General features: G+C 57.4%; 13 protein-coding genes across 27 annotated transcripts in view; 8 read left to right on the forward strand and 5 right to left on the reverse strand.

Annotated features, from left to right (window-relative positions):
- Nucleotides 1-4,790, reverse strand: part of RAD21L1 (RAD21 cohesin complex component like 1) — a 17,148-nt gene extending 12,358 nt beyond the window's left edge. Inside the window, exon 1 of the mRNA XM_041458333.1 lies at nt 4,690-4,790. The gene's annotated coding sequence lies outside the window, so the exon portion shown is untranslated. The remainder of the gene's footprint in view (nt 1-4,689) is intronic.
- A 4,413-nt stretch (nt 4,791-9,203) lies between these two features.
- On the reverse strand, nt 9,204-16,321 carry PSMF1 (proteasome inhibitor subunit 1). Of its 2 annotated transcripts, none has more exons than XM_041458382.1 (7): nt 16,150-16,321; nt 14,979-15,161; nt 14,361-14,443; nt 13,605-13,781; nt 12,366-12,419; nt 10,388-10,546; nt 9,204-10,276 (listed from the first exon to the last, which is right to left on the reverse strand). In XM_041458382.1, exons 1-7 carry the CDS (start codon nt 16,276-16,278, stop codon nt 10,225-10,227), a joined length of 837 nt encoding a protein of 278 aa, XP_041314316.1. In that variant the 5' UTR covers nt 16,279-16,321; the 3' UTR covers nt 9,204-10,224. The 2 variants fall into 2 exon arrangements, with proteins under 2 accessions (XP_041314316.1, XP_041314317.1); XM_041458383.1 differs by having other exon boundaries at nt 14,979-15,131; nt 16,150-16,320.
- Nucleotides 16,322-32,501: 16,180 nt separating this feature from the next.
- RSPO4 (R-spondin 4) lies at nt 32,502-40,408 on the forward strand. Of its 3 annotated transcripts, none has more exons than XM_041458343.1 (6): nt 32,502-32,690; nt 33,156-33,548; nt 36,426-36,614; nt 36,872-37,015; nt 37,100-37,285; nt 40,254-40,408. In XM_041458343.1, the coding sequence occupies exons 2-6, from the start codon at nt 33,470-33,472 to the stop codon at nt 40,325-40,327; spliced, it is 672 nt and encodes a 223-aa protein (XP_041314277.1). In that variant the 5' UTR covers nt 32,502-32,690; nt 33,156-33,469; the 3' UTR covers nt 40,328-40,408. The 3 variants fall into 3 exon arrangements, with proteins under 3 accessions (XP_041314277.1, XP_041314278.1, XP_041314276.1); XM_041458344.1 differs by having other exon boundaries at nt 33,508-33,548; XM_041458342.1 differs by lacking the exon at nt 32,502-32,690 and having other exon boundaries at nt 33,012-33,548.
- Nucleotides 40,409-42,372: 1,964 nt separating this feature from the next.
- ANGPT4 (angiopoietin 4) lies at nt 42,373-51,842 on the forward strand. Of its 3 annotated transcripts, none has more exons than XM_041458265.1 (10): nt 42,373-43,154; nt 47,309-47,464; nt 47,659-47,780; nt 48,077-48,309; nt 48,769-48,884; nt 49,307-49,408; nt 49,485-49,651; nt 50,407-50,537; nt 50,624-50,829; nt 50,921-51,842. In XM_041458265.1, the coding sequence occupies exons 1-9, from the start codon at nt 42,849-42,851 to the stop codon at nt 50,782-50,784; spliced, it is 1,494 nt and encodes a 497-aa protein (XP_041314199.1). In that variant the 5' UTR covers nt 42,373-42,848; the 3' UTR covers nt 50,785-50,829; nt 50,921-51,842. The 3 variants fall into 3 exon arrangements, with proteins under 3 accessions (XP_041314199.1, XP_041314201.1, XP_041314198.1); XM_041458267.1 differs by having other exon boundaries at nt 50,624-50,817; XM_041458264.1 differs by having other exon boundaries at nt 42,374-43,154; nt 50,624-51,842.
- A 1,736-nt stretch (nt 51,843-53,578) lies between these two features.
- Nucleotides 53,579-61,492, reverse strand: FAM110A (family with sequence similarity 110 member A). 4 transcript variants are annotated; one of them, XM_041458261.1, is made up of 4 exons: nt 61,292-61,492; nt 57,667-58,072; nt 56,507-56,602; nt 53,579-55,405 (listed from the first exon to the last, which is right to left on the reverse strand). In XM_041458261.1, exons 2-4 carry the CDS (start codon nt 57,938-57,940, stop codon nt 54,336-54,338), a joined length of 1,440 nt encoding a protein of 479 aa, XP_041314195.1. In that variant the 5' UTR covers nt 57,941-58,072; nt 61,292-61,492; the 3' UTR covers nt 53,579-54,335. The 4 variants fall into 4 exon arrangements, with proteins under 4 accessions (XP_041314195.1, XP_041314196.1, XP_041314197.1 ...); XM_041458262.1 differs by having other exon boundaries at nt 57,667-58,004; nt 61,292-61,389; XM_041458263.1 differs by lacking the exons at nt 56,507-56,602; nt 61,292-61,492 and having other exon boundaries at nt 57,667-57,968.
- Nucleotides 61,493-61,584: 92 nt separating this feature from the next.
- Nucleotides 61,585-64,603, forward strand: SLC52A3 (solute carrier family 52 member 3). Of its 5 annotated transcripts, none has more exons than XM_041458272.1 (4): nt 61,585-61,716; nt 62,602-63,672; nt 63,927-64,050; nt 64,174-64,603. In XM_041458272.1, the coding sequence occupies exons 2-4, from the start codon at nt 62,645-62,647 to the stop codon at nt 64,384-64,386; spliced, it is 1,365 nt and encodes a 454-aa protein (XP_041314206.1). In that variant the 5' UTR covers nt 61,585-61,716; nt 62,602-62,644; the 3' UTR covers nt 64,387-64,603. The 5 variants fall into 5 exon arrangements, with proteins under 5 accessions (XP_041314206.1, XP_041314204.1, XP_041314205.1 ...); XM_041458270.1 differs by lacking the exon at nt 61,585-61,716 and adding an exon at nt 61,734-61,860; XM_041458271.1 differs by lacking the exon at nt 61,585-61,716 and adding an exon at nt 61,882-61,985.
- Nucleotides 64,604-68,054: 3,451 nt separating this feature from the next.
- On the forward strand, nt 68,055-73,118 carry SCRT2 (scratch family transcriptional repressor 2). Its single transcript, XM_041458274.1, has 2 exons — nt 68,055-68,263; nt 70,394-73,118. The coding sequence occupies exons 1-2, from the start codon at nt 68,140-68,142 to the stop codon at nt 71,098-71,100; spliced, it is 831 nt and encodes a 276-aa protein (XP_041314208.1). The 5' UTR covers nt 68,055-68,139; the 3' UTR covers nt 71,101-73,118.
- Nucleotides 72,751-74,147, reverse strand: LOC121348575. The gene is made up of 3 exons (XM_041458273.1): nt 73,581-74,147; nt 73,120-73,445; nt 72,751-72,954 (listed from the first exon to the last, which is right to left on the reverse strand). The coding sequence occupies exons 1-3, from the start codon at nt 74,029-74,031 to the stop codon at nt 72,751-72,753; spliced, it is 981 nt and encodes a 326-aa protein (XP_041314207.1). The 5' UTR covers nt 74,032-74,147.
- SRXN1 (sulfiredoxin 1) lies at nt 74,043-76,117 on the forward strand (the record flags this gene model as incomplete). Its single annotated transcript, XM_041458293.1, has 2 exons — nt 74,043-74,756; nt 74,922-76,117. Coding segments are annotated over 2 exons (918 nt in total), but the record flags the coding sequence as incomplete, so codon positions are not given.
- A 5,629-nt stretch (nt 76,118-81,746) lies between these two features.
- Nucleotides 81,747-84,606, forward strand: TCF15 (transcription factor 15). The gene is made up of 2 exons (XM_041458275.1): nt 81,747-82,359; nt 84,170-84,606. The coding sequence occupies exons 1-2, from the start codon at nt 81,883-81,885 to the stop codon at nt 84,242-84,244; spliced, it is 552 nt and encodes a 183-aa protein (XP_041314209.1). The 5' UTR covers nt 81,747-81,882; the 3' UTR covers nt 84,245-84,606.
- Nucleotides 84,607-89,368: 4,762 nt separating this feature from the next.
- Nucleotides 89,369-113,642, forward strand: CSNK2A1 (casein kinase 2 alpha 1). Of its 2 annotated transcripts, XM_041458252.1 has the most exons (14): nt 90,529-90,647; nt 102,367-102,560; nt 103,582-103,693; nt 104,565-104,666; nt 105,087-105,137; nt 105,830-105,889; nt 106,517-106,600; nt 107,001-107,111; nt 107,927-108,028; nt 108,923-109,023; nt 109,733-109,881; nt 111,156-111,242; nt 112,293-112,445; nt 113,307-113,642. In XM_041458252.1, the coding sequence occupies exons 2-13, from the start codon at nt 102,460-102,462 to the stop codon at nt 112,406-112,408; spliced, it is 1,176 nt and encodes a 391-aa protein (XP_041314186.1). In that variant the 5' UTR covers nt 90,529-90,647; nt 102,367-102,459; the 3' UTR covers nt 112,409-112,445; nt 113,307-113,642. The 2 variants fall into 2 exon arrangements, with proteins under 2 accessions (XP_041314188.1, XP_041314186.1); XM_041458254.1 differs by lacking the exon at nt 90,529-90,647 and adding an exon at nt 89,369-89,425 and having other exon boundaries at nt 112,293-113,642.
- A 1,246-nt stretch (nt 113,643-114,888) lies between these two features.
- On the forward strand, nt 114,889-125,407 carry TBC1D20 (TBC1 domain family member 20). Its single transcript, XM_041458294.1, has 10 exons — nt 114,889-115,217; nt 115,317-115,329; nt 115,536-115,563; nt 117,138-117,323; nt 118,447-118,530; nt 119,987-120,173; nt 120,961-121,062; nt 121,963-122,104; nt 122,767-122,954; nt 123,088-125,407. The coding sequence occupies exons 1-10, from the start codon at nt 114,889-114,891 to the stop codon at nt 123,359-123,361; spliced, it is 1,533 nt and encodes a 510-aa protein (XP_041314228.1). The 3' UTR covers nt 123,362-125,407.
- A 1,509-nt stretch (nt 125,408-126,916) lies between these two features.
- SOX12 (SRY-box transcription factor 12) lies at nt 126,917-131,105 on the reverse strand. Of its 2 annotated transcripts, XM_041458259.1 has the most exons (3): nt 130,143-131,105; nt 130,038-130,044; nt 126,917-129,929 (listed from the first exon to the last, which is right to left on the reverse strand). In XM_041458259.1, exon 1 carries the CDS (start codon nt 131,056-131,058, stop codon nt 130,159-130,161), a length of 900 nt encoding a protein of 299 aa, XP_041314193.1. In that variant the 5' UTR covers nt 131,059-131,105; the 3' UTR covers nt 126,917-129,929; nt 130,038-130,044; nt 130,143-130,158. The 2 variants fall into 2 exon arrangements, with proteins under 2 accessions (XP_041314193.1, XP_041314192.1); XM_041458258.1 differs by having other exon boundaries at nt 126,917-130,044.
- Nucleotides 131,106-131,147: the final 42 nt, after the last annotated feature.

Raw genomic sequence — 131,147 nt, forward strand, 5'->3', positions numbered from 1 at the left:
GGGGGGGGGAGTCCCACACCGGGCCCGCCTGAGAGCCCCGCCGGGCCCGTGTCCACTCGCCACGGCCCCGCACAGCCACGGAGCCCCCGGCAGGGACCTGCCGCGGTAAATGGCCCCCTCCTTCCTGGGGCTCACCAGCAGGACCCACACATGCCCGGGAACACATGGCCGCACCCCTCATTTTGGGTTCATGACAGTGGAGAGCAGTCTCACTACCCCCATGCATCTGTCCTTCTTTGCATCACACCGCAACACTTCTTCCTCTTCTCCCTTCCTCTCCTCTCCTTGTCTTCCCCTCCCCTTCTCCCAGTCCCTTTCACCCTTGACGTTCTAAGAGCCCGTCTGCAGACACCGCCCCATCTCCTTCTCTGCAGGTGAGCAGCTCCTGCATGGCTCCAGACACGTCTGATAGAACTCCCCTGGTGAAGGAAATTTGCAGAAGAAAACAAAAAAGCCAAACAAAAACACAGAGCCTCAGATCAGACCTCTGTGCAGGGAGGGTAAAGGCAAAAGCTGCACAGCCATTCATCTGTGTCAGCTCCAGCCACCCCTGAGACAAGACAGTATGTTTGCACACTTAGGTGTCACCAGCCAGGAAAAAAATAGTTTTTTCACCCTCTGCTTCGTGCTTTCTGTGCTTTATATTCAGGCAGAACAAGCGAGGCTCCCGTTGCTCCCAGGCACAGCCTGGAGCATCAGCTGTTGCCATATCACAAGGCACCTGAGGTTTTCCCTGTCTCCCTGGTGTTAGCTGAAGATAATGAGATCTTAATTATCACCAGGAAAGCGCTGAGCCTCATCCCAGTGCGGCTCTGCATCTGGTCATAGTGGCAAGCAGGGCTCCATCCCTCCAGCCGCCTTTGGGCTGGGGCTCAGATGTGTGGGGAAGGAGAGGGATTTTTGCTATAAACCATCCTTGGTCTGGTGTATCCCCAATGGGGACTTGGAGGAACCTCCCCATGAGCCCCAGAGCAGGTATCCGCTGCTCTTCCAGGGCACCAAACCTGTCTGGGAACTCCATGCCCTGCAAGAGGGGAGCCACCCTCACTGATGCCCACTGTGTAGCTCCAGCCCTCCCCAGCACCAAAGCTCATGTCCAGCCCTGCCTTGCTGGTGGCAGCAGCTCCCAGGAGCAGATTGCTGGATCAGAAACCACCCCCCCCAATCCATGGGGAGCACTGGGATGTTGTGTCTGGGGTACACAGGGACTGGCAGTGACAGGCAGGGAGGCTGTGATGTGCTGGACATCTCTGGTCCTCCCAAACTGATGGATCTTTCAGTGATGGAGAGCCAGCTCCTGAATTGCCCGTCTGCTTTTTCCTGACCTCTGAGTCACCTTGAGCCGTGCTGGCTGCGGAAACTCGCTTTGCCATGGGATGCTGTGAATGCTAAGGAGGCAGGAATGAAACCACTTGCGTAGTGAGACTGGATAGGGGTCAGACCTGCCAGTGGGCACCAGACAGCTGTGCACTCCCCAAAATTGGGCTGTGCTGCACAGGGCTGTATTAGGGAACAAAGCCAGGTCCTGTCTAGCTCCATCACATTGCTGCTCCTGCTGTCCTCTTCTGCCTGTCTGAGGCTCCCATTTGCTGTCCCTCTCATCCATGATCAATCATTTCATCTGAGGAGTGACATGTTCCCATCCCTGGTTCCCTGTCTGGCTCCTTTACCCTGTTCTGTCTCCCAGACTCCTTCCCTCCCTCCTCTTTCCTTTTCTTTCCAAGTCGTCTGTCTCTCCCCTCCAGCACTCCTGCAGTTTCATTGTGAATTTTGGCAGTGCTCCCTCTGACCTTGGCTGTCTCCCTCCTCTCTTTGCTCCTGCACTGGCAGCATAGATCTTGCCTGTCTCAGTCTCTCCTCCCCTTCTCTTAGTGCCAGCACCTTGGGGATGGAGTGGCCTTTGCCAGTCCCCGTCCTCATGCTCAGCCACTCAGGATCGGGCTGGGGAAGGTTTTTGGGCTATCCTGAGGCCCCTTCAAAGGCCTGGGGTCCCCTCCAGCTCCCATCCAGCAATGGCAGTGGGATCCTGGGGCACCTCAGTGCAAGCAGGACACATCCCTCCACCTCACAGGTGGCCTCCCGAGCATTGCTGTGGGATTGGGGTGCAGGAGCAGCCCCCCTGGGCAGCATGGAGCCCTGACCCCATGGCAGGCTCAGCCCTGTCCCTGTATGAAGGCAGGTGGGAGCCACAGAAGGAGTGCTTCTGCTTCTGCCCCACAAATCCCCATCCTGGCCGGGCTCCTGGCCTTGGCATCCCTGGGTGCATGGGCAGCCTCAGGGCTTGGGTGCTCCAGAACAGAGACTTGACCACAGCTCTGCTCAGGAGCAAACTGGTGGCAGTTCTGTCTTCCCAGGGAATTTGGCGATGGTAAGGCAGCAGATCTGCTCCTGCCCATCTGTTCACAGAGATATGCCTGCCTGCTCCAAATCCATCTTTTCCTGCTGATTTGGGACAATCTGTGTCCCATGACCTACTTGTCTCCAAGCATCTCCTGCCTTCCTGTGGAGTGGGTTGGTACTAAAGACTCTCTAAATGTAGTTAATGTGTCAGGATGCACTTACATTTATTTTTAATTCTTACTCGGCCCACTTCTGGCTACATCTCTGGGGACACTGTGCTGGGAAGCCTCTGTGTTTCACAGAGTCACAAAGTCATGGAATGGTTTGGGTTGGAAGACACCTTAAGAGATCATCTCATTCCAAGCCCCCTGCCATGGCAGCTCCGTGCCCCTGCTGCAGCTCAGAGACTGAGAGGTGCCATGTGTTGGTCTAGAGTGTTCCAGTCAGCATCATGCATAGACACTGTGCCTGGGTAGGTGCTGAGCCTGGATCGTGTTGCACCTATCCAGCCCTCAGAAAATGCACCTCTTTATTTGTGTGGCATGCTCTAAAACTCTCTGACCCTTTTTTATCCATTTTAGCTGTATCTGACAGAGACTTCAGAGAAAATCCCTGCCCTGTCATGACACAGGTGACAGGAGACTCCCATTTGACATCTCCACACAGAGCAGTGCCCAGACACTACGGATAACACAGAGCCCAGTGTAGCTGCAGAGGAACGCACTGTGTGTGGAAACAGGGTTCAGGACACAATGGGGACAGGGTGCAGAGCACACGCAGCATCCCTGCAGCCCCAGCACTGAGCTCACCCAGTGCCCGCAGCACTGGGTGTGTTTGTGGAGATGCTGGAAGCATGTGAAGGTGTTGAAGGGAATGGTAAAGCAATGGACAAACCTTCCCGGCAGCTGTCAGCAGCCCACCCGCTATTGCTGGGGATTTATATCCACATCTCCAGGCACTGCTCCAAATGTGGAAATAGACCACGTTGTATTAACAAACGAGGGAAAGCGTGTGGCTGCCAGCAGGTCGCTGCTGGGGCACGTGCCTGGGTCTGGTGCCAGGTCAGGGAGAAGAAGAGTGCAGGCACTGACATGAATGCTCTGGGGGAAATGGAATAAATAACGTGAGAGTGTGTGTTTGAAGTGGGGCATTATGCCATGGGACTGCAGTGGGAACCTCAGGGGACAGGTGCTCCTCTGTCCCAGGCTGGGGCATATCATACCTGGCCCAAACCCAGATCAACCCCCACTTTCTCCGGGAATTTGGGGACAGGCTGGGCAACATCCATATGGGACCTCTCCCTGCTGTCTTTGGGGCTGGGGATGCTCATGCTGCAGCCCCAGTGTTCCCAGCCCAGCTCCACCTCATGTCCCACAGGGCACTGCTGGCTGTGGAGGACACGTCCTCCAGGCAGACCCCACACAAAACCCACCGTGCTGCTCTGTCCTCTCCAAAGCCCCTCCCCACGCAGCCCCCCGGGGTGCCCACGGAGGGTCCCGGCGATGCCGAGGGGGGGCACAGAGGGGTCCCTATTGTTGCACAGGGTACGTGCACAGCAGATGCCGGTGTGCACCCGGGCGTGTGCATGTGAGTGCATGTGTGTGCCCCCCGTACGTGTGTGTGTGTGTGTGTGCGTGTGCGTGCGGCGGCCGTGCGCGACCGCAGCTCGGGGCACCCACCGCCCGCCCCGCGGCGGCACCGGCACCTGCCCGGGGAGCCGGGGAGGCGGCGGGGGTAGGCAGCCCGACGCGGGGGACCGGGAGGGGAAGCGGGGCAGCTCGGTGCGGGCATCGGCGGGGAGGGCAGACCGAGCGGAGAAGCGGGAGCGGAGCACGGTGCACGGAGCGGGGCCACAGCCCGGTGCGGGAGCGGGGAACGGGAGGGCAGAGCCCGGCGGGAGAAGAGGGTCCGGTGAGGGGCAATTTAGTGGAGTCACAGGGACACAGGTGCCCACAGGGGGTTTCAGACGGATTCGGGAAGGTGGGTCACGCGGCGGGAGCTTGGTTTGGAAAGGGGGAGAGCCAGGTGGGACGAGCCGGTTCGGAGAGGCAGGTGAGGGTTCAGGGAAGGGGAGCAGCCCGGTCTGGGGGTCGGTTCCGGGGAAGTGGGACAGTCCGGGAGGAAATCTCAGCTCCCAAGGTTGCCCCGTTCGGCCAAGCGGGACCCCAGGAGGAGGAGCAGCCCGGTTCGGAGACCTGCGGGGTGGGGCTGGTAGCCCGGTCAGGGGAAGCGACTCCGGAGAGGGGAAGCATCCCGGCCGCGGGGTTCGCCTCTGATTTGGGGTAGCATCCCGGTTCGGGGACCCGTCTCCGACCCAGAGGAGCATCCCGTCCCGCTTCGACCGCTCACCTTCGGCCGCGCAGGCCGGCGGCGGTTCCATGGCGTCCCCGCGGGCGGCGGAGCTGCGGAGCCCGGACGAGGCGGCGGCCGCGGGTGCGGGGGCTGGTGCGGGCGCGGGGGGGCCGGTGCCGGCGGGGCCGGGCTGGCGCTGCTGGCCCTGGGCGGGCTCCTGCTCGCCGCCCTGCTGCTGGCCGCCGCCGCCGCCCGCCGCCGCGCCCGCGCCGCCCGCCGCACCGGTGGCACCTATGGCTCGGTACGGCTGCGGCTGCGGAGGGTATCGGGTGAAGGGACGCGGGCGCTGCTCGAGAGCCAGCTGAGCCCCCCACCCCAGCTCCCCGAGGGGCCCGGCTCCTAGCTGTGCGCACCCCAGGGACCCCCCGCCGCTGGCAGAAACGGGATCCCCTTGCTGCACTCCAACACCGATACCATTGGGTGAAACTTTGCCTACACCAGCCTTCAGCCACCATTCTCACCTCCTTGAACCCTTCTTGAATGGTGCTCCGGCCCAGCAGCACCGGACTGATGAGGCTTTGGGGTATTCCACCGGACTGATGAGGCTTTGGGGTGTTCCACCAGACTGCATGGCCCTGGCCTGGGTTGTTCCCTGCCACCAGCACTGGGACAGCATGGCCTTCGGACCTCCTGCTGCCTCCCCAGCATCTTCCTGGATGGGATCCTGCCACCAGCATCATGGCAGTGGCACAACCAAGGCAGCCGAGGGATTTCTGTGCCATGGTCAGTTGCAGCCTGGGCTGGATGTGAGGCTGAGCTCCTTCCCACAGCCAGGACCTGACTGCTCTTCCCTACAGATCTGTTTCTGCCGTCAGTGACCATTTTTAGCAATAGTTTCCTGTAAAACTCTGGCACAGAGCTGGTGCTTGCACTGCTTCGGGCAGAAGAGGAGGCAGCAAGCATGCCCACTATCTATGGGGTGGGGGTCCAGCCCCCTGCCACCCCCCAGCCCTCACACCCCACCAGCTTCATCCGCACAGCAGGATGAAGGCCAGGACACATGCCTGCACCGTGCCAAGCATCCCTCTACCACCAGCAGCCCTGGAATGGCCTCTTCAAAATCCATGGTGCTCCGTACAGAAGAGAGCGGATGATTCTCAGTGCCTCGAGGTGATGTGGTGGCTGTGACCCACACTGGCCTGGCAGTGCTGCTGCTGGGGTGTCCCCACGCCAGCCCTTCCGCTGATTCAAGGGCCATTGTCTGTGGTGTGAAGGCAAAATTGCATCTCGTCATTAAAGCACAATGTTCTGTGGAAAGAGAAATGGGTACGAGCAGTGTGCTGGGAAAGGGACATAATTATCCCACTGGAAAATGCAGAGCCACAAAAGGTGCTGTTTATCATAAACTGCCACCAGTTTTCAATCCATCCCATAAGCTACCCACTTCAGACATTCTCAGGCAGGGACAAGTCCCTCCAGACAGCCTGACACAAAGAAAAGTGATTTTCTACATCTGGTTGCCTGGGTTGGGTTTTATTCCAGGGCTTCCAGTGTCTCCTTGTATGCTGGGAATGGTGTCCTCTGCCCTGTGTTTCCATATAATGCTTCACAGATGATTCTTCCTGCTGCTGTGAAGTGCCACATGCCTCTCTTCCTGTCACCACATCACCAGCCATGCTCTGTATTTATTGCAGGATCCCAGGAAACAACTTTGAATCACCTCACACCTGCAATCCTGGCACCCAGGCACCTTTCTCTGGGATGAAACCACACTTGGAGTGAAGTGGGTGGCTGTGCCCCACGGTCCCCAAACAAGCATTGTCTGTCCCCAACAGCCCTGGGACAAATGGCTTCAGTCAGAGCCTAAGGGGCCAAATGAAGGGTCCAGGAGAGCAGGGGGGCAAATGTCATTGTGGCTGTCACTGAGGGGCTCTAGGGTGGAGGAGGGGGTGATGCTCTGGGAGGGAGGGAAGAGAGGGAAGGAAAGGGAAGAAGAGAAAAAGGGGAGAAAGGGGGAGCTCTGAGTCTTCCTAAGCAAGGCTCTGCCCTGAGAAGGCAGATGTCCCTCCTGCAATTCAACGTTGGCCCTGCATTTCTGGATTAGTAAAATAAACGTGTTAGATGGAGAAATCATCCTCATCCCTTTTTTGTTGCTTTAAATAAGATGGAAGGAGTGTTTTGAGGATGAAAAGCTGGCCTGGTGAAGGTTGCAGCTGTTAAGCACCTGCTGTACGTGAGCACAAGAAATAACTCCCATGGATTAGGCCTTGAGGCTGCTCAAGAAACTGCGGGAAGGGGCTGTTATTGCTTTGTCAGCACGTTGCTGGGCTGTGCCTTGACTCCCTGCAGGACTGGGGGGAAGCCTCTACATATATAGAGATATATTTACAATGAGCAAACTGAAGGAACAATGCCATTAAAGAAGATTCCCCACTGAGAATCCCCACTCCAGGGCTGGGATGTGATCTTGTACACAACCTCCCTCAGCCTTGGCTGAGGTGTAGAGTGGCTGTACAGGGCAGAGAGACATGGAGCAGTCTGACCTGGCTGTCCCTTCATCACTCTGGCAGACACTGGGAAAGAGGCACTAGCATGTGGTGCTTAATGTGCAGGGGAATAGTAGGAAGCAATCCAGAATATTTCAGAGTGCTGAGAAAAATCTGTCTGGGAAAGGCTGATGCTATGCTGCTGAGTAGGAGGGTCAATGGCTTTCCAGTCCCCCAGTGCTGGTGTTTTGGGGGTGTCTTTCTTTGTGCCAGGGGTGAGCAAAGCAAGCAGTTCCATATAACGCGGGCTGCTTTGTTTTCCTGCTGGGCCACACACACGGCTTCCCTGTACCCAGGATCCAAGGGATGTAGCACCGGCTGCAGGGTAATTAGCAACGCTGGGGTTCTGCCATCCCATCGGGAGCATGCAGGCAGGTGCTGTGGGCTGGGCGGGCTGGCAGATGGCCTGAAGGACTCTCTGGGGATCCTGAGCCATTACCAATAATCCAGTGCCTCTCTTCAAACGTGTAGTGGAAGTGCTGCTGCTGGAGGAGGGAGGCTGAGCCTGTGCCAAGACCGCACACCCAGCCCCAGCCACTCCTCACAGCCTCCCCATAAAAATTAACAAGGGGTGTGTTACTGTGCTCCTGTGCATGTTAATGTTTCCTGTCGCTTAGGGCAGAAACAGCAGGGATGGGGACACATGACTGAGGGCCTGAACTGTCCCTCCCGTTGAAGGGAGACCTGCAGACCCTTGCAGCCACTGTGGAACAAACCCGCAATGGGGGCGGCTGCCCCCCAGCCGTACTCAGGGAATGGGGCTTGTGCTGGCCACAAGCCCTACAGATGGCATAAGAAATGTACTTGGGATCACTGGTCCTCAGGAGCTACCTCTGCCACGCTCCAGCTCCTTTGGTGGCACCCAAGCCAACTGTGGGGATGGTCTCCTGTTCCCACTGTCCTGTGACATGGAGAGGAGGATCCTTGCCTCGTTTTACCCATCCTTTCTGGAGAGTGGATGGCTCAGTCCTGGGAGTCCAGAGGCTCAGGCAAAGGCCCGCAGCAGACACTTGTCCCCTTTGGAACCCACTCCCCTCCTCTGCCACCTGTTTCCCAGCTGCACAACACCACGGACCCGCCGGGGCCGGGCGCTGCAGACAAAAGCCGGTTCCTCACCCTGCCGCAGCCTCTCCCCGCACTGCCTCGCTTTAATTAGCCCCATCAAAGCCGGCTGTGTCTCTCCCTCCTGGTAGGTCGCAGAACATGATTAATTCAGGCACAGAAAACAGCCGCCCCCCGCAGAGAGGGCCTCTCGATGAGCCTAACCTGTTTCCTCTCCCCCATCCAGTCTTTCAACCCCAGCAGCAAGGTTGGGAGCTTCTTTCTTCTGGAAGGAAGCTGGGGATAGGCACAGGCTGTCCCAGGAGCCGGAGGGGACACGCAAGAGCAATGGCCTCACCGAGCCTGGGTCTCTCTCCATCCCTCCTATGCTGCTCTGATCATGGGCATTGCCTACAGCCCACCCGTGGGTCTGCAGTTGGGACTTTCCCCAAAAAAACCTCTGGGTAGTACAGTGGGTCTGGGCTCAGAACCAGCCCCTCCACGAATGGGAGCCCATGCATGAGCCCTCAGGAGATGCAGGGGTTGCTGCAACTCCTCTCAGCACCAGATTTCTCCAGCTGGTCTTCCCTGCTTCCACATGTGCAGGGCCCAGGGTGGCACACACCATAACACAGCTTTATTAACCGCATTTGTAGGCAAAGAGGTTTTAAAAGGAAAAAGCCTTTTGGGAAAAGAGATAGATGGGGGGATCCCTTCCCCCTTTATATTTCTGCCAACGCAGCTGTGTGCAGTGTTCTAACAGCACTCAATGCCCCGGAGAGGCAATTACTGCAGGAGCAGGGCTGGGCTGCTCTCCACTTCATTTTCCTAATACAGTTACATCCTCTTGGAAAAGTGCTGCTGCTCAGGGGAAGGTACAAAGCGAGTTCCCAACATGAATCCTCTGCCTCGGGAAGGGTTCTGGGGCTTCCCTTTGCACAGGAGGGAAGAGAGGGGCCACCCCAGTATGCACCAGCACAACACTGTTGTCAGGTTTTTATTTCAGTCTTACGAACATTCTTCCAAGAGATCAAACACGAGAAGAAAAACAGTTTGAGCCCCTAACAGGAGAGATGAGCTGCAGGCCCAAATCAACTGAGCTGGGGAATCTATAAGGAAAGGAGGCTTCTAGAGAGCTCAGAAGTCTGAGCCAAGCAGATCTCACCCATTCTCCCCAAGCCAGCCAGGCAGAGCCACACACAACAAGACTGGCAGTAGGAAAACATGTTTGAGAAACCTCTTTTGCACAGCTCCCTCCCTCTTACTCCAGACCCATGCAATGCCCAATGGGCACCCCTCCCCACACTGCCTGCAGGGCTTCACAGGCACCCCAGGAATGAAAAACACCATGGCTTCAGGGAAGAGAGGGGGCAAGGTGAGCCAGGAATTTAATCTGTGTCTCTTCTCATGCACATCAAAGGCTTTTTTGGTGCTGCTCTTCAAAGCCAGTAGGCACAGCTGTAATCCCAGCTGCTGCTGGGGGTCTGCCCATGGAGACCCTGTGGGTTGGGCTTTCCAGCCCTTCAATCAGCACCCTGCTCAGATACAAAGCAAGAGAGAACCCCACTCTGTGGGGAGCCCGCTCCAGCTGTCCCCTTCAGGAGGTTGCTGTGGTTTCCTGCAGAGCAGCAGCAAGGAGCCAACTCCTTTCTCACACCCACCACTTGTGGGACCCCAGCAGCAAGCTCTGCCATGCCAGAGAAGCAGAGAAATCCCACAGCACCTAGGCTGTTCCCACAGAGCCACACCCCATGCTCCCACCTTGCTGGGTGCAAACAGCTGGGCACCCTCAGAGGAGCAGAGAAAGAAATTACCTACTACTGCCTCCTCTTCCATTCTGCAAACAGGGAAGCCTTTATAGCTGATGGGACACAAGGGAATGTGGCCCAAATCGGAGAGAAGGAAAACGCTACTGGAAAGATCACGTCCATCAGCCGAGGAGTGAAGAGGCAAAGTACCCCTGCTTCCCAGAAAACTTGTTCAAGAGCAGCCACGTGGTGACTCCTCACATGAACATGTCATCGTAGCCTGGAGGAGGAAGGTGGTCAGGATCCGGCCTGGAAAGAAATTCAGAGCAGTCAAACAGAAGTGAGAGCTCAGGCCTGCAGCAACAGGGATGAGCTGGGATCCAGTGGCAGGCTGGAATACCAACATGGCCAAGGACCTACCCAGATCGCCCAATTCCTATGGGGCCAAAGGGGTCAAATCTGGCGCCTGGTGGAACAGCTCCTGGGGGAAGCCGGCCTGGGATGCCTGAGGATGGGTCAATGCTAGGATGAGGGATGCCAGAGCGGAGAGGATCCACAATCATTCCCCCACTCCGACCTCTGGAGAGAGAAAAGGCAGAGAAGGAGATGAGATTCGCACTGGAGAGAACTGAAGAAATGCAGAGCATGGGAGCATGAGGTTAACCTGACACATGGCATGCGGAAAGGAAAGCTCCCAGGACCAGCCAGTGAGGCAGCCCATGAAGACAGAGAGCCCTGCAGAGAATCCCAGAATTGTTTGAGTAGGAGGTGACCTCAAACCTCATTTCATTCCAACCCCCAGCCACAGGCAGGGATATCTTCCACTAGACCAAGTTGTCCCAGGCCCCATCCAATCTTGAACACTTTCAGTGATGGGGCAGCCACAGCTTCTCTGGACAACCAGAGGTCTGGGATCTCATCATCCTTACAGGAAAGAATTTCTTGCCAAAATCCAATCTAACTTGGCCTGCTCTCAGTGGGAACCATTCCCCTTTCTTCTGTCACTTCAGGCCCTTGTCTAAAGTCCCTCTCCAGCTCTTCTTGGAGGCCCTCTTGGCACTGTAAGGGGCTCCAAGGTGTCCCTGAAGCCTTCTCTTCTCCGGGCTGAACAGCCTCAGCTCTCTCAGCTATCTCCACAGCAGAGGTGCTGGCTGTTCCCTCAAGAAGCACCAGACCTGCAGACCCACGTTCCATCCCTGCTTCCCATCCTGCCCTGCACAGTGTTGCAAGAGCCGGCTGGGTTCCCACAAGCCTTTCCAAAGAACTGCCTGGAAGTCATTTGCTGACCACGGCGGCTCCTCGGAGCTGCCCCACGCTGTGAGTGCCATTCCTCATGCTCGGCTTTGTGCAAATGTGGCTGGAGCCTCCGGACACCGCAGCCATCATACAAGTCATTAACAACCGTGCTAATGAGTTCCATTAGGCTAGAACAGCTGCCCGAAGTGCCCCGGGACAGCCAGGTCCCATGAGCATATTCCTAGGAGTCTGGGTCTCCAGTCCCAGCACTGGCAGGTGTCAGCACACAAATCTGCTTCCATTTACCATCTTTTTTGTCATTTACAAAGAAATCTCTGACGAAGCGCTGGAGGCAGCAAGAGAAACAGGGACACCCTTCCCCCAAAATGAATCCCCTCTCCTGGTGCAATCAGGTTTCCTTCCAGTCACCCCAGCTCCAGGCCTCTCTTTCCAGCTGAGCAGGGACATTTTTAGCTGTCCCTTTTCTAGCCAAACCCACGGAGAAACAAGTCGTGCAAGAGGGGAAAAAATGCCATCCCCACAGGAGAGTGGTTCCAAAGAGGAGTCTCCTCTGGGCTGCAGGACACTCCACAACGACACCACAAGCTGGTTATTGTCTGACTATGTGCTTTTAACTGGAGTGGAAGATGACAGGCTCTCCTTGCCTGACCAAACCAAATATCAAGGATATATCTGTGAAGCTCAGTCTCCCAGACAGCCCAGCCTCTGCCCAGGCTTTCACCAAGTGCTTCAGACAGCCGGGAGGCTTGAAACAGGACTTGAGAATCTGTGAACTCAGCTTTCAGCCTCCCCTTCTGCAGACTGCTGGGCTGGAGACACAGCAGCTGGTAACGGTTTAAATTAGAGGCTTACATTCACTTAACGACGTATTCAGCTTTGATTTACTGCAGGAATTACTGTGTGTTAAATGAATACAAGCTGATTATTAAACAGACACAGATTGCAACCTATCATCTATGCAAGAGACGGGATCTTATTATGATATTAGAACCATATTGAGCTTTAGCAACTGTCAATTGGTCCCTCACAATGTGCACTGAGCTCCCACTCAGAGAGACTTGGCTGGATACTGTTTTGGTGGTCTCCAACCACGCCACATCCCCCAAAGCAGAGCAGGGTGTGCTTCAAGAGCCATACTCACCCAAAAGGGTCCAGGTCTTCTCCACCAACAGCAAAGGGACTCAAGGGGGAAGGCCTGAAACATAGGACACAGAAAAATGTTCAGGAAGAGCAGAGAAGCTGCATGCAGCTGTGCCCATGGATGCTCTCCCATGGCAAACAGTGCAGCACCTGGAGGGCCCTAGGATCTGTGGGACCCTGCATGAGGGGGCTGCCATTGGGAGCATTCCCTGCTCCGGGGTGTTGCTGGATGAGGACACTGACATGTGTGGCAGCAGCTTGCTGAGATAAAGGGAGCCCTGTTTCCCCTGTTGTTCCCACTGCTTGGAGCAGGAGCTGTCCATGTATGTCAGGAGTTTCCATGTCAGGGGATTCCTAAGCAGTGCTGGGCTAGGCCAGGCTCTCCAGCATGTCCCAGCCAGAGACACAATCCCATTTCTAGGAGCGTGGGGACAGTGGGGTGGTGGGCCTGCAGCCAGCTGGCACATCTCCCTGTCAATAACCCATGCCAGTAAGATGGTTCCAGAGCAGCTCCCAGCTCCAGCCTGTCTCCCCAAGTCTCTCCACGGAGCCTCTTGCACTCTGAGTGGCAGTAGACATCAGTGGGGTGACACACAAGCCAGAAGTCACAGCTGGTCCCCAAGAGATGGCAGAGCCACTGCAATGTCTCTTGACTTCCAGCCAAAGGTGATCAGTGTGTGTGCAAGAGGAGGGAACCCGCCTGCCACATACAAGGGACGACTGGAAGGGGCCAGGAAGGGATGGCAAAGCAAGTGCCATGTGTCCCCTCTATCCAGCATTTCCAGCAATGGTTCCAAGGGCAAAGTGGGGTCAGGAGAACAGGAAGAGCAAGTCTTGCACTCCACCCTGGCTGAGTGCACCTTTGGTGTCCCTCCCAAAAGCTGCTCAGCCACACAACGGCACTGTCCTTCCCACTGATGTCCTTGCTCTGCCAGCCTCGATGGTTCCTCTGCCAGCAGGAGCAAGGCCACTGTCCTTCACCCACACCTCACCTCCCAGCCCCAGCCTGTTCCCTCCTGGGTCTGTCAGTCCAACACACAGCTCCAGAACAGCCCATCGCTCTCCAACAACCAAATCAAACCCAGGTGTCCAGGCCGATCCAGCTGGGGAAGATCTGGATCTTTTCCACTCCCCATCCCACATGTGCAAGATGGGGACCTGACATGGAGTTTGGGGAGCTGTGCCAGGACCTCATCCCCTCTAACAGGGGGCTCTCAGCAGCCACACACTCTTTCCTCACCTGGATGGGGCCCTTGTGCCCATCGGCTGCCGGGGAGGGAGCCGGGCCGGGTTCTCATCCCAGGGCACATCCTCTTTGGACTCGGGCTCCTTTCTGGCCTTTCCTGCAGGGGGCCCAAGAGGAGCAATGATGCCTGAAGTGATTCTTGTCCTCAGCTCCTCGGTGTTCTTGTACACCCTGCAGCAAGGAGAGGGGCAGTGGGGTGGGGTGGCCATGGCACCAGGACATGGGATGCTGGACATGCTGCAACAGGCACGGGGAGGGGGCAGACAAGCCCAAAGTGTCCCTGGCACAAAACATGTCCCCCACTGGCAGCACAGAGGGGACAGGAAGGGGTAACAGCACACAAGGGCACCAAAGCCTTTATCCCATTTCAGTGCCACCCAGCCACTCCCTTCTGCTCCAACCCAAGCAGTCTGCACTGGAGGAAAGCACATGACACTGTGGATGTGGCTGAAGCTGTCACATTCCTAGGCAGTGTCCACCCAGCACAATGCTCTGGAAATAATTGTGCTGGCCTGGCCTGTTCCCAGGTGGGGTGGCCTTCCCCTGGGCTCCAACCCATGATCCCACTGTCCTTTATATCTCTCGTGCCAGTGCACAGGAAGGCAGGGAACAGTTCTGGCTGCATTTCAGGGCTGGCCTGGTTTTGAACTGGGAGTTAGTCCTCCAGCTCCTCCCAACCTGATTTCTGCCCCCCTCTCCATGCCAGCAGGAAATTTGCTCCTGCAGAAAATACCAGGAAACTGAAATTACTTGTGGAAATCGTCCAGGTGCTCTGGGTTGATGTAGTCAGCCACTGCCAAGGTCACATCTGCGACCTTCTGAGATCTGCAATCCTGGAAAAGCACAGGTAAAGCAGAGTGAGCAGCCTGGCAGAGCTGGGAATGAGGGGCAGAGAAGCTACAGAAACAGCCCCAGGCTTGGGATACAAGAAATGGGGGTCCACCTGCCTCCCACCATATCCCTGTGCTGTGCCTGAATGCCTAGGAGCAAGCCCCAGCGTACAGCAAGATTTTCCCTGCTCACTCTCCCCAGTTCAGGCTGCAAAGGGTGGAACACTGAGCAAAGACACCTGGAGCAGCTTCTTGTTGGGGGCTGCAGAGAAGTCCTGAGCTGGAAAAGGGACAGAAGCAGGGCAGCTCCTGTGCTGGACTGTTAAAGGCCAACTGTCCCACTGCCCTGACACAGCCAGGGTTTGACAAGCTTCATGCTGGGCCACATCTGACACAAACCACCCCCTGGGTCTGCCCCATCCTGAGGGGCAAACACCACTTCCAGGCAAAACAATTAAAAGCCAACATTTAAGAAATTGCCCTGGTGTTCTTTCCAGCCAAAGGACCCCAAACCCACAGGAGACACATGGGTGCTCACCATGACATTGAGGATCATACTGTCCTCCACCATGATGGCCTTCAGCAGCAGCTCATGGGCATCATCTGTGGACTTGTAGCGCAGTGTATACACCTCCTTGTTGGCTTCCCAGCCAGCAGGCAACAGCTCTGACTTCCTTTCATCAGGACCTGGCTGCAATGGAACAGATGGGCTGCTGAGACCCTGCCCAGGAGCCCAGCATGACCTCCTAAGGGGTTTTGTCTTGGCTGCACAGGGAGATCCAGGAAGGAACTGAGGTCTCTGGGAGAGGATCCCTCAATGCCTTCCAGATTTTGACAAGACAAGCAGGTATTTCCTAGAGGCTGGCCCTGCCTGCTTGCCAGCCTCCCACAGCATCCCTGTACTGGAAGAGAAGGACACAACCAGCAGGAGGAGGTCACAAATACCCACACAGGAGACAATGCTCTTCCCTGTCAGACACCTTTCACCTCCCCAGCATGATACAGAGCTGTCTGGGACATGGGAGAAGGCTGTCATCATGTCTGTCCCAGCCCCACATCAGTGTTTCTGGGGGCCCTGCCCTACAGTGTCCCCTCCTACGGTACTGAGGAGTCCTCTGCTGTGACAGTGCCCTACACCCCTATTACCCCCCAACACCCATCAGATCCCAATTCACTAGACCCTCATCTTAGCACTGAGTCCAGAACTAGACTGTCCCTCTCTGATATTGCCCCAGTACATTTCCTCCTCTGCACTGGACTGGACACCTCCCTTTTCTTACAGACTTCTGCCTCACCACCAAGCACTATACTAACTCGCTTCCTGGAGTTATACTGATCGCACCAGCATCAGGATCTCCTGTCCTGTGACATCCCACAGCCCACCCCCAGCATCAGGACCCTCGGCGCCCCCAGCACCGGGATCCTCTCAGCATTGCCATTATCCCAAGAGCGGGGCCCCCCTACAGCACTGGGACCCTCCAACACCGGGACACCCCCAGCCCCGCAGCCCCCCACAGCAGTACTGAGGCCCCTCAGCCCCCGCACCGGCCCAGGTGCCCCCAACACCGCCGGCGCCGCCCAGTTCCCCTGGCCCAGGCAGCGGTCGCCCGGCTCGACCGCACGGCGCCGGCGAGCGGCGCTAGGAAAGGCCGAGGCTTCACCGCGGCCTAGCAGGCCTCTGCGGCGGCGCAGCGCGGCTCGGCCCGTACCTGGTCGCCGGTACCCAGGCAGCGGTAGCCGTGCTGAATCAGCTCCCAGTGGATGCCGCAGACCAGAGCGTCCTGCGGACGGGAGATGGCGGGCCTTGCCCAGGCGTACAGCGGCTCCAAGCCGGCCATGGCTGCTGCGGGCCGGGGCGGAGCCGGCGCCGCACCGCCCCTCGCTAGAGGGCCCCCGTCCGCTGCGCGGGGCCCGAGCCGCCTCCTGAGGCCGCCGGGCTACTGCGTGTTTTGTTGTGCCCGGCCATGCTGAGGCTTTTCGAGTTCTGGGGTCGGTTTCGGGCCCCCATAACAAGAAGGACATTGAGGGGCTGAAGCAGAGAAAGGAATGGAGCTGGGGAAGGGGCTGGAGCATCAGGAGCAGATGGGGAGCTGGGGGAACTTAACCTGGAGAAGGGGAGGCTCAGGGGGCGACCTTCTCTCTACAGATCCCTGACAGGAGGGTGCCGCCAGGTGGGGGTCAGGCTCTGCTCCCAGGGAACAGGGCCACTACAAGAGGAAACGGGCTCACGTTGTACCAGCGGGGGTTTACTTTGGATATTAAGGAAAATTTCTTTGCCAGAAAGGTTAGTGGTGGGTTTGGTTGTGCTGGGGCAATAGTTGGACTCAGTGATCTACGTGGGCTTTTCTAACCTAAGGGATTCCATGATCCTGTAAAGGGTGTCTGCCCAGCACCATCCAGCAACCTCCAGGTTAGTCACTCTGAGCCTCCTTCCCTGCGCCTGGCTCTTTCTTGTCATCAGAAAAGCATTTTGAGTCCATGCAGGGTCTGCTTGTGCTGCCATAGCAAGCCTTCGTGCTGACACCAAAGGGATCAAAGCACCAAACAGCCATCGATCGGTTTATTTCATCCCTTCCATGACTCCTTGTCTGGGTTGTGTGCTTATAACACCTAAATTCTATTGAAGTTGCCAATGAAAGGCATTCAGGGGCCTTTTTTCCTTGCCTCTGGGCCAGAGCCAGTGTCCTCAGTGTGGCTGGCAGAAGGCTGGGGCTCGGGACAAAGCCAGGGAGCACCATCATCTGCTGCTTTCCTAATCTGAGCTTCAGGTCCTTGGGGGATGCTCATCTTGACTTCATTATGCGTCAATTAATTAACTCGCGCTGCTCCCTCTTTCCATTTCCCTCTCAAGAAGTCACTGAGGCTGAACAACCGACCACAACCCGGCAGGTCCCATGGGAATCACTACCAGGAGACAGCACACCTCCTGCCGTACTTTGCCACTCCTTTTTTCAGGGAAGACAGCTGGACTCATCAGGAAAGCTGCTGTGGATTTTCCACAGGGCCGGGATTTCAGCACAGGAGCTCAATGAGAGAGGCATCGAATAGAGATGAGTTGGGAACAGCAGGAAATGCCTCAGCCGGGGCTTCTCCATCACTCAGATGTGATTCAGAGCAGCAGCAGCATTTCCACCCCGTGGCTCGGCTCACTCCTGGGCAGCAGCCGCGGTTTCAGGCTTTGATGACATCCACATTTCACTTTCCCAGCACAGCCCGGCCCTGGGTGGGCCAGGAGCTACCAGTGACTCCATTTAAATGCCCAGTTCTGTGACAGAGTTTGAAGTCTTCCTGCAGAAACCTGATCTGGAATGCTGTATGTCACTGCTGGTATTGGACTCCCCCTGGGTTCCTGCAGAGCACAGGTTCCTACAGGTGCAGGTGCACAGCATATTTAGGATTGGTGGCCTCAGGAGCTGTCGGTGTCTCAGCAGGATCACACCAAAGCTCTGCTGAGTGCTTGCCGAGTTTTCCATTTCCCATCCAAATTTCTGCCATCCCTCTTCACCACCATCCGCTCCCCACCCTCTCACCCCTCACTACCTGCTCCTATCCAGTCCTCAGCTTGTCCTCCTGTGGCCTCACCTCCATGTTCATCCTTGATTTATTTTCCTAGACTGTGATATGTCAGCTGCCCTGGACACTTTTGGAAAGTGACTTTTGGTGCCAAGTCTCCCTTGGCCTGATCAGCCTCTCCATGGGCACAGCAGTGAGGAAAGCAGGATGCCTCCATGCATTCCCTCACCACAGGACCCTCCTGGGATCCAGGGCCCTGCCATACCTGAGCCCATGGCCCTGGGGCTGACTGCCACTACATCAAAGCCATTATTCCAGCACCCATGGTGCCATGCTGGCCCACATTGCCAACTCCCCGTTGTCTCCTTCCTCTGCTCCTGTGCTTCACTCACTCCGTGGCTGACTGATGATGAAAACCACTGGCCACATGAAAGCAGCCCCCTGAATGAGTTAGGGGTCTGCAAACTGCGTGGGAGGTACAGAGAGCCTGGCCCCAGCTGGAATCAACAGCCAAGTCACTAAGGAGGTGATGAGGATTGCAGAGCTGGCAGAGTTGTGCTGCAAGGCCAGTGTGTCAGGGTGGCTGGTGCCATTTTCAGAGCAGCCGTGTCCTTTTTGTGACTGCTGGAGCCCAGCTGGGAGCAGGAGCGATGCTGTGAGAGCTGAGTGAAGCCCTCAGAGCAGCCAGTGCCCCGATGCCTCGCACGTGTTCATGACGATTCACGCCCAGCTCTTGCACCAAGGAAACTGCCCTTGGCCATTTTCCTCCCTCTTGCACCCAGAAACATGATGTGTGGAGATCTGCTCCCTGACAGATCATGGGTAGGGGTGATGTCCCAGGGGAGGCAGTGGCTGGAGCTATCCCAGCCGGATGGCGGTGCTTGGAGCAGGTAAAAGGCTACATCAGCCGGGGTCACCCTGATGATGTGCGCAAACCGCAGTCTCCCCTGACCTTCATACTTTCCCACTGCCTCACTGCTCCCATTGCATGCGCCCACTGTGGTGTCGTAACGAGCAGAAGAGGAAACAGATTTCCCAACCACCCGCCCCGCTGGCAGCCCATGAGCCCTCTGTGCTGGGAATGGCAGCCAGCACGGCCAGGGCAGCTGGCTCACCCCTGTGCTGTGCTGTGCACGCTGGGTATGACCCAGAGTCTCACAGGAGAAGGCAGAGAGGGGCTGTGGATAATCCCTGGCTGATGTTCAGGTGTTGCAGGCTGCTGATTCCCTCGGGGTCAGCTTGCTGCTGCTCCTCTCCCATGGATGGGAAAGCCCCCCATGCATCACCCAGGGTGAGCAGGGCCTGGTGATGGATGGCACTGCCATGTTTTCTACCAGAATCCATCGTGCTCCATGCAGGCAGCAGTTTCCTAGCACACAGTGAGAGAGAAAGATGGGATCCCCTGCTGCATAGCAGGGAGAAGTCAGCAGCACTGGAGTAGCTCCTCCACAATCTGCTCAGTGCCTCAGGGCTTACTGGCTCAGAAGGAGCCACCTGACTTTGACTGAAATCACCAGTGCCGAGGGATGTGGACCGGGGCAGGGGTTCCTGGAATGGGCTTTTCCCCTCACTGCCATCATTGCCTTCAGAGGGGAGGTAGTCACTCCATGAAAATTTGGCCTCCCCTTCATTTCCCCTAAATTCAATTCCAGGGAAAGATGACACTGAGGCAGGAGAAAGGGATTTTTTCTCCGGGGAAGAAATGCAAACCACATGCAGGCAGGCTCGGGCAGGAGGAGGGACTGGGGCTGCGAGAGCCGGCGCTCAGCAGCGAGGCCGAGCTAAAGTCAGTTAGTGCTTCAGGACTCTAAACACGCCTGAGTGCTGCGCTTTGAGCAGGCGTGATCCCTGTCAGAGAGAGGCTGCCAGTAGGGTTTGAAAATAATTAGGAAACCCAGAACCCCTGTGCTTCCCAGAAAAGCCTGTTAGTTCTGCGGTAGAAACCTTGCTTGCAGGGAGTGCATCGCACAAACAGAGTCATGACTCATCAACTGGATGGAGCTAAACTCCATTTTTCGGAGGTCAACATGCTCAAATCCTAATGAGCTTTACCCTTGGTAGGGCTCCTGTGCTCCCTTTGTTGACCTGAATTTCTGGGATGCCCAGCGCACCTGAGAGTAATGGAGGATGGTTTCAGGAGATGTATTTCATCCAGAGACACTAAGAGCTTCCAAGGGGGCAGTGATGATGGGGAAACTGAGGCACAGAGGGTTCAGACCACCAGACCACCAGAGCCTGAACTCCATCAGCCCCATCCCTGCAGCCTGGGTGGACACTGCCAGCCCCTGCTCTTGGGGGATCTCAGCTGTGAATCCGAGCGGTCCGGGACAGCCTTGGAGGAACAAAACAAGACAATCAATCACCCTTGCTTCATCCCGCCCCAGTCTGCATTGTGCGGAGCCTGAGGGACTCCACATCAAAGCAGGAGCAGCTGGCTGCCGGGGTGTCCCAAGCTGGCTGCCGGGGTGTCCCAGCCCCAGACGGGCAGCGCCCTGCCCACGGGCTGCCTGTCTGCACTGCCCACACGGGCTTGGCCTCTGCTCACTGCCTGAGCCCCAGCAGCAAAGCCGGGATGCAGCGCTGCTCCCTGCCCCGAGTATGGAGGGAGATGTCCGAGGTCACGGCGGCTGCAGAGAGCACCAGAGGTTGGGGGTGCATGGATGCGGGGACAGCACTGTGGCATTCCAGGGCTGGCAGCACCTTCCCTCTGCAGGGGCGAGCAGGAGGTGGCATTGCGTATGGGGGAAGAGCCAGTCCCATCCCAAGCTTATCCTGGAGCTGTGGGAAGGCTGCAGAGCAAAGCCCGCTCCTGCCGCGCAGCTCCCGCTATCCTCACAAGACCCTTTCCTTTGCAGTTCCTTCCATGCCACACTGCGGGCGCTTCCCCCGGGCTGCAGCCCCAGCGCTGCTGCAGACAGTACATTAATTTTTGGATGTCTTTTGCAGCTCCCCAGCGTTTCTCCCCATCCCAGGCACGCACGGCTGGGATGAGGCAATGTTCTCGGGGAATATTGGCTTCCCGGCTGGTGGGGAATATTCCTTGATGAAACTGGTCCAAAATGCTGCCCAGTGGGGCTGGGGATGGTGAGGGGGTGCAAGGGGTCCAGTCATGGTGGGCTGGGCTGCACTATGGCAAACCAGCAGCGTTGACCATCTGGGATGGGGCATGTGGGCAAAGGAGAGCACCTGGATCCCCCTGGAGCAGTGCCGTGTGTGGGTGCAGCAGTGGAACAGCAATTTGGGTACAACCCTCCAGATATCCCCTATTTTTCCTCTGGTAAAGGGCAGAGTGGCTCTGCCCTGTGACCACAGCATGGGACAGGGCAGGGAGGACATATCTCTGGCAGCCTGCAGGATACACGTGCCCGTGGTGGGTAACAATTGACATTTTTTCCAGTTCGTTAATTAAAACACAGAACAAAAGTCACTAAAGTGTGAGGCTGGGTGTTTACAGGGAAAATTCCTCTTCAGGTGCCAGGTTTATTAATAGAAGAGGAAAAAAACAAGGGGGAGAAGCAGGGCCACAGCTGGACAAGGAACATCTGGGAAGGATATGTTTTTTGGGAGTGGATGGTGTTGGGCATGTGTGTGGGATGGGGTGTGAGGATGGGGGTGCAGTAACCCCCCTGTCCCCCCACCACCAAGACCCCAGGATGCTGAGTGGCCGTGGAGAAGCCATGCTGTGGGCATTGCTGTGAGGCAGGAGGTTCCCAGCTCACCCTGTGGGACCCTGGCAGAGCTGATTCAGATCCTCAGATCCTTTGAAGCTTTCCCCATTAACTGCCACAAACTGGTCAGGATCCAGGCTGATGAAGCAGGACATGCTGTCAACATTGCCACCAGAGCTGGAGCTGCTGGGATGCAAGAAAGACACGCTCAGTCAGGGTTCATAATGTGAAGTCTGGGGCAGCAAAACCCGCCTGGCTCCTTCAAGCTGCCCGCAGGAGTGCAGGGACTCCCAGCAGTGTTGGGGGGTGGCAGAGCTGTGCCCCCCAGACTCACATGCCACCCACCTCCGCCAAGTGCCTGCACACAGGCTGGCATTTGCACTTCCATATGTGACACATTAGGATTTGTTTAGAAGCCCTTTATTGTCATATTTTGTTCTTTATTTCTACAAATTCAATTTGCTGAGGGATGTGTGCAGATTGTGAAATTATATTGAGAATAGTTCCTCTGGGTTTTTTAATTTCCTTTGTATTAAATTTACAGTGTTTAAAAGGCTATGAAAAATTTTATGTTACCAAGAAAAAAAAAGAAAAAAAGAAAAAAAAAGAAAAAAAGTAAAAAAAAACACCAAAAAATCAGGAGGGCAAAATTCCAGGGAGGAAAGGAGAAGAGCCCAAGAAGGGGATGATCTGTGGGCTAGTGCTGGGAGCAGCTGCTGCCACTTCTGTCATGGCAGGCACCGGGAATGGTCTGGCTCTGATGCTCCCTCCTGCTCCCACTTCATCCTGGATGGAAAACCAGACTGGGAGAGATGTGGCCACTGCCTCAAAACGGGTGCCAGAGTGGGACCTGCCATTTGCTGAGGCCCGGATGATTGTGGTTTTTGCCACCACTCAGCCTTTCCCTTTCCTTTGCTCTCCATATGGGATCAGGGCACGGATGCTTTGCACAAGGCCATGGGGCTCCACTGAGCCCCTGCCTGCCTTTCCAACCCCTTGCAGTCATTCGGTGCAGACATAAAAGCCCACAGCCACTCCCAGCAAGAAATTCCCGACAAGAAAATCTTTGAATTATTCCCAGGCTGTGACTGTGGAAAGCCAGGCTGTTCCCCATGAAGGAACATGAAGGGCTGCACAGCTTGGAGGCATTAGGGACCCCTTTCGCTGCCGGGGCAATGGCCAGTCGGGAGCCACCCTCCCGCCCTCTGTCCCCTATGCTGGATGTTTCCAGTTTCTTCAAATCACAGACACATTTTTCATCTCTTTATTTCTACCATTGTCATTGTCATTGTTCTAGGCTGCTGCAAATTGGGAACTGGCCGTGCACTGACACTGCTGCTCCCTTTGCCCGCAGCCGCTCTTGTCCCCAGAACCAGCAGGAGGGCCCATTCCAGGGATGGAGATGGTACTGCATCCTGCTGCCAGTCCCCCAGGGGATTTTGCACCTTGGTCCATGTCCCTGCCTGGCACAGGACCCCTGACATGCTGCATCCTGCCTCTCTCCAACATCATTTCCCCTTTGCAGCCTGCCCAAGGGGTGCTTGGTGGAGGGTACAGGGGCTGTGCTGGTGTCTGGTGAAGGTCTGGCTGAAACCCCCCCAGTGTTTTGAGGGCTCCTGGGGCTTCAGCGGCCCTGAGGAGGGGGCTGGAGGCTTTGGGAATGGTAGAATCATCCAGTTCCAACTCTGTTGTCATGGGCAGGAACACCTCCCACCAGACCATTCTGCCTGGCCTCAAACACATCCAGGGACTGGGAAACTCAAAGCCAGCAGCATCTCCAGCCTCAAGGGACCAGGAACAAGGACTGCCCTTTGCAGCCAGGGTGCCCAACCCTTACCACAGCTATGCAGGGATCTGTAGGGTGGTTGATGCCTCTCAGCACCAGGAAAGAGAGATGATGTGGAAAACAATTATGCAACAGGATTTATCCATTATTAATATGGAAACGGAAGAATTCAGTGAATGCGTAACTTCGATCGAGAGCAAGATGCCAGGGCTGCAGAGTTGTCCAGTGCAGTAGGATGTGCCAGACAACCAGCAGCACCGACTGTCTGGGAAGAGTGACAGGATGTCTGAATGAGCTGGGAACAGAACAGCCTTCCAGGGCTGTGGGGAGGCAGGGATGCAGGGATATGGGAATAGAGGGATGTGTGGATGCAGGAGTGTGGGGATTTGGGGGAAGCAGACTTGCAGGGACCCAGAGGTGAAGGGATGCAGAGATTCAGGGTTGTGGGGATGCAGGGATGCAAGTCCCAACCTGATGGTCCCTCTGCCCATGCAGATCCTCTCCCTAACCCCAGGGTGCCAAGGCCTTCTCAGATCAGCCTCACTCTGCTCCTCTGACCCCTCCAGGCAACTTGGCAAAATGATGGAGGAGGATTGCTGAGCAGATCCCAGTTTTTCATCTGGGAAAAGAGAGGCCACACCAAGCACTTTCTGAAATTCCTTCCTGAAGCCTTGGCTGGGCGCCGCTGTTGCTTTGCTGAGACATTCAGACCCTGGTAGCACTGGGGCTTGAGCCTGGCCTGGCCATGCCACCCTGCCTCTTCCCAGCACCCAGGTTTAGGGAGCTGCAGCCTTGGCAAGAGCTCCCTGCTCCGGCCTTTGCCCCTGTGCAGGTGTCTGGGTGTGGAGCCTCCATGCCAGCCACCTCCTGGCTCGTCTTTGCTCCTAGAGTCACGAGGTGGTGACTTCTCCAGGCCACCAGCATTGGTTTCCCTGCCACATGCTGGCAAATTCCTTTCACATGAACAGGAAATATGAATTCTCCTCTTCTCTTTGTTTTTTCAGGAGAAAAAAAAAAAAAGTACAAAAAAAGAGTAATTTAATCAAATGCTGTTTGCTTGTGGTCTCAGTGATCTCCAGTTGTTTGGCTGAGGCTCAGTGAGATGCCATTGGGATGGCCAAGGACAGGGACAATCCAAACCTGCTGCAAACACAGGTGCTCCCAGCCCTGCCATTGTCAGCAGAGCTGGGTCTCATCCCCATGTGGGGATAGACAGACATCCCCATCCCAGTGGCTCCACTGGAACTGGGAGCACTGGAGCCAGAACTGGTTTGGCTGATGGAACCATTGCTGGCCCTGCTTCTGTCAGGCTGGCTGGGAGAGTGTGGGAGCACAGGGATTGTTGTGCGGTCTTCCAGGAGGGCCTGAATTAACAAACTGGCATTGTTAAACAGCTCAAAACATCAGTAGCCTTTAATTATCCCCTTTTCCTAAGGGAGGAGGCATTTTCCACCTGGGGAGGCCATGCCACACATCACAGTGTGATGGGATTTCTCCTCAGTGCTGATGCCTGGAAGCAGCCCTGCTCCAGGCTCACAGTGGGAAGCACTGCTATGCCAGGACCCTGGAAATCCCCATCCATGGGAAGCACCACTGTGATCCTCGCAGGACTCCTGTTCCTGCACAGAGATATCTCCCCTCCAGCAAAGAACTGATGCAGGTTTATTCCCTGTCTCTGGGGAACTCTGAGAAGCACCAGTTCCCTTGGGACTGGAATCACCCTTTGCACCCCAGAGCACCCCTAGGCCAGGGCTGGGACCTCAGCAGGAGGGACTCTGTGCCTGCAGGAAGGTGCTGGAACCTCCCTACTGCAATCACTGCAATGATGGCAATGTTGGGAGCCTCCCAGACAGCCAGGGGAGAGTGGGAATGGATGGAAAGAGATGAGGGCACCAGGTCATGATGTCTCTCCATGTTGTGGTTGCCTCAGAGCCGAGACATAGCTCTCCCCTGTGGTGGGGAGCCATGAACCCACAAAATGCCGTGGGAAGGAGAGGTGGCAGCTGAGAGCGCCTGGAGTGCGTGCGGGTGCAGAGGAGGCTGGGGATATTTGGAAATGTTTTTTTCTTCTTTCATAGTGTGACATGCATTTTTTAACTTCATTTAATCTTTTTTGCTCAAATTCCCAAGTGAAGAATTCTTTCCATGAGCCAGATCCTGCTGCCACGGCTTTGTGCCCGGCCATGGCACTGGGGACCAGTTGGAGACCATGCCCCTGTATCCCTCCTCCAACTGCAGCAGCACGGATGCTCAAAGTGGGCATGAGGCTCAGGGCACCTAACTGGCACCCTCTCCATCACTGCTTCATCTCTGCTGTCCCACTGTAATCCCCTTTTCTCCCCACTCCTGCAGTTTGGTACTTTTTGGGGTGATGAACCTTCTCTGTTTGCTTTGAGCGGGAGCTGCCCACAACCCATTTTAAACAGCTCAGGCTTTGTCTTTATTCCAGCTCCTGAAAATTTAATTTGTTAGTGGCATAAACAGGATACAAAAGACTGAAAAAAATACAAAGAAGAGGGGAACATTTTTCTCCTTGCCTTTTCCTTCAACCTCTGAGGACCATATCTGCTGACACTCCTGAGTGTTAGTCAAACTCCTGATGACAAACAGGCCCTGGGGACCTGCTCTGTCCAGCATCCCAGGATACTCCTGATCCTGGATTTTTTAATACAAAGGTCATCATTTATGCTTTTTTCCTTTTTTTTTTTCCCTGGTGTTCTCCAAACTAACGGTGGTTTATGGTGCTCTTTGACGTCAGCCACAAATGGGGTTGCCAGGTGGTAATAATTTTCCTGAATGTCGGCTAAATACAATTATCACTCCATTTTCACTTCAGAAATATTAAAGTTTGTGTTCCTCCTGTTATTAATTTTGAAAAAAAGCCTTTATAAGTCACCGTGGCACACGGCCGCCGGCCCTGGGGTGCTGGCAGGCACAGCAGGGCTGGTGACCAAAGTCCAGGCTGGGCCTGCTGTGCCACGTTCCTGGATTGTTCTGGAGGGGAGGGATAGGAGGGAGTGCCCTAGAGACCCAGAGAGAGCCAGGAGTTGGGATGTCAGCAGGACTGAGGATGGATCCTGAGGCTGGGAGGGTGAGGAGGGACCCATGTCCCTGTGGGAGACCCAAATTCCAGTTCCTGTGGACCATGAACTTAAATTGGGTGTTTCCCAACCCCGTGCCAGCACAGCAGGGTCCATCAAAGTACAAAGCTCCTAGACACTCTGTTTCCTCCTGGCTTGGTGTCCAAAGCATGAGCACATCTCTGCAGCTTTGGCCAGGGCAGGCGGGAGCTGAGGAGCCGCTGGCTTTTGTCACGGAATGATCGCATCCTGCTGCCAAGAAGGGTCCATGAGGGTTGGGATGCTGCAAAAGTCCACGTTCAGCTGCAACCAGAGGACCCAGGGCAGTTCCCAGAGCTGAGACACTGGGGTTGGATTATCAGCAAAATAACTTAAAAGTAAACTTTGAGACAGAGGCACCATCACAACCTTTGGTGGCCAAGTCCCAGCTGAGTGATGCCAGCACCAACGTCAGGTTCTCAGCCCTGGCACAAACTGAGGTGCAGGTGCAGCCACATATCCCAAGTTTTGCTTCCCTCAGGGCACACAGGTGGGCACCTTGCTTGCCTTCCACTGCCCAGGGTCACCTCAGCCTCTCACCATGTCCCCTGACTGGGAGCACATGCTCTGTGAGCTGCAGCTGTGGCAGGGAATGGGCAGGGCTGGTCATGGGCAGGGCTGGCCTTGGGCACCAGAGCCACGACTGCAGTGGCTGCTTCCACAGCCCTCCCTGGGCTCTGTGGCTGCAGGGGGGAATTTCCCCATCCCCAACCAGCAGCCTGCTCAAAGCTTTTGTCTTCTGCTGAATTCCAGCTGGTGAGAGTCATCCACCAGAGTCAGAGGATTTACCCTCCTGGGGAATGATGTGCGAGAGGGAACCATGTAGTCACATTAAAATTATTTGAAAAAGAATGGGACTTCTGAGTGCTGTCTCACGTGGAGCCAGGAACATCCATCTGACTGATGCTTCCATCTGTCTTTCTCAATAGTTTCCTTAAATAGTCTAAAATATAAAAAAAAAAAAAAAAATCTATTGGAATTTGGCATATATGTTTCTTAGGAGAATAGAAGAGGGCCAGATACTAAAATACCGCTGCCTCGCTCCCTTCCAGTAACAAACACATGATTTTCATTGCAGGGAAAGCAGAGACACATCTGGCCCAGAGAAGGATGCTCCATGGTCACTGATGCTTTGGCTTTGCTGGGAGAGCAGGCTTTGCCCAGGCTGAGGGGTCCTGTTGGGCACAGTGGCAGCACCCAACTCATCTGGGATATTCCAGCTCCCTACAGCAAAGGAATCTGCAGTCCAGCTGCCCCAAACCCCAGGCTCCCTGTCCTACACTGCAAGTCCCATCTGCCTTTCCTTGGAGAAACCTTCCGAGCCCCCACTGTGCACAGCCAGGGGGAGTGGCTGCAATGGTGGGTAGAGATTCTGGAGCACTTTTCACACCATGTCGCAGTTCCTTGAAGACCTTGCCTGCTGTTGCTCTTACTATCACCTCCTGCCAGCTTTTCCCTGGAACCCTGTGGTGCCCACAAATGGGAATTGGTTTATGGCCTGGCTCAGTGTTGGTGACTCCTCACCACCGTGTTTGCTCATTTCATCCATTCAGCTCCACTCAAGGAGCGAAGACAGGTTTTCAGTGACGGAGTTTCAGTGGCTCGTGTGCGATGGAGACTGATGTTGGCTTCAAGGATGGTGCTTGGTGCAAGTGCTTTCCTATTGTTGCACAGGCGATCCCCGACGAAGGGGAGAGAATGATGAGGAGGACTCTGTCTTATCAGAAGGCTAAAGAATTACTTTATTATTCTATACTATATGCATTGTATCTAACTGAATCTGCTTTGCACTCACCCTTGCTCACAACTGCACACAACTGCACTCATCTCGATTCTCTCTTGACGGTCTCGTGACAGTCCAACACACGCACAGCTCTTGGCCCTGATAGGCCAAGAGAACAAAACATCCTCACATTGGGTAAATAATCTCCATTTTGCATTCCACCTTAGCACAGCAAGTGAGATAAGAATTATGTTTTCCTTCTCTGCTTGTCTCACACCTTCTCTCTGTTCAGAGGGCATGTGAATACCACACTTTCCCACAGGGATGCTGGGGCTGGGGGCCTTTCCCTGCCCCAGCATCACCCACTGCTGGGGCAGAGTTGGATAAAACCTTCAACAGCTCCTGGCCTTCACGTTCCTCTCCTCCTGTCACCTCTCCAGTGAATACTGAGCTCCCAGTTCAACAGTTCATGCAGCGAGCACGCACACCCTCCATCCTCCCAAGCTTCTCCCCATTCCACCATCCTCACCTGGCTACCTGAGAGCGCTGCCCCAACACCACCTCCCCTTGGGAAATCCCAGCTCAGCCATCACCACAGCCCCGCAGAGCAGAGGATCCCAGCGTGGGGACACCATCCTTCCCTCCCCGCGCCCGTCGGCGCTGGCCGGCGCTGAGCCCACCCGTGCCAGCCGCCGGGTGTTCTCCGCGCTCTGACAGCTGTACGGAAATTGGAAGGCGACGCTGACATGTGTCAACAATAACCAGCGAACAAGCGCCAGCGGCGGCGGCGGCGGCGGCTGTCCCCACCACCTCGAGGAGGCTGGCCACTCTTGGCTGAAATCACGGCACGTTGCGGCTGGAAGCAGGAGTATTGTTTCAATTATTTCCATTATATAAAGTCAGGCCATTTAATATATTCTGCCTCAAAGGGGCTCAGCTAAAGAGATAAAATAAACACTGGAAATCTGCTCTGCTGACATGGACCAGGAATTCAGTTTCGACACCAAGCCTTCCCTCTCATCTCACTGCTTGTCTTCCCTTTCCTCCCGGCTCTCTCTCCTACTATTGCTGCCCCTTAGCCTTCAGTGCCACTTGATGCCAATTCCCTCTTTGGGCTTTGCTCCTGTTTTGGCAGCTGGAGCACTTGAAGGTTGTGCAGCCATGCTGGCGTCCAGGACTGGAGCAAGCCAGAGAAGCCAAGAAGAGATGTGGAGCTCCAGAGCTCGCTCTGGGATGAAGGATGTGATTTATGGCAAATCTTAAGCCTCTTGGGATGCCACATTCCCTGAGAACAGCAGGAATGGCGGGTGGCACAAACCCAGGAATGGCTGAAGTGTGGCACGAGGAGGAGGAGGAGAAGGAGGAAAAGGAGAAGGAAAAGGAGGAAGAGGAGGAGGAGGAGGAGGAGAGAGCAAATGTGCTATGAGCGTGCTGCGGGCTGCACTTGGCTACGTCAGCACTAAAATCAGCCACCGTCACACCTTCCTTCTCATCTGGGAGAGCTGATGGCACCCCAGCATTGAGGGGCCTCACTGGCTCTGTGCTGGCATGGGAGGTGGTGAGTTGGGCTGCCAGGAGGCTGGAGTTGCTCCCACCAGCTCTGACCAGACAGGAGCTGCTTCCCATTAATGCTTCCCACGGCATCAGCCTCCCCAGAGCACTCTTCCCTTGCAGGGCTGTGCTAATCCAGGTGTTCCCAACGTGTTGGCATGTGGGAAGGAGCACCAGCCAGAGCAGCAGTAAATCTGATACTTGGCCTTTCCCAGCACATTTCCCTGCTCCAAGCTCTGCCTCTCCTGGATCAGGGTCATGGGCAGTGCCACCCCCCGGGACTGGGCGATGGAGGGAGCCGTGTCACGGGATGCCAGCGAGGGCTGTGGTGCAGCGTGAGGTGGAGCTGGCTTTTCTTAAGAGCAGGGAAAGGGCCTCTGCCGAACTGGCGCGAGAGCAGCTGTGACTTTCCATTCCTGTGGGAAGTGGGCTGCCACCGTCCAAGCATCTGGGCTTGTTATGATGGGAGAGGAATGCCAAGTATTTTTCTTCCTTATCCACTACCATCCGCTCAAACCCTCCCCTGATCAAACCCACATTCATCGCCTGGGATGCACTGGGAAGATCCCTCCCAGCCCTCGTGGCTGCTGGGAGCTCATGGCACCTGTAGAGAAAACCCCGCCCTCATCCAGGGTCTCCGTCCATCCCCCTGCCCCCCTGCCCCTTCCTGTCTCCTGCCGCTAGCCAGCTCCAGACATTTAATTTTCACTTTATTACCTTTTCTAGGAGCATCCGTGCACCTGCATCCCTGTGCCTGCATCCCTGTGCCCCCACCTCTGTGCCTGCATCCCTGCTGACCTGTGGGCCCGGCGGGACCACACCGGCCCCTCCAGAGCCCTGAGCATCCCGAAAGCAGCCACTGGGATGGTGCCACGGGCGTGTGCCCTGGGGCGCCTGCCGTGCCGGGAAGCAGGCGGTGCAGCTTTGGAAGGTCACCAAGATTTTTCCGAAGATGAAAGTGTGCTCAAGTGTCAAACAAACTTTCCAAATTATCTTTCTGGACACTTTCTCCCTTCTGCTTTGGAAGACGGAGGAGGAACATTTCATTCCCTCTGTGCTGGCGTGGAGCGGGGCTGCGTGAGGAGCCGGGAGCTGCCAGCGGCACCCGCGGCTCAGCCTCGCTTCTCGCCGACATCATCCCTGAGTCACCGCGGGTGCTGCCCTGGCATCATCAGCTGGGCTTCCCCCTCCCCGCCGCCCCCCAAACCCCTCCCAGCACAACAGAGGGTTGCCAGGTGCCCAGTTAAACAGCAGACAGCACCTCTCCTCCCACCGACAGTAGGATTTGTCATAAATAGACAAATTAAGGGAAACGTGTGGATTTCTCTGCTCTCTCAGGGATACCTGGCACACAGCAGCAGGGGCATGGGGACAGCAGCTGTGCCGCCCTTGGCAAACCCCCCGTGATCCCAAACAGCTGAGGATGGGCTGAGCAATGGCCACGTGGTGCCCCCAGGATCCAGCACTAATGAGAGCTGTCTAATTAGTGCGTCCTCCTGTGACGGGTCACCCTGGCAGGGCTTGTGCCGACATCCGCTCACCCATGCCAGCAGCCAGAGAGCGTGACCTGGAATGAGGTGCTTCCCTGGCCCTTGCCCAGTGTTTGCCTTCCAGGTCTGGACAAGGAAATTCCCTATGGGCTCCAGGGCAGCCGTGCTGACACCCAACAGGACTTGTGGAACCTCCTTGCCCTGTGGCATCCACGTCCCATCCCAGTCACTGCCATCCACTCCGATGCAGCTGCCTGCAGCCAGGGTTTGGAGACACTCAGATATCCCCAATGCCATTGCCATATTCCTATTTTTCCACGCTGGGATGGCAGCAGCATCCCCATGTCCACATGGGCCCCAGCCCTTGCAAACTCCTGATGGTGATGCCATGCTGCAGGTTTGGTTGTTTATGGAAATTTTGTCTGAGCCAGATGCTGCAATTTATGCATTTTATGTGTAATTTTTCAATTTATTTCATAATTAGAAAAAAAAAAAAAAACCTAAAGTGATCCTAACCATTATTACTCCTGGTTTCCTCAGTTATTACTCCTGGTTTCCTACATTGTGGCCAAAGGGGTCTGAAATGGCTCCTTTGTTGTCTGATCATTAACCCTTCAGGAATGAAACACAGCAGTGCCGGATGGGAGAGGTGGGGAGAGAGGCTCAGGGGGGCTGGGGGAGAGAAGGGAAACAGGAGAGAGAAATTCGAGGGGTAGAGAGAAGATTAACCCCAGTGTACTGTCCCAGGCATGGCTGGACACCCCAGGGCACTGATGGACACATCCACTGCAGCCCCGTGGGTGCTCCACTCCGGTGCCATGGGTTTGCTGGCTCTCAGCACCCCCAGCCCCTTCGTCCCTCCCAGGCAATGCAGACCCAGAGCATCCCGGGTGGAAAGGAGCCCCGCTGGTGTGTGGGATGAGCAGGTGGATGCTGATCTGCCCCAGGGTGCTCAGGGGGGTCCTGTGTGCCCAGAAATTCTCTCAGTGCTCCCTCTGGGTGGAGGAGAGGGGCGCCATGTGTTGGTTTGCACATGGTGATGACAGGAGTGAATGCGCTGTCACTGGCGCTGTCACCGGTGGCCAGTGGCCTCGGAGCCCTGGCTGGGACGTCACCAGGCTGTGGCACAGGGTTGGGACAACAGGACGAGCACGTGGGCTCCCACGATGGGGACCTGTGCCCATAGGTCGCCTGGATACCTGGCGAGTGAGGTGTCCCCCTCCTGTCCTGCGCCCCACCTCAAGCACAGCCCCTAGGGTGGGTTTTGGGGAGCACAGCGTGGGACAAGGGGTGTGGAGAGCCGCATGGGAGCCCAGAACAGCGCAGTGAGCTCGTCTTGGCTTGGAACAGCTTGGCACAGCTCGGCTCGGCTCAGCTTCGCTCCCGCAGCTCGGAGGGAGGTGAGTTAAGAAGCGCTCGGAAAATCAGAGTCAGCTGCAGCCCTGGGGACAGCCGGGGCAGACCCGCAGCCGCCGCCGGAGCTGCCGGAGACCCACCACGGCTCCCGGCGACCGGGGGGCTCAGCCCTGCCCGGGGGGCTCAGCCCTGCCCGGGGGCTGTCACCGGCCCCCCCAGCCCTGCGGGGACTCGGAGCGGGGGCTGAGCCGGGGGGGGCTGAGCCGGGGGGGCTGAGCCGGGGGGGCCGGCGCAGGCAGCGTCACCCTCCTGGCTCCACCCCCCCAAAATCGCAGGGGGCTTCGCTGTGACCCCGGCGCTGGGATGGCAGCGGGACAGTCGGACCGCGGCGGGACGGCGGGACGGTTCCCAGCCGAGGTGGTGGCTGGAGTGCTCCGGGGGGATCCAGCCAGGGCGTTTGCCAGTCGCTTTGTTGCTGCTGGGGGATTTTTTATTTATTTTTTTTTTAGGATTATTATTATTTTGAAAGGGAGGGTGAGCAGAGGGGGCTGACACTGACTATAAAGGCAGAGCTCCCTGGAGCAGCCGGCACTTCCCCGCCACCATGAGCACTCCCCGGGCCTGACAGCCCCAGCCTGCCCCACTGCCGCCGGCTCAAACTGCCCTGAAGTGTGGCTGTGTGTCCGAAGCTCGGGTTGGGATGGTGTGAGCCCGGAGCCGCTCGTCGCCCTCCCACCACCCCTCACCGGCTCTGGCAGGAGCCGAGCCTGCCAGCCGCTTGGATGATTTGATTTCTTCCCTGTCCGACATCACTCCTGCCCAGATGCAGTGGATAATATTCATGTTGCTGTTATTCATCAGCTCCATGGAAATGCTCACGCAGAACCGGTGGAAGAAGCAAGGTACAGTGTGCACGGTGGGCTCATCCCGCTCGGGTCCTGCGGGGTGGCTTTGGGACACCAGGCTGCCTGTCCTGCCTGCACGGAGCAGGAAGGAGTTGTGAACCAGGGCTGGAGGTGCCAGCAGCCAGCAAACCCCCAGCCCCTCGCCTTGAGCCCCTTTGGGGACCGTCTGTGCTCCCCTCTGGGTGCGTGGCACGGGGCTGGCTTGGCAGTGTGGAAGATGCAGAGCACAGCCCCACCACCCTGCCTGCCCGGTGCCAGCCCTGCCTTTGTGGCTGGCAGGACACAAGGGACACTGGCTGGCACTGGGACCAGCTCTGCAAACCCCCGCAGAGCCAGACACAGTGGGGATAGCACAAAATGGGCTGATTTTCTGATATTTCCTTTCTCTGCATAGCACACTAAGTGCTTTAGGAGTAAAACCTCCTGGAAGGATGCTCAGAGCCACAGCAGGCACTGCCTGTCCCCTGCCCCATCCTTTCCCCAGGAAGAGGCACCAGCTGAGCCCCTGCTCAGTGCCTGGGCAAGGGCAGGGTGTGCTGGGGCTGTGCCGAGGCACGTGCCCCCTCCCTTGGGCACTGGCTCGTGTCCCCTCGCTGGGCAGTGCCAGGCAGTGCCAGCTGGCTGTGTGGAGTGGGTCCAGAGCTGGTTCTCAGCCCTGTGCCAGGAATGCCTTGGTTTTGGGGCCAACATGTGCCAGGGTAGGGGCAGGACGTGCCAGGACCAGGCTCTCAGGGCTGGAGCCTGGAGAGCTTCCTTGAAGTTGTTCCATGTTAAAGGCATGCGGAGGCAGTAGGTGTGGGTGATGATGTGGGTGGCCAGACTGGTGGCCAAAACACCCCTGATGGGAAACAGCCAAGCACCAAGAAGGGCTCCAGCTACCACTGCTTGATGCAATGCTCCAAAGGCCTCAGGTCTTGGCAGCCTGGGGGTCTGGCTGTGGTTTCACACCCCAGACATGTTATATACCCTGGGATAACCTGCACAGAAAAGCCAGCTCAGGGTCCAGGAGCCACAAAAGATGCTGCAGCACCCCACAGCCTCCCTACTGCCACTGGAGCTCTGGTCTGGGCAGTGCAGTGCCCCAGGGACTCATGGATCCCAGCAGGACTGGCATAGGGTGGGCAGAGATGGGGGATGTCACACCCATGTCCAGCAAACTCAGGTACCCACTGTGCCCCATGCCCAGTGCCCATCCCAGCTCAGCCCGCTGGACGGGAGATGAACCCACCTCTTGTTCCTAATCCCCAAGCCCATGGTTTCGGAGTGAGCCACATTCTGTTGCTCTCTGTGGTGGCTCCCAGTGTCACTCTTGGTGGCAGAGACGTGTGTGCCATGCCAGCAGCACTGTGGAGTGGAGGAGGACTCCCCACTTCTCCCAGCTCCATACCATGGGATTATTTCCAAGCCAGTGAGAGGAAGGAGGCCTTGGAGCCCATCCAGGGTTCCCCACCTTCTTTGCCCTGGCTGGAGGTGGAAGGAGAGCAGCAAAAAACCCCCCTAAATATCAAAAAGAATTAGGGAAGGGAAAGAGGCTCATAAATCCATGGGTCCCCAGGGAAGCCACTCCAGCTGCAGCCAGGAACACAAATGTTGTCAGCGTTTGGTAAATATGTAACGGAGACCATAACAACTTAATGGATCCAAGGTGCTTCGTTAGCGCTCCCAGCAGACGCAGCTCTAATGAGGGCTCCTGGCAGTGCTGCCATCCCAGTGTGCCCCAGAGAAGCGACTGGGATGAGCCAGCTTGGGGACAACTGCATGGCACCACAGCACCGTGGACTGGCTTGTGCCAGGGACCAGCGGGGGCTGCGAGGCACTGCCCGCCATCATCGTCTGACAGAATCCTCTGCCGGCATCCCCCCGGCTTCCCAGCACCTCTGCCCCAACCCCACAGCCGTGGGACCCTTCTGGTGCAGCTTTTGTGCCAGGCATTGCTGCCAGGGCTGAGTCTGTCTGTGCCAGGCAGCACCCAGCACGTGGCTCGGGCTTGTAGCAACCTTGTGCAGTGGAAGGTGTCCCTGCCCATGGTGGGGGGCTTGAGATGACCTTGAAGGTCTCTTCCAACCCAAACCATTCTGTGATCTATGGTTCTATAGAGCCCACGTCCTAAGCAGGCTGTACCAGGGCTTGTGGCACTGTCACTGCTGCTCAGGCTGTGGTGCCAGAGCCAAGCAAACAGCTCCCAACAAAGGGGCATGGTGAAGGCACTGGATGCTTGCATGCAGGAGTTCAGTGCCCTCTTTTGTGGCTTTTCAGTGGGCTCAGAGAGCAGGAGCAGTTGGTGGTGTTTCTGTGGCCTGGTGAATGTTGGCACCTTGTCCTTGTCCCTGGGAACAGAGGTCACCCACCTCAGGGTCAGTCACTCGCCCACAGCCTGGGAGTACAGCACAGGCAGCCAGGGAGGCAGCAGAGGCTCTTGAGCAAACAGACAGATTCTTTTCTCAGCTCCTCTTGACTGCATCCAAAATGCCCTTTGTCCTCTGACACTTGAGAGGCATCAACTGATTAATCCAGGTCAGATCACATTTCCACCGCTGACCCAGTGGTTTTTCCACTTCCCACGGGATGGGCAAGGCTGGCTTGGGGTGTGCCTCTGTCACCCATGGGCAGTGCAGGACATGGGGCAAAGCCTCAGTCTGGACCTTGGGGGGATGGAGGCCACCAGTGCTGACCAAGCTGGGAGCAATGGCTCCATGTGTCCCTTGGCTGCAGCGTGGACAGAGGTGGGGATTTGAGGAGCAGAGAGAGGTGGGGTGGCATTTGCAGGGAGACAGGACAGCGCTGTCCCCTGGTGTGTCAGAGAGGGGCTGCCACGGGGCTGGGGTCCCCACTCAGCACCTGTGTCACAGCCCCTCTCCTCATTTGTCCCCGCAGCGAGTGCTGGCCTGCTGGAAAACTGCACGGGCTGCGTCCTGTGCTCTGAGGACAACGGCTGCATCACCTGCCACCACCGCCTCTTCCTGCTGATCTGGAGGGACGGCATCCGTCAGTACGGGATGTGCGTCCACACTTGTCCCCCAGGCTACTTTGGCGTGCGGGGTCTGGAGGTCAACAGGTGCACAAGTACGTCCCGTGCCGGCCGGGGTCCCCCTGCTCCTGCTAGTGCCCCCTGCTCCCCTCGGCACCCTGCGGGTCCCAGTGCTGCGGGAAGGGCGATGGCTTCATTTCCCACAGCATTCCTGGTGGCACTGGATCCAGGGCCGGCCGGCTTGGGGGGGCTTCGTCCCCTTTTCCCTTGCCCAGAGCCGCAGCCTGGATCCCGCAGGTTTTGGGTCCCCGGTGGGTTTTGAGTCCCGCTGACCGGCCGTCCCTCCCGGCAGAGTGCAGGTCGCCCAGCTGCGAGAGCTGCTTCAGCAGAGACTTCTGCATGAAGTGCAAGGACAAGTTTTACTTGTACAAGGGCCAGTGCTTCCGGCAGTGTCCCCCCGGCACCGCGGCACAGCCCGGCACCCGCGAGTGCCAAGGTAAGCAGAACCCGCACCCGTGCCCGCCGTCCCCGGGGACGTGCCTGGCTCCGAGGGTCACCAGTCCTGTCCCTGTCCCTGCAGAGACGTGCGAGCCGGGCCCCTGGAGCGAGTGGAGCGCCTGTACCCACGAGAGCCGGACCTGCGGCTGCAAGTGGGGTGTGGAGACGCGGGTGCGGGAGGTGCCGGAGGCTGCCCGGGAGGAGGGCACTGCCTGCCCCGCGCTGCTGGAGACCAGGAGGTGCCGCATGAAGAAGCACTGCCCGGGAGGTGAGCACCGCGCCGCCGGGGCTGGGGACAGCTTCGCGTCCCTCCAAAGTGAGCCCGAGGGGCGCTGCAGGAGGACGGTGGCAGCAGGGGTCTGGCAGTGGCCGGCGAACCATGCTGTCATCCCCCAAGCATTTTGAAACTCTGGGTAAAGCCGTCATCTCAGGCACATGTGCTGAGCAGCCCTAGGGCTGGCTGCTCCCACCTGGCAGTCCCCGAGACTGCCTGGGACGAGCCAGTGTCCCCTTCCATGCTGGGCTGGGCTGGGCTGGGCACTGGCACGAACCGCCGTGGTGGGATGAGGCTGCCGAGCTCCAGCTCCCATCCTGCCACGACGTGAAGGGAGGCTTTCTGTACTGCAGCTGTGGGTAAGGAGGGTTGAGACACACAGGGGAGGTTCCGGCAAAAACCTCTGAGCTCCCTAAAAGCTGGAACGCTCATGGAGCAGGAGGGCATCACCCAGGGGATTTCTGAAGGCAAAAGTTTTGGGAGACACCCCAGGGCACAGTGCCCATCCATAGCTCATCTGGCCAGATGTTCACTCATGCTCCTGCACTTCCCCCCACCTCATTCCCAGGCTGGGGGCTCCCTGGCTCAGGGATCTCCCCACCTTTCACACACCAGACCCGCTGCAGGGTCTGTCCGGGCGGTGCGTGCGCGGGTGCAGGGCTGGCGATGGGAACCAGGACGTGGCTGATGTCATTTTTGGATGCAGGCATCTGGACTGAAGCTACCCTAATAAATCTCCACTTAATAACTGGCAGAAAGGGGGATGCATGAGATACCGATCTGAAGTGCCTGGCAGCAGATCTGAGCCAGCGAGGGTTGCGGTTCGGAGCTGCGGGATCGCTGCGCCGTGGGATGAGCCGGCCGGCACCGCCAGCGTGGCGGGGATCAGAGAGGACAGGACTGTGAGGGTGGAGAGAAAAAGGATGAAGAAGGGGGGCAGCAGCAGAGGACGTGCGTGCTGGGCGAGGGCCACGGAGCCAGGAGAGAGGTTTCATCCCAGCAGCATCAATCATAAGTAATATTTTCCTGCTGACAGTGCAGAGGAGCTGCTTCCCTTCCCCACCCAGGTCCCAGCTCACGTCTTTGGGGTGCCAGGTGGCTTCGATTTTGAGGATGTTCTCCTCCCTGCTGGTGTGTGGCAGCTCCAGACCCGCAGAGCTGGTGATAGTTTGATGGAAGAAATTTAGTGTGGGAGGACAGGCTGCTCTGGAGCACTGTGTCCTGGAGCACCGTGCCCATGCCCTGCCCTGCCTGGCACACAGCGGGTCCCACTGGCAGGGACTGCTGTCCTGTGTTTCGGGGACACCTCGTCTTGTGAAGTTACTGGGAAGGCACTGGCACCCCAGAAAAGTGCTTGGTCTTCTGCCTCTGCCTGTGCTCCTGCAAGCTGGAAGCCGTGGGGCTATGGTGGTGGGCTCAGGGACTGGCAGGACTCTATTCTTGAGGCTGCTATCTGGGATCAGCTTCAGAGACAGCCCTGTCCCCTGCCCAGCAGAAGGAATCCCATGAGTGCCCCCGAAGCAACCCCCTCAGGAGAGAGCAGCCCCTCCATGTCCCCCACTCCTGGGCAGGCTGTTTGGAGTCCCTGCCACTGCAGAGCGTGTGTCTGCCCTCGCTCCCAGGCTCCTGCCCGCCTGGCCAAGTGCTGGGTTATGGGATCCAGATGCTGGAGGAGGACGAGGAGTTCACTTGATGCATCTGAGGCACCCCCAGCCCAGGCGAGCCAGGGCAGGCGGCCGAACCCGACCGTGTGATGAGAGATTTGTGCCACCACTTCTGAGCCATTCAGGCGGCTGGAAGGGAAAAGCCGCCGCGCTTGGCCGTGGCACAAACCCCTCGCACTGCTGTAAATCTGCCTTGGGTGTCTGTCCCGCTCTCCAGACACTTGGCGTGCGTGCCGTGCCCTCTCCTTTGTGGGTGGCAACTGTCTGGAGATCAGAGCCGAGAAACAGGGTTTCAGAGCCAGCCAGGACAAGAACTGGAGTCCTCAGAAGGGACTGGGGACAACAGTGCTGGCACACGCAGCACCAGGGACAGTCATGGTCCCTTGTGCCCCTCACAACACTGAACCTCCCCATGTGACACTAACTGGAGTGGGCACCGGGGGCAAGGACCCACAAAGCTGCCCAGTTTTTGGGGCAACCATTCTGATCCACAGCATGGACTCCCCCTCCCAGCGGAGCCCATGGCACAGCAGGGTTTATCCTGAATCCCCATTTCTTTGGTGTCTCAGCACCAACACCTCAGCCAGCTGGAGGGTGTGTGGCAGCTTCTCAGGGTGAGCAAAGATTTGGGTCCCAGCAGCCTGACCCTGGAAAGCTGGCAGTGGGTTTACTTGGGATGCAGCCAGGCTCCACCAGCACACTGGTTGTGCCACTGGGATGGGGACCATCCACAGGTGGAGGCATCCACAGGGAGGGAGAATTAGCACCTGTGCAAGGATGCACTCCAAAGCCACCTTGCTCCCCAGCATGTCCAAATCCTCCCAGGGGCTGTCTGGGTCCCGTGGTGGAGGGCAGGTTCCCAGATCATGGCAGAGCTGAGCACGGCTGTGCCATGGCTTTGGGGTGTTGGTGCAGCCACTGCCCCTCTCCAGCACCCACAGTCCTTGCTCAGGGAGAAGCTGGGGTTTCTCCAGGCAGTTTCTGCTTGGGTTGAGCTGCCCCACCCTATTCCTGGGGATTTTGGGGTACCAGGACTGAGAGTCCAGCTATGGAGATGTAGAGACAATACGCCAGTGTCCCTGTGCCCATGCCATCAGCACACCCAGACCCCCCACAGACCCACACTGCTGTTTCACGCCTGGGAGAGGGCTCTGGGGTCCCCAAATTCAGAAACTGGGTCCAGCACTAACACCTTGAAGGAGGATATGGGATCAGCATCCCATGGATGGGGCTCAGGTCAGATCATGTTGCCTGGCCAGCGAGCAAGCGCTTCTTTCCTTCTCCTTTTTCTGTTGCAGAGAAAACTGAACCCAAAAATAAAGGCAAAAAGCGACAGAAGAAGCCGAAGACAGAAAGGCACACGGGCACCTAGCGGGCACCAGCACGGGAGCTGGGGCACCATGGCAGGAGTTCCCAGACAACTCCTGCCACAGTGCTCCAGCCACATCACCCCTGTTTTGACACCCACAGGAAAAAAAAAAAAAAAAAAAAATTGCACAATGTTCTCCACCCACAGGAAAAAAAAAAAAAACATTGCACAATTTTCTCTGCCCCCCCATCCCCCTTTTCTTTTGAGACAATTTATGGCCTGTAAAACATTTCCTTTTCAGAAAATCTAATTTGCAATGTCCAAAGCAAAGCCCTAGGGCTTGGGGAGGGGGTGGCTCCTTTATTCCTCTGGTCGTCCCTCTCCCCTAGCCTGCTCCATCCCTTCCTCCAGACGGGTGGGATGGGGTTAGACCGGGGTTGTACCCTGCTAATGAAGCTGATGCCTGCCTGGATAGTGTTCCCCAGGGCTGGGAGATGCCCTGGCTCTACAGAGTCCTGATTTTATGGGAGTGCTGGGGGCACAGTGCACCACTGAGCTGCTCCAGGTGCTGGATAGTGTCCCCCATTCTCAGCTACAGGCATGGGAAGCAGCAGGACTCCTGGGGTTGGGACCCCACTGGGGACTGTGCCATTGCTCACAGCAGCCCAGCCTGGTGCTCAGTATCCCCACTGGCACAACCAAGGGCCAAATCCTGCTCTCCTTTGGCTCGGAGGGCAGCTGGCCCTCCAGACTGACAAACCCTTCTTGGGATCATGCCAGCCCAGCACTCAGCACCCTCACAAGCCGAATCCTGCCATCCTCAGGCTCACAGAGAGGCTCAAAGATCTTCTCTCCCAGCTGGATGTGGGCACAGGAATTCGGGGTGACTGTATCTGTCTAGGACAGGGACAGGCACAGTGTGAGTGCAAGCCCAGGCAGGGGATGCTGCTGCGTCCTGGTCCTCAAACTGGGATGTGTTGGAAGCAGTGCTGCAAACTCCTCCCAGGCATCACCAGGCTGTGACCGTGGGGTGGTGAGCCCCCTCCCAGCCATCACCAGGGCATGACCGTGGGGTGCTGAGCCCGGGCTGTCCCTCCCTGCTGCGCTGTGTGTCCCAGGCACAGAGGGCTCTCTCGGGATATATGCCATGTGTGCGCTTAAATCGCTGTCCAGCCGCAGGCAGCGCTGCCTTTGGGGATTGCCGGGGCGCAACTCCCCGTCCCCGCCCTGAGCGGGAGCAGGGGGAGGCCGGGGTGGCCGCGGGGTGTCGAGGCTGCGGGGGCTGCACAGACCCTTCAGGACGGGAGCGCTGGGTGTCAGCACCGAGCTGGCAGCCCCAGAGCCGGCACAAAGCTGCCGGAGCATCTCCTCCAATCGCTTCATGGCAAATAAATGGATTAAACCCCCGCCTTGCTCCTGAGTCCCTGTTTTCCCCATTCCCACGAACTGCTGCCGGAGGGGGTTTGGGATGCTGGCCGTGGCCACGGTGCAGTCCCCTGTGCCACAGCTCTGCAGCTTGGGTGCCTGTGGGGGGACACCCTGCCCTGCCCCCCAGCACGGGGGTACTGGGGAAAGATTTGATTTCAAGTTTTAATGAGCATCACTCATTGCCTGAGCCAGCAGTGGGGCAAGTAGTAGCAAGTAGTAGCAGTGTGACACTGGGACTGCCATTCCACAGGACTGGGAATCACCAGGGGTTTTTTCTGGGTGTTGGAGAAAATCCCCCTCTGCTAAGATGCTTGGACATCCCCTTGGCAGCCTGTCCCCACCACGGGGATTGTCTGCTCCCGGGGGACACAGCCTAGCTCCTATCCCAGCCCATGGGCTGCCACACGTGGTGTCCCCCATTTCTGGTCAGAGTCACCAGCCCCCGACAGAGCCCGGCCTGGGATCTGGGCGCGCCGAGCCCGTGCACAGCCTGGCTGTGTCCTGCCAAGCCCTGCCTGGGACACAGCCCTCCCTCCTCCTGGTCCCCACGGGCTCATCCCTGGCCAGAGCAGCGAAATGCAGGCCTGGCTCCCGCTGGCACTATAAACAGCGGGACTCGGGGAGGGAGCGGGGCTGCCTGGGATGGGGGTGCCGGGTGTGGTGAATCCCAGCGGCTGCTGACCGGGGGCACTGGCGGGGTGCAGGGCTGGGGGGTGGGAGGGCTCGGTGCTGCCGCGGCGCTGTCCACCCCGGGACGTGCGATGAGTTGTGCAGAGACCGCCCGGGGGAGGGACGGGGTTGCGTGTGCGACTGTGAGTGTGTGAGAGAGTGTGTGTGTGTGTGTGTGTGAGAGAGACATTTATAGATCACGTGTGAAACTTGATCTCCCCGCAGTGGACCCAGAGGAAAGAAAAAAGATAGAAGTATTGTTTTTAAACAGATTTTTTCCTTTGTTTTTCTTTTTTTTTTTCTTTTTTTTTTTTTTCCTCCCCTCTCCCCCTGCGAGGGCTGGCGATAAAAGGCCGGGGCGGCCAGCGCCGGCTCAGAGGGAGGAAATGCCGAAATCGCCGCGGTCGGACGCGGCGGCGAGCGCCCACTGACCCATCCCGGCGCATCCCCCGCCGCGGCACCCCGGCCCCGCGGGGACCCCCGCGCCATGCGGGCGCTCAGCCTCGGCCTCGTGGCCCTGACCTGTGCCACGACGGCTCTGTGCGCTGCCGGAGCCCAGCGCCGGGCTCTGGAGGGCGGCGGCCGCCGGCGCTACCACCGCGTGCAGCACGGCCACTGCAGCTACACCTTCGTGCTGCCCGAGGCCGACCCTCTGCCCTGCCCCGCCGCCCCCGGCCCCGCCAACGTGCTGCTCCAGAGGGATTCGCCGGCCGGCACCGCCGGGCACGGGGCTGCCCAGCGCCTGCGGCATCTGGAGAGGATCCTGGAGAACAGCACCCAGTGGCTGCTGAAGGTAGGGGGTAGGATGGGGGATGTGGGGGGACACGCAGCGGGGTGGGGTGGGCAGGGATCTGTGTCCAGCACCCACTCATGCAGCATCCCTGTGGCACAGCTCGGGCATTGGGGCCTGTGCCCACCTGAGCATCCAGGTCAGGTTTTCTGTGCAGGTGTGCAGCTGGCATCAAGCACTGCCTGCATGGACGGGATGCGTGCTGCGGGTTCTGCGGCTGCTGCTGCAGGTCACTCACCCAGAGCACTCCCCACTGAGGCTGTATTCCCTGTCCATCCTTGCCACAGGGCTCCTCATGGTCCTTGCTGGGTTAGCCGTGCCAAGCATCCTTTGGGGATCAGCATTCCAAGTTCTGGGCAAGGAGACTGGGAAGGGGTTTGGCCAGTGGTGGGGAGAGGGTCCCAAGGTCAGGGGCCACCAAAATCTCTCCAGCTTCATCATTTTCCCTCCTACAGGCTTTGCAGAAGCTCCCAGCACTTGGTGAGACTTTGTGTGGGAGCAGTGGGGTGCCACACCAGAGGGGCTGTGTCCCCACAGGGTTGCCACCCTCAGCCCCCACTGGCTCACCCCGTCCCCAATGCCTGAGGCAGGAAGCAGCATTTCCTTCCTGGAGCCCCCAGCAGCTGAGTGTGACTGCCTGCGTCAGACCCAGGAATAGCTCATCCCATGGGACACATCCCTGGGGGCCCTGAACCCCCCAGCCCGTGCCAGGAACACTGGGTACCTGCACTGATAAGAGGGGAAATGGCTTGTCCCCAGCTGTCACTGACCCAGCAGAGCCACATGCCTGTCCTGTGGTGTGCCACCAGGCTGCAATGGGACCTGTGTGCCTCTGTGCCGTTTCCTGGGTGATGTCCCCGTGCCGAGCCCCTGCAGCACTCAGGGATCAGGATGGGGCCAACACACTGAGTGGGGATCCCGGGGATGGCCTGTGCCAGCCACGCTGCTTGGGTAGCCACCCGGGCTGTGGGGGACAGTGCAGGCAGCAGGGACGTGCAGGACGTTCTTCCTTGTCCCCTCAGCCATCCTAGAGAACAAATTCCTCAAGAGCTGGGAAAACGCTGAACCGTGGCTCTGCTGGCAGCCAGCCCAGAGTGCTGCAGAGGGGTCAGCAGGGCCAGTGACAACCTGGCTGGTGGCACCGAATCTCTGTCACTGTGGAACCTGCTGGGTCTGCTGGGTGCACACGAGTCCCGGGGTCCCTGTGCCCTGGGGTCCCTGTGCCCTTAGCTCTCTGCCTTGGTGTCCCTGTGCCCTGGTGTCTTTGTGCCCTGTGTGCCCAGGCCAGCTCTCAGGATGGGGGCAGCCTTTGTATGGCCAAGCAAGGCAGGGGATCAGGGTCCCACCACAGGTGCACATGGCCCTGTGCAGAGCAGACAGCCACAGGCAAAGTGGGACTGCACATCTGGGCAGCTGTGGGCAGCAATGCCCCTCACCACAGCCCCAAGGAGCACGAGGCAGTGGAGCACTGGGCAGCCAGTGCCTCATTCCTTCCCCATCCCCATCCTGTTCTATCCATCCATCCCATCACAACAATTCCACCCCATCCCATCCCATCCCATCCCATCCCATCCCATCCCATCCTGCAGCGTAGCTCTCTCCTTTTAGAGGCAGCTTGCAGCTATGTTTTTTGCTGTTGTTCCTCGGCTTCCCAAATTTCAGCAGGGCTGCCCAAGAACGCTTGTTTTGGTCAGACTCCAGCCCTGAACAAACAAATGAGGGCTCAAAAGAGGCATTGGGTTCAGGGACAGATCGTAAACAACATTGCATCCCCGTCTGCTCTGCCCTGGCACGGGGAGCCCCACAGGGTGCTGAGAAATTGGGAGGTCTCCTGGTACCCAACAGGTTCCCCAGGTCCTCTCAGGCATCCCCAGCACTGGCCTCCCCCAGCAGCCCCATCCATGGCACTGGGGGCTGGCCCACCCTCCCCACTCAGCACCCCTTGGTGGGGACATGGCCAGGACCCAGCACACAAGGACACATCAGCTGCTTCTATCTCAGGAGGAATTAATTTTAGTTCAAACACAAACACTTGATGGTGCCGCTGGGTCTAGCGGGGGACTTGGGGTGGGATGGGGTCTCCAGTGAGGCAGTGGCATTTTGGCAGCTCTGAGGTGCCTGAGGCACAGGGGCTGGTGCTGCTCACCCTGGGATGTGTGCAGTGGTATGGGGAGCAGGTGAAGGGTTTTCCACCCACCTGTGACTCAAGGATTCCTGAGCCGGTGCTTGTGAAATGTTTAGAAATGCCAGAGCGGGACAGGAACTGGGGCATAGGGGAGGGATGTGGCTGCAAGAAGGCAGCATGGGATGATCCAGCTGTGGGCAATGGGATCCCAGCATGGGGACAGCAAGTGGCTGAGTTTTCTCCTGCTCCATGGTGATGTTTTGAGGTGAGCAAAACAGCACCACAGCTCCTCCCGCAGCAGCTCTGCCCTTATGGTGCAGAAATGAGTCTCTGAGGCCAGGAGAGCCCAGCTCACATCAGCACCCACAAGATTAAGGAGGGGGGATCCCAGATTCTCTGTCCTTGGCTCAGAGCCTGCCCCACTTGTGCTTGTGTCCCCTATGCCAGACATGCCTGGGGACACTGTGCCCCACTCCAGCTCCCAGGGAGCTGCTGGGGCCAGGATCCAGGGCTCCATCTCCAGGGCTCTCAGCCTTCCCTGTGCCAGCTTGACCTTTTCTGTGGGTATGTTCTGCCCTCAGCTCACAGATATGTTTATTTAAAAAAAAAAAAAAAGCAAGATTGAGAGGGAGAAAAGGCCTCCCCAAGCCCTGTGAAGCAACAAGATTAACGACGTGGTTAAAGGGAAACTCTCCAGCAATCCCTCAGCTCAGGGAAATGTTTTCCAGACGCGGCTTTCCGACCTTTCCCTGCTTCCTCCCTGAGAGCATGTTCCTGCGAGGGAAAATCCCCAGGGAAACGGGTGCAGGCAGTGCTGGCTGGGATGGTCAGCCCTGGGACCTTCCTGCCCCAATCCCTCCTGCCCCACATGGATGCTCACAGTGGAGTGATGGTTTTGCCACTGCCTGGTGCGGAGGAGGAGGGAGCAGTGAGATTTCGTCATGCCAAACAAGTGCAGAGCCCTGTGCCCTGGCCCACTGCCGGCCCCACTCCCACGCTGAGTATCCCAACACTGCTGCCTGCCTTGGTGCTGAACATTCTGGTATTCCATGGTGCCAAACATCCCAGCACTGCTCCCTGCCTGCCACCGTGCCAAGCATCCCAGCAGCGCTGCATTCCCACCCCGGTGCAGAACATCCCGGCACCACTGCCTGCTTTCCACGCTGCCCAGAGAGCAGCATCCCAACCCTGCTGATCCTGCTCCACGACCCTACAAGATGCAGGGGGATGTGGGGCTCTGCCTGCACCTCTGGGGAGCTCAGGCAGGGAGCAGGATCTGGGCAAGCAGGGAAGCAGCATCTGCGGGATGCAGGGAGCTGGGCAGCCCTCGTCCCTCCTGCTCTCAGGGGCTGCTTTCCCAGCGTGGGCGGCAGCGTGGCCCCTTCCGCTCCCTGTGGCCCCGCCGAGGGACCGTGCCCCCACCGAGGCCATCGCCCTGGGGAGGGGCTGAATGGGAACCTCATGGCGGGGCTGCCAGAAATAGCAAAGCCTTTGGGAAAGGCGGCTCCCCCGCGGGCTGGGAAAGCGGAAGCGTCATCTCAGCTGTGTCCGAGCTGTGTTCGCAGCCAGCTCCTTCCCAGCCCCGAGCGCTTGCAGGCGGTGGAGCGGCACCGGGTGCCGGACACCCACCCTCCCTGGCTATGGTGTCCCCTCACCCTCCATATCCCCAGTGGCTGGGGGCTGGCAGCTGATGCTGATGCCAGTGCCAGCCACTCCCTGCCTGGCCGCTTGGCACAGGCAACCCTGGCTGGGCATCAGCCTCAGCTCGCCAGCACACCTGGGCACACAGACGCCCATGCCAGGCCCCAGCTGGTACCACAGCCCAGGAATCTTGGCAGCCGGTGCTTGAGGAGCCTCCCCTGCAGCAGCTCAGCTCGCTCTGTCCTCTGATAAGATTCCAATGACCCCGAAGTGGGTCAAGCCTTGTGGAGACACAGGGCTGTGCCCAGAGGTGCCAGGCTCAGCTGGGATGCTGAGATAGAACCCAAAGAGGTGCCCAAATGACCCCCTGCACCCTCACTTCCCTGCACAGCTGGAGAGCTACATCCAGAGCAGCGTGAAGCCGGAGATGGCGGAGCTGCAGCAGACGGCAGTGCAGAACCAGACTGCCACCATGCTGGAGATCGGCAGCTCCCTGCTGAACCGCAGCGCCGAGCAGAGCCGCAAGCTCACCGACGTGGAGGCCCAGGTACGGCGCGTGTGTCCCCACGTCCCCGCCACCCTGAGAGGTGGTGGGTGGCACGGTTTGTCTGCAGATAAAAGCGATGCCCTGAGTGACACAGGGTTTAATGCACCGGTGCCAGAGACGGCCGGCCCGGTGACACCTGGGGTGTGGTGTGGCCCTGGCTGCTGATCCAAGGCTCCCCTCTGCTCCCGAGGCAGGTGCTGAATCAGACATGGCGCATCGAGATGCAGCTCCAGGAGAATTCCCTGTCCACCACCAAGCTGGAGAAGCAGCTGCTGCTGCAGACCAATGAGATCCACAAGCTGCAGAACAGAAACAAGTAGGGGCTGGGGTGGCTCAGGGAACCCCACAGCCCTTGGACCCCACAGGGAGGCTGGTCTCTACCACCTCACACTGCATTTTGAGGGGGCTTGAACCCCTTCACGTGCTGGCTGCGATCGCTGGGGGGTTGCACAGCCCCAGCACGGCCACTGGGCTTTGGGTTCCCCAGGCTGGGCACATCCCAGAAGTGAGGGTACAATCAGGGGGTGCAGCAGGGGGTGGGGACAGCAATGGGTCCCTGCAGACACGCTGGGACCGCTCTGCCACCCCATCACCGCTGCATCCCACTCCCAGCATCCTGGAGGTGCGGGTGCTGGAGATGGAAACGAAGCAGCAGGCGGAGCTGGCGGGAGCCCACTCAGAGAAGGAGAAGCTGCAGCGGCTGCTGAGCCGGCAGAGCGGCACCATCGAGGAGATGGAAAGGACACTGCTGGCTGCCAGTGCCAACACCAGCCTGCTGCAGCGCCAGCAGCTCCAGCTCCTCCGGTCTGTCCAGAGCCTGGTGCGCCTCGTCTCCCAGGGCAGAGGTGAGCGGGTGTGCGGGCACAGTGGGGGCAGTGGGAAAGCTCCTTGTTCTCCCAGGAGCGTGCCAGGGAGCCCCCTGTGGTCTGCTCACCTTGAGTGACTTCACCTCAAAAATCATAGAATCATTCAATCGTAGAATGGTTTGTGCTGGAAGGGATCTTAAAGCTCATATCACTCCAGCATCCTTCCACTAGAAAATGATCCTCTCATTGCTACCAGGGAGCAGCTTGGAGCCCCAAGGGCTGGGTCCATAGCCTGATGCCATTCCCAGCCATGGCAAACCCCCAGGGGTCAGGCTGGCAGCAGCCCTGGTGGCACAGCTGCCTTGCTCAGCCCTCAGGAGATGGCACAAAAGATAAAAAATAATCTGTGAGCATAAAGGGAGAGGGAAGAGCAGCAAAGCGTGGCAGGGCTGCAGGGCCATCACAGTTTCTGCCTTCTCATTGTCCCCTCTGCCACAGCCATGTCACCTGGGCAGGAGCAGCAATTCCAGGACTGTGCCGAGGTGCGCCGGGCGGGCATCCATGCCAGTGGCATCTACACCCTGCACATTGCCAACCTCAGCGAGCCCAAAAAGGTGAGCACAGTCCAGAGAGGGCTTCCCTGCCACACCCAGTGTTGCCCACCCAGTGCACACCAGCCCCACACCAGATCCCTGCTGCTTGGCACATCCCAGGGCAGTTTCCCCACCCCATCCAGCCTTGGGGGCTGCACAGGGGTGAAGGCAGCACCCACGGGATGAAAGCAGAGCTGGCACAGCCTTCCAAATGAGGGCATAAAACTGATTTTAGGCACCCTGACCTATAAGCACCAGACCCCAGCCGCTGTCCACAGCCATGGAGGGAGGAGAGAGCCCTCAGCCAGGCACGGGCACGGCACACCCTCACCAGCCCCTCAGCCAGCTCTAGCACCCACAGAGCACCCACGCTGAGCTGCCCAGCCTGGCAGGGATGCACCTGGCTCCGAGCCACCCGCAGGTGTCCCTCGCTCCCCTTGCAGGCATACTGTGACATGGAGACGGATCGAGGGGGCTGGACCATCATCCAGCTGCGTGCCAACGGCAGCCTCAGCTTCCAGAGGAGCTGGAGGGAGTACAAGCAGGTGTGTGCCTGGCCGGGGAGGGGGACACCCTGGGGGCACCCCGGGCAGCCTGAACAATCCCCCTGCTGCTCCACAGGGCTTTGGGGACGCGTCCGGGGAGTACTGGCTGGGGAATGAGGCCGTGCACCTGCTGACCAGCCGGGTGCCCTACGCCCTGCGGGTGGAGCTGCAGGACTGGGAGGGCGGCCAGGTGTATGCCCACTACGGGAAATTCCAGCTGGGCAGTGAGCGGCAGTTTTACAGGTAGGAGAGAGGCACTGTGGGAACAGCCACCCCGAACTCCCCATCTCTGACTGTCCCCAAGCCCTGTGGGCAGCAGTGCCCACAGTGAAGGGCTGGGTGGGGTGTCCCGGGGAGGTGCAGGATCACCGGGGGCTTCACTGGGTTGTCCTGGTGTAGTTATGGTGCCAGGTGCCAGGCACATTGCTGTGACACTTTCATCTCTCCCTGGGCTTCTGAGAAGTAGATTTTTAATGTATAAACTTGCATCAAGACAGTGGGATTTGCCATCCCCATGGGAGCAACGTGGGCACTTGCACTGAGGTTCTTTGTTTGGGCAAGGGAGGTGATACAGCTGTGGCCACCAGGCATTTCCAGGGGTGTTGGGTTTCCTCAGGCTGTCCATGTCCACAAAGGGATGCTGTGCTCCTAATGCTTAGCTTGCCATGACCATGTACTCCTGGCCATGGGCAGGAGGGTGGAAAGCAGCTGGGCTGGAGGTGGAACCAGACCCCAGACATGCCCTGCACCATCCAACCCATGCATGCACCGAGCTGACCCCAGCAAGAGAACCAGAGGAGACTTGGGGGTCCTCTCTGCCCCAGCATACCACAACCCCCACTCTTGGGGGCCAAGGACAGGAGGCCAAGCTGGAACTGCAGGATCTCTGCCCACATCCCTCTGTGCTGTGTTCATCTCCTGGCAGCCCCTGAGCGGTGCTGGGGGCTCTGTGACCCCCTGGCAGCCGGCAGTGACAGTGGCTGTGTTCCTGGGCACAGGCTGTCGCTGCAGGACTACAGTGGCACAGCTGGGCAGCAGAGTGGCCTGGCACTGCAGGGCACCCAGTTCAGCACCCGCGACGCCGACAACGACAACTGCCTCTGCAAGTGTGCCCAGATGCTGTCGGGAGGTGAGTGGAGCAGGGGGACACCCCCATGCAGCACCCATGGGTGCCAGCCTGCGATGCCACCTCCCTGCCCTTCTCCCTTCCCACAGGATGGTGGTTTGATGCCTGTGGCCTCTCCAACCTGAATGGCATCTACTACCCGGCCCGGAACAACATCCGCAAGCTCAACGGCATCCGCTGGCACCACTTCCAGGGGCCCAGCTACTCCCTGAAGGGCACCCGCATGATGATCCGACCCACCAGCTTCTAACGTGCCCACGGCAGTGCCAGCACTGAGAGACAAGTCCGGGACAAGGGATGGTTGGGGGCGGCTAAGATGCCCCAGCTGCTGCAGGGAAACTTGGCCATGAGTTTATTTTTTTACTCTCGTTTATCCCATTTTTCAGAAGTCTGCAGTGTCACCACGGCCATGCTGGAGGAACCGTGGGCAGGGGTGAAGGGCGCTGCAGGAGCTGGAGCTGCAGGAGCTGCAGGAGTGGGACAAAGCCAGACTTGCCAAAGTGGGCTCCAGCATATGGAAACCCCCTGATCTCACCTCAGATCCTCTCCCCGAATTTCTGCTGGACCTCAGGGTTTTGTCTTGGGGACAGGGCTCCAAGACCCCCCCAGTGATGGGGCTCTGAGAGCCCCTGAGACCATATGCATGCAGAGGGACCCCAGACATGATGGGGGCTTTGCCTTTTCACTGGTTATGGATATTGTAAATGCCCCACCATCCCACTTTCCTGCAGGATTAGAGGAGCTGGATGGGACAGGAATCCTGATAAGCATGGAGGCTGGTGGTGTCCCTCCTTCCCCTTTTGTCCAGACACAGCCATGCAGAGGCCCACAGGCTGTCCCCTTCCAAGCATGGCCCCAGCCACTGTCCCCATCTCTGGCAGGACAGGCACGGCTCCTCATGGGATGGAGCTGGGTTTCTCCAGCTCTCAGAGAGGACAGAAAGAGCAGGGGGTATCCTTGGGGACATTCATGGGGACCAGTCCTCGGATGGCCAGTGGCCCAGTTCTGGAAGGCGCTTGCTGGGAGCAGACACTGCAGTGGCAGGGGCTGGCAGGGCCCCAGGACAGGCAGGAAGGGGCTGGGGGCTCGTGGGTGGGGAGGGGGCTGTGGGTTACAGGGGCTGGGAGCGGGAGGTGGTGGGTGCTGGCACCGACACCGGCTGTGCACGCAGCAGAGGGGGGCTCCTGCTGCCTGCCCTCATCACTGTCCCGAGGCACCCGCTAATTAACGCTGATTAAAGCATGTGACGTTGTTGGCGCTTCCAGAAGATGCTCATCAGTGGGGAATAATTAAAAAATGGAAAACACGGGGGGCGGTGCTGCGGGTTTTCCTTCTGGCCTGGCTGCCTGCCTGCAGCTCCTGCCTGCTCGTGGGGCACCCGTGGGGAATCTCAGCGCAGAGGGTGAGGGTGATGGACATTTCCCCGGCTGTCCCTCCTCCCTGGAATAACTGATGGCCTCAGCTGTGCTCCCCATGAAACCGGAGCCACCGGGAAGCAGCTGCCAGGGAAAGTGATAGGGAGCATGGGGCTGTCCCCAGCAGGGACATGCAATGGGGGGGCATTCTGGGGGGGGACACATGTGTCTGAACGTGTCTGTGCCAGGGTTTCATGCTGGCAGTCCCATGGGTGAGGGTCAGATGGAGACTCCTGGTTCAGGAACAAGGCTGCTGTGTGTGCATCTGTGTGTGCACATCGAAATGCTGCTCACAAACACGCGTGCACATGGACACACAGACATCCTGCGTGCATGGGATCGTGCACACATGAGCACACAGGGCTTTGGATGGCCGTATCAGGTCCCATTCATGCTGGGCATGGGACACCAGAGCCACACCAAGGACTGGCAGCACCTGAGGGACAGCCCAGCCCTTTACTGGCTGGGGACTGGTGGGCCCCCCCTCTTCTCCTTAGCAATAGCAACAAATTTAGACCGAGCCCTGGGACACACCACGCTGAGGAATCCGACAGCACAGCCGGTCCCAGCACCAGCGAGGATCTGGTTCCCTCAGAGATTTCCCCAAGGGCAAAGCCTGTCCCCAGGCGATTGCCCAGGGTCCCTGTCACCCTCTGGTTTCCGGAGTGTTTTCTTTGGGGAGGCACCACAGTGCCCCGTGCCATCATTAAGGATCCCCTGGGTATGCATGTCCTCCCAGAGCACTTCATCAGCCTGACTCACAGCCACATGCCATCCCCGTGTCCTGTCACCATGTCCTGACACCACATCCTCCCTCCACATTCCCAGCAGCTGGACCTGACAATAACCCAGCGGGAGTCACGTGGACCCTGCACCCTAAGCAGGGGATCTGTGTGGACACACAACAGCACAAACAGAACACAACAGAAATCAAGCTGGGGTGGTAAATTCTTCTTTATGACAGCTTTTCTGGGGACCCCAAGGGCTGGATGGAAGCCCAGCCAAGGGCCCGTGGTGCTGCCTTGGCCGGCAGCTGCTGGGGAGCTGCCACTGAAGGGAGACAGAGGCAGCCCCAGGGTTCAGGTGGGGTCCCTGGGTGCAGATGCTTGCTGGTGGCTTTGACGTCACCTTCCCCAGCAGACACCTGCCTGCATGGGACATCAGGAGCACGGTGACTGCAGGGCACAGGTGGCACCTGAGGCGCCGGGGGAGCTGTGGTGCCATGCGAGGCTGCCCTGGGAGAACACACGGGCGCTTTTCATCTTCAAAGCGCTCCCCGCGCCAGCTTTCATCCCAGCCCACCTGGGAGGCCTCTGCTGCTGCCACCCCCATCTCCCAGCTCCTGGAGAGCCGGGACCTGGCCAAGCTTTGCAGGAGGGAGGGAAGGAGGCGGGGAGGGTGCATGGCACAGAGGGGAATCCCAGCGGCTGGGGCTCTGCCGGGACCTGCCAGAGCCAACCGCCGCCCTGCCGTGCCCGCCGGGCCCCGCGCTGGCACTCTGCAGCACGGAACCCGTGATTCCCTTCCAGCACCCGTCCACTCAGCACCCACAGCCCTGCAGAGCTACTGGCACCCCAAGAGTCCCTGTCCCATCCCAAATTCCACCACCCCAAGAGACAACACACAGCCTCCAAAACACAGGCATTTAATAAAACTGGCTGCATTAAAATTACTGTTATTATTTACAGATCAAACATAAGGAAAAGAGTAGAAAAGAGGAACTGTTGTCTTCATAAATACCAGGCCCAGCATGGTGGGGACTTCTTGCCCACTGGCAGTCAGGAAGGGGAACACAGGCACCCACAGACACTCACACAGACACACAGCCACACAGCCCTGGGCAGCTTGAAGCAGGGGGTCAGGTTTCTCCCTCACCCCTCAAAGCACCAGGCTTTTCTTCAGCAATAAGATGGGACCACCAGGATGTGGCCACCACCCCAGGCAGTGGGACCCCTTCCGTGGAGGCTGCAAGGGGACAGCTGTTTCACCAGTGCAGTGTCCCTGCTCCATGCAGGGGGACCCAGCCCCTTGCACCCCACCCAGGGTGCTGGTGAGGAGCAGGACAGGCAGGAGCTGCCAGCAGTACAGGCAGGGCAGCCACACATGAGGCCCTGTGGGTGTTGAGGACCAGCCCCACACCCAGGGACACGTGTCCTCTGCCTTCCCATGAGCTCGCAGGGCCCTGGTTCTCCAGTGCTGGCACAGGGGTCTGACCATGGATCCCTGGCACATCAGGCCAGTGATGCTATGGCACAGCAGGGCTGAGTTCAAGGGTCCTGTCACCACCAAGAGCTCCCTGCTCCTCCCAGGGCACAGCCAGTGCTTTGTCCCCATCCAGCATTGCCCACTTATGAGCGACCCATCCCAGGTGCCCAGCACGGCACTGCTACACGTCGGAGACCTGCTGGGGCTCCCTGGCCTGGCGCAGCCCGTAGAGCCACTTGATGACGCGGGCGTTGCGCTCGATGATGGAGATGCCGTAGGGCACTCGCTCCGCCGGCCGCCCCTCGGGGGTGGCGGCGCTGGGTGGCGAGCGGCCGCCCTCCGAGCTGGCCGTGCTCACGCTGTGGAACTTGAGGGACACGATGTCAGAGCTGGCGCGGGCGAAGCGCTCGGCCCCCATGTCCTGCATCTCCTCGGGGTCAAGGCCGCAGTAGTTGAAGAAGCGCTCCAGGTCGGCGGTGGCCCGCGAGAGCCGATCGCTCAGGTCCGACTTGGAGCGGTGCAGCAGCGGCTGCCGGCGGGCGCTCTCCGGGCGGGCGGGTGAGCTCCGGGACGGGGTCACAGGCAGCCCACCTGGCATGGGGGATGCAGGCAGCGGTGTCACTGGGCTCCGCGGAGCTGCACAGGGACGGACGTCCACCCTCCGCACGGCCACGCTGCCGGGGGGCTTGGTGGCGGCCGGGCTCTCCGGTGGCTTCACAGCCCCCTCCACCGCTGGCGCTTCCGCCCGCCACCTGCACTCCCTGCCCAGCGGGCTCTCCGCCTTGGGGAAGGGGCTGTCACAGAGGTTGATGAGGTTGTTGAGGATCTCCAGGTCAAGGGAGGTCTTCGGGCTGGCAGCGTCGGCGCGGCGTGGCCCCGGGGGTGCCCTGCGGCTGGGGGTGAGCACAGCCCGGCGCACCCCGGGGGTGAAGAGGGGCTGCTTGAGCAGCAGTGGCTTCACCGGCTCCTGCTTGGTGCTGGCGACCTTCTGGCTCTTCACGTACTTGGCCTTGTCGGCCTCCAGCCTCTCCACTGCGCTGGGCTTGCCGGCCCCCGGCTCGGCGTGCCGGCGGAAATACGCGGGCCCTTTGCGGAGGATACGGACGGGCATGGCCGAGGTGAAAGGCGCCGTCACCGTCACCCCCTTCATGGTGTCACCGGCTTGCAGCGCCTCGACGGGCATCCTCCGTGCCGGCACCGGGACACGGGTGAGCGGCCGCCACGGGCAGCGAGGGGCTCGGGCGCCGTCGGCTGCGAAAAGGGGCCGGAGTGAGAGCGGGGCCGGAGTGAGAGCGGCGGCGATGCTGCCCCTGCCCGCGCCCCGGCCCCACGGCAGACAAAGACAGCCCGGGCTGTGCGGTACGGCGCTCGCTGCGCCCCCGGCTCCGGGCTGCCTATTTGAAGGCGGTCACCACGCCTCCGCCGCCGCCGAGCCTCCCCGACAAGCGCCCCGGCCAATCCGCGCCGCACGCCTGCTTCAAACCGCACCGGGGCCAATGGCGCCGCCGGGGAGGGCGCCCCGGTCCCGGCGAGGGGCACCCTGCGGAGACAGTGGGGGCGGAGAGAGCCAAGCACCCCTCACTGATGCTCTGCCCAAGCCGCAGGTGCCGGGGGTGCATCGCCCGCCTCAAGGGGTGCATTGCGTGTGCCCATCGTCCGTGCTCAGGGGGGCACTGCCCACATCCAGGGGGCATTTCCTTCACCCAGTGCATCGCCCACTCCCAGGGGAGCACTGATTGCTCCCGAGGGTGCCTCATCTGCATCCTTGCATCGCCCATGCCCAGGGGTGCATTGCCTGCTCCCAGGTGTGCATCCCTCATGCCCAGGGTTCCATCACCCACCGCCCTGCCGGGCTGGTGGATTCGGTGCTCCACTCCCTCTGCTGTTCCCTCGGCTCTTGCAAGCTCCGGCGCTGCTCCCAGGCTCCCTCCCTGCTCTCACCCCGGAGCTCCTTGGAAAGTAAGTGGAGTTCTCGGGGGTTTCCTCTCGTGCTTCCCCGGCCGCGGTGAGCTCGGGGCAGCGTGAGGCCCTGTGCACCCCGTGTCCTTGGGTCCCTGCCAACCCCAACAAGCGCAGCCGCCACAACGGTCGCACCAGCCCGCCCAGAGCGAAAAGCGGGGGGAGGGCACCCAAACCAGCCCTACACCCTTCTGCAGCCCCCTGAGCAGAGCTGGGCACACCCAGAGTAGCCCCAACACCCAGAGGGGCTCAGCAGTGGCAGGGCCCACAGGAGCATATGTGGGTCAGACCCCCTCCCCCAGCCCCTTTCCCAAGCTGCTCTGAGATTCTCCTGAGGTCCCGATTTGGGGCACTGATGAGCCCGAGGATGTGGCAGCAAGCCCCAGCACTCACCAGGTGCAGTGGTGGGCAGGGCGGAGCCGGTGTGCTGTGGCCTCACTTGCTCCCGTGGCAGCCCCGAGCCGGCAGCTGCCACCGTCACCCGCTCACCTGCGTGCACAAACTTCCTGGGAGCAGCCCAGCGCCTGTCCCAGCGGCAGGAGCCAGCCCTGGCACCCACAGCCCCGCCGAACCGTGGCTGAGCCATGTCCGCACCCCCTAGCAGCCCACGGGTGCCAGATTCCCCAGAATCTGGACCCCAGCAGGATCCCTGCACAGCACACGGTGCATCCCCGCGACACGCTGTGACAGACGAGTGGCCATGGGGGAGGCTGGCTGCCCCTCTACCCCGTTCCCGTCCCCTGCCTGGGGGGGCATGCTGTCTCCTGACCTGAAAAATGTCTGCAGGGGGGCGGCCAGGCGTGCTGACAGCTGGGAACGGTCCCAGCACCGGCATAGATCCTCCTGCCTCCTCCCCGGGGCAGCTTTCTGCACCCTCTGCCCAACCCCTCGGGTCCAGTGCTGCCCAGCCCCTGTGCCAATGGCCAGCTTCACTGCCCTTGTACCTGTGCCCAGCACAGGGAGGGCTCCCGGTTCAGCACGGGGGTGCAAAAGTGTCCCCCAGGCAAGGCAAAGATGGAAAATGTCCCCATGTCAGGCACTGGAGTTCAGCCTCGTACCAGACAGCCAAGCCACAGAAGAGATAGCTGCGAGGTGCAGGGACAAGGACACGGCAGCCCCAGCACAGCCACCAGTGGCCGGTGTGGGGACCCCTCCCCAGCACGGACAGCCCGGCCGGGCACAACCTGCTGCTCCACATTCCTGCAGAGCTGAGCCACTGCGCTGGCACGGCCACACCGAGCTGGGCTGCGCCGAGCCAAGCGGAGCCGAGCGGAGCCACCCTCCGAACAGCCCCAAAAACTCGGCAGCATAATCCCATGCCCCGAACCCAGCTGGAGTTCAGGGATCTGATCTCTGGGCATTGTCCAGTGTGGTCCCAGCTCCTCTTCCTCCTGGGGTGGGCAGTCCAGCCAGGTTCACATGGCCCACCGGGTCACCTCCAGCCTGGAGGAGCTGCTCCAGAGGTACACGGTTGTGACCCCTTCACCGGCTCACCCCGTCCCACTCTGCTGGCACTGAACCAGCACGGGACCAGCACCACCTCTGCCACCCACCTGGATTGGCCTCCTCGGCACGGATCAGCTGCCACCCTTCTTCTCCCTGCTCTCTTTCCGAGGGTGTCCCGACGGTGTCCTGCTGTCCCCACCCTCCTGCTCCCCAGCCACGTCCTCCCGGTGTCCCCGCGTGATGGCGGCTGGAGGGTGCTGGAGCGGTTCTGCATGCGGCGGCTGCCGCTGAGTCAGCGCCGGGTGAGGACGCCCTCCGAGGCAAATCAGCACTCACATGGGATGGAAACCACAGGGCATTCCTCCATGCCAGCTGCGTCATGCAGCGTGCCGCTGCCCGGTGACGTCCCAGCTGCCGGTTCAGCCCGCGGTGCCGGCCTGGCAGCCTGGATGCACACACGGCCCGAGGTGCTCACAGTGACAAATCCAAAATCCTTCTGGATGTCGCTGCTCGCTGTGGGCAAAGGGTGCTGGTGCTGGTTTAGGGCTTCAGGGACACAGGGGAAATTCCCAGCCTTGCTGTGGGCACCCCAGTTCCCTCATGTCACTGGTATGATCAGTTGGCAGGGCCTGCTCTCATTTGGAAATCTCATCTTGTTTCTCCAATCACCCAGCAGCAATAAACTCCAAAACATAGGAAAATAAACTGGATAGCAGGAAGAGAGGTGACAGACAGGATCACCAAGCCTGCAGCCACTTGGACCTGCTGGTCTGAACCCAGCCCAGGCAGGTTGGCCCAGGTACAGGCATCTCTGTTCAGCTCTGCACAAAGGGAATGAGCATTTGGCTCATGTTGCGGAGCTCAGTTACAGCCCTGCATTGTTCAAACGCTCCTGGAGCAAGACAAGGAGCTGGTGAAGGGAGAAAGGCCAAGGGAAGCACACAGTCTGGGAGCCAGAGGGCTGCCCTGAGCCCAGATTCGCACAACGGGCTCAGCTAGAAAATCCCAGTTGGTAGGCGAGGGCAGAGCCCGCAGGCTGCGTCCCCCCACAGGTGCCGAGGCTGTGCGGGTGCAGGCAGGAGGCTGCAGGAGCTGCTCGGGCACGTCTGGCCCGTTGGAGCGGGGCGTTGGATCCAGGCAGCGCCCCAAGCCTCGCCCTCCCCGGGAGCAGCTCGGGACATGCCCCAGGAGGACAGCCTCCTGCAGGAATGCTCCCCCAGCACCCGCTGCAGCATCCCCACCGCTGCCCCAGGAACACAGGGATGGTGTTTGTGAGCAAAGGGACAACGAGGTGCTGGCAGTGCCTTTGCTCCCACCTTCTACAGACACCCTCGTGCCACTGCCAGGACCTCCTGGATGCTAAATTGAGCTGCCAAGGAGAAGAAAACACACTCCGCAGCCAATCCCCCCCTGGAAGTGCTGGGTGGAGGCAGCTACGGGTGCCTGGCAACACCTGCCAAGCCGCAGGGCTGGGGCTGGGCAGTGTGGGCACCCCCACGCAGAGGCACCCCCAGAGCTGAGAGCTCCCCAACCCCTTCTTCTTGGGTGTTGACTCCCAGTGTTTTATTGCAGCCTGTTGCTGTGCCCCAACCCAGGATAAACCACCTCCTGCTCCTGGCTCAGTTTCCCCAGCAAGAGCTCCACAGAGCTGCTCCAGAAGGAAGATGGGGACATGTTGCCCATGGGGAATAGGGAGGCACCCGCTGCACCCAGCATCACCCCATTCATTCCCTGTGGGCAGAGGGAACGATGCTGCCTGCACCCGGATGTTCACACTCGGTCTCTGCTCAGGGATCCGGGAGCCAGGGAGGTGACAGATGGGGACATGCTGGGCACGGGGCCTTTGTCTGGCCGGTGGTGGCGGCGGCACAGACCCGCAGATGGCGGCTGCCGTGGGGCCGTGGCCGCAGCCCATGGCCAGGCAAGCGCTGGGCCCTGGGGATCCGGCCCTTTTGTTGGGGTCTCACCTCCGGCAGCGGCCCCTTCCCTGCTGCCCCCCACCAGCCTTTCCACTTTCAACTTGACCTGCTCCTTTCACATGGAAATGGAATGCAAATTGGGCTAGGGCTGGAGCTGTCAGGGTCCAGGCGGAGACCCGCCAGCAGGTCCCCAAGTCTGGGGGTCATACCCTCTCAAATAGGCTGGCCAGTAGTCCCTGGAGTGAGGGGGTCACCTTGTCCCCCCACAATGGAGCAGCAGCCACCCTCTGCCCAGGCAGACCATCCCCACTGCTCACACATGGAAGATATTATGGGATGGGTCTCACTAGGGCTGAGCTCAAGGACAGATCCCTGGTTTTCTGGGCTGCCAGTGTTTCCATGCCACCCTGCCACCCCCATGGCATGGGCAGTGTGCCCACCCTGGGATCCCTGCTGCACCCCCTGGCATGTGCTGGCTTGCGGTTGGGATGGGCTCCCCAGCCCTGGCTGGGTGAGGAGGGGGCTTCCTGGAGGGATGGCCATCACAGCCCAGCAAAGTCCCGCAGGCAGGGACCACTCGGCTACCAAATGTTGCCATCTGCTCCGGGGCCTTCGCTCGCATCTGCCGGGGGTGTGGAGGGGAGAGGGGCCGGGAGTTCAGCTGCGGGGCGGGCAGGGGGCGGAGGAGGCACGGGCAGGGCAGGCAGCACGCGTCGGGTGGATTTGGGTGAGTAGCGTGAAGGGGCAACACGAGGGTCCCACACCCAGCCCCCCATCGAACTGCCTCTGCCCCGGAGCCATTAGCCCCTGGGAAGGGTCTCACTGCCGGCTGAGCCGGCTCTTTGTGCCGGCAAATTAAACACAGGACAATTGCTGTCCCCTCCCTGTCCCCATACCCATGGACACACCATGACCTCAGCTGCCCCACACCCACCCCAAGCTCCCTGTGCCTGGTTTCCCCAGCACCTTGCACCTGTTCCCCACCTTCCAGGTCCCTTGGGGTTCTGTACTGGTTTGACTGGGATAGAGGCTTTTTGCCATAGGAGCCGGGGGGGGACTGTTTTGGAGTTGTGCTGAAAGCAGTGCTGATAACCCAGGAGTGTCTGATCTTGGCTGAGCCATGCTCACAGAGCCCCAAGGACTTTTCTGCTCCTCCTGCTGCCCCACCAGCGAGTGAGAGCGCTGGGGGTGCATAGAAATTGGGAGGGGATGTGGATGGAACAGCTCTGCACTCCCCCTCTCCCCCCCAGGGATACCCCGGACTATAGGACAGCCTTGCTTTTCCTATTAAGCTGATCCGTCAGTTAAGTCCGTTTTACCATTTTATCTTTCCCCATTTTGTACCCCATCCCACCGGGTGTGTGTGTGTGTGTGTGAGTGAGCAGTTGAGGTGGGCTGAGCAGCCTGCTGGAATTAAATCACAGCAGTACCACCTCAAACTGTGACCATCCCCCTCCACTGTCACCCAGCGTCTCTGCAGCCCCGGAGACAAGACTTGTCCCCACTACACCCAACGGTCCTGGCTGCCATGGGTGCTCCCACAGGCGCAGGGCAGGGTGGAGGAGCAAACTGCAGTCCCCCGGAGGGACAGGGACAGGTACAGGCACTGCAGACAGGTAGGGCAGGGAAGCAGGCGGGGAAGCAGACGGGAGAAGGCAGCCCCAGGTTTTGCAGGGCTGCAGCCCGCTCTCCCAGCGACACCCGGTGGGTGCTGGGGGAAGAGCCGCCTGGGGGATGAGGCATCCTGGGGCGGTGGGTCCTGGGCTGGGAGGGGGGCTTGCTGCTGGGGGTGACCAGGGGTCTCTCTCCTCACCCGTGTCACCTCCCGACCGGTGCAAATGGCTCATCCGCTGGCTCGCGGCTTGGTCCCAGCACTGTCCCGAGGTGGGACAACTGCCACATTCGGAGGTTCCCCAGCGCCCCATGCCAACCCGTGACCCCGCAGAGATCCCGATGGGGACAGGAACCGTCATCGGGTGACACTTGCACCTGCAAGAAGAGTCTGTGATAGGTGGGACGCAGTTCAGGCGGGGACAAGGACAAAGTCCAGGACACCGCCAAGAATTATAACCCCCCTGAGCTCGGGACTCTGCCAGCCGGGGCCAAGACGAAGAGCAGAGCAGGGCCAGGCTGTCACCGGTCCGCATCCGGAGGTGGTGACGCGCCCGCCTCACGTCACCGCTCCGGCAGCCAGGACTGGCTCCCGCCCGCGTGGTGCTGCCGGTTTCCCAAAGCGCAGTGAGTTACCCTTGGGAGATTGCCGAGGCACCGGTCCGACCGGAGCCCGTTTCCTTCCTGGCTGCTGCTGCAGCCCCGCTGCCCCCCCGCGGCGCCGGGGCCATGGCTGGGTCGTTGCGCCCGCCGGGCTCAGCCCCGTGAGACGTGAGTTTCCTCTGGCGGCCTCAGCGCCCCGGGGAGGGCTGGAGACGGCTCTGCGGGACCGGGGGTGGCACGGAGCGTAGGGACATGGGACCTGAGAGTTCCTGCCAGCAGCGGGATGGGAGTGGGTAAGGGATGTGTTCGGAGCCCAGCTGACTCAGCTGGCTGGTACGAGCAGAGGCTGGGCTGCAGGTTGGGCTGCCGGGGCCTGTCGCCCGCGGCACCGGAGCGTGTCGGAATCGCGCGGGTCCCGACTGGAAGGGGACGGGCGCTGCGTGGCCCTGCCCTGCAGATGCAGGGGGAGGTACGAGGCGTCCATTCCCAGCAGAGCAGCTGCCCAGGACGCTCAGCTCCCAGGTGAGAGCCCCCTTCCCCCTGCACCCGGCCATGCCGAGCCCTTCCAGGCTGCACGGAGCTGCTACGTGAGCTGGCACAGGTTCAATGCCCTCCTGGGTATCGCACCTGCCGCTGCCAAGCCCCAGCGCTCTGGGATGAGACCAGGTGAAGCTCATCAGGATCCACACCCAGGGCAGGAGAGCACCGTGTCATCACTTGAAGGGGGCAGAGGGGTCCATGGGGCCTGCAGAGGGCAAAGTGGGGCTGGGCTGGGCTGTGCGTCCCACACCCTCACGGCACGTAGAAGGAAGCTGTTCTGCCAGCACAGGGGGTGGTCATGGGAGGACAGGGTCAGGATCTGGAAGGGTCAGATCTCACCTCACCACTCATCAAAGTCTCTCCCCACAGCACAGCAGCGTCACTCACAGGCCCAGGCACCCAGCCCTGAGCCATGGCACTGCTCACCCACTTTCTGGCCTGTGCCTTCGGCATGGGCTCCTGGGTGGCCATCAATGGGCTGTGGGTGGAGGTGCCCCTGCTGGTGACGGTGCTGCCGGAGCAGTGGTACCTCCCCTCCTACATCACCATCATCATCCAGATGGCCAACGTGGGACCACTCTTCGTCACCCTCATGAATCGCTTTCGGCCTGGCTTGATGAAGGAGGTGGCTGTTATCTATGTGATCGTGTCCGTGGGTGTCATGGCCTGCTTGCTCCTGGCTTTCCTCTGGAACCACACGTCCCTCATTGCCGGGACATCCCACAGCATCCCCTTCCTAATCCTGACCTTCTTCCTGGCCCTGGTGGACTGCACCTCCTCTGTCACCTTTCTGCCTTTCATGATGCAGCTGCAGCCCCAGTACACGAACACCTTCTTCATAGGTGAAGGGCTAAGTGGGCTGATCCCTTCTCTCATTGCCCTGGGCCAGGGCTCTGGTATCTCCAGCTGCACCAATGTCAGCTACAAGGTCAACATCACCACCGGCAACGAGACCGTGGAGAGCACCACCTTCCATGTGGAGACCAGCTACCTCCCACCCAACTTCTCCACCCTCGTCTTTTTCCTGCTGATGACTGCAATGATGCTGACCTGCTTGCTGGCCTTCTTCTTCCTCACCCGGCAGCCCAAGGTGTGGGAGCTCTCTCAGCAGCACCTCTTTCCCAGCAGCATTGTGCTGAACTCATTTGACCAGATCCATGATGAGGGAGCCGACTTGCACCTGAGCAGAGGCTGCTCATGCCCAAAGGATCCCAAGGGACCTGGGGACATCCTGCCACAGAAAGTCTCCTACTCCCTAACCCAGCTCACCCTCATCTACCTCCTCATCGCCTGGGTGAGCGCCCTGACAAACGGGGTCCTGCCATCCGTGCAGTCCTACTCCTGCCTGCCCTACGGACACACCACCTACCACCTGGCAGCCACGCTCAGCTCCATGGCCAACCCCCTGGCCTGCATCGTGGCCATGTTCCTGCCCAGCAGGTGAGTTGCCGGGCCCTGGGAGTTGCAGCAGGGTGCACACCAGGGGCTTCTGCCCCAAAAGTGGCCCCTACTTTGCAAGGGTTGGGGGTGTAGGCACTGGGTGGGAGAGGGCCTGTGGGGTGTCCATGCCCTGGCAGCACAGACACCCCAGGAAAGAAGGATGGAGCCAGGAAGGAGCCAGAACATGCTGCGTGTCTGTGCTGCTCACCAGGGAAAGGTGGTGTTCTCCAGTGACACTCACATGTCCCTTGCAGGTCCCTGGCCCTGATGGTCATCCTCACTATAGCAGGGACAGGCTTTGGTGCCTACAACATGGCCATTGCAGTGATGAGCCCCTGCCCGCTCCTGCAGCAGTCCCAGTGGGGCGATGTCATCATCGTAAGTCACGGTGTCCCTCTCACTCAGGGAGGTCTTTGACACCACACCTGGTCCTGACCTCACCACGATGTCCCCACAGTAGGGAACCCCTGGCCCTGACCACTTTTCCACCTGTGCCACCAGGTCCTCTCCTGGGTGCTGTTCACCGGGACGCTCTCCTACATGAAGGTGATGGCCGGGGTGATCCTGCGGAGCCGCAGCCACAGAGCGCTGGTGTGCTACGGGGTGCTGGAGCAGCTGGGCTCCCTCCTCGGGGCACTGCTCATGTTCCCCCTTGTCAACGTCTATGGCCTTTTCAAATCTGCTGACTACTGCAGCCCGCAGTGCCCAGCATGAGTGGGGTGGACACCCCAAGACCGCTGCTCTTGCCTGCACGAACTCCCAAAATCAGCAAGGCTGGCTGGCTGGGAAGCAGCGCTGGGACCAGGACGGCTGCAGACACAGCTCCCTGATGGGCTCTGCCAGGGCGCAGCATCTCCAGGGCTTTGTCTCCAGCCTGGGCACGGGGTGTTCCCATCCTGTGAAAGCAATAGAAGGTGTTTTATTTTATTCAGCCCTCTGCCTCCCTGCTGCCTGCACACCCCATGTTGAGGGGGCTGTGTGTGCCAGTGCCCCCCACCTGGGTACCTCTCAACTGGGGCCTTGCCCAGTCCTTTCCCCTGGGGGGTCTGGCACTGTCTGGCATCGTGCCCTAAAGCCCCCCTGGGCTCTGTGGGTGGGCACAGCCCCAGCTGCACCGGTGGCGTTCCTGGCCCTTGCGCTGTGGCAGCTGCCCCCAGACAGGGGGTTTGCAGCCAGCTGGGGGGAGTGGGGACAAAGGCGGCCATGGGGAGGGGCATGGTGGGGGAACACAGAACATTCACAAGGCCCCCAGTAGCAGCTGGGGAAACTGAGGCACAGTGGGACTGGAGCGACATGTGTGATATTTGCCACCCTCTGCTGTGGTCCCATCCATGCTTTCTGCTTCTTCCCCACAGCCCTGTGCCCCCCTGCACCCCATTTCAGCCCCGCTGCACCTTGAGATGGGCAGAGCTGGAGAGGGGCTGCAGCAGAGCCTCGCACCAGAGCAGTGCAGGCAGAGTGCCCATGGCAGGGGTGGCACAGCACCAGTGCCCGGGCTGGCCCTGGTACCTGGTACCTAGCTGTGCCCCAGCCATGCCAGCAGGGCAGGGGCCGGGTGTGCACTGGGACATGGCAGGCACGGGAGGTCAGGGCAGTGCAGCCCCGGGATGGGACAGCACCCGTGCCCTGCACGCGCCTGCGCCCCTTCCCTGGGGCACGAGGCAGCCGGGCCTTTGTCCCCGGCCCTTTGTCTGGCATCTGCTCCCTGCGCCGGCGGCAGCACCAGACCACGGATTGGAGCCACTTCGGGGCTCCGGCTGCGACCCGGACGCCTCTGGGAAGAACGAGATTGGAATACCTAATGGCCAGCAGCCCCCCAGGCTGGCAGTGGTGGGGGTCCTGCAGCTGAGGCAGCAGAGAGGGCAGGACTGGGGGCTCTTCCTCCTGGCACTAGTGGGCATCCTCTGGCAGATTCTGGCTGACCCCAGAGCCCGTGTCCAGGATCCATGGAGGATGGGGGAGCTGAAGACCAGTGGGAGATGTGGGGGCACCGCAGGGCAGCTTGTCTCATTCCAGTAGCAGGATATGTCCCTTGTGGGTAGACTGGGAGCTGGAGTAGGGACCTGACCTCTCTCCTCCTGCCCCCCAAGAGGATGATCCTGCCCTTGGGAGCCCCCAAAACCCCTCACCCACAGTACCCCCCCCAGCCCCCTCCTTCTTGTCGGGGAAACAATTGCCTCCTATGGGAATTATTTCCATACAGCTGCTCAGGAAGGCACAAACCCGGTGGAGGAAGGCTGAGCCTTTCTTCTGGCGCTGCTCCCCCTCCCCACAGTGGCGGGGGCAGGTTTGGGGGGGCCCAGGCGCTGCCGTCAGCGCTATCAGCTCGGCAGGGCTGGCTGCGGTTATTACCATACATTATCGCAGTCCCCTGCCTCCGAAAGGAGCCGGGGCTGCTCCCCCCTCCCAGCCCTCCCTCCTCCTGCCTTTTACACTTAATTACCTCCCTTATTACACCGCAGCCTGGAGAGAGACAAAATCCCAGGGCAGCGGGCAGGCAGGCAGCAGGCAGCGGGCGGGCAGGCAGCGGGCAGCGGGCGGGCAGCGGGCAGGCAGGCCCAACTAGGGCGTAAGTAATCGCCCGTTCTGCAAGCGTGCCTTCCAGGAGAGAACAGGCACACGCACGGATAAATAAATCAGGGAGCGGAGGCCGGGAGCCCAGTGTGTGTGTGTGGGATGCCGCGAGCAGCCCGGCAGGCGACGTCCCCTCGGGGCCGCAGCCCTGTGGGAGAGGTGACCTTGAACTTGGCAGAGCCTTGACGTCAGGGCAGCGCTGCAGGGACAGATGGGACTCGTGGTGCTGCCGGCAATCCCTGGCCAAGGCCTGCGGGAGCAAGTGGAGAGACCCCAGCCCACATGGGGAGCAGCCCTGGGATCCTCTAGGATGTGGAGTGCTGTGGATATGGGATGCTCTGGGATGGGGGATGCTGTGAGCTGTGGGATGCACTTAGCTGTGGAATGCTGTGTGATGCTGTGGGATGCTGTGGGATATCAGATGCTGTGGGATGCTGTGGTCTGTGGGATGCTCTAGGCTGTGGAATGATGTGGGCTGTGAGATGCCCTGGGCTGTAGGATCCTGTGGCATGCTGTGGGATGCCCTGGGCTGTGGAATACCACACAAAGCAGTGAGCAGGGGCACTGCGATGCAGGGCTGGCCCCAGATGTGGCCCTGGGGCACAGCTGAAGGAGCAGACATGGCTGTGAGCAGGCAGGTGCTGCCTGTGGGGATGCTGCTTTTGGTCCCCAGACCCAGTGCCACATCCCTGGCCAAAGGGGTTAGTGTGCCCAGGGCTGCCCTGTGCCAGCACTCTGCCTGTGGTGACAGCAGAGGCACCGTCCTTATTAAGTGCTGCAACACTCTGGGCATTGCACAAGGCTCAGGGAGAGCACGGCCAGCTGCCAGTCAGGTCCCTGTGTCACCCACTAGCTCTCAGATAGCACAACTCCGGCCTTCAGATGGCACAACTGCAGGGAAAGGCAGCCCTGGAGCACCAGCTGCCTGCAGCGGAGCGCAGAGAGGAGGGGGGAGTGGGAGTGGGGGCTCCAGTGAGACGAAGGGGGAGTAAGAGTGGGGGCTCCAGCCGGGAACAATGAACTGCCACGAGCCTGGCTATTGTTGTGGCTCCGAAGGTCACGGTGCTTCCTGAGGACTGGGAGTGGGACAGGGACATGGGAAGGGAGAGAATGTGGGAAAAGAGGGATGGGAACAGTGGGAAGGGATGGGGACAAGACAGAGGTGGGACAGAGATGAGAGCAGGGAAGAGGGGAAAGGGTTGAGGACAGAGAAAAAGGTACAGGGGAAGGGAGAAGGGAAAGAGAAGGGGGTCAGTCAAAAGGGTCTGTGGACAGAGATGAGAACAGGGAAGATGGATGGGAATGAGAACCGGGAACAGGGATAGGAACAGGGAGCAAGGACAAGGAAAGGAGAAAGGAACAAGAAGCAGGAACAGGGACAGGGATGAAGACAAGACAAGGGACAGGGGACAGGAATGGGGCAGGGGACATGGATGGGGACAGGGATGGGGATGAGGACTCCCGCCCGGCAGACCCGTTCTTCCCGGGCCCCGGGGACTGGCGGCAGGGAGACAAAGGCGGTGGGAGGCAGAGGCATGTGCCCCCCCCTCCCGTCTCCCCCCGTCCCCCTGTGTCCCCATTGTCCGTGGCCGGGGTGGGGGGAGGAACCAGGGGGAGGGACCAGGGACCCCACAGTGTCGTGATGCCCGGGGCACCCCGCGCTACCGGCGGCTCGGGGGGCTCTGGGGGGGCTCCGGGCGCGGCCGGGCGAAGCGGCCCCCTCCCCCCCCCCTGCCGCCTCCCCGCCCCTCGCACTCGCCTCCCCGCGCCTCTCCGTGCGCACCGCCGGGGCCGAGCGCCGGGGCCGGGGCGGGGGGGGGCCGGGGCCGGTGCGGGGCCCGGGGCCGGTGGCGGTGCCGGTACCGGAGGTGTCCAGCGCTGCCCGGCCCCGCCATGCCCCGCTCCTTCCTGGTGAAGAAGCTGAAAGCGGAGGCGTTCCCGGCCGCCGGAGCTCCTGCGCCCCCCTACGCCCCCCTGGAGCCCCCCTACACGCTGCCCGGCCCCGCCGCCGGCGATGGTGAGTGCGGGGCCGGGGGTCCGGAGGGGCCCCCCCGCCTCTATTGTCTGTGCGCCCGGCGGGGCACCGGGAAGGAGACACGGGGGGACGCAGGGCAGGACGGGGAGGGGGTCCCCGCGCTGTGTCCCGCGGCGGGCGAGGGGTGCGGGATGGGGTGTGTCATCCCTCGTCGTCGTCTTGTCCGCGGATCGGGGGCCACCGGCCGCTGCCGAAGTTGGTCCTTGGGGAAACATCCCCTGCGTGACAGCGTCAGCCCCGTGGGCAGCCCCGAGACCCCCCCGCCCGTGGGACACCGAGGTGGGCTCCTTCCCACGACAAGTTGGGGGGGTAAGAAGCGACCGGTCTGCGGGGGCGGCGGGGGGCGGCGGGGGGCGGCAGCCTCGCCGTGCCGGAGGGTTTCATTGTTCGCAGCGGTGCCCCGAGCCCCCGTGGGAGCGCGGGGGGGGCCGGCGCCGTCCGGGGCACGGGGAGCGGGGGGGAGACTAGGGGGTACCCCAGCAGCGGGAGAGATGCAAAAGGCTGGACTTGGGGTGACCGAGGTCCTTGGAATGCCGTCCTGCGGGGGAGCACTGGGGTGGGCTCGGAGTTCCCCGGGCTTGGCACAGCCCCACAACGGGGCAGCCCAGGCACCTGCCCAGAAAGAGGGGCTGGCCGTGGGTCGGGGGTCTGTTGCATAGGCTGGGGTGTTCTGGCTGCTCGTGGATTGGGAAACGGAGCTGGATGCGGGAATGGGCCTGATCCACACGCAAGCTAACATTGCCCAGCCGCTGCGGCACTTGTCCCCCCTTTTCTGGTGCTCCCCAGCCCTGGGTGGGCTTTTCCTGCCAGGGGCTGGGGTGCGAAGCCTGTCTGGTCTGGGGGTCCCCTGCTCCCCCCTATCAACCAGGAGCCGGTGGGGGAGGGATGTGCTGCAGCTGGGCAGAAGCTGCCGACGCTGCTCTCCTGGAAATAACCTTGCTGCATGCTCGGAGGCAGCGTGAGAAATTGCTGAGCAGAGCGCTTTCTGCACAGCCCGCGCTGTCAGCACGGCGCGGGGGACGGGGGGGCTCTGCCCCTGCCCCACACCCCCTCCCCACAGTAGGCACCGCTGGCCTCCACGGGACAAACGGCAGCAGTTGCTTGCCAAGGGGTCCCGTGGGTGCTGCCAGAGGCTGTGTGGATTTAGGGGATGCTCAGCTGCAGCTGTGGTGGGATGTCCCTGCTGCCCCATGGTGTGCATGGGTCAGCTCAGCTGTGCACTGACCCCAGGCCCCCGATAGCCCCTCTGTCACTGTCAGTGGGGTGAGGCCACTGAAGCAGCTTGCAACGACCGGTATGCACAAGACAGGGGATTGCTGGGACCAATCTGAGGGTCTTGGGGTGCCAATACCTCACCAGGATTGCTGGTCTGGGGGAAGGGGGCTGCACTGCTGCGACCTTTGTGTGACAGCACAGAGGGACAGGGACGCCAACGCAGCGCCCACTCTGACACAGGCTGGGAGACCCACATATGGAGCAGTGTCATGAGCAGACTTGCACCAATGTCACACGTGTGTGACACCAGTGGAGTGGTACCCGAGCCTGGCTCCACATCTGAGGGGCTGTGGGTCACTCAGTTTGGCAGGAGGCCAGGGACCCGGTGCTGCTGCCCTCCTGGTGCTGTCCCATCTCCAGGGGATAGGCCCTGTAGGGACAGCAAGGTGGGGGGCTTTCCCAGCCCCTTTGCTGAGGAAGGGGAACCTGGAGCAGCCTCATCCCCCTCATCCCGGCTGCCCACGGAGCGTAGCTCATTACCGGCATGGCCCCGGTGAACAATGAGCTCCCGGCACCGACAGCTGTCTGGCAGCTAATAGCCCCTGGGGGCTGCCCGCAGCCGGGGCAGGCGCAGCTGGACGTTCCGCAGCTCCATCCCCAGTTCCCATCTCAGGCAGCCCTGCGGGATGGGACCCATCCTGCTGACAGATGCAGACAGGAGCCAGGGCAGGACAATGCAGCTCTGGTGCTCAGTGGCTCAGCCAGGACAGGAACCAGTTTGTGGGGGGGACAACCCTGGTTCTGCACCTTCTATGGGAAATTTTAGCTTGTGGCTTTTTCCTGTCCCTGGTGAGGCTGCTCTGGAGGGACAATGACCCCACTGTGTTGTCCCCACAGGGTACCTCCAGCACTGCCTGGCGCCAGCCGGCTACGACACTGACAAGAAGCAAGGCCTGCCACCACCGCCACCAGACCCAGCCTACGCACCCGGCCACGAGGAGTACAGCGATCCCGAGAGTCCCCAGTCCAGCTTTTCCGCCCGCTACTTCAACGGGGAGGCCGCAGTGACAGACAGCTATTCCATGGATGCCTTCTTCATCACGGACGGGCGGTCGCGCCGGCGCAGCGAGAGCCAGCGCCGTGGCGGCCACCGCCACTCCTGCCCCGAGTGCGGCAAGACCTACGCCACCTCCTCCAACCTCAGCCGGCACAAGCAGACCCACCGCAGCCTGGACAGCAAGATGGCCAGGAAATGCCCCACCTGCGGGAAGGCGTACGTCTCCATGCCCGCCCTGGCCATGCACGTCCTCACCCACAACCTCAAGCACAAGTGCGACGTGTGCGGCAAAGCCTTCAGCCGGCCCTGGCTGCTGCAGGGCCACATGCGGTCCCACACCGGGGAGAAGCCGTTCGGCTGCTCCCACTGCGGGAAAGCCTTCGCCGACCGCTCCAACCTGCGCGCCCACATGCAGACCCACTCCGCCTTCAAGCACTACAAGTGCAAGCAGTGCGAGAAGACCTTCGCCCTCAAGTCGTACCTCAACAAGCACTACGAGTCCGCCTGCTTCAAGGGCTCCGAACACAGCTGTGCAATAGGGAACTAGCCCCCCAGGCCCTGTGGCACATCCCCATTCCCAATTTCATCCTTCTACCCAATCCCCATCCCCATCTCAGCCCATGCCCATCCCTATTCCCCTATACTTCCCATCCTATCCCCATCCCCATCCCCATCCCATCCCGGTCCCAGTCCCTGTGCCAGCACTCCTGCAGCTGCAGCCAGCTGGTTTGTTGCTGTGCTCAGACTGGAGGACACATCCCCACAGACTCACTCCCCATCTGCTCCCTGGGAAGGGGGTCCCCCATAGTGGGACCCAGCTCCTTTCCCCTGGGTCCCAGAGCCCCCCCGCAGCCAGGCAGGTCTCTCTGCGGGGGACTCACATGGGGACCTCTTCCTGACCCAGGAGAGACTTTCCTCCCCTAGCTTGTGACTTTCACCTCTATTTATTTAATTTATTACTATTATTTATTTAGAGCTGCTGCTTCTCTTCCCGGGGGATCCCGGGGGAGAAAAGACACTTTTCTGCTCCCCACTAGGAGCAAACCCTCCCCTTGACCCTAATCTTGATGAGACCATGGGCTGGTGTTCCTGCCAGCTCGGCAGGACTGATGGCCACTGAGGCTGACAGAGGGCAGGGCTGCCAGTCACCCTTGGAGCCTCGGGTCCCTGCAGCCCACCACACAGGGCACCCGGCTGCCCTCTGCCCCATGGCGCAGCGTTCACCCTGGCACTGCAGATCTGCAGCCCTGGAGTCAGGGGAAGAGCCAAGGGAGAAGCCAGGGGCTTCCAGCAGAGATCCACAGGACACGACCTCCGTTGGCTCCCAGCTTGGCCAGGCAAAACTGGCCCCTGCCACGGTGATGGGGAATAGCCCCCCCAGGCAGGTGCAGCCCCCCTCACCATGCAAAGGGCTGGGCTGGCAGCTGGGCTGGAGACCCAGCCCTGGGGCAGGTAGTACCCAAACCCCCAACCACCCCCCATGTATCCCCAGCCCCTTCTCCAGCCGGCTCCCGGCTCCCTCGCCATTGCCCCCCACCTGCACTCAGGAGGAGGGGGTCAGAGTAGCTGTAAAGTTTGGGTGAGTCTATTTAAATGTTCTTATTTATATTATTTATAACTTATGCTTTTCACTATTTATTTGTCAAGACTGGCCGGGCCATGCCAGCGCTGGCTCGCAGGAGGTGGCAGAGCTGCAGCAGAACTGCCGTGCCCAGGACACAGCCACGGTGACACGGACGGGGACAGGACCCCGAGAGCGGACTGTGTGGCGGGCACGGAGGCAGGAGGGCACGAGCTGGCCCGGCAGCCCAGGCTGCATGTCCTGCAAGCCTCCCACAAAGGCAAAGCCCTTCTCATTTGTCTTCCTTGCTTCCACGGGCTCCTGCTTTGCTCCGTGCCCCGCGCCAGCCCAGTGGGGACAAACCAGCCACTCTATGCAACCTCCCGGCGGAGCGCCCCCGCACCGGCCCCGGAGCAAGCGCCGCGCTCGGCATGCCGGAGCGGGGCCCGACCCACGCCTCCGCTTCCTACCTCGGGCCGCGAGTCGCCACAGCCCCATCACCCTGTGCCGGTCCCCAACACTTCGGGACTCAGCCCGGCACCCCGCGGGGCCGCACTCGCGCACCCCCACACCGTCTTCCTGCGCCGTCTTCCTCCCTGCACCGTCTTCCTCCCGCTGCCTCGGTGCCTGTGTTGGTCACGGGTTGAGTGGGGATGTCCCTGTCATGGTCCTCGCTGCCATGGCACGGTGACCACACATCCGCACCCCACAGAGGGGATGAGCATCGCCCTGGCCACGCAGGCACCCCACCGGGTTTCCCCCACGATGCCGGCACCGTTCCGCGGAGCACGGTGTCCTGAGGCCGGCAGGCTTGGAGCACTGCGCTGCTGCCCCTCTCTCCTGTAAATAGCAGATACTACAGCAATAATTTTCCGTGCATGATAGATTTTTTCTGCCAGGTTTTGTACACGCCAGCCCCAGTATGACAAGTCTACTGAGATCCGGCCACCCGCAGTATTACTTGTAATGCAATTCAGGGATATAAAAGGGATTTCTGCCACTAACCATGTGTCTTGGGGCATTTGTGTCGGCGGTGGCAGGTGGTGGCACACGAGCTGCCACCCTGCCCATCCCACGGTGCCCTGTGCCCACGCCCGCTCCTGGGCTGGAGCATCGTGGAGAGAACTGCCCCAGAGAGAGGGGTGATGTCCTGGCAGCACGATGGGAACGGGTGGCTGAGGCACCCTGAGCATTCCACGCTGCCCACGTGGCCCTGCCAGCCCTCCAGCCAGTGGGCAGCAGCCAGACAGCCCCTGCTGTGACAAGGAGGGGTGACGGTGCCACCCTGCTCGTGAGAGCGCCGGGAGCTGTGAGCGCGGCAGAGCGCTGACCTGGAAGTAAAGCGGCGTGTGAAATCCCGGCAGCGGGCGCAGAGCCCGGCGGGCAGCCCGGGAAGGGCGCCGGTAATGCTCACACACCCCCGGGGCACGGGATGGGGAGGATTCTGTGAGCAAATTTGAACTCGCCAGTGATGACAACGCAGTAGAGCCCCTGCTCCCAGGGGCAGATAGGCATTCCTGCTCCCCACCCCTCTTTCCTCATCCTTTCCCAGATGTGGGTGCCAGTGGGGGAAGGCAAATTATTTTTAGCATCCAGCTTGTCAGCACAGACCGAGCTGAGCCCTGGGCTCCCGGTGACATCAGTACAATCTTTCACCCGCAAAGTCATTGGCAGATTCACCCTGCAAGAAACTAATTCCAGAACCTCACAAAACCATCCCTGACTATCAACTGCAACCTTCTGAGTCAGCTCTGGGGCTGAGGACCCTCCATGACACCAGGGAGCCAGGGTGAGGGCACTGGGAGCAGCCATCCCCTGGCATCGTGTCCCTGCTGTGGATTCAGGGTGTCCCGGTTGCAGCAGCCAGAAGGGTGGGAGACCCAGTTCCTCCCGGGAGCCTCTCCCTGTTTGGAACATTGGTCTGAAGAAACGACCTAGAAAGACTCAGGGCTGAAGTTCTTCGGTGCCTGCCCAGCTGCGGGGCACCACTGCTCAGCTCTGCAGTTGTTTCACTCCTGATCTTCCTCACTGTGGACCCCGTAGGTGTCAGCGCAGCAGGGAGGGGGCTCTGGGCTGGGGGTGTGTTCCTGCTACAGCCAGGTGGGCGGGGGGCATATCCCACCTCTCAGCTGCAGGATGACCCTTTGGGCCCCGTCCAGGACAGGTGGGACCCGAGACCCCCAGGGGGCAGGGCAGGGATCCCAGCACACCCGGTGGGGAGCTCAGCTGCCGCATGCCCATGGGAAGGACGAGCCCAGGGCAGCCCTGACCGCAGGCTCTCCGGAGCAGGCAGCGGGCCAGCCGGCTCTGGCACCCGGCCCGGAAGTCTGTCCTGCCCCTTCACTGTGACTCTGCAAAACAGTGGGGCGGAGGCCGTGACGATGACGATGGCCGGGCAAGGAGGAAGTAAAGGGGCACGGCTGGGCGCTGCACTGCTCGGGGCACAGCGGAGGGCTCGGCTGAGCACGACAGAGGAAAGCCAAGGCCGGCCGGCAGCCACAGCCATGGCAGAGGCTGAGGACAGGAGCATCCATACCCAGCACATCTCGGCCGTGCACAACGTGCCCATGCGGGTCCTCATCCGGCCCATCCCGGCACAGCTGGAGCCGGGAAAGGTGCAGAGCCTGATGGAGACCCTGCAGGTGAGCACTGCCCTCGGGAAGCAGAGGGAGCCCCTCCTGCACCCGTTCAGGGGCACTGCTGGGGAAGCCGTCAGCACCCAAGCCCTGGCACAGTCCGCTCGGGGGGTGTCGGGAGGCTGGGAGTGCCGGGGTGTGTTGCTCTTGGGCGTCTCTTCCCCTTCCCAGGAGGATCCCGAGCGGGTGCCCCCCATCGACGTGCTCTGGATCAAAGGCAGTGAGGGCGGCGATTATTTCTACTCCTTCGGGGGCTGCCACCGCTATGCTGCCCACCAGGCACTCCGCCGGGAGACCATCCCAGCCAAGATCATCCCCTCCACCCTCAGCGACCTCCGTACCTACCTCGGCTCCTCCACGCCTCACCTGCGCTAGCCCAGCACCCCGAGGATGCCCAGCAGCCCCTTCTATCCCTGTTGGTTCCGACCCGCGAGCCCTCGGTGAGGATGTGGTCGGCGTCCCCAGCCCTGGGGAGTCCCCATGGTCCCTCCAGCCGGGATGAGGCGAGAGTCCCCCAAGACTTGGAGGGTCCCCGGGGTCCCGGCAGCCGGGATGGGTCGGGCTCTCGCCGGTACCGGGAGGTGCCCGGCGGGGCCAGCAGGTGGCGCTATTGTGCCGCGCTGCGCCGCCGGAGCGACCGCGCGGACCGGGACGGGACGGGAGGAACCGGGACGGGATGAACCGGGACTGGACGGGATGAACCGGGACGGGAGGAACCGGGGCGGGAGGAACCGGTACGGGTTGAACCGGGACGGGACGGGAGGAACCGGGACGGGAGGAACCGGGACGGGACGGGATGAACCGGGACGGAACGGGACGGGACGGGACGGGATGAACTGGGACAGGATGAACCGGGACGGGACGGGACGGGAGGAACCGGGGCGGGACAGGATGAACTGGGACGGGATGAACAGGGACGGGACGGGATAAACCGGGACAGGAGGAACCGGGACAGGATGAACTGGTTGGTGTGGGATGAACGGGAGCACGGCGCAATCGGGAATAGATGAACCATGATGGAACAGGCCAAACCGGGGCACATCTCAACCGAGAATAGCTGAACCGGGATGGAATGGGCTTAACCGGGGCATGGCTCAAGCGGGAATGGCTGAACCGGAGCACACTGGAACTGGGACAAGTCACAGCTCATTCGGGGCACAGCTGAACTGGGAAGGGGTACAGGCAAACTGGGACACAACAGAATCAGGACACAGGGAAGAGACACAGCCGGCCTGGCATGGCCAGTCCCCAGCCCTCCCTCAGCGACTCTGGGCTCACCAGTGGTCTCAGTCTCTGTGGGGAATATCTCCAAAATCCTGTGCTGGTGGCAGCCACTGCTGCACCTGGAATAAAGATGATCAAAACCCCTGCAGCTCCTTGGCGTGGTGCTAGAGGGTGCTGAGGTAGGGAGCAGGGATGCAGTGGTCCAACATGGCACAGCACGGCACAGCATGGTGGCCTGGCAGCAGCAAGAGCAGTGGCTGTGGGCACACGGAACAAGGACAGATGCTTTGCAAGGGGATGGATGTTCTGCAAGGGACTGGATGCTGTGCTGAGGGATGGATGCTGTAGCAGGACAATGTTCTGCCAGCCCACCCTGCCATAGAGCTGAATTCAGGGTCAGTTCTGCCCAGCTGTGGGGGCTCATGTGGTCCTGCCATGCTGGGATGCTGTCATTTCTGCAAGCACCACGTTGTCACCCCACGTGCAGCCTGGAAAAACCGCCCCGAGCATCCCCTGGGCATCCCAGCATCCCTCTAAACCGAGAGCCTCCATCCAGGGAGGGGAAAGGCCACTGAGTCACTCACCAGGCCGTGAGTCAGCAGAAGGACTGGGACTGCGGCCGGACACTTCTGCCCCATCAGCCATGCTCCTCCCGGAAGGCATCCTGTTCCCTAGGGCAGAAACGGGCTGGGAGAGGAGGGCACGGCCGGGTCGTTTGCATGGCAGGAGCTGGCAGAGCTGGCATCGGACGGGGCACAATTTACCCATGCCTCCACCTTTCCGCAGGATCCGCTGGGGAGGAAGAGCAGGGTGGGCTGGGGGTGCCGGGTGAGGGGAAGGGACCGGAGGGAGACTCCGGCGCGGCAGAGCTGCATGTGCCGCATGAAAGCAGCTGTGTGCCGGGAGGAAACCCTGCAAGCACTCACGGAGAGCAGCCCTGGCCCGCGGCTCCCTGATGGGCCATAAATTTCTCCTCAGAATTGTGGCGTGCTAAAAAGTTTCCTCTTGTTAGAGAGCAGGGGGGGTGGAGGGAGGAGGTGGCAGCTCCTGCGGCAGCTCCTGGGGCAATGTGGACATTTCCAGAGTGCACCCAAACGGGTGTCCCATGGCAGGGACTGATGTCTGCCTATATCCTGTGTGCCCCCACTGCTGGGCATCTCACATGAACGCTGTTTGCCCCACCCTCCCAGACTTGTGCCCCTCATCCCTTGGATAAGAGGCAGCTCAGCAGAGCTGGGAATTCCACAAAGTGGGAATGAACTGAGGCTGCCCAGATCCTGCAACTCCCGCAAGCCATGGAGCCTTCTTCCAGCTGGGAAGCCTGCTGCAGGATCTGCTTTTCCAGCTTACCATGCCCTGCAAACAGTGCCAAAGGTCCGTGCCAGTCCCAGGGTGTCCTGACATCACTCCCAGGGCTCCCTGACACCGGAGCTGTGTCCAAGGTGCTGCGTGAGCATCTCCAGGGCTGACTGTGCATCCATGGGGCTGGCATGGTGTGGGCAGTGGGAGCTGGTCCCCAGCTGGGGCTACTGGTGCCACAACCCCCTGGCTGGCACAGGAATGGGTCTCTGCAGAGCCCTGATTGCCTCCATCCATCCATCCTCCACCTGTCCCCCTTCCCTCTGCCTGACCCGCGGGGTCTCTGGTGTTGCCGGCTGACAGCCGATCCGGCTGCCTCCAATCCATTCGTTCCAGGGCAGGAACAAAGGCTCTTTGTGGGCTCCCCCCAGCCCGGGCCGGGTGGGGGGGGGGGTCCCAGCTCCGGAACTGGGACAGACTTCCCCGTGCGACAGGCGTGTAATGCCTTCCAGACCAGCAGCCCCGGCCCTCAGGTACAGCCCGGGGGGCAGGGGGGGCCTGGTGCTTCCCACACTGCCTGGAGACCCACCAGGTCACCCTGGTACAGCCCTGATCCAGGAAAATGGGGAAACTCTCCAGTTCCCCAAAATGTTTCTCGATGCCCAGTCCCCATGGCACTCACTGCTCCTCCTCACTCAGGGGGCTCCAGGGGCTCCGGGGGCTCCCAGTGTTGGGGAGCAGGGATAGACTCCCCTGGGATGAGATCCCTGCCTCACTGGGCTCAGCTGGACTCAGACACGGTGTGTGCCCAGCTGGACAGGACTGTGCATTTGGGATGGGGCAGCTCCCAGGCCTGTGGCCTCACTGGCCTGAGCACCCTGAAACTGGGGAGCCACAGGCAGAGGGGTCAGTCCTGGACATCCCCCAGTGCCAAGGTCTGGTCAGGGGCTGTGGGCTTAGGGCACGGAGTAGTATGGGATGGGGTAGGATGGCATGGATGGGTTGTGATGGGATAGGATGGGACATGATAGGACAGGGTGGGATGGGATGGGAGAGGGTGGGGTGGAGTTGAATGGACCAGTCCAGCACTGCTTCATTAGGGCTCAGCAAGGTCAGGCCCAGTGTCCTGGTGGCCACATGTTCCAGCCCTGCTGTGGGTCTGGAATCCATTTGCCTCGCCGGCCGTGGTGTTTTCCCAGCAGGGCTGGAGCATTCCCATGGGGCCGGGGGCAGCCCTGGCCCCTGCCCCATCTGCTCCCTGTTTATTTTCTTACACTTAAGTATCACCTCCAAGATAAACACTCCCTGGTGTGGGGGGCAGGGGGCATTTCTCTGGCAGCAGAGGCAGGACCCAGCCCTCAGGGTGCCCAGCACCCTGAGCCCACGATGCCCACCGAGCAGGAGGTGCCTGGTTGGACTGGAGTCAGGGCTGCAAGCCAAGCTCAGGCCATGTCCCCTCCATGCTGTATATCCCATGCAGTGTGCCGTGGATGCCTGAGCCATGCCTGGTGCTACCCTCTGCCCAGGGGTCAGTTAGTTGGCTGCATCAGCTGTGAGGCTAAACCGTGTCCTGGCACCCACTCAAGCTGGCAGAAGGTTTGTGATGCCTCAGCTGCATCTTGCACTGCCTGGCTGAGTCAGAGCCCAGGCCACAGTGCTGGGGAGCTGAGGGGGCCCAGGGGCTCATGCCCTGTACCAGATGCCTGCCAGGCAGCACAGGAAAACCTGGCTGCTGCCACACGTCCTCCTGCCCCGCAGCCACAGCATCCGCAGGCAGCTGGACAGGCAGGGAGCCGGCAGCGTTCCCTGCTTCCCATGGCTCCTGCTGCTCTCCCAGCCAGGGATGACAGCTCCTGTCCATCCATCCTTTTGTGTGCAGCATCTGGCAAGGTGGTGGTCACACATACACATGTCTGTGCCAACATGGAGGTGTCACTGCAGCAGCAGGTGGTGGCATTTGGGGTTTACGTGGCACCCACAGGAACACATCCACATCCATGTGCAACTGCACAAACACAGGCACACAGCCATATATTCACATATATTCCTGTGCACACCCTATGCACACATCTATGCATGCTTGGATGTACAGATGTGTGCAGCTGCACACCCCCACACACACTCGTGGGCACACACATGTGCTGTCCCCACCCCACATCTCCTGTCTGCTGCTCCTTCCCTGCCTGTGTCGTGCCATGCTCCAGACCCCACAGGCCACCAGCACCCCACACCTGTCCCTGCCCCCCAGAAAAGCCCTGGGGCAGTTTGGCTGGGTGTGGGGATTGGGTGACCCCCCCAGCCTGTCCCTGTCAGCTGGAGGCCATGTGTGGGACGTGCAGCTGAGTACACAGCCCCTGCCATCCATCTTACCACCTGTCAGAGCCAGGGGCTGCTGTGGACCCCCAGCCATGGCTCAGCAAGGCTCTGGGGTGAGAGGGGGGCAGAGTGAGGGTTCCCCTCTCTGTCCAGGCACCTGCCTTCTCCCTGCCTGTTCCCTGCCTGCTTCCTGCCTGTCATGCCGAGGGCCTGCCCTTCCCCAGCTTTGCCCCTGGCACTGCCTGCACGTACCCTTTTGTGGGGGCCTGCTCTTGGCAAATGCTACAGAAGGTCGGGGTCCCTCATGGGGACTGATGCATGGTGAGAGCTGTCAGTGCAGACACAGTGCAGACCCCTGCCCATCCTCACCCCAGGAGGATCCGTGCCCTCTTGCTCAGCCCTGTATGTCCCCAGCCCCTGGTGTGGCCCTGCATGTCCCCTGCTCCAGTGGGACCCCTGGCCCTTGGTGCAGCCCTACATATCCCCAGCCCCAGCAAGACCACCAGCCCCAGCCCATCCCTCTGCCCCCCACTGTGATTTACAGGCTCTGCACAGGCAGACAAATGGTGAAGGAAAACAGGGCGGGGGTCCCGCCAGCCGGGGGCTGCCTGTGCCCTGCGGGGGGCAGAGGGGCCGTTTGCTCACAGCCAGCAGGGTGGGAGGCAGTGAAGCGGTGCCTGTGCCAGGCAGCACAGCTGCCCCTGTCATGGTCCAGGAGCCACAAACCCTGGAAGCACTAGGAGAGCCCATGGGGGGACCCAGACCCCAGAAGCCATACCACAAGCTGCAGTCCTGCAACCTGCTTTTGGCCATGGGGCACTGAGGAACATGATGCCACCCCATTCCATGGCCCCAGGGCACCCCACTGACCACCTCACCGGGGTGTTGGTGATATCCCAGCTGCATTCCATGGCCACAGTCTCAGCCCTGGCAAGCCTCCAAGATTCTCCCCAGCCATCCCTCTCTGGCTGTGGAGCTGCTGGACAGTGGGGACTGCAGCTGGCACTGCCAAGTCTCCCAGCCACATCCCCAGCAGCCCTGGGGCCATCTGCCAGGAGACAGGTCCTGCCCTCCACATGTTTTTGCTGCTTGACCTGCATCATGCCTGGAGCATCATGGAGGAGGAGGAAGGGGAGGAAGGCAGGCAGGAAGCCTCCTGCCTGCTTGGTTCATCTGGCTACCCCCCTGCCTGCTCCTGGGAGGGTTGGGCTCAGGGCTGGGGGTCCTGCATTGACCTCTCTGGTGAGGAGGAGCAGGGCCATAGTCTATGGCATTGAGTGCCAAGGGGAATGACAAGGAGCAGCAGTCAGGATGGGGGGCAACCCTAGCCCTTCCCAGGACACCGGTGATTCCCGCTGCTGCCAGCTCATCGCTCCCCTCTCAGGAAAAGACTCTGTGTTTCCACTGCCGGCACACACCTTCCTCCTGGGCGGGAGGAAATGCTCCTGGCAGCGCTGCCGGCAGTGCTGCCCGTGCCTCTCCACGTCTCCCTGTCACCTCCCATGGTGGGCAGGCACGGTGCCAGGCCCCAGGAACAGAGGAGCAAGGAGTGCATCCTTGGGGGCTGCCTGCCCTTGCTGCTCCCTAAGTGCTCTGGGCATCCTCCTGGGCACAGACCGTGTCCCAGGGGGGCATGGCAGGGTGTGGGCAGCAGCATGTCCCCCACTGGCATTCCTCTGATAAACAACCCTGGCACCGCACCAGTGCCACCCGCTCCTGGTTGCCTTCCTCATCCCAGCTCCTGTGCCCCAGGTTCATCTCATGCCACCCTGTGCAGGACCCAGGGCTGGCAAGGGACAGCCAGGCAGGGGCTGGGGACACGCTGCCTGTGCGCTGACTGTGTGTGACATTGCTCTGCAGATGCCAGAGGCCATGGCACAGGGAGCACTTGTCAGGCAGTGGCCCTGGCACTGCCACGGCTCAGTCACCACCGTGGGCATGACCTGGGGTCGAGGTGCCCGCAGCCAGGCCAGCGTGCCGGAGCGGGGCCAGGCCGGTGGCCAGAGCCAGCACTGGCTCCGAGGGCTGGGGTGAGGACGCTGGCCGCTGGCCACCGGCCGCTGGCCGGAGCTCGGGGGGCCGGCTGGGGGTGGGCTCCGGAGCCAGCCCCTCCCAGGCCGTATAAATCCCGATTCCCCCTGCAGACAGTGTCCCAGCCCTGCTCAGCTGCCGCAGCGGAGCAGCAGCGGGAAGGCGTCCGGAGCCGCCGTCGCAGCTGTGCCGGCGGGGGAAGGCTCCCCGCAGCCCGGGGGGTGCCCCCAGCGGGGCCGGGGGTGCGGGCGGGCACCCCACCATGGCCTTCACCATGCTGCGCCCTGTGGCCGCCCGCGTGCTCTACCCCGACCTCAGCATGCTCTCGGAGGACGAGGAGAACCGCAGCGAGAGCGACACGTCGGACCAGTCGTTCGGCTGCTGCGAGGGCGCCGAGGCTCGCCGCAAGCTGCCGCGGAAGCCGGGGCCGATGGTGATGGTGAAGCAGAGGCAGGCGGCGAACGCACGGGAGCGGGACCGGACCCAGAGCGTCAACACGGCCTTCACCGCCCTGCGGACCCTCATCCCCACCGAGCCGGTGGATCGGAAGCTGTCCAAGATCGAGACCCTCCGCCTGGCCTCCAGCTACATCTCCCACCTGGCCAACGTGCTGCTGCTGGGCGAGGGCTGCGAGGACGGGCAGCCCTGTTTCAGTGCCATCTATGGCGCCAAGGGCGACCTGGACAGCAAACAGCCCCGCAGCATCTGCACCTTCTGCCTCAGCAACCAGCGGAAGGGGGTGAGCGGGGCTCTGGGATGGGTTAGGGTTCTTCCTCTCCTTACTGGCCTGAGTGGGGCAGGAGGCTCAGCATGTCTCCAAGGGATGGGGGGCAGCAGACCCTGCCTGGGCTGAGCGGGGCAGGAGACTTGGCATGGCTCAGTGAGAACCACGGCTTCTGGCTCCAGCTCCCACTGGAGGTTTTGGCTGCTCCTGGCCAAATCCTGCTTGTAGCCACACGCCTACAGCTCCTGCTCACGTCAGAGGGCTGGGCTGCTCCCCCACGTCCATCCGGGCTGGGAGGTCTCAGGGGTTAAACAGTCACCCCAGAGCTGGCATTGGTTGTCCCAGGGGGAGCTTAGAGTTCACTGGCTGACCTCTTCTCCATCCCAATCCCCATTCCCATCCCCATCTCCATCCCCAACCCTGCCAGCCCACTAGCACTGCAGCAGGGCCACTCCAGCACCTCCCTGATGTGATGAGGACAGGAAGAGCCCAGCAGACAGCCCCCGAGGGGGCCCAGACAGAGTTCCCCATGCCGTGTTCCCATGCAGGGTCTGCTGGCAGCACTGGCACAGCTCCCACACGGCTGAGCTGGGCCATGGCAGAGCACCCCTGCCCAGCCATCAGCTGATTCCCCCCAGCACCCTGTGGCTCAAGGGGCACCTTTCCTGTGGTGAGCCCACCCTGCTGGCCATGCCGGGGTGTGCTTGACCCAGGAATAGCTGTGCAGGATATGGGGTGCAGGGTGAGGGGCTGGAAGCTGCCCGACCTCTTGGACATCCCTTGGCAGGGCTGCGAGCAGGGGCTGCTGTACTTGCCACTGTCCCCACAGACACTCAAGATGTCCCTTGTGTGACCCAGGCAATACAGCCATGGGTCACACTCCAGCCCTCAGAGCTTTTTCACATTTTGCTGCTCCATTTTTAATCATTCCCCTGCTCCTGCCGCCCCCCTCAGTAGCCTCTCCAGCCCTCCTGGGGTCTTCCAGCCCTGGTCCCTGGCAGAGCTGGAATCATCTGGGCTGCTTCCTGGGGCTGGAGCCAGGGGTCTGGCACAGTGCTGGACCCCCCCAGGGGACCCTGTGGAGGCACTGGGGCTGGGAAACTCCTGCTGGAGGGCAATGGGGGGAGCTGGGTTGGGATCTGACTCTGCATCCCAGCCCTGAGGCTGGTCTGGAAAGGGGTTGTACAGGGCTGGAAATGGGCAGGGCTGGAAATGGGTTGTGCTGTGCTGGAAGTGGTCTGGAAATGGGCTGTACTGGACCATGCTTGGCTATGCAAGGCTGGAAATAGGCTGGGTTGGAACTGGGCTCTGCTGATCCATGCTGAGTTATACTGGAATGTTCTGGGCTAAATCTGGACCATGCTGGTCTGTGCTGGGTTATACTGGGCAGTACTGGGCTGATATTGTTCTCATAAACTGCGAGGTAGAGCTGAGTCTCCCCATCCCCGTTTGGACTCTGTCAGGGCTGTGGATCTGTCTGGGGCCATGTGTCTGTCCTGGGGTGCTACTGGCCCTTGCCACAGGTCTGAGCCCTGCAGTGCTGAGCAGCCATGGGGGCTGTGTCCTGCAGGGTGACAAGGCCAAGGGGGACCCACCTTGGAGGGCTCCAGCACAGCACCCTCAGCCACACACTCAACCACTTGTCAGGCATAGCCCCATCTCTCTGTCCTCTCCAGGCAGCACAGAGCCACCCCAGGACTGAGCCACTGGCCATCTCACAGCGGGTCCCCATGGAGGAGTCGGTGTGGTGGGCAGTGGGCAGGAGCGGGGTGCCCCCCACCCAGACACGCCATGGTACCTGCAGCTCTCCCTCCTCTCTCTGCAGGGCAGTCGGAGGGACCTCGGGGGCAACTGCCTGAAGGTGCGAGGGGTGACGCCCCTGCGAGTGTCGCGGAGATGAGCCGGGCTCCGGCAGCACCCACCTGACACAGCGGCACAGGCAGACAGAGCCCGCACACGCCAGCCCAGAGACCGCAGCGGGGAGGGAGGGAGCTGCTCACCTGAGGTGGCAGCGGCCGAGCCCAGGCTGGCACCACACCAACACTGGCCCTGGAGCCGGCAGTGGGGCGGGAGGACGCTCCCGTGGCCCAGGCTGCCCACGCGGGGCAGGGCCGGGGAGGGGGGTCCCCGCGCCCCGGGGCTGGACTGGAAGGGGCCTATGTGCAGCCGGCGTCGAGGCGCTCCGGGGGGACAGTGTCGTGGCCCTGGGGATGCTGGTTGTGCACGTGCAGCCGCTTGGAAAATAAAACCTTATTTTTCTGATGGGCCAGTGCCTGCCTGTCACCCCTGTGTGGGGTGAGGTGGGGTCCCCAAGATGGCTCTGGGCCCCCAGTCCTGCACTGATGGTCGGTGCCACTGGAACCAGTGTGACCATCCCAGCCTGTGCCACAGTGGGATTCACATGGGTAAGACCCCTGGGTGAACTGTCCCTGTGTCCCCAGGCCCTGAGGACAGCTTTAGCCCCACAAAGAAGTGCAGAAGTCCCAAGGGGTCAGTGCCATGCCATGGGATGGGGATGGCACTGCCAGCCCCCTGCTGCAGGCACGTGTGCCCAAGTGGTGGGTCAGTGTTGGTGTGACTGCTTTTGTGCCCTGCCCTCCACCTGGGACATCATGACTGGCGCGATGTTGCTGTTACTGCAACTGCCACCGTTGCCACTGCTGCCACCAGCACGACTGTCCTGCTGTGACTGCCACTGCCACCACAATGGCCATGCAGAGCCTTGTACAGTGGGGCTGCAGGCAGCAGCACCTGCACGGGGTCAGGTGGGGACATGTGGGGTTCCCAGGCCAGATCCCCACATGGGATTCTGCTGGAGGGGGCTGGACTGGCTGGGCGGTGCGGATAGCTGAGCCTGGGAATGGTGCTGTGCCGGGGCTGGCGGCTCCCAGGGGCCAGCGTGTCCCACGGAGCAGAGGCAGCTGTGGATGGGGCAGCTGGGGGCTCCCCCCAAGGGCTGAAGAACTGGAGCTGCCCTATCTCCCCAGGGTCCTGGAGCCTGGAGCAAGGGGAGCACGCTGGGGGTCCCACTGGAGCCTGCCCTGGGCAGGGGCTCTGTTGGGAGCCCACAGCACCTCTTGGCCCCCTGCTCACCGAGGTGAGCCTGCCCCGGGCTCCCTCCCCCGGGTTTGATTTATGGAGCTGACAGCACGGTGCAGCTGTGAGAGCTGGTCCCAAGCAGGGACCGGGGTGGGTGGGAGAGGTTTGTTCTCAGCGTGGCTAATGTGTCCCAGACCCCAATAAACAGCCGTGAGATTCTCCAAACAGCCCAGGACACAGAATCCCTGCCCCTGGGTTTATCGGGGGGCAGGGGCCGTGGGGGATGCTGTGCTCTGCAAACAACCCGACCCGCACATAAAAGGGGACTGTCCTCGTGAAGTAGTGGCTCTGGAGCCCCCCAGGGGGTCAGCAAGGGCTGGTGGTCCCAGTGCTGGGGGCACAGCAGGTCCCAGCACTGAGTGTATAGGTCCCAGTACGTCCCAGGGCTGAGCACCAGTGTTCCAGGATGTCCCAGTGCCAGCAACTGGAGCCTCAGCAAGCTCCAATATGAAGACCATGAGCCCCAGTGAACCCCTGCACAGGAGCTGTGCATGCAGTCCAGTGCCAGAGACTGGGGCCCTAGAAACCTCCAGTATAAAGGCAATGCATCCCAGTACAGCCCAGTGCAGAGGCTGTGGGATCCAGCATGTCTCAGTGCTAGGGCCATGGATGTCACCACACCCCAGTGCCAAGGAGGCACAATGACCCCAGAGCAAGCTCCAGTGTAACAGCCCTGGATCCCAGCATGTACTAGTCCAGAAGCTGGGCACCCAACAACATCCAGTGCTGGGCTTGTGGATTCCAGCACATCCCACTGCTGAGGCTATGGATCCCAGCACATCCCAGCACTGGGGCCAAGGGTCCCAGCATGTCCCAGTGACAAGCCTGTGGGTCCCAGTACATTCCAGCCCCTCCCAACACCGTGAGAGGGAAACGGTGACTCAGAGCTGCCGGGCTGGTGGGAGCCGGGTGCCCCTTTGCCCCGTGTGGGGTGAGCGCTGTGGCCACCGATCGCTCCCGGCCACCGCCGGCGCCCCGGCAGCCGCAGCCCTGCACCGAGCTCAGCCACGCTCCCCTCCCATCCTCTCCCCTTCCTGCGTGCAGACACCCTTGGAAAGGCTCTTGGCCGCTTTCTCTGAGACAGGAAGGTGTCCCCGAGTCTCAGGAAGGAAAAACACTCAGTGCTGAACCCACAAAGACCGTCTCTGAGGGGCCAGGGCTGGAGAGGCTCCAGGCCTGACATCACCTGGGAACTGGAACCAGAACCGCAGCTGCACTCCGCGCCTGGTATTTTTTTTTTTTTAACTTGTGTTTTTAAACTTTCTTTTTATAGATTTTTATTTTATTATTTATTTTCCCCTTTCCCTTCTCCATTCCCTCCCAAATATTTCAGCCTCCCCGCAGGCAGGCCAGCCAGGCTGGAATGCAGCAGGGCTGCACCCGCGGGTGCTGGGAGCTGCCTTGCTGCTGGGATGGATGAGGCTGGGTCTGGCCAGGCAGGAGCTGCTGGATCCATGGGCAGGGGTCAGGCTGGGGCTCACCCCCCGTGACAGGGGCCAGGACCTGATAGCCCCTGGTACTGCTGTGCACCAGTGCTGCTGGAAGGGGATCCAGGGCCTAGCAGGGACACAGGAGGGTCAGTCTGGCCATGGGGTGTGGGAGGACAGAGGGCAGAGGGGTCAGGCAGAGCCCGCAGTCCGTGGGCAGCGCTGCTTTCCCGACACACCGCCCCCAGGACGGGGCTGTGGAGTCAAACCATGTCTGAGTCTGAGTCAGCGGAGCAAGAGGAGCCAGACAGGGATAGAGGACACAAAGACAGATTTTGGGCCCAGGATCCAGCCCTACTCATTCCTCGTCCTTTGGCAACAGCTTTGGGTGCTGCCTGACCCTCCCTGGGCTTCCCCCAGAGTGGAGGCTCATGATAAAGACCCCAGTGCATCCTGGAGCAAAGCTCAGTTGCCTGTTGCCTGAGGAATCCTCCCTGTGACAGTGACAGCCATCAACTGAGTGTCCCAGGTCACTCTGAGCCCTGTCAGATGTGGGGTGAAGGACTGGGAAGGGAGCCCCAAGGTCTAGATGGCACTGAGTGGAGACAGTGTGACACATCCCTGCTGCCCAGGGCAGGGTGGAGAGAAGGATCAGGGAGGGATGGGATGGGATGGGATGGGATGGGATGGGATGGGATGGGATGGGATGGGATGGGATGGGATGGGATGTCAGACCATCCAGGTGGTCCTCCAGGTGGAGGTGCTGGGCAGTCTCTGCCTCTCCATGCCAGCAGACCCAGACTGGCATCCTGCCAGGGTCCCTGGGGAAGAAAACAGGCAAAGGGTCTGCCTGAGACCCCCAAGACACCTGGCAGATCCTCACCATCACGAGGGATGCACGGCAAGAATGCCCCAAGGTCCCACATATCCCAGGGGTGCAGCGGGCATTGCTGCAGGGCTGCCACGTCCCCCCCATGCACAGGAGCCCTCGGAGCTGTTCACCCTGCTGGGACCTCGTGCCAGCTGCGGTCCCTGGGGACACGGGCCCGGCAGCAGGGACAGGGTGTGAGGCCGTGGCGCGGGGTGAACACCAGGTTAATCTCCCGCTGGAGCTTCCCTCTGCAAACAATAAGACAATGCCCGGCCGGGGCCGCCTGCGTAACCAGCGGCGAGGAGGGGAAGTTGTAATATTTGGATTTAGCCCTCAGTAAATTAAGGAAGAAAAAGGAAAAAACGCTGGGGGTAATCAGAGCAGGGCTGGCCCCGTGCCCTGCCCCATGGCCAGCAGCCCTGGGGGCTCAGCTCAGCCTGTGGGCAGCAGGTGAGCAGGGCCAGAGGCTCTGAGTCACTGAGGCCAGGCATGGCTGGGAGAGGAACATGTCCCTGAAGGCCAGGCAGGGGACAGGCATGTCCCCACCATGGGGACAGCAGCCTGGAGGGTCAAGGCTTGGATACCCAGCAGCACTGTGGGCAAACATCTCCAGCCACATCAGAAAAAAGGGATCTGGGCCAGGAGGTTATTTTAATCCAAACCTCTTCATGGGAAATAAAATCCTATTTCTGCAGCTGGGGTGGCTGGGCAGGAGAGGGCCCGGGGGGGTCGTCACCTTCAGCTGGCAGTGGGTGGCAGGGGATGACAAGGGAGGAGGCTGTCCCAGGATGTCCCCACTGCACAGCCCCTTTCCCAGCACAAGCCCTGCAGCGGTGCCGGCTCCCTGGGATCCCACGGCAGGGCCCACACTCAATCAAACATACACCGCGGCTGGACATGGGGCTCTGAGAGGGGATGGGAAAAGGTCTCACCGCAGGGAATGCCTGCAGATGCTCAGGGCAGGAACAGTGCTGCAGGGATGGCCTTAAACCTTCCAAAATGTGGCCATCCCACGCACCAGCAGCCCCACTCCCCCAGGGCTGCCCCTGCCTGTCCTGGCCCCAATGGGTAACTAGGCAGGGACACCCCAGGGAGCCAGTTTGGGGGGCAGGGCTGGACCCCACCCTGCAGGATCTGAACTGGGGGCCTGGGAGGGCTCCATCCCCCGCTGTGCCCTGGGGAGACCCTTCCCCTGCTTGGTGAGCCGGGGTGGTGCGGGGTGCGGGCTGGCCGGAGCTGGGGCAGGTGGGGGAGAGGTGAGCAGCGGGCAGCAGCGGCACGGGAAGGCCTTGGGCACGGTGCCTCACGCCGGGAGCCCATTTCCCCACAACAGGGGCCGTTATCAGCGGCAAATCCTCCGAGCGGTCCCATGGGGGACCTCCAGCCCTTCCCCTCCACCTACCCCACCGCTCTCCCGCTCCGGCCCACGTCAATGCCGCCGCGAAGGTGTCGGAACAATCGCCTGACAAAGAGCTATTTTTAGGGGCCGGGGCTCGGAGCGAGGATACGGCCCGGCCGCTGACAATGGGGGGAAGGGGGCCGGGCTTCCCCCGTGACCACTCGGCAGCAGAAGGACCTGTAAGATTTCCTCGATGACCCAGGCCCGTACAATACAAGGAAAGCGCGAGAGGGAGATACCCCCGCCAGGACGAGCTGCTCCTTTACCTAATGGGAGTGACCCGGGGTGAGGGGCTGCGAGCTTTGGGCCAGCGGCCTCCCCTGGGGGAGACTCCCACACCGGGAGGGAAGGGGGGTGAAGCCTGGCCGTGCTCAGCTTTCCGTGAGGTCGAGGTGAGGGGGGGCCAGGCTGGCTCCCTTCTGAAGGGCATGGGGAGATCTGGAGGGGGTAAAGGGGTGCAGACATAGCTCAGCACAACCCCTTCCCCTCCAGGCTGGCTCACAGCTCGAGGTGGGAGGACGGTGACCAGCCCAGAGCTGCATGTCCCCAGCTGGCCCTGGTCTGAGTGTGCCACGAGCCCCGGCTGCTGCTCGTCCTCAGGCTGAACCTGGATGCCTTTCCTCCCACCTCAGGGTCTCCCCCAGTTCAGCCTGTGCCAGATGGGTTGGTGGACCATTTGCTCCAGCCAGTCCTTTGGGGGAAAAGCGATGTCCTGGGCTGCACGGCAAGAAATTGGGCTAAAAAGGTGAAAGGCAGGGAGAGAAGGTCACGGGGTGCTGGACTAGGTCAAGGCTTGGCCTGGTTGCTGGCCGGGCTGCCGGCTCAACAGAGGGATAAGCCCCTTCTATGAACAGCGCCCGAGACCCCGCACGCCGGGCGGGCCCCCAGCGCTCTGCGGCGGCCCCGGGGTCTGGGAGGGCCAGGGCCGGGCCGGTGGAAGGGCTGGAAAGGGCTGATAGAAGGGCCAGAGAAGGGCTGAAGAACGGCGGGGACAGGGCTGTGGAAGGGCCAGGACAGGACTGTGGAAAGGCGTGGGACAAACCGGGGTAAGGGCCGGTACCGGGGCCGATGGAGAGGCCGGGGCAGCGCCGGTACCGGAGCACCTCCGCAGGCCACAGTCGCCCTCTGGCGGCGGGTCCCGCGCACAGCCCCGCAGAGGGTCTGGGCCCAAGCGGCCGCCGCTCACGGTCGGGCCTCTCGCCGGCTCTGCGGAGGCCGACACGGACCCCGCCACCTTCTCGCGGCTCACGGGGACACACCTGGGCACGGAGCGGGAACAAACCCGCGTCCTTCCCGCGCCGCCGTGACCAACATGGACTACAACTCCCATAGCCCTCCGCGGCGTGCTCCACCCTTCCCTGCGCACGCCCCCGCGGCGCGTGGCGGGGTTCGCGCGGTTTCCGTTTCCGGCGCGCCTCGCTCTGGTCCCTGCGGCGGCGGCCGAGCCTTGTGCCTCCGCCATATTGTCTGTGTGCGGCGGCGGCGGCGGCGGTAGCGGCCGCGCCAGGTACCGGCGGCTCCGGCGCCCAAGCGGGGCCCCGCGGCGGTGGCGGGCGGAGCGGGCGGCGGGGGGGAGGTGCCGCTGTGCCTCCTGAGCTCCTCCGCCCCCCCGCCGCGGGCGCGGTGTGGGCCGGGGGGCCGCGGCTGCCCCTCAGGAGAGTGGGGCCGCGGCGGCGCTGAGGGGGAGCGGGCAGAGCGGGCGGGTCCGGTGCGGCGGAAAGGGCACGGCCCGCCGCCTGCTGCCCTCGGAGGGGCTCCGAGTCCCCGGGGGGAGCGGGCAGGGGCTGTGGAGGGGCCGCCCCGCTGCTCCCAGCCCGGTGCGGGGCCGCGCTCGGCCGCGCAGGAAGGGCAGAGCCCCGCGGAACGGGAGCCGTCCCCTCCCCCAGCTCTCCCAGCTCGCACGTTCGGGCCGTGTAGGTGTTATTTTCCTAAATTGCTCGATCTTGCCTCTTCCCCGCCCTGCCCGGAGAAGCGGGGAGATGCGGAGGGGCATGGAACGGCCTGTTAGTGCTCGCTGCCACCCCCGGATGCGCAGGGGCTCCGTTCTGGGCCTTTCTGGGTGGAGGGGAAGGTCGTTCTCACGGCTTTCCACCTCAGTCTGTGGAAGCAGTGGTGGTCAGTGTTGCCCCCGCTGTAATTTAGTTAATTGTGCCTTGGGACCGAGAGCAGTGTGTCTGTTGGTAAAATGTGTTTGTGAGAGAGGGGTAAGATGAGATTGTGGAACCCCATGCGTGTCAGATCACTTAATTCTTTCTTACTGAGGGCTTTGGATAAAACCAATAAAGTTTGGATTGTGAATATTCAAGCAAAGCGGAGGGGCAGGCACTGATCTATGGTCTCTGGTGATCGGTTGCAGGACCTGGGGGAATGGCATGGAGCTGTGTGCAGGTGGTTTAGGTTGGACATTAGGAAAAGGTTTTTCACCCAGAGGGTGGATGGAGACTGAAACAGGCTCCCCAGGGCAGTGGTAACAGCCTCAAGCCTGACAGAGTTTAAGGAGCATTTGGACAAGGTTCTCAGGCACAGGGTGGGATTGCTGGGGTGTCCTGTGCAGGGCCAGGAGTTGGACTTGATGTTCTTTGTGGGTCACATCCAGCTCTGGTACCCTTGAGAGGGGTCTCTTGATTTGGGATTTGTGTTGCTCAAACCTGACCCTGGGCTGGGGCCTTGGGGAGCTGCTCTTGCACTGACCCTGGTGCCAGGCTTTGAATCTGGGCACATGTCCCTGGAGAGGGCTGTGCCGTGTGCTCACCTGGCTCCTCATGGGAGCTCAGTCCTGGGTGCACTCCACAAACGGGTTGGGAAGAGCCCGTGCCAGAGGGGACTGGGCACAGTGGCAGCTCTTCAGAGGAAAGCAAGTGGACACCCAGCATTTCTGCTTGGGGCTGGGAGTGATTTCTTTGTTCTTTGAACACACTCTCTTTTCTGAAACAGAAGTTGCTCAAATTATTCAGACTCAGAGTTGGGGCTTGTGCCATCCTGCCAGCCAGCCTGGGTGTTGGATGTGAATCCAGGGTGGATTCCGGGTGCATCATGAGCTGGGGCAGAGGAATCGCTCATCCTGTGGTTGCTGGTTTGGTGTGATGTAGAAGAGGGCAAAGTTCCTGCTAGGAGAGGAGAGAGTGAGCTTGGGAAGACTCAAGGCAAGATTTGGGGAAAGTGTGAAGCTTTATCAGTTCCTTAATTAGCCCTAAAACTAGGATTAGGGTAATGTTCCAGTTCCTACAGCACAGGCTCTGTGGAGACACACACCATGTCTGTAACTGGAAGATGAAAATTGGGATTGGGATGTCTGGTCCCAGGTGCAGGGCAGGCAGTGCTCTGCACTCAGGAGATCTGCCTGTGCCTGTGGCTGGAATCCCTGTTCCCTTTGGGTGACTCCTGACAGGGAAGGCAAATTGTAATTGTAAAGGTCCAGACCTTTTAAATTGTAATTGTAAAGGTCCAGACATTGTACAATTGTAATTGTAAAGGTCCAGACCTTTCTCTGAGCGTGAAGAATGTCCATCTTTGGTGGTAGGCAGTGTTCCTTTCCTTTCATCTCACCAATGGGGAGAAGTTTCCATCATTTCACCGTTCTCTAGTGATTTATTTCAATACCTGGTAACATAATTTCTGTTGTTAGTGAAATTTGCTGTTTTCTTGTTCCAGTGTGTGTGGTGGTAGAGTTGGGTGTGCGTGTCCTGCACTCAGCAGAGAGCTTGGCTGGTCAGCTGCTGCCTATGGGGAGTTGAAGCAGGGTTGAGGAAGGGAACACAGTCTTGGCTTTGGCTGCAGCAAAGAAGCAAAAACTCAGCAGCTGAAGATCTGGGTGAGGGGATGAGGCACAGAGCCTGGGCAGATGTGGTGAGAGGTAGATGTTGGAGGAGAAACACACTTCCAAGTGGGAGGGTAAGAACACGTTTTCTTGGTTTGTCAGGGCTCATGGGTTCATAGATGGAGGGAAAGTGAGGCTTGCTGGATGTTGGGAATATGGCTCTTGGGAAAAGTGATACTAAAATTGGCAGTAGGTTCTAGCAGATGTGGAGGGAATTGGATCATGGAATGTTGCATGACATTCAGGTTGTTGAGGTTTGTGCAGGGGCAGTTAATGGCACTTGTTTGCTTGAAAAAGGCTGGTGAGATGTGAGAATGAAGATGGAAACCTGGGATTGGGAATTGATGTGATGAAATGCCATTTCCTGACGGTGAGACATTGAAAGACTTAGAGTTTGATATTTGGGGCATTTTCAAGTCATGCAGATTAGATTCATCAGCATGGAATGCGTTGGAAGTAGGAATCTCAGGGTATAAAGGATGTTCAAAGGTGGTTATAGATTTGTAGAACTGTAGAGAAAGAAACTTTCTGCTCTGATGAAAGGGACACGTACCAAACTTTTCCCAATTTTATTAAATGGTGGGTGTCCTTACACTTCCATTTCAGTTCTTCTCCATTTTCTCCTTACAGAACTAATTTTCTCTTTGTCTTTCCTGATGTCCTCTGAGGAGTAAGGGAAAGGAAGACAGGAGAAGCAAATGGGTGACATTGTGGTGGTGTGATTAATTTCGTGTCACATTTCTGAAGAGGCAGGGATTTATTTCTGGGTTACCAGACCTGTCACCTCCACCGTTCCTCCATTATGGAATTGCTTACATTACGATATTTGTTTTAGAACTCTGTGCATGAGATTGTTGTCATCTTAGATCTTATTGTCCCATAAGGGTCTTGAGAAAAAAAAAAAACAAAAACAAGAAGATTTTAAGATCAGTAAATACTGTCTTGACTTAGACTGGCTACAAACATTTGTTGCAAGACAGCTCTTGGATAATTTTTCTGAGCTTGGATATCTCCTTCCAGGGGCTTCCAAGAGCTGACTTCCCTGGAATTTACAGAATGTAATTGGAGAAAGGGAGTTCTCCTTTGAACCTGAAAAAACTGCTTGGAAGAGGAGGCTGCAGCTTTTTGAGCTGGTGTTAGTACTGCTGCTGAATGTAGAGTGTTTTTCCAAGCTGGTTTTTGGCCCCTTTTTCCGTCAAGGTGCCAAACTTACATATTGGTAGGGAAGATTGATGAGAAGTGGGATTGCTGATGTGGTCATGGGATCAATGGTTCATGGATATTTTCTGGTGAGGAATCCAGTAGAGAAGCAGCAACATGAGCCTGGCCCAAGTCTCATCTGCTCCTGTTTTCACACTGTTCTGGACAAATGGTTTTATTACCCATTTCATGCTGCTGCTTTGGGAGGCAGAAGAGCAGAAGGGAAGCTTGGAGTTCTTTGTGGACTTGGTACCACTACAGATTCACATTTGGAAGGTTACAACTTCAGTAATTTTAATTTTCCACGGAGTTGAGTTCTGAGATTTAGGTTATGTCCTCCTTACTGAGTTCTATTTTTTAATTAATATAACCATTTAAGGGAGGTGGTTTCTAAAGCAGGCTGTCCAGCTCCTGCCTATGTAATGGCTGCATCATATTATGGCAGTTTATTTCATGTGAGTGGTGAATAAATTGTGTGCTAGATGGAAAACAATTTTGAGTCAAGGCAAGAGTTTGGCTGCAGGTTTCCCATTGGACAGTCTGAAGTGTTAACAGCAGACCTAGAAAATTGAAGTTACTCACTCTGTTTTTGCAGAGAAGGAGGCTCTGCCCTTGCACCTTCTGGAACAACCAAAGGCTAAATTAGTCCTCTTTTAATTAAGCCAAGTTCAGGGAGAATCCAGTGTGCTAATACAGAATTACATGCCAGAACTTGCTTTCCCTGGGTGGGAAAGGTCTTCCTGTGGTGGGAAGAAGTGGCCACAAATCCTCTTGTGTGTCCAGAGAGCTGAAAAGGTGCCTCTCCCTGTTGTTACCAAAGCCTTTGGAGAAGGCATTTTCTCAGAGCATATTTGCACATGTGCGTGTGAGTTGTCAGAAAGTCTTTATTTTTAGTGTTCAGAAAATGGATGAGCGTGGACGCGCACAACAAATTAATTTCCAGTCTAGAAAAGCAAGAGCTCCTGCAGTGTTCCTTCTCTTGCAGCCTTTTTCACAGGTTTTTCTATCTGTTACCAATGTGCTGTTGAATTCGAGTCTTTCTTCCACACTTGGTTGTACTCCAGAAGGGAAAAAGAGGGCTTTTTCCTCACACTGCAGCATCTAGATTAATTTCAACTGAGCTTACAAATTAAGTTACAAGTTTTGGCACAATGGCTTTACTGGGGGCTTGTAAGGTGTGAAGGAGATTGCTGATTGCTGGAGTTTAATAGCTGGGGGTTTTTTTCCATTTGATTCTTGGAATGGTGGTAGCTGGTTTCATCTTGTGTTAATAATGATAAATTTTTAGAGAATTATGTCAGAACTTCACTTCTGGCAGGGATTTGCACCGAGTGCCTCTTGCTGAGCCTGCTCAATGCTGGCTGAGGGTTGGAGATGGTTTGTGGTGCATTGCCTGCTCCATGGAACAGCTGATCACTGGGATTTCCTGAAGAAATAGTTACAGGCAGCATCCTCTCGTTTATTCTTTTGCTCTGGTAATTGTTCCTGCCTCTAGGAATTGCATGATCAGATCAATTAAAACTCTATAACTTTTACAGATGGTTGGTACAGGTCAGTTTTCTGAGTTCTGCCTAAATCCCTCTCTCTACATGGACCATAGGAGTCAAATCAGCTGAATGATTGTCCTGGCAGTACTCTGTGCCTACTAATTAATGAGGAAAACAACTGTGTCACTTAGCAGCAATTAGGGAGATAGAACTTTCCAGAGGATGCTGCCAGTGGAACCTGATGTCAGCCCGTAGTGCTGCTGAAACATTCCCCTTTGTGAGCCTCCAGGAAGAGTTCCCTGGTGTTGCTGGGGTCTCACAAACTGAAGTTTTGGTAACTGGAATACTGTCCAAAGCTCCAGCAGTAGGAGATTTAGTTTTGTTAGTGCTCTTGGAAGAAAAAGGAACTGCTTCCTGTTGAAGTATTGCTTTGGCTTTAGGGCAGACCTGAAGGGATATTCCTCCAAAGAAAATCCCCCTGCCTTTCCTGCACTCCCTGCTCAGCCAGAACTGTCAGTTTGGGGAAGAGGTGCAAGCAGAAGAGTTTTGGAGTTTTGTCGTTGGTTTCTGTTTGGTGTGTGTGTACAGACAAGTTAGTTTGGCAGTGCCTGGTTGTATTGCAGCCATTTTTATCGGGTTGTGTCAGGAGTCCTTGGCACTGGCAGTGAGGATATCCGCTGGCTTTATGGGTGCTGGGAGCGGTGGCAGGAGAAGCTGCAGGCATGGGAAAGAGGCAGAGCCTGCGCTCGGCTGCTGGGGCTTGGGTGTCTTGCTGATGTTGCTGCCCTCTGCAGCTACATGGCCTCATCCAAGGTCAGTTTTTGGGTCTTTGTGTTTTGGGGTCTTTCCCTTTGCTCCATGTGCTGTTGACTAACTTAGCTCTGAAAATAATAGTGATCATGGTCTTGGAGAATTGTCAGTCATAGAATCCCTGTCACTGCTGCTGGAGGTGATCCCAGTGTTCTGCCCCAGGTCCATGTGCCGTTGCCAAACTGATGTCCAACCAGGCTGAGATGCTGGAGACCCATAGAGAGTTTGTGTGAGCTCTGCTAAAATTCAGCTGTTAGAGAAAACATGACAGACCTTCTGCCAGGAGAGTGTGTGGCACCAGAGCCACTGCCAGAGCATCCCAGAGGGTGACAGACATGTAACACTCTGCTTTCCAAGATGGGAAAGTGGCACAGTGAAGTTTTCCCCAAGACTGTGAAGAGTATCATGGAGTTACAGTAAAACCATTCCTGTGGCTTCCATATAGGTTGTGATCCTCGTTACAGAGGGTGACTTCGGCAGGAATCGTGAGGAATTCAGAGAGGAATCAGTGGAGCTGATGTAGGAAGAGCCAGTCTAAATTTAGGATGTTTCTAGTGCAGAATTACTCCAAGATGTTTCTTCCAGTATAACTAAACCTGTCAACTGCTTTCCCTGCAGACTGGCCATGTCTTGTTTTGAATTAATCACAACAGTTTGTGTTTCTTTTTTAGGGGAATGTTGAGATCATTGCGTTATCATTTGTTATTTCTCTACAGTCGGACACAACCAGCTATTTAAAAGAAATCTGGAAAATAATTTTGGTGGGAAATGCAGTTAAATAAGACTGTGCTGTTTCAAAACAATACCCAGAGAAAACTTTGAATTTCAAACCTAAGCTTTTTTTTAAACTCAAATTTTAAAACCTACTTTTCTGTCAATGTTGTTCCTTTTAGTAGGGAAATGATCTTCAGGAAAGGATATAAAATGTCAATTTTGTTAATCCAGGCTTGTTTCTATTTTAGCTGTAAAATCATAGAAAAATATAGGTTGCAAGGGACTTCTGGAGGTCATTTGTTCCGTACTTGTATTGCTGAAGTTTCAGCATCATGAGAATACCCAAATCAGGTTTCTTTTGTGAGACAGAGCATATTTTTTAATAGCGTTGATTACTATTATTTCTTTTAAAAGTAAGCTGGGTGTTGATTGATGTTGACTGCCAGCAGGCAGTACTGTAAAATTTAGGCATGTCTTGATTTTTTAATTTCAGTGTTTCTCCACTATTAGATATTCTTCAAACTCTGAAGGAGCAAGTGCACCTCCCTGGGAGGATTACAGGGCTATGTGAAGGAAATCATCAACAATTTCATCTGATAATTGTAATTCTTGCTCACCCTACCAAATCACATTTTACACTCATGATTTTAGAGGCTGGGTTTAAGCTTTCTGCTATGAAAGGTAACATCTTGCTTGCAGTTGTAGATGAAAGAAGGGGAATAACCTTTCGATTCCAGACTCTGTGCTGTAATTCTGCTCTTCTCCACTGACAGAGCTTTTCTTCTCTCACAACAAACCCGCTGCTGTCTCAGCCTGTTTACAGTCTTAGGCTGGCACAATCGCCACTGTAATGAGCTTACGTGGGGAAAGTAGAAGTGAGAGGAAAGTCTCTAGACCTGTTTGGCCGATCTGTCCACTTTGCTTTCTCCTCGAGAGGAAGGTGAGCTTGTCTGGAATTCATAAAGCTACGGAAATGTTTTCTTGCCTCTTCGAGTTCAGCTTGCTGCAGTTCAGGGCCTGTTTTACTCCTTTGGGACTGCTGTGTGCTCACTGAACCAGAGTTCAGGTGGGTCATTGGGAATAACCAGGTTTATGTGGTATTGAACAAGGTTTTCTGGGTTCACTTCACTCTCTCTGGATGAACTTGGATCTTTCTGGCAATATCCTGTTCTCACTGAGGGCAAGGCATGCTGTTAACAGCAATCCACAGGGAAGCTAGTGTCAAGCGGTGTTTGTGTTCTTGGCTACATTATTTATACTCCAAACCTTATCCACAAAGGTCATCACTTGGATGGCACTTGTGAGTTCCTTGGGACACCAGTCTTCCGGGAAGCTCTTGGCTCTCAGCTCACTGGGAGCCTGTATAAGTGCTGCATCATACTGGGGCAACTTCATAGGTTTTAAGTTCTGAATGAGTAACTGCTTGAGAGAGGTTCCATGCCAAGAACATTTCCATTTAAAAGGAGAAAAAAAAAAAATTCCGGTATCTCAGTTATTCTGGCTTAAAAAAAAAAAAAGGCAAATTTTACTAGAGGCGAAGTAGGTGTGTTTCTCAGAAACTCATCTGCCTGGATTTCTTAGCTGTGTTTTGTTGCTACTTGCTCTAAGTGCATGCATCTGGAAGGACAGAGGATGTATGAAATTCCTGTACTAATTGGAGTAGGTGATGGAAGTATGGATCCTTCACAAAATACCAAATTCTCCATGGGGGCATGGTTGCCCTTAGAATTAGAGTGCATTGTAAGGATGATAACATCCTTTTTTTTAAAATGAGGGGGTTTGTAACTGGTTTAGATTAAAATGTTTTAAAAATCAGAGTCAAAGAGAGCATTGAGAGGCTTTTTACCATTTTACTGAAATTTAGGCACAAAATGTCTCAGCTTGCCAAGCTGTTCAGACAACAGGCTACTGTTAGAAGAATTCAAACTTTTAAGAACTGATCTTTTTTTAATTAGTAGGCCTTCCAATTAAAAAATTCCTATATGGTGGCAGCACAATTATTTGTCTCTGGGCTGGGGCTCTGGGTACTCCCCTGGAGTCTGTCAGCAGGACAGGGGCTGTGTTTGGCTCTGTTCTTGCCTGGGATGAGCAGGGTTCCTCTTGATAAGGCTGCTGTGTAAGAAATCAGCTAATTATCAGTTTGTTAATACTCCAACGGCATTTTTGAGGACAGGCGTGTGTGGGAGAAGCCAGCAGTGTAACTTTGGCATGGCGTTCCTTTGCTCTAGCTGTCATGTGAGCCCTTTTGGGTGATATCTGTCCAAGGGGTGTCACCACGGGCTGATTGAGAAGCCCTGCTCTGTGTCCTTGCACAGGCAGGCCTTGGCAGTGAGCAGCATGTCAGACCGTGGTTGGGAGCTTTGCCTTCCTCTCTTTGTGACCTCTGATACATTGCCTAAAAGCTCATGGTTGTTTCCTAGTTAAAGATTTCTCTACCAGAGAAATTAAAATTTCAATGTTGTTTCTGGAGATGCTCAAGGCTACACTGGACTCTGATCTCACCACATCTACTTTGATTAGGTGATGTTGAGCAGACTCTCCCAATATATTCTATGATTCTGTCATCAATGCGGGAATTAATCAATTACAACATTCTGTTTGGATTCTGCAGAAATAGAACTCATCTGTTTTAACAAGCTCAGGGCAGTTCTCTAGGTGCAGTCACTGCTCATACTGTAGATTTTTCTGCTTTAAAACTGCAGGCTCAGCTGATGCTTGCATGTCAACACCTGTCCCCATTATCTGTCCTTATTTGTGTCATTCCCTTCTGCCAAAGAGCTTGGATCCACTGCAAAATAATCCCCCTCCAGGGGCACTGAAGGCAAAAATCTATACAAATTCCTTGGCAGTTTTGAGCAGAGAGTGAGCAGCTTTTAGGCAGGGTAAGTTTGTGTATGTCTGTAACTGTTTGCTTTAAAATTTAGTTATCTGTGCAGATTCTCTCCCCTTCCTGTGTAAAGAATAGTAGACAATAATACCTACCCTCATAAATAGACATTGTGTGCCATTCTTAGAAGCTGCAGTTGATGATTTCCTGAAAAAGCCCTTCTCTGAGCAGCCTGTTACAATGTGCTGCTTGAGCTAGGCTAGAGCTACGTGACAAAAAATAGCCACTGTGAAATTTGATCTATCTTTAGATAATGTGATTGATTTTTCTTTTTTTTTGTGCTGAAACTGATCTTGCTAAGCTGGGTGAGGGGAGCAGTCACGTGTGCTTTATTTATACTGGATTGTGCTTAAAAATTAAAATTGCTAAGTCATCTGAGACATATATAAGTTCAGTTAATTCCTTCACAAGGAGTATTGGGCAGAGGAGATGGGCCAGTGCATCTCCTGCCAGAAGCACAGGGAGTGAGAAGAAACACAAACGCAGTGATTGAACTTTGAAATCTAATAAATTTCACTGTACTAAACTGTTCTAGTAAACTTGCATGCTCTAGTAATGCCTGGGGACATCTAATTTCTAAGTGTCTGAGTCATGCCACATAAATGCTTTGAGGTCTTAGATGATTGCTGCCTCATCTTCTGAAATTGTGTTTTGTGAGAGGACTAGCATTTTATCCAGGAACAGACTTATTATATTTTGAGGAATGCATCATATTCTTCCATTAGCTGGACACACAGCTGAAATGCCTAATCCTTCTTTTATTGGTCTAAGGCCTCAGTCACCCTTCCACAGTGGATTTTGAGATAGTGCTGTGTCCCTGTTTATCCTTTGGACTGGATTATTCCACCCTGTCTACCTGAAGCTGCCACCAACAACATTTGTGTGTCAGTAGGTCAAAAAATATCCCATTGCTGAGCTCTGTGCCACCTAAGGAGGCTTTGTCCATGTCAGAGAGCCCTTGCATGCACTTCCGCCTCTGGAAGCAGGACCAGCTGCTGCTCAGGTTGTGTGACATGGTGAAGGACATCAGACCTGTGTTCCCCAGGTCCTCTGCCATCTTCACAGCCAGTGGGTCTTGCTGGGTCCTCACAGGAGCTGAAGTTCTACAGACCTCAAATAAACAACAGGACTCTGCCTGTAGAGCAGGATTTTGCTTCTAGAATTTTCTTCTGTTGTGACGTGTCCTAGTAGCTTAAGCTACTAGAAACCTGCTCCGAGCAGATTTCTTGGTCTTTCTCATTAATGTGTGATAAATGGGGCTGTTACTTCCTTCTGCAGTCTGGCAGTTGCCCATTTTCTGTGAAGGGATAAGACTGGCATAGTGAGTAAGTATATTAGTTTAGATAACAGTGTTGCCCACTGTTTGAGCACATACACGGGGCTGTATGGCCCTGCCACCTACTGCTACACACCCAACAATGCTCTTCCCTGCTCCTTTCTTGTAAGTTATTTTGAAAGCTGACAAGGGGATTCTTGTATTTAAACATCTAAAAGGGTATTAACTTCCCCTTGTGAAAGATTTGAGACATGTAAAGGCACCACATTTATCTTGGGTGGGACAATATTGATACAAAACTGTAGTGAGTTACTGCTGTCCTAAATATTCAGATCTGGATGATAAAGTATTCAGACATATAGAATAAAGATACAGTGTTTGTCTCTAATATACAGTAACTTTCTTTTGAATGGTTTTGACCAGTCACAATACTGATGAAACTTATCAGAAGCTTTGCAAAAATTGCATTGGAAGAAGGAATTGGAGGTACTTTGGGCAAGCAGAATGCAAAGGAACATCTTCAGACCCTTGCAGCAGTGTATTTCTTTCATGTTTGAATAAAGCATCATAATCCAACACAGATGCTGCTGTCTTTTCGACAGTCAGATTTAATGTTTTGACTGTAGGAAGTTGTGACTAAAGCTGGTTTCCATTCCAGCAGAATTGATTTTGTTGCATTGCATGGCCCAAGACTTGCGATGGGGGTGAGATTGCAGCCTGTGGCTGTTGCTTTCAGTCTGGAATTGGAAGGAGAGGATCTGTCTGCAGATGCAGAGCACGTGGCATTCTTTCCTTTTGGAAAGTTACCTTTACAACCAGCAGCTGGAAACAAGCTGCTGAAAATTACCAGGTCAGTGGGTTGGTTTGCTAGGGGCCGGTCCTGCGTGAGGGAGAGCAGACAAATGGCTTTCAAGAAATCCCAGGCCTGTGGCTGGGCAGGCTCCAGCCTCTCCTTTGCAGCAGCTTTTAATGATTAACTTAAATACTTTTGAAGTACCTTGAGAATTTAACCTCTGGTTTATGTTCTGTCTGCAGGTGGAGGAATCTGAGGCCTTTCTCCTCTGTCAGCACTGCAGAGCAGGTCGCCTCTGATTTCACATCTCGCTTCCGCCTGCCAAGCTGTCTGATATGTCGGGACCCGTGCCGAGCAGGGCCAGAGTTTACACGGATGTGAACACACACAGACCCCGGGAGTACTGGGACTATGAGTCTCATGTTGTTGAGTGGGGGTAAGTCTGGGCTGCTTCTGGATGTCCCTGTACCAGGATCAATCCCTGTGGATCCTGCGTAGTGGTACTTGGGGAGTTCAGGCAGCTGTGCTGCGTGAGGCTTTTTCATGCTTCTTGGCAGATGGCAAGGGAAAGGATCACGACTTCTCTTCAGAAAAATGTTTCTTAATCAAACTTTTAAATTCCCAGTTGTGGAAGAACATGTATAGCAGCTTCCTTAAAAGTTTGAAGAAGTTTTGCCAGGTAGTCGAGAAACATCCCCTTTCAGAGGGAAGAAAATCTATTTCTGAAACAATCCAAACAGTCCTGAGTGCAGGGCTGAAAAGAAATGAAAAGACTTTCAAACTGAAGTTGCTGCTGACTTGGATAAGTGAAGAGGCTCCACAGACTTAAATAGGTACATGCTATTTTATGACTTGTTGCTCAGCTCTCTGGGAGTGCCTGGAAAAGACATGGCTGCTTCTCTTTGAAGGAAGGAGGTGTCTAAATTGAGCTCATGACTAAATTGTCCCAGAATCAGACAGCAGCGGTGGCAACTTCATAGCTCTGCGTTCCTGCTGGGATATGGAGGGCCCAGACAGAGTTCTGCCCTCAGCTGTGCAGTTCCCAGTTTCTGGAATGTACACAGTCGTCTGAGCATGAGTGCTGCTTTGTGCCCAGACTGTTTTTAAACAGCCTTGCACTTAGATTTTTCCTTGTACTGGCTTTGTTGAATTTTACCGGCATTATACAAGGAAAAAATGGAGCTTCCAAATATAGAGAGAAGGGATAGTTCAAGTTTGCTAATGCTGAAATACATAGTTGGGCTTTCAATCCATAGTTTTGGATTGAATCTGTCTTGGGCAAATAGAAGCTCCCGGTTTTTCTCATAGTTCTTAAATCATCCAGTTCAGGAGAGGTAAGGCACTAGTTAATCCCCTTTGTCTGTCAAGGGAGGCAGTGATTGAGTGTTAAGCAGCAGTTTATAAATTGTGATGGAAATGAGTGAGCCCTTTGGAACTCTAACCTTTTCTCTCCACAGAAATCAAGATGACTACCAGCTAGTTCGAAAATTAGGCCGAGGGAAATACAGTGAAGTATTTGAAGCCATCAACATTACAAATAATGAAAAAGTAGTTGTTAAAATTCTCAAGGTGAGCTGGGGATTGGGCAAAAGATAAAATCTGTCTTGAGGTGATCAGGAGGCCAGATAGGGCTTTTTGATGTTCTAAAACTGAAATCCTTAAAGCCTGGCTTTGGAGTGTCAGTGAAACAGGCCATCTATAAACCCTGCACTTAAGTCAGATCTCTGCCTGTAAAGAATTAGGCTCTGTCTTAAAGAAGCCTTGATGTGCAACACCTTTTTACTTGGAACTAAGCAACATTTCAGCAGCTGACTACAAAATTTTCAGCTTCTCTAAGTGCTGGTGTCCTGGCAGGCTGTCACAGCCTTGGCCTTCATTTAGTGACCCTCCAAAAGCCCATGGACTTCTCATAGTTAAACATTTGCCACATGCCAGTTAAGAAATCTTGGAGTATCACAGGACTGTTCAGGTTGGAAAAGCACTTAAAGATCATCAAGTCCAGCCAACACCCCAGCATTCATGTCCCCAGGTGCCACATCTACATCTTTTAAATCTGTTCAAGGATGGTGTCCTCACCACTGGAGCAGCCTGTTCCAGGTATTGACAACCCATTCTGTGAAAAAAAATTTTTCTGGCATGACTTGAGGCCATTTCCTCTTGGCCTATCAGATTATGTTCAGAGAGCTTTTTAAAAAAATGCCATCTTCCAACCTCTCCTTCACTTGGAGTTATTGTCTGTAGCTGTCAGAGTTGTGTGGTTAGAAAGGAGACAGCAGATATTTGAGCCCTTACTGGTGTGATGCATACTCAGGTTAAATTGCAAATGTTTCAATATATTTTGCTGATCTGCAGTCACCTGGATGTCGTCATCTGGGTGTTGAGCTATTAGCCTCACTTTACTGCAGGGCTTTATCTTACACTTCGGGTTTTTATTCTTCAGCCTGTTAAAAAGAAGAAAATCAAGCGTGAAATCAAGATCTTAGAGAACTTGCGAGGCGGTCCCAATATAATCACCCTTGCAGATATAGTAAAAGATCCTGTGGTGAGTAAGGGAGAAACTCAAGGAGTACATTGGGGTTATGGGTGAAGTTGCTCTGTTTGATTTCAGCTCTGACCTGGCTTTTTGTTTTCCCCTGCTCTTAAATCCTGCTTTTGAATTGACTGATCAGATCAGCGCTTAATCTGATAAACTTCTTTTAGAGGGCCCTTCCCCCACAGGTCCCTCCAGCCACTCACTCTGTGAGGAAGAGATACCATTGAGCTGAGACAAGTTAATTCGCTCTGCAAACAGTGCTGCTGGAGGCTGTGGGCTTAGGCTCTGCTCTCCCTGTCTGAGGGGAATCATAAATATGTCCAAGGCAGAGGGATTTTGTGCAGTTTTAGTAGAAAAGAAACTATGTAATTCATTATCCTAAGTGGAAACATAACTTAACATGGCTGAATGCTTTTTTTTCTGTTTCAGTCTCGAACACCCGCTCTGGTTTTTGAACATGTAAACAACACAGACTTTAAGGTACAGTGTGGGATGTGACTTCTCTTTTTTTTTTTGTGTTTGAAAACCACTCATATGGTCTTTCTGGGGAAGGGAAAGTACATAGGATAGGCATTTCCTTCCAGCATGGGAAATGCTTTTAAAGATAAATGCAGTTGGGACAGAAGTTTGTAATTAGCCCACCAGTACCATTTTGCCACAAAAGTTACAAGAGGAGAATGCAGATTCCAAGAGGTATTTAACCTTGGGAGCAAATGAATCTGTTACCTTGTGGCCCATCAGTGCCTGTGTTTTTGAGGCATTTGGCTTTTATGTGTACAACTCCTTATTGGAACCACTTTAAATGTGGACAGCTGTTTATGTGGCCTTCCATACTCCTGGGAATGGGGATTTAAATGTTTATTTGTCCCTTCATACTGACCTGCCTCAGAAGAAGAAAGGCTGTGCAATGCCATCCATCATGCTTGTGCTGGGTGAATATCACCAGAGGGAGATAGTGACAGGAACCAGGATGTGCTGTCTGAGCAAAGCTGGAAGTAAACTACATATGGGATTTGCAAAGGGAGAGGAACAGACTGATCAGAGTCAGGTGTGAGATCAGAGTAACTTGAGAAACTTGGACTGTATTTCAAATGGCTTTGGAGAATGCCAGCAGCCCAGAACAGGAGGTTTTTGGATGTTGAACACTGACATGATGTGTTTGTGTCCCACAGCAATTATACCAGACATTAACAGATTATGATATTCGATTCTACATGTATGAGATTTTGAAGGTAAGTTGGTGTTTGCTGTTTTGTTGGTTTATTTCTAGTATTTGCTCTCACCTAATCCTGTAGAGATGGTTCTCATGTCATTGATGATAGTGACATCATATCACTAAGGGAAGGAGAGTCCATGGAAGAATTGGGCAGAAAAATGTCAAGTCAGTATCTGTTTTTCAGTATTTTGGTACATGGAGATACCGTAAAATCCTAAATCAGGAGTACATGTAGCCTCTGGAAAAAGAAAACTGTGAGCTGTTACTGGCTGGGTTTGTGCTCAGGCATAATATGAGTCAAATAACTTCATCCATTCTTCTGAACTAAGTAATTTCTCCTTAGGAGTCTGGAGAAAGGGGGCTTGTGTGATCATTAGTGCCTAGTAACTATGCTCTTAGAGACTCTGAAATTCCAATTTTTATGAGGAAGCACCTGAAGTAAACTAAAGACATTTGTGTTGCTGGGACCTCCCTTTGAGAGGGGGGGTCTAGAAGCATTTTCTGTGATCAGTGAGTCTAGTCTAGGATCTATCACTGGACAGTACTGCCATCAAGTTAGACTTGATATGTGTGGAAATATTTTTGAATATGGTTAACTTGACAGATTCTTGTGACTCCAGCATCTGTTTCCTCTCACCTGCAGGCTCTAGATTACTGCCATAGCATGGGAATCATGCACAGAGATGTCAAACCTCACAATGTCATGATTGACCATGAGCACAGAAAGGTAGTGTGGGGTGGCTGGGGGGCAGGGAGGGGTCCTGCTCTTCTTTGGCAAACTATTGATCCATCCCTTTTAGGTACTCCTGCTTAGTGGTACTAGCAGACCTCTTTGAAGGGAACTCTGCTCTCATGGTGTGGACAAATGTAAAATGAGAATATTGTGCTGCTTTTTGAGGCTTTACTTTGTCACATGTTACCCACAGGCAGGGTTGTATGGATAGGTATTTTATTTAGACTGCTTGGTGATATGGGTTTGGGGAGAATATGTAACCAGACACTGATCAAATTAATTGAAAATGGAAGGTTTATAAATTAACGTCATACTAAGTTCACCAGTGTCATTCAGCCAGTGGCAAGCTGGAGCATCCCTTGAGCCTTTTTTCTTTGTTTTCTACCATTTTTAGCTCAGACTAATAGACTGGGGTTTGGCTGAATTCTATCACCCTGGCCAGGAGTACAATGTCAGAGTGGCTTCCAGATATTTCAAAGGACCTGAACTTCTTGTAGATTATCAGGTAAGAGTTACCAGGACTTCTTACTGACTTTGATATGGAAAGTCAGTGCCATTTCAAGGTATATAAACCCAAAATTCAGATGCCTAGAGAGCTGAAGCTAAAGACAGTCTGTTCCAAAATGTATGGCAGAAAGCAGTGGCCATAAAGCCCCTGAATGAAAGAAACAAATGAGTAGTCTCAGGACCTGAGGAAGAGCTGCAGAACTATCATTATGGATCTTGGAATACAAATGTTAAATATTTTTTTAGCAAGGCTGTGTTTGCAGTAAGGTACAGAAATGAAACAAAGCCCCTGTGGGAACAGCAAGTACTGCATGAACTTCTAAATTAAGCTATAAAAGCATCCCCTTATCTGATGGCAGTTTGCATTATGGAAATCACAGTGTTCCTGGTGACTTTCAGACCATGCTGGTTCTGGAAGGAAGCACATCCTCACCTGTCCATGGACCCTGGGGAGTCCACACCTTTTGTTGTTTGTTCCAATGCTTCCTTTCCCATCACACATTTCTCAGTGGTTTATAACATTGGAGTCTGCAGTGAAAATAGAAGAAAGCTCTGATCTTTAATATCCTGGCAGACAGGGATGGAATTAGGATACCTGCTGTCCTGCTAATTGCTGTATCCCAGTTTAAGTAACTGGAACAGTGAGCTGAACAGTGGTTTAGGGATGAAGATACGTGAAGATAGTTCAGTTTGTTTCCAGCATGACATGGCTGTGTTCATATCACCTTGGCGGGGTGGGGGAACCCTGTTAGTTTTGGCGGTCTGTTCTGCTTAATTCATTAGAAATTGAATTGTCCTTCTGGTTTTGTACAGATGTATGATTACAGTCTGGATATGTGGAGCTTGGGTTGCATGTTGGCTAGTATGATATTCCGAAAGGAGCCATTTTTCCATGGCCATGACAACTATGATCAGGTGAGAGCTGGTCATGTACAATGTCTGTTCTCTTAGCACCATGAAGGTTTCCTGCTTAGGCTTCTATCAAGTCATCCAGAGATTTTTTAAGCCTTTCTCTAATGGCTTCTTAGCTCAGTTTGAAGCCACATTCCTTTTCTCAAGTGTGCAAGATTATGTAACCAATTAAGTAGAAATTGATTTATAGAGCTTTGTACTTAGGAGCTCCTCAGTAGGTGTCTGGGAAAAGCTGTAGAAATAATTATATTAAGGCTGGTGTGTTCTAGTACATAGTTTGACTGTTTCTGAGGTTAAGTGGAAAGCCCCTGCCACTACTCACTCTTCCCCCACTCTGTGTAGAAACTGAATTTGGTACAGGTTTATCCAGATTCTGAAATCTTTGATGTATTGCCTTTGGGCCAAAATTTTTATTTTTAAACTTTTATCACATGCTCAGCATGTGACTGCCATGCAAATATTATGGAACAGGGAGCTTGTATTCTCAAACCTTTATTCTGGAGCTCTCTGGGGTGGTGCTTCACCTTTCACGTGCAAGATCCAGAGTTTCTGCTTTTTTGACCAGTTATTCTTGCCTTCCCCTCTGTTGGTTTTGAATATTTTTATGCTACTAAGGAAAGTGGTGTTGCAAGGTCTCAGGTTTTAGAGATTTTAGGGTCTGTGGCTCCCTCCTGGCTGCCTTGGGGTGCTGAGCTCCAGCTGTGAGTGGAGGCGTGTTCCTGATGCCTGGGACTGTGTGGCTGGGGAGGCCAGAGCCACAGGCTGACCCTGTGGCTTCTGATTCATACTGCTGGGATCAGGTTCCAGCTCCCATGGGAATGTGCTGCTATATCTCCATGCAGGCTCTGGTATTATCATACCTTCACAGCAGTGACTTGTTTTTGTGTTTGTTCCCAGCTGGTGAGGATAGCCAAGGTTCTGGGGACAGAAGATCTGTATGACTACATTGACAAATACAACATTGAGCTGGATCCACGTTTCAATGACATTTTGGGCAGGTAAGCCAAGGTCTGGAGTCTCTTTGGTAGATCCAGACAGTTACAGCCTTGTCAACAGACCTTGAAATGAACAAAAATTTGGGGGAGAAATCAGAGCCAAGATTCTGTAGAACTGACACTTTGTGCCTTTGGTCCCTTTTGCCAGTGCTTTCCATAGTCCTTTATATGGAAATGGACCTGAGGAAAGATTTTTAAATGTCATTCAGGCAATAAAGGAGCTACTGGAGCAGAAAGCATGAAGGGCAAATACTCTCTTCAATCTGGAGGGAAAAAATCAAAATGGTGTTTCTCAGCATTAGAGTGCAGAAATTCAGGTGCTGCTAAACATGGAATTTATATGGTTTTTCCCCTCTCATAGTGGGTCTAAAATTAAAGGAACTCATGTTGGGTGCATAAGAGATGACAGAACCTGCAATTTTAGGCCTGTAATCCATTCTGAGCATTAGTCCTGCTGCTGTCTGGGGTCATGGCAGAGCTGTGCAGGGGCTGTGGTGGCCGAGGTGGCTGTGCTGGGGCTGTGACTGCTGTGCCACCGCGTGGAGACACGGTGACACTGCTTCGTGTTCTGGAATGTCTCACTCCTGCACTGCTGCAGGGAGCAGTGGCCTCCCTCAGGGCTGGACATCTGTCACAATTCTTGCTCCTTAAGACAGTGAGTTTTGGCATCACTGTCCCCTGCCTGGCCTGATCTGGGTCTGTTTTCCTGCAGACACTCCCGTAAGCGATGGGAGCGCTTTGTCCACAGTGAGAACCAACATCTGGTGAGTCCAGAAGCTCTGGATTTCTTAGACAAGCTGCTGCGATATGATCACCAGTCACGACTCACAGCAAGAGAAGCCATGGAACACCCTTACTTCTGTAAGTATCAGCTGCTGTCCTGAGAGTTCTGCCTCTGGGAAATCTCTGTTCCCATGGCTTGCGCAGATGGGAACAGAGAATGGCAACAATGATAAGTCTGGTCTGCAAATAATTGTGCTGGAACTGAGTCTGCTGGTGTCTGTGTGCCACCTCCACCAGCCAAAGAATCAGTGTTGGGTGCCTGTGTCAGGCCCATGAATCAGCAAGTGATATCAAGGAAAGTCACCTAAATCTCCTAAATTTGGGGCTGCTTTCTGCAGGTGTGCATGGACTCCTCTGTTTGGATAAACCCAGAAAATTCTGGTTTGTTGACAAACAGAAATTTTAACTCCTGTTGCTAAATTGCTTAACTACTGCTATATTCAGGTCTTGATTTTGCAAGCAGAAATGTTACTTTCACTAATAAATGCTTTTAAATAGTTGCTGTTTTTCACAGATATTGATATCTAGGGGTTTGAAGCAGCTGCAACAGTGCATTATGTCAATATTTGCTCAGGTGGTTTGGTTTTGGGGTTTTTTTAGCTGCTGCTGAAGGGACCCCTGTAATTAACAGACTGTTGATCTGTGTTACACCTGTTGGAAAAATCCCAGGGAAATGTTTTGCAGGTATGAGCATTAGAGAAGCCAATAGCTTGGAATGTGAGAGCTGGACAAACAGTTCATTAACTTGTGTCCACAAAAAGATACATGTAATGCTGAGCTCAGCAAAGTTTGGAATTCCCTTGTCTGACACAGAAGGGCTGGGAGGCAGGAAGGGGTTGTCCCTGTTCAGGTGAGAATCTTATTTACATGCAGCTGAAAGTAATGAGTTAGTAAGTTGGGATCATCTCATGGAAGACAAGTTCTAGTGACACACCTGACAGCTCACAGAGATGTAGGATGTGTACAGAGACATGACACATGATTGTAATCACTGATAATCTTTCTGCTTGCTACACCCATATTCTGGGTTTGGCTTTCTGCAATTACACAGTTGCTTAGCACAGAAAGATCAACTTTGCCGTAATAACCTTTGTTATTTCCTGTCAGACAGTCCTGCTGAACCCCAAATCATATAATTTAGCTGATTTTTCCTGATATCACATGACCTTGGTACCTTCTTGAGTGCTTCTCACTGGCGTTGGTGGAAATGTCTGTATTTCAATAGATGGTGGTTGATGTTATTTGAAACAGGCAGAGTGCCAGGACTGGCTGAGCACAGAGGCCACAGGCAGTTTGTGTGCCTCAGCAGCTCTCTGGCAGCACAGCACTTACTGGTAGTGTGCTCTTCCTAGACCCCATTGTGAAAGACCAGGCTCGGATGGGCTCGTCCAACATGCCGGGTGGCAGCACTCCTGTCAGCAGTGCGAGCATGATGTCAGGTCAGTTCTGCCAGCTCGACTTGGTGCTTGGTGTGCTGAAGCAGTTCTGTCTGTGGGGTGGGTGGGAGGACCCAGGAGGGAGAGTTCAGCAGGCAGGGCGGTGTTGGGTCATCTCCCAGGATTGGGGACAAGGGCAACGAGAGCTGCAAAGTGGGTGGGAGAGTCTGATAAGTAAGGCCTTGGGCAGCCTGACCTGTTTTTCTGGTCTCATTTTAAGAATTTCTTTGCGGGCGATTTTCTGGCAGCAGCTTGAAGGACAGTTCACTGGCACAGGCTGCCCAGAGAAGCTGTGGCTCTCAGATCCCTGGATTTGTTTAAGGGCCAGGTTGAACAGGGCTTGAGGCAGCCTGGTCTAGTGGAAGGTGTCCCTGCCCATGGCAGGGGGGTTGGAACAAGAGGAGCTATGAGGTTACCTTTTCAACCCAAACCATTCTGTGACCCTGCCACATCTCTGCCCGTCAGTGACACTCAGGGGTGTGCAAATCCGTGCCCTTGCCAGAGCTGCAGAGAATAGTGACAGATCTTTTATCTCTTTAATTACTTTGGCAGCTCTGGAAACATAACTGACCCACAAAGCTCCCACTTGACTTCAGAAGCTGTCCTGGATAGCAGTGCGCTGTTTTTACTCTAATTCCTGCTTACCTGTCTCTCTTCCAGGGATTTCTTCAGTGCCAACACCTTCACCCCTTGGCTCAGATCCCTGGATTTGTTTAAGGGCCAGGTTGAACAGGGCTTGGGGCAGCCTGGTCTAGTGGAAGGTGTCCCTGCCCATGGCGGGGGGGTTGGAACAAGAGGAGCTATGAGGTTACCTTTTCAACCCAAACCATTCTGTGACCCTGCCACATCTCTGCCCGTCAGTGACACTCAGGGGTGTGCAAATCCGTGCCCTTGCCAGAGCTGCAGAGAATAGTGACAGATCTTTTATCTCTTTAATTACTTTGGCAGCTCTGGAAACATAACTGACCCACAAAGCTCCCACTTGACTTCAGAAGCTGTCCTGGATAGTGTGCTGTTTTTACTCTAATTCCCGCTTACCTGTCTCTCTTCCAGGGATTTCTTCAGTGCCAACACCTTCACCCCTTGGACCTCTAGCAGGCTCACCCGTCATCTCTGCCACCACCACCCTGGGGATGCCGGTTCCAGCTGCTGCGGGCGCCCAGCAGTAGTGACGGGCTCTGTCTCCTGCTGCCTGAGCTGAGTCAGGTGGGGAAGAGGTTTCCCCCTCCACCTCTCCTCAGGACGCAGCTCGTGCCTGGCAGGGGAAGGGAGGGGATGAACGCTTTGGAGACACCGTGTCTGAACTGTTGCTTGTGGATTTATAGTAGTTCAGTCATTATATACAAAATTATTATAGGCTGATTTTTTTCTTTTTTTACTTGAACTTTTCGTAACTCAGGGGATTCCCTGAAAATACCTACAGATGGAATACTTCTTGGACAGTTTTTCTTTCCCCCTCCCCCACCCCTCCCAAAAAAAAAAAAAAAAAAAAAAAACTAAACAAAGCAGCAAAACAACTCTTCATGTAATAACAAAGATGAATCAACAGCATTTCCAAGCTCTTGCATCCTGCTGGAAATCTCTTCTCTTCATGTTCCCACCATTATTCCTCCACAAGCCTTGGGGGATTGTGCTGTTCTCCAGAGACTACCAAACCAAGTCTTCATGAGGCAGGGGAGGGGATTCTTAAAGTACCACTCACTTGAACCCCGTGTCCTGCATATGTCCCAGCCAGGGTACACTGAGGAGACAATTCCAGTAGGGAGAGGTGGGATAAGCTTAAAAGGAGTAAGTGCAGATAGTGTCCAAAACCCTAATTGGATTGGATAATGTCTCCTTAGGAGTCAACCAGAATGCTAACTCACCCCTTGCATGTAATTTTAGTCTTAAAAATGAAGTTACTGATTCAGTTGGAGTCCTTGGCACCTCCTGAGACAGGTGCTCCTGTAGAGTACGCCCTGCTCTCATCAGCCCCTTTCTCATGGAGGGTTCTTCCAGCCATTGCTTGGCTTGGATCTCTGGAATTAATTTGTTATTGGGTATATTGTTTTTAAATTGTTTCTATAGGTTTCGAGCTGGTGGCTACTTAAAGCTGGAAAAATCAGACTGCGCCAAGTCCGATCCCACATCTTCACCCACCATCCCCTCCCTCACGTGCCATGTGGTGAGAATACCAGTTACCTCACAGTCTTGTAAATATGCACTGAGAGGAAGGAGCCAGGAGACGTTAACTTAAACTGAAATGGTAGATCAGTAATTGTGGACAAATATTATCATTGACAACGGAAAAGCACCCTTGTTACAGCCCTGCTACCCCTTGCTGTGTATATATACTTTGTCCTTCATATGTGAAAGATCCAGTGTTGGAATTCTTTGGTGTAAATAAACATTTGGTTTTATTTATCGAGGTTAGATTTAAGTTCCCTGTGTAGAGGCCTCCCTGGGGTGGTCATACACTGACACAGGAGTGGTGACAGCCACATGTGCCCTGGGCAGGCCATGTCCCTGTCACACCCATGGGGAGCAGTGCAGAGAAGCCTTACACAGATGTCACTAAGCCAAAGTTATCTCGTGGGAGAAGGATCTTTTGCCATAACAAAAAAACCCTCCTGTCTCAGCCATGATGGTGGGGAATTGAGATGATGAACCAATTATTAGTTGTTTGCCTGTTGCAACTCACTGGATTTCTGTGACTTGTTCTCAGTCACCTAATGCTAGGCTGGCTCAGCTGGTGTGGCTGCAGGCACAATGGCACCTGTCCCTTTCAGTGACCTCTCATCCCAGAGCCATTGCAGCAGTTGTTCCCGTGGACACTGAGTGATCTTCGCGTTCCTCAGTGGGTGCTGACGCCTTGGCCTGCAGCTCCTGCTTGTCCCAGGCACCCATCCCTCCTCTGCTCTTTGGAGAGGATGGACATGTGCTTCCACGTTGCTTAGTTAATTTTAGGATGGGGCATGTGGGCTGGATTAAACTGATTTGTGGGACATGGAACACTGCCCTTTTCTGTGAGGATTGCCGGCAGGGAGATGAGGTTTTTCACATACACCAGGATAGCTTTCTCCTCCATGCCTTCATCCAGTGGAAATCCATTGTACTTAATCTTTTATATCCTAAAGTGATGTGAAAGTTGGACTGTGTTGACTGTTACCTCAATGTGCTGTACCGTAAAAGCACCCAGTATGACAAAATACAGCTTGTTTGCACTGGTTCTGAGCTATGCAGGACATTTTACCCAGTTCTTTCGTTATTCCAAGCGAGGGAGGTTTGCAAAAGGATATAAGAATGGAAGAGGAAACTGGGAGTGGTGGATGGCCGCAGTGCCTGTCAGCCCTTGCACAAGGACGCACGGACCCCTGTGCACGGAAGGGGCTTTGGAGCCCTCACAGCAGTGCCGGGCTCCTGTTCTCCCTCCCGCTGCCGTGTCTGCCAGCGCTGACGGGGACTTCGGAGGGTTTACGGGGTTTTTTTGCATGGCGGCAGCAGCCCCTGCATGCAGCACCGTTGCGGGTGTGTTACCGGCCCCGGCAGCGCTGGGATTGCCCTGTCCGGCGGTCACCGGGGAGGGTTCGGGTTTGGTTTTTGTTGGTTTTAAACAGCCCCTGTCGCGCGTTCCGGGAGGTACGTCCAGGCCGCGCGCCCCCGTCCGCGCATGCGCGGCTGCCTCAGCCCGTGCGACCCGCCTAGGGGCGCCGCGCCTGCGCACTGCGGCGCCGTGACGTCCCGCCCGCGCGCCGGCGGGCGGGGGGCGGGGGGAGCGGGCGGGGGCGGGACGGGACCGGACGGCGCGGGGAGCGCAGAGCCCGCCGCCCCGACGGGAGCGGGCGGGGGAGCCGGGGGTCCCGGGGGTCCCGGCACCGAGCGAAGGGTCCGGCCCACCCTGCGGCTGTGCGGCCGCGGCTCGATTGATGCCCGAGGGCGGTCCCCGGCACTGACCGAGGGCTTTGCGGCAGCGCCGGGCCGGCCAGACCTGGCGAGGCCGTGAGTCGGTGCCCGGTGCCTGCAGCGGTGCAGAACCACCGACGGACTCATCTGGGTTTTAGACCGCCCTCACCTTGCGTTTGTGTCTCTTCTTCCTAGGGTGAACCTGCGAGTTAATGTCTTGTGGTTGTAGCATTAAACATTGTTTGCAGTGCACTGGTTTTGGTAATACTCGCAGCTATTGTCCCCTGTGTGTTTGAAAAGTGTAAATATTGCGGTCTTTATTAGTAAGTTTGAGAGGAGGAGCCCGCAAGATGTGCTTCTTCCTTCCCACTACTCCTTAAGTTCTTTGTGTGTGAACAGTTCTTTCTCCCTTAGGCTTTGTCTCCTCCTTCCCGAGGCATCGGTATGTGACAGCCCAGTGTGTGCGTGTGGCAGGGATCAGGAGCAGCTGGGGGTAGGGAACTGGCTGGGAATAGGGAACCGGCTGAGCAGAGCTGGCTTCTGTTGTGCAAATAACTCTGCTTGCACAAGGGGCCGGAAAGGAAATAAAAGAAACTGTAGTCACTGTGTGAGCCATAGGAGATTTAATGTTCCCAGGATCTTGGAATTCGGAGGAGTTGGAGCTCTGTCGTAGGCTGTTACAGCTTGTTTTGATCCAAGAAGTGTTTTAAAAGGGTTTTTGAGAAGAAACAGCATCCACTGCTCGACCTACTTAGCATCCGTGTGTGTGAACAGCCTGCCGACCTGCTGGTTCCCTTCAGAGCTCGCTGAGAGCTGCACTTCCAGCCAGGAGCTGGCAGGAACAGGGCCGGGCAGTGGCTGAGGAGCCACGTGTGCAGAGGAACGAGCTCCCCTATCTCTGCCGGGAGGGCGCGGCCTTGGGAAACAGCTGTTTCTCCATCGAAATCCTTTTAATTCCTCCCGCCCCAAATCTTATTTGGACACGTCCCTTATAGAGCGAATCCTGTTCGGATCCCAAGAGTTGTTGCATCTATGGGAAAAGCCTTTAGGGAAAGGCAGAGTTTGTGGCCTCATCCTGCACTCCAGTCCCACAGCTGCTCAGCAAAGCCTCCTTACTGGGAACTCCTCCAGTGTGGGATATCGAGTGGCTCTCGGCTGCTTCTTTCTTTCCTCACATGAGGCAGCGGTGACAAATTCCACCATGTGGTGTGAAGTAATGTCCCTTCTCCGCTCCCTGGGAAGCACTCTGGTGTCCTGTAAGTGTGTCTAACCCGAGCACTGTGTGCTTTGTGTGTTGCCCCTTCCCTCCCTGCCCCGAGTTCCTGTGCTCCTCAAAACAGTGGGAATTATTTCCTACTGGCTGAGCTGTGTGTGTACTGATGGCTGGCAGGTTTGTGTTTGTTGTAGGACAAGTCTATGTGCTTACGATTCTTTAACTCTGGTATAATTATGTCCTTTCTTATGTCTGTTGCTGTCAGTGGAAATACTCAGGCTTCTTCCTAGGACGGCTGCACCTGGGAGTCGGTAGGAACACAGTTTTGGGAACACTTTCCATACCTTTTTTTGAACACTTTCCTAAGTCCTGGTCTTAGGAAGCGCTTGACATCTGAGCTGGTAGTTGCATCAGAGAGCAAAGAGTTTCAGGATGGCTTTGCAGGGCTGTCTTGATCCTGTATGGAGCCGTGAGCCGTTGGGAAGGACAGGAGCCAATTGCTCTGTCTGGGCACTGGTGGTGGCTCCGGTGTCAGGAGGAGCAGCATTTGCCCCCCACAGTGGGACCCCCAGGATAGGGAAGTAGTGAGAGTTCCCTTTGAGGTGCCCCCCAATGCTGAGCCTGCAGAAATGGGGACACTCAGCTGGAGGGGTCCCCACCAGAGTCATCCCTGTCCTGACAGTGTGGTGACTGTCCTGTGTCATCTCCCTTGTGTGTGTGTGACATCACTGTGAATGGCTATTGCTAGCCCCCACTGTGTGCTGTCACTGCCTGTCAGCTCATGTCTCTGTGACCTTTTGCAGACTTTGATGTTAAGAAGAAAAGAAAAGTGGCAGAGATTTACCGGGCTCTGAACAGTGACCCCATCGACGTGGCGGCGCTGAGGCGGATGGCGATCAGCAAGGGCGGGCTGCTCACGGACGAGATCCGGTGCAAAGTGTGGCCAAAGCTGCTCAGTGTTAACACAGACGACCTGCCCCCTCTTCCAGGTATGCGACAGCCTGGACTCAGCTGCTTGGGAGGAACGGCTCCGTGAACTTTGCCCCTAGAGGAGGGACGTGCTTTCTGACCTGCCTTTTCCCTGTGTGTGTTGTATTTCCCACTAAGCTCATGTACAAAGGGGATTCACTACAGCACCAATACTGTGTTGTATGTAAACAATACATGACCTCTAAAAACAACATTTGTTGTTTTCTTTAGTGATAGTCATGGAATCAGTTCATTGTTGATGCAGTCAGCATGGCCCTGAGCATTAGCTGACATATGTAAGTTCACCTGCAGTAGAAAGAATCAGACTTGATTTGTTTTGCTCCCATGAAGAGGTGGCTGTGCTGAGCCCTGGTGTGGCCAAAATTCTCCCGATGTGTCTCTCCCAGGCAGCAGTTTGTTGTGTGAAGCTCACGTGTTTTTTTGGTCAGAACAGGCACAAGGACCACAACCTTCCTGGTGAAGTACCCATATGTTTTTTAAACCTTAGCAATGCAGGAGCTCTAGGTCCTGTAGCTTTAGAGTCCCCCCCAGACAGATTTTGTTGTTGTTCCTGATTCTGTGAAGGTTTGGAAATGTGCATCCCCCCACCTCAGTCCAGAGCCAGGTGGCATTAGGGTGATGTGAGGTGACCAGAGCTGCTGGAAGACAAGGTTTAACTTTACATGATCACATAGAAGGCATTTGCTGGCTCACTGAACTTTTCTGTTTCTTTAGCTGTCTTAGCTAACCCTGGGTGAGATTTTGCTCTGAATTGTTTCTATTTTATAAATTATTCTTTATGGTCTCCACAGCACTCCTCCAGTGCTGCTGCTGAGTACACTTTGAATTGCACAGCAAAACTGTGTAGCAGAGATGTTTCTAGGAGTGCTGCTGTCAGTTTAAGCATTTTAACATGTGTTGTCTAAAGAAATAATTGTCTCATTTGCTGTTAGTGTCAGAATGTGTGGCAGTGAAAGTGCAGGGACAGGACTGAGGTGGGACATGAAAAAGGGGATACACAGTGGAGTAGGGGATGTGTGCAGCTTCATGTCCACATTCAGCAGGGATCTTCCCAGCTCCCTCACCTTACTGTCTTCCCACCACTGCAGTGCTTCATGTTAATCCTGTTCCTCTTTTTCTCAGCAAGGAAGGAGCTGCGAGAGGACAATAAGGATTACCAGCAAGTGTTACTGGATGTGCGGCGATCCCTGCGCCGCTTCCCACCAGGTGAGGGGGGTTCTGCTCTTCCCACTCTGTAGGGACAAGAGCAATGCCATGGGGCTCCTCCTGGCTCACACCTCCCTGGGAGGCTGCAGAAGGTGGCATTCCATTATTACTCTAAGGGCCTGACTTCTAGAAAACTTTTTCTGTGTGAGCTCCCAGCAGCTGCTTCTTGCAGTGAAGCCCTTCTGCAGCCATCAGTTTCCTCCAGCTGTCTCTGCACAGATGGTTTTTGAGGTGGCTTTTCCAACATTCCACTTCCCCTGCCCCACTGCACCCCTCTGCCAGGAGGCTGCTACTGGCAGACAGTTGCAGCAGAGAGAGGACGGATCCTGCATGGATCTTGTGCACCATGACCTGTTGAGATTAGGACAGATGGAAAGCTTGAGAAACATGCCATTTGCTTCAGTTTATTTTAGTCCATGGTCTAGCTCAGGGGCAGGGAAGGCGGATTTGTCTGTGCTTAGAGCAACCCACAACCCCTGGTATAAAACAGTTTCAAAATCAGGTTCTTGCACCAAATTTAACAGAACTTAAAGCATTTAGAAGCAAAATGGTTTTGCAGTTGTTTAGTTCTGATGGGAGGCTGGTGCCTTGTGTTATTTATAAAATGCTAAATCCAGCAGCTCTCTGTGCAGAGCAGTCGTTATTTCTGGGCAGAATCTGCCTCCCCCTTCTGCCACTTTTATTTTGTATAAACACTTGATTCACTCTGATTCTTGCAGGCATGGATGCTGTGTGCAGGCCTGATTCCTGGAGGCTCTGCTCCTACGGATCTTTTTGCCCTTGAATGGCAGCCTCCTGCCTATTTTTAGCCGCATTAGTGAAGCAGAGGAAAAGGAGAACTTTGTCATTGCGGGATCTCCACTGGGACTCTCTGCTTGGCCTTTGGGTGTTTTATCTGTTGACAAGGGCTGCCAGAAACTGGCTGCAGCTGTGCAAGGCAGGAACAATGTTTTTCCTGTGACATCCTGTCCCTAAACACATGTTGTTAGCAGGGGACTGATAGAAAGTTGTGCTGGTGGAGGCCTTGCAGTTTGATGCAGTTGGCATAGTTTCTGTGAAAATGGGTCCTGTTGATTTTTTTTCTAGAACTCCTGGGAAATTAAAAATTACTAAAACATCCTCCTCTGTGCTGGATGTGTAGAACAATTCTCTCTTCACAGCAGCACTGTGCAAACATCTATAAACCCTGCTCCCGTCCTCCACAGCAGCTTCCTTGCAGATAAGGGTTCTGCAGATCTAAAGATTAAACCTCTCAGCAACTGTCCAGATTCCCCTGCAGAGTTTTGGTAGACAGCATTAGGGCTTTAGATAGTTTTTTCTGCCAGTTTTACCACCCTCCCCTTGTGCACCACATCCCTTGGGATCAGGCAGGTTCATAAATGCACAGGTGCTCTCCTTGCTCCCACAGCAGACACTGGTAGGTGACACAGCTGTGCCACCTCTCTTGTTCCCACAGATATGCCAGATGACCAGAGGGAAGGATTGCAGGAGGAGCTCATCGATATCATCCTCCACGTCCTCAAGCGCAACCCCCAGCTGCACTACTACCAGGGATACCATGACATCGTGGTCACCTTCCTCCTGGTGGTGGGGGACAGGCTGGCCACAGCTCTGGTGGAGAAGCTCTCAACACATCATCTCAGGTACTCAGTGGGAAGAGAGGAGCCAACTGCATGTCCTCAGGCTGTGGGGACGCCTGTGCAGGTAGAGCTGGCCTGGAAGGGGAGCTGGGAAGGCAGAGCCTTGGGTTAAAGCAGCTGCCTGTCATGCCTGTACCCAGAGGGTAATTGAGAGCAGCCTGACCACACAACAGCAGGTGGCTTTGCAGGGAGCTGTGCCTTGGGGAAAGGATAATTGAAGGCTGTCAGTTAATTTGTAGCATCTCTTGGAGTTGGAAAAGCCAACACACATGCCTTATCCATGGTTGTGTGGCTGTCAGGGCCTCTCCACATCCTGGAGGCTGGCTCAGCTCCTGCCTCCCACTTGTCCTTGCATAGCCCTGGGCAGCATGGTCTGTACTACCAGTGTCCTGTACCCCACATGAAGAGTCTTTCCTGTTTGTGCACTGAAATAAGAGCAAGCTTCCAGCTGGAGAGTGTGGTTTGGAGGGATTATCTCTCCTCTCCCAGGCAGGAGTCAGATTTTGGGTACTGGAAAGGCTTTACAGTTCTTGTGTGCACTGCATCAAAATAAGAAGTGTCAGCTGACAGCAGCATGATGGTCTGGGCTTGGGTTCTGTGTGCAGGTCAGCCCTGTGTGTCCCAGACAAGCAGGAAGGAGGCTGCTCCAAAGAGACAGAATTCCTTGGGGTTGGGGGCCACCCTGCCAGCAAGGCTGTTTATTGCATGTGCTTCACCCTCTGCTGCCTCCCTAGAGGGAGAGCTTGCTGACGTTGTTGCTTGACAAAGCTTCTTTTAAATCTTTCCTCAGGGATTTTATGGACCAAACGATGGATAATACCAAGCACATTTTAAATTACCTGATGCCCATCATAGACCAGGTGAACCCTGAGGTGCATGACTTCCTGCAGAGGTATGCAAATGTTCCCTTAGGGCCTCCTGGCTCTCCCCTGCCTGTCTCAAGTTACTGTTCACAGGGCCATTTTCACCCACACATCCTCAGCACCACAGTGGCTTCCTCAGGGACTCAACAGCTGTCCCACAGCTGATGGTGACACCCCAAAGGCATGTGGCACTCATTTTATGAGCAGGCTCAAACCTGGGATGCCTGTCTGGAGAGGTTTTACATGGTGCCATCTTCAGCCCATTTGTCTGCACTCTGTATTGGTGGGCTGGGGATTTGGGGACAGTGTTGTACAAATGCTACAACTGCTTCATGTGACCACTTGTGTGGCTGGTGGGACCTTGCTGTAGTTTGTTCTTAGTTCTGGGGATAATTACCAGGTTTTGCATTAGGGATACACAGGTATGTCTGGCCAGATCAAATCAGAAGCAGGAAGGTGAATGGGAAGAGTGAGTTCAGAGCCCTTTTTTGGGCAGGTGTGTGGTTTTTTTCACAGCCAGAATGTCTTTGGGTACCAACCCTGATTGCAAACTCCCAGAATTAGTAAGCCCTCAGGGTAGGAAGGAACCCAAACATCAGTCTGTGCTGCAGGACTTCAGTTGCCCTCAGGCCAGCAAGCCAGACAGTGGCATGATACATGACACATTCAGGGTCTCCTGAAAGCAGTGTTTGGCCTCTGCTGTGGCCCCCACTGGATGTGACACAAGTAGTGGCAGCACTTTGCCACAGGGGGTGGCACAGGGGATAAACAATTTTTTCTGCCAGAGGTGCAGTTCCTGCTCTAGTGGGGTTCAGTGCTCCACTGACGGCCAGCTATATTTCCCCAGGCATGGCAGTGCAGCACAGGGCTGGCTTGGGAGCATTTCATCCCTGTTTCCAGGCTGACCTAATGGCTCTTTCTCTGTGTAGTGCAGAGGTGGGAACCATCTTTGCCCTCAGCTGGCTGATCACCTGGTTTGGCCACGTTTTGTCTGACTTCCGGCACGTTGTGCGATTATATGACTTCTTCCTGGCTTGCCACCCGCTGATGCCCATTTATTTTGCAGCTGTGGTAGGTATTGATGGAATGCTCAGGGATTAACTGGGCTGTTCTGAGGTGGTAGGAGTTTGGGGCTGCAGAGGGAGGCTAACAAACCCAGTGCTGGTGCTGTCCTCAGCTGTACCCTGCTCTGCAGATGAGGTCACTGATGTTCTTGGTGATGGTAAAGGGCAGATGGGATGCAGGGGAACTCAGGGCAGCCTGAGAATGTCCAAATGTGCAGGCTTTACCAGTTCACTGCTGTGGAGGCAGCACAACACAGTGTTTTTGTTTCCTCTCATGTGCTGGTCCTCCTTCTGGTTACATACTGGGATGCCTGGCTGGCTGGGGACAGCCCTGCACTGTGCATCCATGCTGCCCATCCTCCTATAGCAGAGGGCAAGTCATGAAGTCAAACCCTGCTGAGTTTCTGCCCCCGTCTCCAACCTGCCAATAGCAGGCTCTGCTCAGCAGACAGACCTGAGTACCCTGAAAGAGGCTTCCCATGGCCTCAGTGTCTCAGAGGGGTTTGGCATTTCTCTTCCCAGTGAATGCTTCACTGCAGAGTGTCCTCTTGAAGAAGGTCTTTCAGCTGGAAGTAAAGTGATTTTTTCTTCTGGCTCTGAAACAAGTGCCAGCATCTGCCAAGGAGTTGTCCCCACTTCCTTGTCTGTCCTCCTCTCACTCCTCTGCAGATCGTGCTGCACCGGGAGCAGGAAGTTCTGGACTGTGAGTGTGACATGGCCTCTGTCCACCACCTCCTATCCCAGATCCCACAAGACCTTCCTTATGAGTCTCTGATCAGCAAAGCCGGCGACCTTTTTGTCCAGTTCCCACCTTCTGAACTCGCCAAGGAGGCAGCTCAGGCAGCTCAGGCGGAACGGTGAGTGCCGGACAGCCCATGTGTTCCCTACATCCCCTTGCCAGGTCTTGCCTCCCTGTGGAGATCTTCCTGACAGGAGGCTGGTCCCAGGGCTGAGCAGGGGACACTCCTTGACCTGTTCCTTCTCTTGCAGAACTGCGGCTTCCACTTTTAAGGACTTTGAGTTGGCATCAGTGCAGCAGAGACCAGACACTGTGTTGAGGCAACGCTTCAGAGAGCGGCTCCGAGGGGAGGAGCGGCTCCGAGGGGAGGAGCGGACAAAATCCATCTTGACAAAGCCCCGGACCAACCGCTTTGTCAAGCTGGCAGTGATGGGGCTGACGGTGGCACTGGGAGCAGCTGCCCTGGCCATGGTGAAGAGCGCGCTGGAGTGGGCACCCAAGTTCCAGCTGCAGATTTTCCCCTGAAGCCGGAGGAAGGGTCTTTGCTGTCACATCCCCAGCAGGAAAGGCTGATGTGTGATGAAGGACATGTCCAGAAACGACCTGTCTGGAGACTATTTATTATTCTTACTGCGTCCAGTAACACTTTTGGCCTTTGTGACAGAGACTGAGGGAACCAGCCCAGCAGGACGGTTCCCCACACCATGCTCACCTTGTTTCCCTCTCCCTGTGCCAGGGTGAGCAGACAGGCACTCCTGCTGTCTCCTGAGAAACCAGAGGTATGGACAAATTTGGCTGGTCAGGCTGTGCTCAGGTGACTGTACAGAGGGAGAGCTGTGTGTGGGCTGTGCCCAAATGATCCTGTGCTCTCCACTGGGGAAAACTAGTGGGAGTGAGAGCAAATCTTCGCCTGGAGGAGGGTGTCCAACAGGGTTTGTTCTGGGTGCTTGTGTGTGTGAGGGGGAAGGGCGTTGCACTTCTGAGGAACAGGGCAACCCTTTGGCTCTTCATTGCTCCAGTGTGCCCCACAATCTGCCTTCAGCTTTGCCAGTGCTCCAGCTCTTCCCTGTCCTGTGGACACCCTGTGAGCAGAGCCAAACCTTTCCCATACCCTGGCCAGCACAATGCTGTGAGCTTCTCTTCAGTGTGTAACACTCCCTGGCTCTTTTTGCTTCCACATCTTTGCAGCCTGATCTGTTTGTGGGGGCCAGGAGCAGACCTTAGCTCCCCTCAGCTCTCAGGCACTGCCACTGCTGCGCTGGCAGTACTGTGACCATATCTGGGGTCAGTGAGGTGAGCACGAGTGCAGTCACCCTGCTGAGGGTGTGTATTGTCATGTGCCAGGTTATGCTGCCACAAGTCTTAGTGGCACTGTAAACACCCATTGCAGACTTCTTTAATAGCTCTGGAAGTGGACCTTAACATGCCCACATGGAGAAAGGCTTTTTCCACCTTGTGAAACATTTTGCACAGGATAGAAGTTGTTGCACTAGGAAATGTGACAAAAACCTCCCCCACAGGCTGATCAGGCTTCAGCATCACCTCTGGAAATACCACAAGGGGTTTCCCAGAAAGGCCACCCTGACCCCTGCATAGCTCCCATTTCCCCATCAGTTCCATTGGCAGTCCCAGCGCTCCCTGCCCTCCAAGCTAAGCAGCAAATCCTTCTAGACAACTCAGTGTCCCACTGAGACAGAGCCAATAGACACTCTATGCCTCTACCTCTCCCCCAAGCTGCTAAATCTCCTTCAAGTGTCCTTACCTGTCCCTCACAGCTCCCTCCCTCTGCCCCATCATTGCTCTGTTGTGCCCAAAGCCATCTGTGCCATGCCCAGGGGCTGCACACCTGAAAAGGAGGTGTTGGTTGAAGGGATTTTGGGATAGAGAAGAAAACTCATGCCCTGGAGAGCTCAGCACCCCCAACTCCCACCCTTCTTGGTCCATAACTGCCCTGGGTGTGTTCTGGTTTGCCCCATGGGCCCTTGCTCATGGAAGGGATGTGCCTTTCTGGCCAGAGGGCAGGTGGGCAGTTTTCATTCCTGACTTGTGTTCCCATGAAACTCTAAGCAGAGCCTCTGTAGGTGAAATGTGGAGTGAGTGAAACTGCCCTTGTCCAGGCAGGCAGCAAGACCTGTTCCCTCCTCTCCTCAGTGGTGCCAGTGGCCTTGGAGAGATCTGGGGCTGCTCAGGGGGCTCCTCCCAGTGTGGCTGAAGGCAGAGCCCATTCCTGGCCCCTTGGCACCCCCAGAGCAGGACTGGAGGCTGGGTCACTTGGCACTTTAGAAAACACTGGAGAGTGTGGTGACCTGGGAGTGCTGCTGGAGGGCCCAGGACTGCTCTGTACATTACGCTGAAGGAGGGGATGGCTGGAGCCCCCCAGGAGGAGCCCCTGCAGCCCCTCCATTCCCTGGCCATGATGCACTTTAGTTCTTGTGTTGTCCCCAGTGGGGGGAGAAGGGCCTGGGAGGAGTCCAGGGTGCTTCAGTTACTCTGTACAAAGACTTATACACCCCCTGTAAATGCAGATTTCTACACGCCCTAAAACTGTAAAATAAACAGTTACTAAACACACTTCCTGCCCTCCACAGACCAGGGCTGCCAGATCTGCTCTTGTGGCACCCTGGGGCCCAGAACTGGCACCTTCCCTGCGGTGGCCAGGCCAGCTCAGTGTGGCCTCACACCCAGCAGCCCCGTGGGAAGAGGAGCAGGAGCAGAGCCAAAGGGTGTGTGCGTGCCCCGGTCACTGTTCTCCATCCATCTGCCTCCCTCTGGGCCAACGCCAGGCCTTGTGTGTGCTGCTGGCTCTCTGGGGTGTCCCCCCCATCAGCAGCGTGGGGCTGGAAATAGCCTGACCTGCCCGCCTGCCCTGTACCCCAGGCCGGGTGCCCGGCTGCAGGAGGATATCCCGGGCACAATGCCCAATCCCAGGGCACGCTCCGCTGAGCTGGGGTGATGCAGCCGCCTTGGCCAGGCTGGAAGCAGTTTTGTCTGGATGGCTCAAGGCTGGCAACCCTCTTGGCTATTTTTAATTGCCTGTGGCTTCTCCAGGAGCCATTTTCTAAACCGTGCTTGAATCCCTTTGAGAGGAGCACCCTTTGAGCAGCAGCGGGGAAGGAGGAGTGGTGGCAGGAGGTATGTGACATCTTCAGGGTAGCCAAGAGGCCACTGCTGCATGTGACTCAACCAGGCCAGTGGCAGCGTGTGCATGTGCCTGTGTGGGCCATGTTGGACAGTAGACAAGAGCCCCGTGTGGCCCTGACCTTACCAAAGTGATGGGGGCAGTGGTGATGGCCAGTGAGCTCTGACTGTGGCTGCCCCATGGTCCCCCCTGCTCCCAGCAGTGCCCCTGCACAGAGACAATCCCATTGCCGGGGGCTGCAGTGACACCACACTGGAACATTGCTGCCCCTGTGGTACCGCCCAGGCCGCGGGCGGTGCTGGGGGCTGTCCCGGGGGTGCAGCCTGCAGACTTGGGGAGGTCACCGTGGCACGGGCAACCCCTGCACTTCTCCCTCCCTCGGGGACAGCCCGGTCCCCAGCAGCGCCAGGGCAGCAGGAGGGGCTGGCAGTACCCGGGGATGCTCTGGGCTCCTCTTGTTGCCGTGGCAACAGCTGCGGTGAGACTGGGGGCGGGGGTCTGGGTGTGATGCAAGTGGCGCGTGACCCCGTGGCCCCCCCCGTGGGTCTGGATTAGCAGCCCCGGTTCCCTCCCTCTCCACTTCCCTCCCCGATTACCCTCGGTCCCCTCCCCCGGCTGAACGGAGTCGGGGGCGGCGCCGGGATTGCCCACACACACACGGGTGGGGCGAGGGGCTGCATGCGTGCTGCACATACGTGCACACACATGCACATGCTCACACTGCTCCCGGGGACGCCCAGCCCACACTGACTGATGAGGGTGAACCTCCCCGCTGCAGGAGAGCCCATAGGAACCAGGGCTCAGGGTGGGAACTGATACACCTGGGAGCCGGATGCTGGCCATTGGGAATCCCTCATCTCCCTGGAGACCTCACATAGCCCTGGGTACCCCAAATTCCCCTGGGAGGAGTGAGGCAGCACAGAAGGAGCCAGAGCCATGCGGAGCAGACCAACACACTTTATTCCATAATCACAACAGTCAGGATCATTGTTAGCCGAGGTTCTGCAGAGCAAGGGCCAGCCATGTCACAACCCCAAGACAGACCCAGACGGGGTCGTCACTGCCCCTCGGCTAAAATCCTGTTTCTCCAAGATAACAGACACAGGGACCCTTCACTAACACAACACTACAAAGGTGACCCCGAGCGCTGGCGCCCATCCGCAGGCTGCGTCGGGGCCCCGCCAGCTCCGGGGACCCCCGGCCCACTCGGCCACCGCCAGGGCAGCTGCTTCCTGAGAGAGGTTTGGTTTATTTTTATTATTTATTATTACTATTATTATTATTCGCTTTGTCTGGAGTGATGACGGGATGTCGCACGCGCACGCACACACGCTCGCACACGCATGCCAGCCAGCACCGGGCAGCGGGGGCGCAGCGGGAGGGGGCCGCACGCTGGGGGGGTCTCTAAGCACTACAACCACACAGCACAGAAAATCCACCACTGTCCACGACGGTTCTCCCTGACAAACACACCCGGCGAGACTCGAGGAGGGGGACAGGGGTGAGGACGGGGACAAAGCGGATGATGTTGTGCTTGCGGCCAGGGCAGGAGACCCCGGCACTGGCTCCGGTTCTGGCACTGACCCAGAACCTGCTCCTGAGGAAATATTTCGCCTGACAGTCTGTGGAGGGATCACCCTGGCTCAAGGGTGATGCACAGCATGTAAGGGACCACTGGGACCCGTGTTCCCCCTAGGAACGGAAGCTGAGCCCTGAGCTGCAGGGTCAGCAAAGCACACGTGAGATGCGAGACCCTCAGTGTGGCCTCAGGCCTTGCTGGTACCTGGGGGCTTTGGCTTCCCCATGGACAGGGATGGAGGGCAGGTGACTGTCAGCCTCAGCGCCCTCCCTGAGAAGCCCTGGCCACAGCATGGGGTGGCTGTGCACCCCAAGAAGGCACCGAGGTGCTGGGTGAGATCCGTGTGTGTTAGAGAGCTCTGGGGCCGCCGGACCCCACGGGAACCCCGAACCCGGCTCACACATGGGAGACGGCTTCAGATGCTCCTGGAGCGGGGCTGCCCAGGGGGTGGGAAGGCAAAGTCCCCCGAGGCGGCGGTGAGGCGGGAGCAGGCTGCCAGAATCACGGCCGGCCCGGCGCTTATTTGGCTTTTCCACCTTTGGGGGCGGGACTGGATCCGGTGGGGGACGGCCGGGGAGGGAGGGGACGCAGAGAAGAGGACGCGCTCTATCCAGGGAACACGTGTCTGATGCGTGATGCCCGCCTGGCTCCGCAGGCTGGCACCCGCACGGGGGTACCGAAACACCGTGGCTAATGCCAACACACACGCACAGCTACCGCTACACACCGACACATCTACACTGCTGATGGTTGACCATCGCGGGGGGCCTCGAGGGGTCCCCAGGGACTGGGCTGGGGGACATCAAGCATCCCTGCAAAGTGCCCAGGGACACGCCTCTCCCTGCGCTGCAGTGCCTTTCCCCACGGCTGAGCCAGGGCCACCAGCAGCTCCAGCAGCAGGGCCAGGCACCTACTCCGAGGCACCCTCAGGGGATGGCAGGACATGGGAGGGGGGATGTCCTTCCCCTGGTCACGGCTCAGTCCAGCCTGACAGCAAGGGGCAGGCACGGGGCAGCCTGTGACTGGGGGGACCGGCAGCCCCAAAACAGGGAGGCAGAGCCCCAAGCAGCGGGTGCTCTGCTGCAGCCAGCACCCCCTTGGCAGGGAAGGATCCGAGGGGCCCCCGCAAATCCAGAGGGCCTGGGGAATCGGGGTCATGGGGGACTGCAGGGGCTGCTTCAAGCAGCGGTTGCTGCCGAGCCCAGTAGAGCTCTTGCAGGTGCTGCCAGCCCAAGCCATGACCACTTCCCCGGGGATGTGTGGGGTCCCCACCCAGCACAGCTGTACCAGAGTGCAGCCCCTGCCCCCCCAACCACAGCCTGCGGCAGCTGCCGAGCCAGCACTGCAGCCACGTGCTCCCGGCAGTGGGAGGAGGCGGCTGTCGCAGGAAGGAGCCATTAGGAAAAGCAAAGAAAATCCCAGCTGGAGGAGCCGCTGCAGCAGCATCTTCCCTGCCAGCATGTCCCTGCTCTTGGCGTGGTCGGCAGCGGAGCCCAGCGTGGTGCTGTGTGGAGGAGCCCTGCGCCAGAGCATCACCCACACCACACACACCCACCAGCACTGGCGGCTGCTGCTCTTGGACCAGTTTGGGTGGTTGCTTAAGGCAGATTTCCCGCAGCTGCCCTTCGCTGCCACCCTGCCCTTCCATGCTGCTCCCTGCCATCCCGGCAGCACCACACGCCACGGCTGGGCACAGTGACACCCAGCTCCACCGGCCAAGGTCAGCCAGCCCACAGCAGGTCCCGCACGGGCACAGGCTCCAAGGTTAAAATGAGGGCTGGCTGCTTAGTGAAGGGCTGGTCCCCGTACAATTTTGGGGTGACTCTGGACAGGGGCTCCCTCCGTGGCACAGCTTTCCCTGCACAACTGCCTGGCGAGAGAAACAACACAGCCTCCCGCGCCCACGTGCTCGTCACGTGTGTGCAACTTCACTCTTCCCAAAGCGAGTGGCGGGGAGCACGCGCCACGGGGAAGGAGACACTGCTGTGGGACACTGAACCCCCAAAGCAGGGACCCCTCACAAAACAGGGAGTTGGGAAGGGACAGTTTGGCATGGCTCGGCATCCCTCCCCAAGGGCTGCAAAGAGGAAGAGGAGAGAATTGAAGCCATGCGTTCTATGCAGTCAAAAACCAAACGGAATCAGCCATTCTCCAAGGGATGGGGAAGGTGGGGTGGGCACCGAGAGCTGGGGTGGCGTGGATGCTCCTGCTTCCTGGAGAGCGGGAGGGCACACGGTGCTGGCACAGATGGGAGCGGCCGGGAGCAGCCATGGCTGTCAGCGCCGGGGCCGTGGGGGAAAGCGGCCGGGTGTGACAATGAAAACCCGATGAGATGCATTTCACGGGCAAATAACCGCGGCAGGCGGCCATGCGTCCTGCGGGCACGAGGCGAGAGCCGGACAGACAGACGGATGGAGAATGGGTGTGTGCCGGGGGTGGGGGGAGCAGGGGCTCTGCCTTCCAGCAGCTTCAAGGCAAAATACCTGATTCCTGCATGTAAACAGCTGGTTTCGGTTTGTTTGTTTTTTGTTTCCTGGGTTGTTTTTTGATATGACCTGATTGTGGGTGAAAATAAAAATGAGTGTTACCTGCAGAGCGTGGGACTCAGTAGGTAAAGACCAAGTCTGAGATGCTGGACATGAGCCAGTCCCCTGCTATCATCTCCGTCACCTCGGGCGTGCAATAGTCCGGGAACTCGAAGTGCGAGGAGCCTCCCCGCGGGTAGAGGTCGTGGTCCTTGTCGAAGACGGACCAGTCCAGGGCACCACAGGTGGCACTGGCAGGCGCCCGCCCGGGCATGACCCCCAGCAGCTCCTCCTCCAGCTCTTCGTCAGAGGAGCTGAAGGAAGAGGGAGGGGACCCAGCCGACATGGGAGAGGGGGACCCGCTGTCTGGGGACCTCCCTGGCTCCGGGCAGGGTGTGGTAGGGCTCAGGGGTGCAGGGGGCTCCTGGGGGTTGTGCTCGCCGTCAGGTGCCGGGTGCCAGGCAGCCGTGCCAGGCACCACAGGGCTGTCCTCAGCGGGCACCTCTGGTGCGGGCTCCTGGGGGGTGTCGGGGCCGGTGGGCAGCTTGGCGGGCTGCCTGCGGCTGGCAGAGACACGGCCCAACACGGAGGGCTTGATCTTCACTGGGAGCCGAGGGCGGGCTGCTCCGGTGCCCACCTTGCCCTTTTTCCGAGGCCGGTACTTGTAGTCGGGGTAGTCAGCCATGTGCTTGAGGCGCAGACGCTCGGCCTCCCTGACAAAGGGGATCTTCTCGGAGTCGTGCAGGAGCTGCCAGCGCCGGCCCAGGCGCTTGGAGATCTCGGCGTTGTGCATGTCGGGCCACTGGTCCATGATCTTGCGGCGCTCGTGCTGGGACCACACCATGAAGGCGTTCATGGGCCGCTTGATGTGCCCGCTCGGCGTCTTGCACCAGGCGGGCTCGGTGTCACGGGCGGGCAGCGGGGCGCAGGGCTCCCGCCGAGCCTCCGCGCCCCGGCCCCGCGGGCCGCGCTGCACCATCCCGGAGCCGGGTATCCCGCCGCCGCCTCCGCCTCTTCCTCCTCCCCTCCCGCCGTCGTCTCCCTGCCCGCCGCCGCCTCCCCGCCCGC

The sequence above is a fragment of the Pyrgilauda ruficollis genome, unplaced genomic scaffold, assembly GCF_017590135.1.
Source record: "Pyrgilauda ruficollis isolate IOZ18807 unplaced genomic scaffold, ASM1759013v1 scaffold127, whole genome shotgun sequence".
Lineage (NCBI taxonomy): Eukaryota > Metazoa > Chordata > Aves > Passeriformes > Passeridae > Pyrgilauda > Pyrgilauda ruficollis.

What these genes read in the sequence shown, in the direction of transcription:
- SLC52A3 (XM_041458272.1), top strand. Translation starts at nt 62,645, where the DNA reads ATGGCACTGCTCACCCACTTTCTGGCCTGTGCCTTCGGCATGGGCTCC. An exon ending in GCCATGTTCCTGCCCAGCAG is followed by an intron (nt 63,673 to 63,926) that starts GTGAGTTGCCGG and finishes TGTCCCTTGCAG; the next exon opens with GTCCCTGGCCCTGATGGTCA. An exon ending in AGTGGGGCGATGTCATCATC is followed by an intron (nt 64,051 to 64,173) that starts GTAAGTCACGGT and finishes CTGTGCCACCAG; the next exon opens with GTCCTCTCCTGGGTGCTGTT.
- TBC1D20 (XM_041458294.1), top strand. Translation starts at nt 114,889, where the DNA reads ATGCGCGGCTGCCTCAGCCCGTGCGACCCGCCTAGGGGCGCCGCGCCT. An exon ending in CTCTCAACACATCATCTCAG is followed by an intron (nt 120,174 to 120,960) that starts GTACTCAGTGGG and finishes ATCTTTCCTCAG; the next exon opens with GGATTTTATGGACCAAACGA. An exon ending in CAGGCAGCTCAGGCGGAACG is followed by an intron (nt 122,955 to 123,087) that starts GTGAGTGCCGGA and finishes CTTCTCTTGCAG; the next exon opens with AACTGCGGCTTCCACTTTTA.
- ANGPT4 (XM_041458265.1), top strand. Translation starts at nt 42,849, where the DNA reads ATGCGGGCGCTCAGCCTCGGCCTCGTGGCCCTGACCTGTGCCACGACG. An exon ending in ACCTCAGCGAGCCCAAAAAG is followed by an intron (nt 48,885 to 49,306) that starts GTGAGCACAGTC and finishes CTCCCCTTGCAG; the next exon opens with GCATACTGTGACATGGAGAC. An exon ending in AGTGAGCGGCAGTTTTACAG is followed by an intron (nt 49,652 to 50,406) that starts GTAGGAGAGAGG and finishes TCCTGGGCACAG; the next exon opens with GCTGTCGCTGCAGGACTACA.
- RSPO4 (XM_041458343.1), top strand. Translation starts at nt 33,470, where the DNA reads ATGCAGTGGATAATATTCATGTTGCTGTTATTCATCAGCTCCATGGAA. An exon ending in GGAGGTCAACAGGTGCACAA is followed by an intron (nt 36,615 to 36,871) that starts GTACGTCCCGTG and finishes CCCTCCCGGCAG; the next exon opens with AGTGCAGGTCGCCCAGCTGC. An exon ending in GAAGAAGCACTGCCCGGGAG is followed by an intron (nt 37,286 to 40,253) that starts GTGAGCACCGCG and finishes TTTCTGTTGCAG; the next exon opens with AGAAAACTGAACCCAAAAAT.
- TCF15 (XM_041458275.1), top strand. Translation starts at nt 81,883, where the DNA reads ATGGCCTTCACCATGCTGCGCCCTGTGGCCGCCCGCGTGCTCTACCCC. An exon ending in TCAGCAACCAGCGGAAGGGG is followed by an intron (nt 82,360 to 84,169) that starts GTGAGCGGGGCT and finishes CTCTCTCTGCAG; the next exon opens with GGCAGTCGGAGGGACCTCGG.
- SOX12 (XM_041458259.1), bottom strand. Translation starts at nt 131,058, where the DNA reads ATGGTGCAGCGCGGCCCGCGGGGCCGGGGCGCGGAGGCTCGGCGGGAG.
- SCRT2 (XM_041458274.1), top strand. Translation starts at nt 68,140, where the DNA reads ATGCCCCGCTCCTTCCTGGTGAAGAAGCTGAAAGCGGAGGCGTTCCCG. An exon ending in CGGCCCCGCCGCCGGCGATG is followed by an intron (nt 68,264 to 70,393) that starts GTGAGTGCGGGG and finishes TTGTCCCCACAG; the next exon opens with GGTACCTCCAGCACTGCCTG.
- PSMF1 (XM_041458382.1), bottom strand. Translation starts at nt 16,278, where the DNA reads ATGGCCGGCTTGGAGCCGCTGTACGCCTGGGCAAGGCCCGCCATCTCC. An exon ending in GTATGATCCTCAATGTCATG is followed by an intron (nt 14,444 to 14,978) that starts GTGAGCACCCAT and finishes GTGCTTTTCCAG; the next exon opens with GATTGCAGATCTCAGAAGGT. An exon ending in ATAGGAATTGGGCGATCTGG is followed by an intron (nt 10,277 to 10,387) that starts GTAGGTCCTTGG and finishes ATTTCTTTCCAG; the next exon opens with GCCGGATCCTGACCACCTTC.
- FAM110A (XM_041458260.1), bottom strand. Translation starts at nt 56,948, where the DNA reads ATGCCGGTGCTGGGACCGTTCCCAGCTGTCAGCACGCCTGGCCGCCCC. An exon ending in CCTGCCCACCACTGCACCTG is followed by an intron (nt 55,406 to 56,506) that starts GTGAGTGCTGGG and finishes CCCTTTTCGCAG; the next exon opens with CCGACGGCGCCCGAGCCCCT.
- LOC121348575 (XM_041458273.1), bottom strand. Translation starts at nt 74,031, where the DNA reads ATGTTCCAAACAGGGAGAGGCTCCCGGGAGGAACTGGGTCTCCCACCC. An exon ending in CTACTGCGTTGTCATCACTG is followed by an intron (nt 73,446 to 73,580) that starts GCGAGTTCAAAT and finishes CTTTACTTCCAG; the next exon opens with GTCAGCGCTCTGCCGCGCTC. An exon ending in CAAATGCCCCAAGACACATG is followed by an intron (nt 72,955 to 73,119) that starts GTTAGTGGCAGA and finishes TGCTATTTACAG; the next exon opens with GAGAGAGGGGCAGCAGCGCA.
- CSNK2A1 (XM_041458254.1), top strand. Translation starts at nt 102,460, where the DNA reads ATGTCGGGACCCGTGCCGAGCAGGGCCAGAGTTTACACGGATGTGAAC. An exon ending in AACTTCTTGTAGATTATCAG is followed by an intron (nt 107,112 to 107,926) that starts GTAAGAGTTACC and finishes GGTTTTGTACAG; the next exon opens with ATGTATGATTACAGTCTGGA. An exon ending in CATGGAACACCCTTACTTCT is followed by an intron (nt 109,882 to 111,155) that starts GTAAGTATCAGC and finishes TGCTCTTCCTAG; the next exon opens with ACCCCATTGTGAAAGACCAG.